The sequence below is a fragment of the Haemaphysalis longicornis genome, unplaced genomic scaffold (genome assembly GCF_048455015.1).
Source record: "Haemaphysalis longicornis isolate Haplotype H1 unplaced genomic scaffold, Haemaphysalis longicornis Haplotype H1 scaffold_3, whole genome shotgun sequence".
Classification (NCBI taxonomy): Eukaryota; Metazoa; Arthropoda; class Arachnida; order Ixodida; family Ixodidae; genus Haemaphysalis; species Haemaphysalis longicornis.
In genome coordinates this window covers 15,245,053-15,370,804 of record NW_027526335.1, presented here as the reverse complement: position 1 = coordinate 15,370,804, position 125,752 = coordinate 15,245,053, and the positions used below count along the sequence as shown (strand labels likewise).

General features: G+C 47.3%; 4 protein-coding genes across 5 annotated transcripts; 3 read left to right on the top strand and 1 right to left on the bottom strand.

Annotated features, from left to right (window-relative positions):
• The first annotated feature begins 24,617 nt into the window (after positions 1-24,617).
• On the top strand, positions 24,618-60,822 carry LOC144174002 (uncharacterized). The gene is made up of 12 exons (XM_077702403.1): positions 24,618-25,132; positions 25,218-27,954; positions 28,745-28,770; positions 36,122-36,292; positions 38,269-38,453; positions 39,513-39,703; positions 47,433-47,455; positions 50,874-51,134; positions 52,802-52,979; positions 55,366-55,562; positions 56,193-56,473; positions 59,667-60,822. The coding sequence occupies exons 1-12, from the start codon at positions 24,980-24,982 to the stop codon at positions 59,977-59,979; spliced, it is 4,716 nt and encodes a 1,571-aa protein (XP_077558529.1). The 5' UTR covers positions 24,618-24,979; the 3' UTR covers positions 59,980-60,822.
• Positions 60,823-64,032: 3,210 nt separating this feature from the next.
• On the bottom strand, positions 64,033-65,114 carry LOC144174004 (casein kinase II subunit beta-like). Its single transcript, XM_077702404.1, has one exon. The coding sequence runs from the start codon at positions 64,916-64,918 to the stop codon at positions 64,253-64,255; it is 666 nt and encodes a 221-aa protein (XP_077558530.1). The 5' UTR covers positions 64,919-65,114; the 3' UTR covers positions 64,033-64,252.
• Positions 65,115-65,503: 389 nt separating this feature from the next.
• Positions 65,504-90,023, top strand: LOC144174000 (uncharacterized). The gene is made up of 15 exons (XM_077702400.1): positions 65,504-65,819; positions 65,956-68,596; positions 71,344-71,372; positions 71,477-71,653; positions 72,960-73,135; positions 74,240-74,430; positions 77,590-77,612; positions 78,183-78,443; positions 79,717-79,891; positions 81,037-81,248; positions 84,680-84,960; positions 85,970-86,029; positions 86,835-86,909; positions 87,421-87,486; positions 88,384-90,023. Exons 1-15 carry the CDS (start codon positions 65,667-65,669, stop codon positions 88,820-88,822), a joined length of 4,959 nt encoding a protein of 1,652 aa, XP_077558526.1. The 5' UTR covers positions 65,504-65,666; the 3' UTR covers positions 88,823-90,023.
• Positions 90,024-93,854: 3,831 nt separating this feature from the next.
• Positions 93,855-124,625, top strand: LOC144174001 (uncharacterized). 2 transcript variants are annotated; one of them, XM_077702402.1, is made up of 15 exons: positions 93,855-94,653; positions 94,814-97,466; positions 100,204-100,232; positions 100,652-100,825; positions 103,286-103,461; positions 104,824-105,014; positions 105,739-105,761; positions 107,005-107,265; positions 108,113-108,287; positions 109,012-109,208; positions 109,928-110,205; positions 115,546-115,605; positions 118,582-118,659; positions 119,800-119,868; positions 121,160-124,625. In XM_077702402.1, exons 1-15 carry the CDS (start codon positions 94,465-94,467, stop codon positions 121,554-121,556), a joined length of 4,950 nt encoding a protein of 1,649 aa, XP_077558528.1. In that variant the 5' UTR covers positions 93,855-94,464; the 3' UTR covers positions 121,557-124,625. The 2 variants fall into 2 exon arrangements, with proteins under 2 accessions (XP_077558528.1, XP_077558527.1); XM_077702401.1 differs by having other exon boundaries at positions 93,858-94,653; positions 100,649-100,825.
• Positions 124,626-125,752: the final 1,127 nt, after the last annotated feature.

Sequence of the window (125,752 nt, the reverse complement as noted above, 5' to 3'; positions counted from 1 at the left end):
GCTGTGTGTCTGGCTTGGTCTAGTTGTTTGGTCCATCTTTCGTGGGGTTGGGTGCTGGCTGCGGATGACTGCCCACTGGCTGCCGGGATCTGCTTCTCCACAACCGGAGGCTCGTTTTCAAGCTGTTATAGCTTGCTTTCTTCCCAGGAGCAGTGATTGGCTGGATTTGTCGTACTCTTTGGAAGTGTTTTCTTTGCCCAGTCTGCATGGATGTCCAAGGCAAGCTGGATGACATCTTCCAGGGTGTGTGGTTCCAAAATGCAGTCAGCTGGCTGGTGGGCCGGTTGGCTAGCGGGTGGGGGCATGTTAGGGGGCTGCCAGGATGGCAGGCAGGCAAGTTGGTTGGTTGTCTGGCTGCCTTGCCAAGAGGGTCTCAATCCAGCTGGCTGCTTTCTTCTCGAAACGTCGTTTCCAGCTTGCAGCTGCAGGAAGCAGGGCCAGTTATGAGCAAACACAGTCATCTGATATGTAAAAAGGATGCAGTTGTAGAACACTTTAGCTGCACCTTGGAGCGTTGAACTAAGAATATGACAGACTTGCTATTGCATGCGCAATAAGCATGTAATAGCAAGTCAAAGGGGATGCTTAGATTCGCATGCAAACTTTTTTTTTCCAATTTCTTCCCAGAAAGTAAGGAGGGTGATTACAATCAGGGGGGGGGGGGTGCTTACGGTCGCAAAAATACGATAGTTTGGACCCCTGGACACGAGTCCCTCAATGGAAATGAGGGGGCACACGCACTGCTGCCTGGGTACATACCCTTATGGGCCAAGGCCATTTCCGAAGAGAGACAAAACCCAGAGAACACCCTCGACACCCTCCATAGCTACGCGGTCGTCCTCTCCCCCAACAGACACAAGCGTCTCCAGTTCCCACCACCCCACCCTCACCTTTCCCGAGCCGAGGCAACCACACTCCGCCGAACACAAACCAACTGCTACCCCCCTTTACTCCGCGCAGTACTACAGCACCTGCAACCTGTGCCCGCAGCCCGGCATCCTGTATGACCTGGGAATGCCATGCAACGCCATCCCTCAGGTCAAATCCGCGACCCACATACGAGCAGTGGGTGGACCGACTCAGGAGGTCAGACCTCTCCGCCCAGCGCGTGCTGATAGAGAGCAGTCAGCAAATAACAGGGCATCCCGGGATAGAGGACGCCCCCCGCAGAACCGGTGCTCTCACCATATCCTGCACCGATGAGCTCGCGAGTAAATATGTTTATTCTCTCCCTCCTAATGGGATTTCCAAAATTAAACAGTCCATGCTTAAACTATCTCCCTCTTGAACGAGCACTGACAGCATGCGTACGCGCACGCAAGCATGCATGCACGCACAAATGGGCATAAACGTGGGTGGGCGCGCACACCCACACATATATGCCTATTAAGACAAGTTGGCGTGACCGAAGGACTGAGTGACCGACCTCGGGCTGGCGGGCACGTCGTCGCAGCAGAACGAGACAGCGCAGCAACAGCAGCGGCAGCAGCTCCAGCCGGAGGTGATGGGGCGACTCCGGATCCTCCCGCTGCCCCGCAACGTCCACCCCGACCGCAACCGCGGTCGCAGAGAGGCGAGGGCCCGCGCTCTCGCCGCAACGCACGCCAACGACACGGGCGCCCTGTACGTGGACGCCGCCCGGTACACCGACCGACCCGACGCCTACGTAGCGGTGGCGGTCCGCGCCACCACGGGAGAAATATACAGCGCCTGCAGCGTCCGCGTGCCGTGCGCCAGCCAGGCGGAGGAGACGGCGATCGCGCTGGCGCTGACGGATCCGCAGTGCACCACAGTGCTCAGTGACTCGCGCACGGCCATCGCGAACTACGCCAAGAACAACGTATGTGAAAGTGCAGTGCGCGCGGTGAAGTGCAGTGCGGTGATCAGTGCAGCGGTGCCGGCCACCCACCTTCGGTGGTTCCCGGCGCACACCAACATCAGAGGCAACGTGGGCGACGGTCTCCCCAACCGCAACGAGACGGCGGACGCAGCCGCGCGAGGACTGACCAACCGCGCGGCGGCGGTCTCTTCCCCCCTGCCGAGCTCCGCGACAGAGGGAGGCCATCGCGAAGACAACGATGACGAAGACGACAACGACGACGTGGAGTGGGACCCGGAGCCCCTCCTCACGTACGGGGAGGTGCTGGAGTGGTACCGGCTCGGCCGGCGCACTGCTCCGGCGCCCCACCCGGAACTAACACGACAGCAGGCAGTGCTACTACGCCAACTACAAACACAGTCAGTTATCACGCCGGCGCTCGCGCGTCACGTGTGCCCGGACGTGTACGCCAGTGACGTGTGTAGTGTGTGCGGGCAACATCGCGCAACTCTGGCCCACATCCTGTGGGACTGTGCAGTGCACCCCGTGGAAGCTGCCGACCTCTACGGCCGGCTGCCGGACTCCATAACGAGTGCCGTCTATTCGACGGACCTGAACGCACAAACTCTAGCCGTCCAGCAGCTCGAGGCTGCTCTCGCCAGGCAGAAGCGGAGCGAGTCGCAGACGGGGGGGAAAGGGACGAACTCCCGAGTACCTTTCGCGCACCGCTCACGCCGACACCGGCGGGGCCTAGTCCCGAGGACGTCGTGAACGTGGGTGGGATGTGGAGGCTCTGCGCATCCCGACCTCCCACTCCCTGCTGGCCTCAAATAAAGTCTTTCTCTCTCTCTCTCTGACCGACCTAACGACTTAACTCGATGAAACGATGAGGCAAGGAAATTTGGGGAGAAAGAATGGATTCTGATCGGGCGAAATAGAAGCGGTTCGACGCGAGGCCTTCATGCTGCAGTGGACATAAATAAGCCAGAAAATTGCTGATCACAGTCCATCAATTATTAAAGACGATAGTCTTTCTTGGGCTACTTGAACCCAGAAATTTTGGTCTGTCTGTATGTCGGTCTGTCTGAGACTCGATTCAGCCACCCGGTCAAAGCAAAAGAATGCCTGCGCAATAGTCTTATATAGTCACAGCTAAATCTACCCGTCTTGGTCCGGTGTAATGTTCATACTTGTGAACATTGTTGAAGAAGAACAAGACATTACGCAAATACGAGACAACAAATTAATACAGAAGTGATATTTGCAGTGTTCCTTTATAAAAATTCAAACGTGCTTGACTTTTGCGAAATTAAATACTTCATCAACTGCAGAAAAATAATTCACTCCGCCGTCGCCTGCTGTCGCCCGCGCCACTATAGCTTCTGGCGCCATTTTAAGAAATCAACCGGCAACAGTTACGAAAGGTTCCACTAGATAGTTTCCACGTTCTGCTTGCAACGCATGTGGAGTAGGGTAACGCGGTTCTATAAACGTTGAAGTAGGGTGCCTCGATTAACGCGCGTCTTCGCCGTACGGCAGCGTTCGCATCGAGACACCCGGTTTGGAGCAGTGGAACGCGCAAAATTTAAAATGATTTAAGCAAACATTTGGCGTCTTTACCTTGGAGGAGCGCGACGCAAGAGGAACAACATGAGAGCTGAGCGGTAAAGCGAAGGGAGGCATTTACTTCGCAAAAGCCGATAAAGACTATCGTCTTTTGACGTCATTTGCAACGAAAGGAGCAGATACGCGGCCAATTTTTTATTAGTGTGCCCCAAAACAGCCTGAACGCCCCTGTAATGTGCATGGAGAACGAAAATTCTATTCTAAATAAATAACGCATAACTGAAAAATGATGCACATGAACAACGATGCAACGATGAATCTGCAACGATGAACCTACCGCAGCGCCCAATATACTTCCGGCGCGGTACATCGAGGGGGGGAGGAGAAGGGGGAATTTTTGAGGATTCTCGAACGGTGAAGTCTCCCGGGACGGATCAACCGCGAGTATTCGATAACAAACTGGCTTCCAATGTCGAATGAAATACCGAATATTTACCGCTGTGAAAATGTATGTTTCAAAGCACTACTTGCTTTGAAAATCTTATGCGTATTCGAGTATCCGATCCGTATCCGAAAATTCGAACATTCGCACACCAGTACCAAATTTCTTTACACGAACATCCTTTTGAATATAAAATAATATGACGAAAAAGCTCACTGCTGGCTGACACATAACCCAAGGTAAACAAGCCAGAAGACATGAAAAGGCCAAGTACGAAAACGCAAAAAAGCAGGTTACCAACCTCCGTTATCCACGAGCCCAAACAGAACTTTCGCAAACAACTCAATTCGATGAACTACAGGCTAGCATCACCAAGACCACTTTCAAAAGCTACATGATGTAACTAACGTCCGCTAAAAAAATGCGCCAAATTGGCTATTTGGTACGAGGCTGGTGGGAAAAGTACGGCCACAGAATACCATTACGAAGGCCACATGACGCCACTAACGTCCACTAAGAAACGTGCCAAATTGGCTATTACGGAAGCTAGCACTATGAAGTTACTTTTATCAGACATCCCTGTATACTTTTCCCGCCAAAACGAAAAAGGCGCGAACCACGGTCGGTCTGGGCGCGCGACCGAGAGCGCTTCCAGACCAGCCGTGGCCAAACATAATAAACGCCAACCTTAACAAACGTAATAATATGACGTAATTAATAAACGTATTCTTTTGGCGTCACTGCAGAATGGCGCGAAAAGTGCGATAGGCTGTTCCCGCCTAAGGCGGGTCGATGACCCGCCCAACGGAAAAGGCGGGAAGGTGACGGTAGAGCTAGGCAATGAGTGAGTGAGCGGAATTTTGCTTCCCAGAGAGCGCCGAGCGAAGCTTAGCTCAATTAGTTTTTTTTTATCTTTTTCTAGAACTTAATATCAGCAACTGTGGTGATATTCGTTTAATTACACAGCTCTCGTCAGAGTATCGGCAACACACCTTCGCTTTAACAGTAAGAGAACAGAATACAGAACTCGAAGTGAAATCAAAGTATTAGTAGGGACCAGTGGCGCATTTCGCACGCAAGCAATGGAAGAAAACTCACTTGCGTTTGACGCCTCGTACACGGCAGGCTGACATGCGTAGCGTCACAGCGGTACGGGCGAAACCGAAGCGGGAAACAAGCCCGTCCGGCTGTGCGTGTCCAAGGCACCCCGAGCTCAATAACGTAGTCCAGCGCGCACAGTTCGAGGTACGGTGCAGGAGAGGCAGCCAGTGCAGCAGCAGTCCACAGCAGTCCACACAGCACACACAAAAATAATGGAAACAGTTCCGGTCAAGTTTTCGCGCGCCTACATCGGCCCGCTGGCGTTCCCTGTAACCGCGCAAACGTTAGACAACTACCGGTTTATCAAACCTCAAATTCACGCCGTTTGCTGCTCAGCGCGAAACACTTATAAAGGTTTAGTGCCATTGCAACTGCTCAAAAACCACGAAATAAGAAATGAAATATATTCAAATAAAATGGATTCGGGACAGCCTCACCCGCACGCCCGCCCACTTCGACGCTCAGAGTCCAACTGACGGAAAGTTCCTAGGTAGTCTTCCCGCCAAAAAAATTTCTCTTTGATTTCCCTAGCTATACTACACTGGGAACGTCCGATTACCAGTCCCGGACTCGCCTTGGACTCCGGCCGGAGCAATCCGGCACTTGTTTTTCGCATTCATTTTTATGGCGTGGGGAATCTTCGGAATACCCGTTAGAGATTCTGGGGACAAAATGTCTAAGTATGGGGAATGTTTTGGTTTGTTTTTTCAGTGTTTCGTTGCGAAGTCTGTTACCATTTTTAAATTTGAAAACGAGTTTGTTGATGTTCTTTTGACACAACTAAAGGACAGATATAGTTTAAAATGAGCTTACACTACTTTTAAGAATCTTTTTATGTCTGCGGTTGGCGAAATTCCCGCATTTGAACGACATTGACGCCAACGAAGTAAATATAGGCGCGCTGGGTTACCCGCATTTCTTGAGTGGCCATATAGATTGAATTCACGCGTTCAGAAACCATAAAGCACGCAGACTTGTAGTTTTAATTGGCGCGTTCAGCAATTAATAGCAGGCAGCACGGTCGCTGGTTCAATCCCGGCCGCACGGAGGCCGTTTTACTGATGAAGACGAGATTCACGAGGAACGAAATCGACCCCACCTCCTCGCGTTTCTTCGCGAAAGGGGTTTTATGCCATCGGGTGCACTATCGCCATAAAAAAAGAAGAAAATAATAAGGAATCGCCCGTGTGTTGAGATTTTGGGCGCAAGCTAACGATAACCAGGAGGTCTAAATTAATCCGCAGCCCTTCACTACGGCCACTACGGCGCGTGTCATATCCCAGACGGTGCATAAAAACCGCCAACTTTCAAAATTTTCAGGCAGTGCGGGACAGGACATAGCTCGAAGCACGACTTTACCCAGTGAATTCGCAAGTTTGAAGTTCTAATAACCCTTTAAAGCGCTGGCAGAAGCGAATGACGATGTATTCGCGACTAACAGCGCACCTCGGGCAGGTACAGCTGTTCATGTGACACAGATTACTACGAGCTACCAATAACTTTATGGATTTATGGAGAAGAGGGAGTGCGGGCTGTGCTCTGGGCACATTTCCTTGAGCCGTCCGAATTGTGTGCGCTGCTCGGCGCTGGGTTAGTCAGGATCGTCATTATTGAGCTTTAAAAAGGGCCGCCGAAATGGCAGCCATTTTGATGCACGATTGTACCGTGTTCACGCATTTTCTAGGTGAACTCGTATATCCTGCTTTGATAAAACGGGTGATCTTATGAGGCCTCGCGGCCTTTTGTCTCGGCTTTTTTTCTCGCTTCAAAAAGAAAAAAATAAACTTCAAGCTTCAAACTTTTTCTTCACCTAGCAGGAACCAGAATATGAGCAAACGAAATATGCGGGGTTTGTGCGGTTGGGCTCCAGTGCCCGAATTAAATTTGAACTTCGTCGGCGCTGTAGCGCTGCGCAGGGCACGGATTAATATTCCGTCCTCACCAACGTGTACGACCTCATCACGTACGTGTAAGATGCGATGACAGTCTAGGGAATCACCTCTGCGTGAAATCGTAGCGAGATTTTGATGGCATGAGAACTGTCTTTCTGTGGTCCGTGTGCGCACACACACACACGCACACGCAGGAGACGGCTTATTTCCAGAGGTTCAGTCCAAGCTTTAATGAGGGAAAGGAAAAAAGGGGGAGGCTTCTTTAGTGGAGTAAAACAGGGCTGTACATGGAATAAGCCGTACATTGTTAATATCTTACTAAAGAAAAATTTAGAGAGGGGCTGCTAATTTCAGGGTCAGCCGGAGCTATTACGGGGTGATGATATTATTGCTTGATTAAAACTGTTTGATTTTATATATTCAATAAACTTTGTTCTACACACTACCCCAGAACACCACTGGGGCATTCATTGGAGAAGATGAAGCACGAGCAGGGATCCACATTGTGCTTTTGGATTAATTAAGAGTGTAAATATGCAGCATCATTAAGAACATTCATGCTAAGCTGATGAGTCTGACATATGAGCTGGGGAATCGTCACTGTACACCTTCACCATGCGTTTATTTCCTCTATGATCAAAATTGTGACATAGCGTTTTTATTATGCTCAGTGAAATCGCCTAGTGTGGGAGGCAGTGTATGGCCACTTTGTGATGGTCGGGATTCTCAACGTGACGCTGGGTCCACACTGGCCATGAGGAGATGGAGGCACAGACGCATGGAAGTTTTTACATGGAAGTTAATAGGATCAATTGGCTCGATCTTACTTACAGCTGAGCGTCGCTGGGCTGCTTCAGCGTGATACGGCACGGGCTTGTAGAAAAGGCCTGACGTTCGCCGCGGTGGCTTACGACGAGGTGGCGTACGCAGTGATGAGGCTTCTCCGGCTCGGGCTCGAACGAAGGGCCCGCCGCGATGAGGCGGTTGGTCAGACATCGCACTCGAGCGATGGCTAGACTCCGGAGTCCTAAGCTCCCCTGCCTTCTGCCTACCGCTTCTTGCGTCCCGTCAGACGTCGCACCCGAGTGATGGCTAGACTCCGGAGCCCGAAGACCCCCTGACTTCGGTTTAACGCATCTCGCGACTCATCTAGTCCGCTCCTCTGATCGCTGTCTTTCGATCTCTCTATGGATCGCTGTCCCTTGATCTGACTGATCTCGCCCTCCGGTCGGCCTCCTATTTTAATACCTTTCGTCGTTCTTCCACTCCTCCTCCTACGTCGTCAATGACCGCTGTCCCCTCGTGTCCGGCGGAGGCATAATGAGCCACTTAGGTTGTCACAAAAGGAGTTCTCCTTATTGGGGGGGAGGGGGGGGGGGGAGGGGGTTCGAGCGGCGTCTCCAACACGGTACCAAGGTGCCCTTTGCACTGTGAGTTGGCACTGGCCCAGTGACGCCGTCTCCGTGTGGCGCGCTCGACCGTTTCTCGGAAGGGTCCCGTCGCCGATCCTTAGAAGTTCGATGCAGTCGCTTTTAGCGCCGGCTCCCGGGATTGGTGGTGCTGCCAGATGGCACCGTACCAGTATGGCACCATGTACAGTTTCTTGGGGCCAACCAACCGCCGAAGTCTTTTCGGCGAACACGAGCCGTTACAACTTCAACGCTGGCCACAGCACGCAAAAAACTAGTGTGTAGAAAGAATCGTTGTCATGTGTGTGACAGTTCTTTAACCTCTAATGTTATATCCATTTACTATACCAATCTTGATGTTTTTTGGATAAAAATTTGAGCAACCTAGACTAAATTGCATTTTATTCTTCGCCTAAGCACACCCACAGTTTAATTCTGTCAATACTGCACATGGGGTAAAAGTGTCTCTCAAAATATTTGACACGCTACTTTTTCTCCTAGCAGCGATGATTTTCAATTGTGCATGCAACGGAAGTTGGGTAAAATTTCTAAATATGGCTACACTGAGCAGCCTTAAGAGAAACTCGTAGAACATTTGTACTTTGACCGATTGAATAAACTTTATTTGCAGAGCATTAGGTGCTGATGGTAGGGGCACCCACTCTGAGTGTCACCCTTAGCCCGTGAAGCCCAGGTCATTGCTGGCTGTGCAGTTTTGAAGCAATGGTCATAGTATGTATACACAACACTTTACGTAAAAAAAATTAGCTGCACATGTTTGTTATGGTACTTGACTTTGAATGTAGAAATGCTGAATGGCTTGAGCAATGCGGTCATTCTCCAAGTGATACATGCATTCGCTGCTGATCAACCCCACAGGCTCCAAGGAGGCCAGCTGCAGCAGTGGTAATCTAAATGTACAGATATTCTCAATTCGGCGGAGTGGCATGCCGAAATAATATGACACGGGCAGTAGAAGAGGCATTGTGCTCAACCATAGCCGAATGGGGTGACGCATGCATTGTGTGGGAGGGGTGTACATTTAAACTAGCGGGTTCAACGCTTGCAGGGTGCTCTCTTAATGCTGGACTCAGGAGCACAGGTATTGCTCGTTGCAACACAGCAGTATAGTATTTGTGCTTATTCCCTTGTTCTTGCATTTGGGCCTATCTCTTGCTACATTGTCTCACGATAAGACTTTTAACATTAGTTACATACACTCTGCATTGACCCGATTTTGACATTATTTTCGTCCGGCATTTTTTGTTACTTTTTTATGTGAAAATTTGTGAAGAGATAGTATTTACGTTGGGAAGCAAACAGCGCAAAGTGCTTAAACTGTCACAAAGAGAGTCAGGCTAATTACGGTGTAAGCTTGTTAAAATGCACGACAGATGCACGATGATGTTTATATTTGTTCTTCGTATCTAAGCTTTTCTCTGTGTCGACGTGGAAGTCGACTCCAGTCAACTCCACTTGAGCCATTCATCGCGATACATTTTAAAAAGAAACAGTCACGATTTTGTTTGGCACGACTTTATTTGGCGTTGTGCATGTGTACTCTCAGAATTGTCTTCAACACTATCCAGTAACACGCAATTCCTGTTTGTAATCTTGGAATAGGGGGAACCAACGTCTTTAGACAGCTGTTCAAAATGTTCAAAGAATACAATGGGGGCCCGGGGTCTGGCCTTCTACAACCTTGACCAACTTTGGCAAAAGTAATTTTTTTTCTGCGTTTGGTCATCAGTAAGTGGCACACACACAGCACTCATCAGCTGATACATGCTAGCTGGCTGCTCAGGTAGCGATATCACTGGAAGAATTCTAGAATACCGATTGGAGCATCTATTTTCCAGTGATAAATTCGAATCACATTAACCTGTTTTCGTGTATTAATCTTCACATTATGCTGGTATTCCTGTCTTCTGCGCACCATCTGACATTTATAAATTCAAGTAAACCAGCTGCATGAAATTGATTAGCTTGCCTATTGTATAGGAGGATTTATTTAACAAAGTGGCGCCTTATCGTGAAGCGCGTGCGCGTCTTATGGTGAGTAAGGGCGGCCAGCGCTGTTGCGTATGTTGACCAGCGCTACTGCGCACAGTCACGGAAAGGGTTTTGCTGCTTTGGTGGGGCTGGGAATTTGAAGGCCCGGGCGAAGTCCTCGTTCGTGGACGTCCCCCTGTTGACCCAATCACCACGGCCAGGGCGCGCCATCCCATCGACCTACTGAAGGAAAAAGGGAGGAGGAGGAGGAATGCCTTTAATGAAGGAAGAGAAGTCAGCCTGGCAGCGAGCTTGGCTTGCTACTCGAACAAGTACACAATGCATTCATTTCAATCGATGCCATTTACGCCTTGCGCTCTAGAGATCAGTGTCAGTTCAGTTTGGTTAACAAATAATTTTACTCTAACAGGAGGTGCCCCTAGTCCCTTGGTAACCCATTTTGTGACCTTGTCCAGTCACTTGGAAACGGAATGCGTCAGATGAGAACTGCAGTCCGCACGCCTGTCTGCACTCATAAGGTTAATGTCTGGTTCTGTAGCATAAGCGAAAGTGTAGCACGGCTACAAGTAAAGTGAAGAGCTGTTACGAACAGGCAGTGGCTTCAAAGGTAACAGCTGCAAGTTTCCTTCTTTTGGGTAGCTCAAATAGGGCCCTTCGCTCTCACATGCTCATTTTTACACCTCTTTTGTCGGCATTCTTCAGAATGTATCACAAGCTATGCTTCAAATTGAGATTTTCCTGATGCTGGTGTGCTCTGGAGTCGATTTGCCAGTTTTCTGACTGCACCAGGTCATGGACGTTCGCAGGATTTTGTCTTGCGAGGCAAACCCTTTCCACCTCCGTAGTTAGTGCGTGTGTGGGGGGGGGGGGAGGGGGGGGGCATAAAATATTATAAGCAAAATTCCACAGCATCCACCATGGGCGTCAGCAAGATTTTGTCTTGAGAGGGAAGAGAGAGAGGGCGAGGCGATTGTGCTGGGGAGGCTTTGGAGGGAAGGGGGGGCACGTGCCCTTTTTGCCCCCCCCCCCCCCCCCTCCCTGCCGACGCCCACGCACCAGCCCCTCTCGGGAGTCTCTCGCTTGTCCGCATATCTATGGGATACAACAGGGGCTTACAAAAGGACCCTGAAAATGCTCTGGCGACTTATGGCATTCCGAAACAAAGCCGATGAAGGGTGAATTCTGAATAGGAAAGACATCGCCGCCAGGTTTTCATCTACAGCCATACTCACTCCAATCTCTATTCCGTGGCACTTTATTCTTCAGATTGAGGTTATCCGTGACGTAAGAGCTTTAAGTGTTGCGGTTTTTCCCTAATCATATTTATATTCTAGATTATCATTGCCGTGTCTTTGTATTCTTTTCATCTAGTCTTCGCCTTCTGTTGCGCTGCAGTCACCATGGGCGTAGGTCCGCTACATGCGTCACTCTATTTTTCATACGGAGCCCGAAACTAGCACAAGAGTCGACGGAAGCGATTGCATTTGCTGCAGTACCTAATATTTCTCAGGTGTGTTCACGGAATCCCTGGGGGCTCAGGAAGGGTTAGAAGCATGCATGACCTCACATGTGCTGTTCCCTAACTCATTCTCTGCGACACCGTCCTGTCAAAAACAACCGCAATGGCGACCAACGGCTTGAGGTACAACGACTCACAATTGAAGCTGCGATAGAACTACTATGAGACCTGTTAATTTCGCAGCCCGAATTTTTCGCGGATCGGGCTACGGAGCCTATTTGCGGCCGCTTACCTTCGCGAGTGAGACCGAAGGATGAAACCGCAGCAACGAGAGTAGCCGTTTCGCTACCGCCTCTGGAACCATTATTTAGCGCATTGTTGAAACAGCGAGGTCACGTTCAAAGAGAGCCCGGCGGCGCCAGACGCAGTGTTCGTTCTAATTGTGAAAACGGCTGGGTTATCCCCGAACGTCATGTATTGAAGGTGGTCGGCATGTACCCGGCCTGGCTGACTCGTGAAAAAAGAAAAAGAAAAGCTGTAGTGAAATGCTTTTAAATACTTCGGGCCGAGTCCTCCCACTTCCCCTTAATTGGGGGGGGGGGGGGGGGGGGTGCGCAAAGCAAGGCATATGGTCATTAAAATAAATAAGCCTTGAGAACTTATCTTCTTAATTTCAAACAGCCACAAATAAAATGACTGGCCTTAACACAAATATTCTCCCTTGTTGCTTTCCCTGCGTGCGTCTCGCGATTCACTTCGAGTGTGCGGGCGATCAAATAAAAAAAAATCCCTGTGCAATGAAGAATGCAAGCGCAGTTACTGTTTCGCGCACCCATCAAGTTAGCGAATTTTCTAAACCGCGGAATTCACAAAAATTACAGGCACACAAAATAGAAGTTAGTACCACAGTTTCTGCCTGTTGATTGAAAGTGCCAAAAACATCGTATGCGTGCGTACACTCGTATTATTTTTATTCGGCATTTGCATTTAACAGATATTCACAACTGAGGAGGCAGCGTTCGACGTGCGATTGGGGCCTTATTAATGAACGATGCGAATTGGTCAGATTTTTTTTTTTGCGATAGATTGCCCGTTGGCATAAAAATAACTTATTTACAAATATACATGGGCCCCCGTCTCTCGAAGGAAGTCAAGAAGGGCGCGGTGGTGGGGTCCCCAGAGCCACCACTGAAGGTCGGGGGGTCTTCCAGGATGGAGGCCTGTGCCTCTCAGGTGTCGCTTTCTGGCTGAGGCCAGTGAAGGACACGTCCATATGAGATGGTCCGCGTCAGCTTGTGCGGCCGGAGCTGTGCAGAAGGGGCAGGTGTGGTCGAACGGGGCATGGTAGCGTGGTGGCCACGCCCGGGTCACAGCAGGTGAAAGCGCCACTCCAACGCGAAGTCTGCGCAGCAAAACCTCTTCCCAGCGAGCAAGTCTACTGGGGAGGTCCGTTCCACACGGGGGGATGAGGGCACGTGTGGCGCGACGCAGATCGTCCTTCCGTTGGAGAAAGTTTTCTATCGGACCGGTTGCTAACATTGGCAGCGGCCGAGGAATATACGTCGGGTGACAAGCCATATCCACTGCAATGTGAGCGGGGAGCGTATTCCGCCTAACCCACACCAGCCTGAGAGGGCAGGGGTACGTGTCTAGTAGTGTGTGGATGTCCCTTGAAATGGTACAATTGTTCGATACTTGGCGTAAATCCCGTATCGCCGCGGTGGAGTCCGTATAAAGATGTAGGATGGAACCCACGGGGACGCGCTGTATAGGGCCGGCGTTAGTGCCTGTAGGCCATCCCGGATGGCTGTGAGCTCCGCCAGTTATAGAGAGGGCAGGGTGCGGGTGGTTTGGTAGAGGCAAGTTTGAGAGGCGTCAGGAAAACGGGACACTGTATCGCCGTAGATAAAACGCCATCCTGGGCACCAGCGTCCACGAAGGCCTCTATCGCCTCGTACTGGGTCGCAGCCGTCAGTAGTGGTCCTCTCGCACATGCTTTTCCAGTAGTTCGAGTGTGCAGTCTAGTCAGTGGTCGGTTGTCGGTCACCTGGTGATACCGCCACGGCGGCCTGGTTACAGGGCGATCTGGTGAAGCTGGTAGGGAACAACCCATATAGCTAGCCAAAGCCGCTGCTTCCGCAACAAAAGTACGTTTGTGTATGCGGGCTGAGCGACGTTGTTCGACGAGTTCGTCAAGCGTGTTAAGCTGAGCCTCAGCTTGGAGCGATGGTATCGGGGTCATTGCAGGAAGGCAGGTGATGGTGCGCATAGCGGCTCTGTTGATAGCCTCAAGTCGGGCCCACTCCGTCTGAGTCATGTACTGGAATTGGGCCTGATAAACCAGTCGAGGCTGCAGTACTAACCTCACCAGGAGGCGAGCCATCTTAGAGCAGGAACCACCAGACTTCTGTGAGATGCGTCGAATCAGGTGAAGCATCTGATACCGTTCAAGCTCAAAGCATATATTTTACTCCCAAGCAAAGAGTAGTCAGGATGGTTCCGAAGCGCCACAAAAAAAAATTATCAAGCGCCAACACACCACACAAATATTTTCACGCGCTTATATATTGTGAGAATCAATCTGTCCGATGCGCTAGTGCCCACTTCAAGGAGACATGGATAAGGGCCCTTGTACTGTCGAGGCCAATTCATCGTATACTTCGTCTGCTTCCCAGGACAATTATCATCATCATGCCGTACCTCATCTATTCTTCATACCCATCCTCATCAGGGGCTGGAGTTCTGGGTTGCCGCTCAGAATAAACGCGCTGTTTCCACTGCCTCTGCGACGTGTCTTCTGGGTGACGGCTGCCCTTGACGTCTCCCTCAATATCCACGAGGTCGCGGGTTCGATTCCCGGCCGCGGTGGCCGCTTTTCTGATGGAGGCGAAAACCAAAAACGTCCGTGTGTACGAGATTTCGGCGCCTATTAAAGGTCCCCATATGGTCAAAATTAATCCGGAGCCCTCCACTACGGCGCGCCTCATCGCCTGCGTTGCGTCAGCGCGTTAAACCCTACATTCAATCAATCATATATCCACGGTCGTACGGCGGGGTATACACAAAAACGCTCCTTTCTTAAGTAACGTAGTCGAAATTCCGCGTGAGTGGACCGTATTAGTTTTGTGCATTTTCTGGTTGTGTGCGTTGTTTGTACCGCCTTTATAGTTGCCTGGTCACGCCTTGTGTTTTTTCTACTTTTCTTTCTCTCATTTTCTCCTTTAATATGTACCGCTGTCCTTTCCTTCCCTTTCATTTCCCGTATCCCCTTCCCCCCTGAGTAGGGTAGCCAACCGGACAGTATTCTGGTTAACCTTCCTTCCTTTCCTGTACTATCCATTCCTTCCTTCCTTGTGCCCCAGCTAGCAAAAGATGCCGTGCCGACAGTGTTTCCGATGCCCCCGAGAATGTGTCGAAACCTTTTTTCTGGAAGAGGATATAGAGGATGGAGCGCAGCGACACGACTCCATGGTTTGGCTCGATCGTTCTTAATTCGCGAAAACGTACTGGCATCAATTCATGCTTCGGTAACAAACTCTTCGTATTCGTAGGAACCAATTTATTTGGCTAATCTGTTTTGTAGACAGAAACAAAGAGAGGAAGAAAATGTGCAGTTAAAATTGGCTGACAGCGCCCATATCTACGAATTCAGCACAGCGAAGCGCTGTCCGCTGCACTAGAATATACTACCAGGACACTGGCCGGCCGCGCTCCGACTGCGTGCAGCGCCGCCGCTGCCGCTGATGATGATGATGATTAAAGGCCTCCCCTTTGAATCGGGGTGACGGCATGCGCCATCTAGCCTATCTTAGTCATTTAAATTTAAATTTAGTTAACCCTAAACTTGGATTTCTTTTTAATTATGCCCTGCCGCTACTCCTGGCTGGGATAACACTTTATCAACTTCCCTGCTTTTTTGCCACCAATACTCTAGTCGCTGCTTAGTAATACCTACTGCTGACCAGTTAATGCTTCCATCAATTGCGAAGCTCAGTGCCTCAGGAAGTAGGACTTTCCCCCCAATTCTATCCGGCTGAATCTTTTGGCATTCTATTATTATCCCTGCCACATCCCACACATGTCTCATCCTGTGACGAATATTTACTCATGTAAGTTCGCGTTCTCAAGCAGCCAGCCCGCGCCTCAAAGAGCAACGCACTTATTGTCATAAAAGTTCTCTTTCCGGACCTCTTGTTTGCTTGCTTTATATATTCCCAGTGATCCCTTCTTTTCCATCCTCTCTGTCCACATGAGCGTCTCTGTTTCCTTCACTTGCTTTTTAACTGCCCCCCACCTTGTTTATTCGCCGTGGTCAAGTTGTATTCAGTCGCCAGCTTTCGCGTCCTCTTCCGCCATTGGGTGTTCACACTTTCAAGGTACAGGTACCTGTGCACTCTGGCTGCCCAGTTCTTCTCATCTAAATGTCTAAGCCGCTCCTCAAAACGTATTTTACTTTGCGCTTCCCTCGCCTCAAATGAAGCCCAACCCATATCACCTTGTACCACCTCATTTGTAGTCTCATTACTGTGAGCTCCCAGTGCTAATCTGCCGACTGCCTTTTGGTTAACCTCCAGTCCCGACAGGATATCTTACTTTAAGCATAATACGTACGGCATTAGAGAACGTGAGCGCCGGCACCATTACCCCTTTCCAGATGCCTCGCACTACCTCGTACTTATTGTATCCCCAAAGTGCTCTATGTTTCATTGCTGCTGCGTTTCGTCTCCCTTTCAATTTGAGGTGTTCTTCATGGGCATTCAGGTAGCCTTTTCCTTCATTAAGCCAGATCCCCAAGTATTTGTACTTATTTACTAATGGTATGGCTTCCTGTTGAATCCTTAGTAGTGCTGTATGAGCTTCCTCGTTAAACACCATGACTCCAGATTTCTGTGGGGGGTTAAAATGTAGGCCTAGGTACGTTGCCTCATCACTACAAATGTCGGCCAGTTTTTGAAGGTCTTCCGCATTATCTGCCAGCAACACCATATCGTCCGCGTACATCAATCCCGGAATCCGTTGCTCCACCAACTCTCCATTGCTTGGATACGACAAGTCAAAGCCTAATCCACTCTCCTCAAATCGTCTTTCCATTCCTCTAATGTAAAGTGTAAACAGCAATGGCGAAAGAGGGCACCCCTGTTTTAAACCTCTTCGAATGTACACGGGCTCTGTGCCTGTACGCCCTTCCCATGTAATATGCGCCTTGTTATCCTCATATATTGCCCTTAGCAGCCCTACAAATTCTGACCCAATCCCCTCTTCTTCCAGTATATGCCACAACAAACCCCTGTCTATGTTGTCATAGTCTTCCTTTATGTCCAGAAACAGTAGCCATGTTGGTCTGCCCTGTGCTGCCGAAATTTCGATGGTCTGGGTTAATACGAAAATATTGTCTTCTAAGCGCCGACCCGGCCGAAATCCATTTTGCAGTTCCCCTAAAATACCGTTACTTTCCACCCACTTCAACAACTCGGATTTGACGGTTTGTATAGCTAATATATAGAGCACTGACTGTAATCGGCCCGTATGACCTCGCCTTGTCCTTCTCTCCCTTGCCTTTATAGATCAAACTCATTCTGCTTTCGCGCCATTGCGTGGGAATACTCTCAGATTTTATAGCGCGCTCGATGGCTGTATACAAGTGCGCCTTTCCCGCTTCTCCCAAATGGTTGATAATCTCTATTGGGGTTCCATCCGGTCCTGTTGCCGTATTTTTGGGAACATTATGTTCTGTCCTTTTCCAGTCCAAAAACTCGATATGAAATTTTTCATCTGTCGCGCTTCTATTGGCCACCTGTGTCCGGTTAGCCGATATCTCGCGTGTTTGGCCGAAAGTATTTGCTATGACTCCATGTAGGTATTTTAATGCGCTGTCCCCCAAGAGAACGTTACCGTCCCCGTCCTGTATCCGAGTCATGCACCTCTTTAGTCGTCTAAACGCAGTCGTTCCCACTGCGTTTAAATGATTCCAGAATTTTTTGGGGGCGCTCTTATCCTTCTTACGTATACCTGATACCCATTTGTCACTCGCACTTTTAATCTTTGCTTGTACTAGTTTTTGCACCTCAAATTTCTTTTATCGGTACCGGCTCCACCGTAACTGCACCTCTTCATCCTGATATCCCAGTTGTTTTGCCTTTCTATGCAATCTGGAAGCCCGTTGTCGCTCTTCAATAGCCAATTTAATTTCCTTGTCCCACCAGCTTCGTGGTTTCCTTTTACCCCTCCAGCGGTTTTTTTCCTTACTTTGTTTATTTCCTTTTGTATACAACTCACAACCTCGTCATATTCCCACACCTTCGTGGGCTGTGCCTCTAATTCCCTTTCGATGCTATTGACGATGCCGGCAATCTATTTTTCGCTTAATTTCGGGACCCCAACCTCCGGTGTTTCCTGCCTAGCCCCTCCACTGTCAAATTTCAGGATTATACGCCTGTGGTCGCTGCCCAGGCTGTTTTCTCCTTCATCTATCGTCATTTGGTTCAACCGCTCGTACGTGTGCTCTGAGATCACGGAGGAGCCCCCTTCGCGGCCGGCGGACGGCAGACTAGCAAATCTTTCTAGGGACCATAGTTGCTCCGTGCTGCTGGAATGTCATTTCACAAGGCAACTATTGCAAGTCGTTTATATATACCACTCAGTGTTTAAACCCTTCAGATGCCTTTCTTGTGTCTTATGCATAATTTCTTGCTCTGTGGTGGAAAGTGGGTGCTCAGTGCGGAAACGGTCGAAAGGCTTCTCCTGGGGTGGCGGGAAAAGGGCAACGTTTGCTGCACTATTTTGCGTCGCTCAACTTGTTTTGTACCTCTAGCTGGTACAAAACAACTAACTAAACATTTTAGCGTAGCATAAGTTCTAGGCCTCAATTACCAGTCCCGCGCTACCCGGAACGAAATCACTGACTTCTCGTATGTATTTAGATGAAACCCCGTCTCAAGTATTGTCAGACGTGCGACAGTCCAGTTACAGTCCTCGGTACTGCCTGTGTTTTTTTTTTCAGAAATGGCAGAGCGGTATAGCGCACGCATTATGCGTTATAATTCGTTATAATTTACGCGTTTAACATTTTTCACTGATCATGAGTAGTATGTCAGTGTGTGATGTGCTAAATTTTCTCATCTCGCGTGATCACCTGCCCTTGTTTGTGCTAATGACTGTGCTGCAGTTTAAGGCTTGCTGCTGCAACTGGCTGTTTGCGGGTGGGCATGTTGGCTACTATACAACCTCCACAGCAAAGAGAATTCCGGCGAGCTATGCAACAAAATGGCAACGCGATCTGGGCCGGTTTGAATAGTCTGCTTTCTGCACTCGTTTCCCCTCAAATATTTGACGACCGTTTCAAAGAATTGGTCACGGGGGGGGGGGGGGGAGGGAGGGGGGTAGTTGTGCATCATGGTTAAAGGGCTGCGAAGACTGTCTTCCCAGTGCAGTTACTCTTAAAGAGCCCTATCTGTCATGAGCAATGAAAACAACCTTTCACTTAATTTGTTTGTAATCTTTCTCAAATTGCTCGATATGCTGTGAATATAGGTATTGCAGTCAGTCTTTACCTGCCAAGCAGCTATTTTTTGCCAGTTTCCTGTAGTCTCTTGTCGGCAAGCAGAGACTCAGAGATGCAGTTAGCAGTTTTTAGAGGCAGCTTTATACCTGGTGGGAATGACCAACAAACTGCGACTCCCGTGTCCAGTGTCACCCTTGTTATTGTTACTCTGTTATATTTTATTGTGCTTTGCACCATTGCATCCCAGGGAAGACTAATGTAATGGCGCATTTGACAAACTTTTAATGGTAAATGGCTGCAGTAGCTTGCGTGTATGTGCTGTGTAGTGCCAACAAGCGTGATTGTTTGTAAGAGCAAGTTGAAATTCTAAAACTTGCATTTTATTGACTGAAAATTATTGAGTAAAACGGTTTTATTTCTATCTGAAGCAGGTGAAATGTTTGAGCAATCACGGAATGTAAAGGCCATGTCCATGAAACAGAATTAAAGTGATCATTCGCAAATCCAAATAGCAAAATTTATATCACACATCAAATTTATGCGTTAAAAGAACCCTCAAGCTCCTCAAGGTTTCGCGTGGCAGCAGGCTGCCGGAGTGTTGTGAGAGTTCTGGCCTCAAGTTTTATTTTTACTGTAGCGCAATCACGACAGCGTGTATCAGGACGGGTATTGTGAAAGATCAGCGAAGCTCAGCACGTATAAAACTAACATGTACACATGCCATTTTACCCATGGTGTGAAATCACTGCATTAACATTGTGTTTGTTGTTGCTGTGCCTGCTACATATCCTTAGCATTATGAAGTAAAGCCTTGCTAAGCGTGCCTTGTTTATCTGCACACTTTGGTAATGCTTGAGTTGTGTTTCCTTACTGACAGTGTTCAAGCTAGCACTGTACTTTGAATTCACTACAAATTGTTTTCTAAATTTTGTGCAGGCAGCTTCAGGACCATACGCATGGAACTTCAAAAGGATGAGAAGACAGCAACACGGTTCTGGCGTGCTGCGGAAAGAGCTGCGGCACACTAGAAAACCTTTGGAGTTGCAATGCAGTTACTGCCGAGGAATGATATGAAAGTAGTTTAACCTCATTTTCTTGATTCGTGTATATTTTCCCGACGCTGACATAAACCATGTTTATTTTTGTGTGGTAAGCTACTACGTAGTAAAAAAAAAAACTACGGAATTCTGCGCATCATCCCAGGTTAAGGTGCATGGTGCCAGTACTCCCTCAGGGTGCGCTTGTCCGTTATGGACGTTTCTATGGTCACTGCTGTGCATCAACTAGCACCACATACATAGCTAATGTACCATTACAAAGTGCAGCCTGTCTAGTTTTGAGTGATATCGAAAGACAAATCCAAATTTCAAACTCCAGAGATCTTATTTTGCTTCCCTTGCCTCTGTATTTTCGAAGAGTTAGAGAAAACAATTCAACAGAAATTGGAGAGTTTGCTGTGGTTTCATAAGACATACCAATTGGTGGCTGCATGACGGAATTAAATTGGTTTCAAAATTTATTCATCTTTCTGCTAAAAAAGTCTAAAAATGGAAATTCACTACCTGATATTTACATGACTCAGTGAAGAGCAGTGATAGTTTTTGTACACGTTGGCTGTAGACTGATTTTTTTTGCCCGATACCCAGCTTTCTCGCTCAAAATTTCAACCTCTCAGGAACCTAGCAAAATCACTTTAGGAAAGTGATATTTGACAAAAATCCAAAAGTCAACGTGAAGATGAAAACACTAAAAGAACTTTCCAGGTTTCTCAATATTTTTTGTGTAATTCGCTGTCAAATCTTACTCCCCATGCATTTCTATGGGATAGTTTCCATGGCTCAGGAACCTAGTCGCGGAACGTGCGCGACTTGAAACTGTGCGCAAAGCAAGTATTCACCCCAAATATTAGCTGTGCCAAAGAAGGTTTCATTTCGCTAAAAAATTGCAGAGTAATCACTGTTGAAAGGACTGCCATGAGCGGGAAAGCTGCACATGGTCAAAATTTGGCTGCATTTATTCGGAATTTTTTTAATTGCCAAGGTTAAAATATCGCAGTATACATCCATACACGGTTCCATATTTTCAACGCTGACTCAAAAGTACGCATGCACATATATTTCCACATTTAGACCTCAAAACGTAAAATCGTATTGAGGTCGAGACCCCCCCCCCCCCCCGCGGTCTCCGCCTGCGGTTTCTCACACCATGTTGTTTTGTGATGCGTAGATAGACGCAGTGTTCTTCTGGGAGATTCTGCAACGGACACTGAAGAAGGACGTAGACATCACCCCGTATATGTTATCCGATTTCTTCAGTTCAGTTTGTTGAAGTGCCGCGTGATCGATCGTCATGCGGACCCTCCTCGTTCAACCAAATCGCTCTTTCGGGAACATATATGTGAGTGCGTACGAATACTCTATGCTGCTCGAAGTGAGCATAATGGCTCTACCTTCTTGAGGCGTGTGTGCGTGCTTTCCGGACCTGACTTGTCCTTCTTAAATTGTGAATATTTTAGAGGGATTATATAATGCGCATTTGAAGAGCATTAAGTTTGTGTGATTACCACGTAATAAAGAAAAAAAAGGAGCCGCTCAAACCTATTCTGGAGCCTGGAAAAGGGTGGCTTGGGTCTCGTCCATAGGCGTGCGCACAGGGGGGGTGGCCGCCCCCCCTAATCATCTGAAGGGGGGTGCCAAATTGGCCCACATTTTGCCAATGTAGCACAGTAAACATTTCTGCTCAGAAATTATTTGTATGTGTTGCAATTCCATCGCAATGAAATAAAAATTTCATAACCGTTCATCTTTTCACTGCGTTCGGACCGCTAGGCCTTCAGTGGGAAGAGGTCGGGAGTTGCTGTAAGGGGAAGGGGGGGGGGGGGGGGGGGGCAGCGGTAAAACTTTGCCCCCCCTAATCGAGAACTCTGCGCACTCCTATGGTCTCGTCAATGTGGACCTCAAATTGACAGTTCAGCGGTTCCTGTACTTCATCGACCTGATCCGTTTCTAGTGGCAACCACGCAGTGCTTGGGTGCCAGACATTTGTCCTCATGGCTCGCCACGACAGCACCTCTCTGCTTTGAGACGCGAGCAGCGAAGTTTTACAGAAGTCGCTCTACCTCTAACCCAGCTGCTTGAGCAGCATTTTTCTTGGGAGTATTTACTCAAAACAAAGCCCAGGAAACTGTACTGGGACCTCGTGGAGAAGGTCTTGCCACCCCCTCTTTACCGACAACCCTCAACATTTGACGACGGCTTTAAGAGAATACGAAAACTCCCTGTGCCCACTGCTACAAAGGACTTATTCTTCCGCCTTCACAAGGGAGTGCTTCCCGTGAAGGCACGCGATAAGGAATTCTTCCTCCACGACGGCGCGGGGTGCCTGATTTGCGGGAAGCGAGAAACGGCGGAATACGTCCTCATTGAGTGCAACACCTCAGCAGTCTTCTGGGACGAGCTGCAGACTGCGTTCGCTAATTGCAATGGGATGTACCTGTCGTGGTCAGACTTCAGGCGCCTGAGCACACCCACCGGAAACAAGGCACTTCGAGACTGCGTCAACTGCGTGCTCGTGATTGGGCTCCGGCCACTAGTTAGAGTGGACGCGGTGCGAGGAGTGCGCTAGGAACCCGAAACCTGCCTGGTGGCACTTTATGGTAAAGGTTGAATGGACCGTGAGTGCGCTGGGGGATCCAGACGCCGACTCTGACCCAAGCAACCACGGGCGTCCGTGGGACGTCCGAAATACAGCCGGACATCCAAGGCCCAGTTTGGACGGCCACTGTACGTCCATGTTTGGACGTACATTTTCGGACGTACACTGGACATCCAGAAACGGACGTACAAGTCCGAATGACATCCGCCAACGGACGTAAAACGTTACTATGAAGCATCAAATAATGGCGTAAATTGGATATAAAAGCAATGACGAAAAAGCTAGTGTGGTTTTAAATGAAAAAGATTTTGTACATCAACATCCTGGCTTCTACGTTGCAAGTTTCATCTGCATATTTCTAATATGAAGCCTAATTTTTTAATTTTTTTTGAAGCACTTCACCAACTCCAACGATTATCTCTTTGTGGAAGGATATATAAGAATTGAGAGCTGCTAACGAAACATGTGAAGCAAGTTCACTGTGTTCATGTATTCCGTCTGCCCAGTAGTGCGTTAGCCTTTCGCGGTGTACTGTACTCTTCGTTGCAAGAACATTAGCTTGTCGTTATGTGATTCTGGAAATTTTTACTGAACATCCAAAATACACCCGACTTCGGGTGTCCGACTGGACGTACGGAAGTGTTAAAACCGGACGTCCAGCGGACGTACATGGTACGTCCATCGGCTCTGAAACGGACGTCATACGGATGTCCGCTAGAGCCGGAATGGACGTACGGCGGACGGCTGACGGACGTCCGGTGGTTGCTTCGCGACTCACTGCAAAGGGGGTGCCAAGCCCTGCAGAACTTCAAAGAAAAAGAAATGCATCGCTGGCAACGGCTGTGACTCGCGGGTAGTCCTACCACTGCGTTTTCACAATGCCATTCTTCACTGATCATGCGTCCTTTACATCAACCATGTTAACACAGTACTCTCCCAACATTTTCTGTTGAGCACTTTTGATTTTACAGTGTTTTGCTGCGCTGTCATAGTTTCTTGTTAGCGCCTTTCGTTGTACCTGCAGTCTTATGCGCTGTGTATTTTGTGACTAAGCGAATACTTGCTGGAGTCGTGACTGAACGTTTCGTCGCGACAGTATTTAAGTCTGTCGTCGTCAACGCCTCGTGCTTGTCAGTGAATTATGTATATATGTACATCTGTGTAAATAAACGTTGTGTTACAAAAAAAAAAAAGCTGCTGTGACGCAGGGGATGCGTGCTCGTCTGCATTCCAGAGGCCCTGGGTCCGATTCCCATCCAGGCCCAAATTATACCTTTTTTTTTAACTCAATTACTTCACTTTCACTTTCTTTGCGTAGTCGTTCATTTCGTCTGCCGTATTTTGGTTACGTTGTATTTTAGACCTGTTGAGGCAGGTAATGCACTACAAGCACGTTTTCGGAAATACCGCCAAGACCGCTCAACAGCACGTCCTTTGTCGAGCCACAGCCGGGCTAGAGCGGCGGCGCGCGCTGTGTTGATCGTGCGCCCGCCGCTGCTCTAGCCCAGCCGTGGTCGAGCTCATGTCAAAACGTTGGCTCAAGTTGCCTGTCGGCGACGCCGTAACATGAACTTTAGCCCGACAGCGACAATGAAAACTTGCTTTTGCGCAGAACCAGCCGCGTAGCTTTCGCGTTGGCTTTACGAACGTGCTTTCAGACTCGTCGGGTCGTAGGACTCGTAGCCATTGCGAAAAAATGAGAACATGTTCGCACGGGACGTGCGAATAGAAACAGAAGCGCCACGTTGCGGCTGCTCTTGGCATCGTACCGAGCTCATTCATGGGAGCATCGCAGACGCAGACGTTCTGTAATCGTCTGCCGTTTCTTGTTGTGAAACAGGACTACGCCGGCTACGCTGTAGCCACTGGAAGCGTCACAGTTGTAGTGACATGCTAGGGCCCGGCTGTTGGCCTCAGAGTAGCTTCCGTATGCGTACGCACTCCATGCGTACGCACGTGCTGTTGCATTTGACGCACGCAATTTGACGCGCGCGATTTGACAGCCGGCCTTCTTGTCGGCCCCGTCTTCGCTTTTCTATGGTCGAGCGGCTTTGTTGCCTTGGCGAGAGTTCCATGCTATAATGCATTAGTCGCCGAAGTGAAGTCACGGCAGCAGCTACAGCATGCCGTGCAAGTGCTGTGTTCCGGGGTGTCGGGGAAACTACATGGCTGACACAAAAGTGCAGGTGTTTGGGTTTCCCAAAAATGAGGAGCTACGCAAGGCTTGGATCCGCGCTATTGCTCGCCAGAACTTCGTTCCTTCGAAGTATTCCAGAGTAAGTGATTCCCCTTTGCTCTTGAAGTAGATAAGGTGCATTCCACATGAACGTAGTTGTGAGACTGGCTGTGATTTGTCTTCAGGTATGTGCTCTTCATTTCAAGTACGACGACATCCTCCGGGAGTCCAGTTATGTTGACACTGCTACCGGGCGCACTGTGAGCGCTCCGTTGACGCATCACCGTCTTCATCCTCACGCAGTTCCTTCGAGGTTTCCGGATCGGCCCCCTTCCCCGCCGCGTAAAACCGGTAAAACAACCGCAAAGAAGCCTCCAAGCTCAAGACGAACGAAGTACAATTCCGCATCCACACTAGTCGCCCTGGCCGAGTCCGCTGACGAAGACACCGACAAGATATCCAGCTTGAAAGATCTAGTTGAGGTCGTCAGAAGTCTACAGTCTGCCTTCTGGCATGTCATTGAAAACAGTGAACGCCTCATCTTGGTGCACATTGTTGAAAGTGAGGCACCCTGGATCAAGTGCTCAGTTGTGGTGAAAGCTGACTTGGCACTCAGCCTCTACTTTGTGAAGACACCTGTCACAAAGTTTGGATCCAATATGCGCGTACCAGCATTTGCAGAAAGCAAGAGGTCAGTCATGGAGCTCCTTGAAAGCATCGAAAAATTGGCTGGGGGCTCCATTTCAAGTCCTGAAGGTCAAAATGACCTTAGCTCAAGTTCTTTACAAAGTCGAGATGATGATACATGTGAGACTATACAGATGCTTCTGGGCAGGCTGTCTGTTGCAAAAATGGAGGACAGAGCCCGTGCCATTCACTTTCTTTCAGAGCAGTTGAAGCTGCTATCAATGAGTACAAGGCAGAGGAGTTACTCGGCTGAATTTATTGCATTTTGTAGCATTCTCTTTGTAATATCACCTCATGCATACAAGTACCTCTGCAGCTGCGGAAGCATAATCCTGCCGCATCCGATGACCATGCGGTCAGTCATCTTGTCTCGTGGAATGAAGCCCCCAGGGCCAAACCAAGGGGAAACATTCCTGTGCAGCATGGTGGCTCACATCTCTGGTCTTGACTACCAGGAGCGCTTTGTAGCCGTCATTGTAGAGAGGATTCATGTCAAGCCCTACTTGGAGTACAAAGGGGGCAGCACAACTGGCATAGAACACGGGGCTGCTGAAGCAGTGGACAGTGCACTTGTCTTTACGGTGCAAAGCCTCGCGTGCCAATTCAAGCAGGTTGCTCAGGTTGTCCCTGTATGTGGTTGGGACGAACACTTTCTTCACCGTTTGTTCAAGGATGTGATTTGCAGCCTTGAGAAGATAGGTTACAGAGTTGCATGTGTTGTGACTGACAGCAGCCCAGTGAGCAAGAGGGCGATGTCTTACTTTGCATCGCCTCCCAGCAGTGCAATTGTGTACCCTCATCCTGCTGACTCTGCAAGGCCACTGTTTTCTGTGGTTGATTCATTGCACTTACTTAAGTGCATATGCGGCGATTGGCTTGGCCAGAAAGATGAAAAGCTTTGCTTTAATTTTCCTGAGTTTGAAGCCAAGGCAACGGAGGAGAGGCCCATGCTGTCTGCATCTTTTACTGCTGTCAAGGACACATGCGAGTATGTCTCCAAATACATCGACACATTGACAAAAAATGCCCTGTGCTCTTCTTATGCCCAACAGCAAAGCGTGCAGCTTGCCTTGCAAGTCTTCCACCAATCGCTTGTGTGCGCCTTGCAAGCCTCACCAGCTGCAAGCCATGGCTTGCAGTTCCGCGTTGAAACTGCGGGTTTCATCAAGATAATTGTGAAGTGGTGGAAAATTGTCAGTGTAAAGTCACCGTACAGTGGGAACGGACCCAGGGATCAGTTCCAGGAGGCCCTGTTTCCTTCAGCTGAAGATCCCAAGGTAGACTTCTTGTACAACTTCTTGGATTGGCTGGATGCATGGAAAGCCAAGAACCTAGAAAGCGGCACGCTTAGCGAGAATACCATTGCTGCTCTCCAGCAAACGACTCATGCATTTCTGGAGATCAGTAGATACTGTTTCTCAGAAGTCAAACTGCCCTGTGTCCTTCTTGGAAAAATCCAAACTGACAACTTTGAAGAGCGCTTTGGAATGCTTGGACAGCCAGCTGGCTCCAGTTACCATGCTTCCATATGGCACCTTTATGAATCCCAAGACGAGTTGCTGTCTTGGGACACATTGCCGACAGTTGCTCAAGACTGGGGGACCGACAGTAATAGAGATGAGAAGTGGGAAGGCTTGGAGGCTCCAGAAGACATTCCACGTCCCAGCTCCAACTTTGTTGTCACTGAAGAGGCTCTGCTGAAAATTGAAGACATGACTGCGGTCATGGTATATGTAACAGCATGTGCGGTCAATGCTACCTTAAAGAGGCTGGACTGTGCAAAATGCCAGCCTGCACTGACGACCCAGAAGGCTGTCAAGCTTTCGATCGCACCAGAGCACCATGGGCTTGTGAAGGAGCCTGGCCAAAGTGGGCTTCTTTTCCCCACAGTGTTTGCTTTGAATGCAGTGGCACACGGCTACATTGTTGCTGAGCAGCTGTCAAGGAAGCCAGGTTTCTTAGAGTTGCTAAGCCTGCAGCATCTTGTGACAGCTCTCACCGTGGAACTTCTGATCAACGAGGAGTTCCAGGGCTTTGATACCTGTGAGGATGGCCACACGAGTGAGCACGTCTTAAGGCATGTGCTGTGGTGCAGCACAAGTGTTTGGCTGGAAGACTTCCGCCGCAGTGCAAGCAAGGAGCGCGCTGGTGCTGACAAAGCAGGAGATGGAGAGAAGCAGGAAGGGCAAGCTGGAATCGATGACTCCTTGGAAGGCCATCCCGGGGATTCCTCAAGTAAGTGAATGCTCAATTTTGCATAAGCGTAGGAGCCTAGGGCATGTGTGACTGCCAACAAGCAAAAAGGTTACAGCTTGTGTGGAAGTGTCAGAGTTCTAGGTTCAATGTGCTTTAGGCTCCGGGGCCTCTCTTCTTCTGAGTAATGCAACTTTTTCTGCATGTCAGGGAGATTTTGTAAATTACTTGTGATAGTACAAAGGAAAGTTTGACATCCACCTGAATGCAGCTGTACGGCTACAAAGGAAAGCTATACAGCTTCCTCAGAAACTTCCAAGTTGAAGAAAAATTCGTCCTGGTCCAGGATTCGAACCCGGGACCACCGCTTAACCAGAGCAGTTGCTCTACCAACTGAGCTAACCAGGAGGCTAGTCGTTTGTAGCGCAAGAGCGAATTGATCAACACCTCGAAGTCAAGGACAGGTCGAATTTTTCTTCGTATAGCTTTCCTTTGTAGCCGTACGGCTGCATTCAGGTGGATGTCAAACTTTCCTTTGCAGAAACTTACTCCACCTCAGGGATTTCCCTTAAATCTGGTCGATTAATACTTGTGATATTGAGAAGACAAATACATGAGAATTCCTATTCATTCTGAATGCGCCATAGTCCAATGTTGTTCTGTCCCTCCCTTTCGTGACACTTATGCTGTGTTTAATTGGATTGTTTCTAAGGTTTGCCTGTATACACACTACCATCTGGAACATTGCATTGTGGTATTTAAATACTGGCATCATTTAAAAATGTTTTGCAAATTTGGCTAATGACAATGGTTTATTGTTTCTTTTTTTCAGGAAAAAAGGCGAATCCGGTCATCAAGGTATTGCTTTCTTACCTTGGGCTTGTGTGTGTGTGTATCTGTGCTCGTGTGCATGTGTGAGTGATCGCATTGCATGTTGAATTGTACAAACCTGCTGTAAATGATTTTTCACTCAAGAAAAAGCATGAAAGTGAAACTCCCTTCACCCTTCTGCTCTGCGCAAAAGTTCTTGATTACGTAATGAAGTGAAATTGCTAACAATTACATATTGTTTAGTTCTATGTTAATAACCATTTTAAGTGACTCCATCAAGTCTCCCCGCACGGGGCACCTTGAGTAATCTTGGTGACGGTGAGTGGTGACACCGCGTACCCCAAGCCCCCCATACTTAAGCTGTTACCTACCGTGGTGAGAAGTTGAAAGGTGAAAGGTTAGAAGCTGTGAACAGCGGCCGTCGGAGCCCTGTTCAAGCTCCGGCCGATCGGCTCCCTGTCTGTTTATCAGGCTGGGAGCTCCGGGACCTTCTTGACCATCAGGGTAACGTCAAAGAAGAAAGTACCCCAGTACCCTGCCTTATACTATGTCGCATGGCATTGTCAAACTCCTCTCTTCCAGGCCCGCACCGATGTAATATTCAAACCTCTGCCCAACATGAAGTTTAACACCCCGGACAACTTTCCTTGCTTCTTGGTGATACAATCCAAGATCAAGGAATCTCCTGTTACCTGCAAGTCGGTCTTCTTAATTGCCAAGTTCATTGAGAGTGTAGTTGGTGCGAACTACAAGGCAAAGAAGCTGACATCAGGAAACGTGTTTGTTGAACTGTCTACTAAAAAACAATCTGACAGTCTTTTGAACCAGACCGACTTACTTAGCCTTGAAATAACTGTGACGCCACATCGGAGCCTTAACAGCTCGCAGGGCGTGATTTCTGAGATGGACCTGCTCAATGAAAGTGAGTCTGACCTCCTCGAGGGCATGCGTCCCCAGGGCATTACTGCGTTCAGAAGAATAATGATCAGGCGCGATGTCAAAGAAGTAAAAACAAAACATGTGATCCTAACTTTTGACCGAAGTGTCCTACCGGAGTTTGTCACTGCAGGCTTCCTTCATTGCATCGTCCGACCCTACATACCAAACCCACGCCGCTGCTTCAAGTGCCAGCGGTATGGGCACAGTACTACCACTTGCCGCGGAAAACTGACATGCGCAGGTGTTGTGCCGCCTGCGAACGTCAGGAGTGACGGCTCTGCCGTTGGTCCTCTTCCGGCTGCTGGACTTCAGGCGGCCATGGACGTAGATCTGGCGTGTCTCACGACTACTTCTGCGTCCGACAAACAACAGTCGATGACGGCAGGGACTCCTACCTCCACCTCAAACATATCCCGAGGTGGAGCCCGCAAGGACTCCACCTCGTCACTGTTACAGCACTCAGACGATGACATGGAGGTAACACCGTCTCGGCCAGTGCCAGTGCCAAAGGCGGCCAGAGAACAGCGCACCATGGCAGGGCGGGGCAAAAAGCCACCAGCCGCCCGTGTCACAGGCCCAAGTCCGAACTGAGTGTGGTAGTTGATTCATCCAGCCCTAGTCCTGATCTACACCAGCTAAAATCTTCTTTTTGAACATTAATGGCAGCTCAGATAATTACACAGTGGAACTGCAGGGGTCTAATTAAAAACCTAGATGATATATATGAAATCCTACACAAAACGCAATCATCCATCCTGTGTTTACAAGAGACACACTTGAACTCCAGACACGCCAACTTCCTGAACCAGTACACAGTATTTAGGAGAGATAGAGGCAGCTGCACGCACTCCTCTTGTGGCGTAGCTATAGTTATTCGAAAATCTGTCCCTTGCCAATCTCTTCGGTTGTGCACCGCTCTAGAAGCAGTTGCTGTATGGGCAATAATTATCAACAGGATCACAACCATTTGCTCACTATACATTCCTTCTGAATATCGATTGTCCAGCTCTGAATTTGAATCCCTTATAGATGAGCTGCCAGAACCATTTTTACTTGTAGGTGACCTGAATGCGTGCAGCCCACTATGGGATCTGAACGCACAGATTCCCGGGGTCGCTTGATAGAAAAATTTCTCTTCTCGTCTGGAGCTTGCCTCTTTAACGAAGAAGAGCCGACATACTACAACACTCCACACAACACATACTCACACATAGACCTGGAAATCAGCTCTTCTGTCCTCTTTCCGTCTGTTGAATGGGGAGTGGTTGACAACCCTTATGGGAGTGACCACTTCCCAATCATCTTGAAAGGCATTGACAAAGGCCCTAGCAATTCCATCTGTCATAAAAAGTTTAAGGAATCTGGTGAAGATTGTTTAAAATTTACACAGTTATCACAACTACCGTACATATCTGCCATTTGGGAATTGACGAAGCCTGTGAACTGGTGACGGCCCACATTCTTCATGCTGCTGAGTGCTCGATTCCACAAACATCCGGCGCCACACCTAAAACTAGGAGGCCGTGGTGGAATGAAGAGTGTAGGCATGCACGGCAGGCTCAAAATAAGGCGTGGGGTTTCCTTCGCAGGTACCCCACGACGCAAAACTTGATTTCTTTCAAACGTGCAAAAGCACCAGGAAGACGCATTCGCCAGCAAGCGAAAAGGGAGAGCTGGCGCTCTTTCGTAACCTCTATTAATTCATACACAGATACAGGCAAAGTATGCAACAGAATTAAAAAGCTTAATGGACGGAAAACACACAACCTACCCTTGGTCAGCAGTACAGGCGACACCCTGGAGGACCAGACAAACGCACTGGCAAAACACTTCTCTTATATATCAAGTTCTGCTCACTACACGAATACTTTCTTGCAACATAAAACATCTATGGAGAAAAAACCGATTCGCGATAACAAAAAGTCTGACGAACCATACAACTCCGAATTTCGCGTAGCAGAGCTTTTGGTGGCCCTGAGAACATGTAAAGCTTCAGCGCCAGGGCCAGATACGTAGCATATCATACGCAATGATTCAACATCTGCACACAGAAACTCTCCTAACACTCTTGCACTTATTTAATAAAATATGGGTGGCAGGATACTTTCCGAGGGCCTGGAGAGAAGCAGTATTAGTTGCTGTGTTAAAAGATGGGAAAGATGCTTCATTACCTGCCAGTTACCGACCAATAGCTCTGACAAGTTGCCTGGGAAAGATTTTTGAAAAAAATGGTGAATAAAAGGCTAATGCATTTTTTTTAATATAACGGCATTCAGGACAGGTGTCAGGCAGGTTTTCGATCAGGCCGAAGCACGACTGACCAACTTGTTGCCTTTGAGTCGTATGTCAAAGATGCTTTTATCCACAAACAGCGCTGTCTCTCTGTTTTATTTGTCTTAGAAAAAGCATACGACACAACTTGGCGCCATGGCATACTGCTTGATCTCAAGGCATTCGGTGTGTCTGGGCACATGTTAAACACTATTGAAAGTTATTTGTCACAGCGAACATTTAGAGTAAGAGTAGGGACAGCGGTATCTAGAATGTACACACAAGAAAATGGTGTTCCTCAAGGTGGAGTGTTAAGCTGTACTCTGTTTGTAGTTAAAATGAATTCGCTCGGAAAATCGTTGCCACCCACAATCTCCTACTCAATGTATGTTGACGACGTCCCTATTAGCTTTAGATCATGCAACCTGTCCATATGTGAAAGGCAAATACAGTTAGGCGTTAACAGGCTTGCGAAATGGACTGAAGAAAATGGTTTTAAACTGAATCCTCAAAAGAGTACGTGTGTTCTATTCACACGACAGCGTGGAATTCATCAAGAACCCAACATCACACTGAACAAAGAACGAATTCCTGTCAAGGAAGAACATAAGTTTTTAGGTGTTATACTTGATGAAAAGCTAACATTCATACCGCACATAAAGACACTCAAACAAAAATGCTTAAACACCATGAACATTTTAAAAGTGTTGTCGCATCAGTCTTACGGTGCTGATAAAGACTGCCTTCTACGCCTTTTTGTCAGTTTAGTTAGGTCACGTATAGACTACGAAAGCGTAATGTATGGGTCCGTGTGTAAAACTGCCCTAAAAATGTTAGACCCAGTGCTACATTTGGGCCTTCGCCTTGCTTCGGGAGCCTTCAGGACAAGACCAACTCAAAGTCTCTATGTAGAATGGGACCACTGGTGCCTAGAGCACCAGCGCGCTTATACAGCACTGCTCTATGCTATTTGGACATTGTCTATGAGGACTCATCCGTGCAGCTCTATTCTGAATGATACGTCATCTGCCCCTTTGTATTCAGCACACCCCTCGATCCCTCCCCCTTTATCCTTGCGTGTCAAAGGCCTTGCAGAAGAAGTAGGGTTGTCTTTAGATGAGGGCATGAAAACCTCCATCGCCGATGTAGTCCCGCCTTGGGAAATGTCAAAGATTTGTTGCGACACATCCTTTAAACTCATTGATAAGCGTCGTGCACCTCGTGAATTGATCATGCAGCATTTCTTACATTTACAATACACATATCCATATATACCTCATTTTACACAGATGCCTCCAAGTCTGCTTCTGCTGTGCTGTGTGGTGCACATGGCCCGGATTTTTCCAGCACAAGGATTTTGAACAAAAATAGTAGTATCTTTATGGCCGAAGTTTATGGTATTTTAATTGCAGTGGAGCACATTACACAGAACAAAATACAAGAATCGATTATCTACACAGACTCCTTAAGTGTGGTTACAGCACTAGATTACTTTAAACCTACCAAAAATGTTGTCCTTAGTCACCTTTTTAAAGCTCTTTTGACTGCTTCTAAGTTAAAACTAAAAATACTTGTTTGCTGGATCCCTGGACCCAGTGGCATTCTGGGCAATGAAATTGCCGACCGGAATGCCACTTTGGCGGCCCTCCATAGGGGTGTTGACATACAGCATACCCAATATACCCTTACCTCGATTTGAAGCCAGTGATCCGAAGGGGAATCTGTAAATGCTGGCAACACACGTGGGACACACACACAGACAACAAGCTCCACTTAACAAAAACACACCTGGGAAGATACACAACAGAAAAACAAAACAGATTCACTGAAGTATCGATTTGCAGACTGCGCATAGGTCACACTTACACTACACATGCATAGAGCCCCTAGCTTTCCGCGATTCCGCAATTCCACAAAAAATCGCGGAATTGAAGTTTTTCCGCGGAATTCCAAAAAAAACGTTAAAAGTGTGGCGCTACGTCCCCAAAACGATATATTCGGTGAAATGTGGCGGAAAAGTGGTGTTTTCTGTTAGCAATAGCAAAATAGTTTCTATTAATTGTCTGCAACGTTTTTACTGTTGAAATTTTAAATTCGCATCTGTGTATTCCTACCTTATCAAATAATAAAAGTGGCTAGGTGGTGCAGCCTCCACCTGAATCAAGGGGCGTAGCCAAGACCTCAAGTCTAGTGACTAGTGGCAAAATTTCTAGTGGCACAATTTCTTTCTAAACAAGAAAAGTCAAGTGAAGATTTTTATGTCCTGGCTTTCTGGGCTGGGATGGAACACCTGACTCCAACACTTTCTTCCATTGCCCTTAAATACCTGTCGGTGCCAATCAACTCTGTTGACACAGAAAAATTGTTCAGTTGCTATGGTGACATCGTGCCTCACAAGTACCGTTCTCTTGGTGAAGAAAGCACAAAGCATCACCAAATGCTCAGCCACAACAGCTTCCTTCAGTTGTAAATAAAATCTAGCATGTTAGGAGTCTGAAGTGTCTAATAAATGAACTGTTACATGTACCTTATGCCGTTTCAATGTTGTCGCGGAATTCTGCAGATTCCCCTATCTAGAATCGCAGAATTTGAAATGTTTCACCGCAAAAAGTGAGGGGCCCTACACATGCATACCTTTTGAATGGTACACTCCCACCAGTTTGCGACAAGTGGGGGGACTGGCTCTCACTCCTCCATGTGCTAATTGAGTGCGCATCCTACAATGAGGCTAGACGACGACGCTTTCCTAAAATCTATAACTGTAACATTCCGCCACACGCTTCACTGTTTTTAGGAGATGAACCTATGTTCACAAACAAATGTCTTTTAAGCTATCTTGCAGACATCAAGTTTTTAAAGCTCATTTTGTACAGTGCATGACCTCGGAGCCTACGAGCATCGAGCAAGGCCCTGATGTTTCCTTTGTTAACATGGGGGGGCCCGCTCACATGGCATGCTCTTCGGCTTGAGCTGCAGCCACGTTGCATCCATACTTCCCTTCATCTGCCATTATATCCTCATGTTTTAGTCTACGGGCCCTCTACACCCATATATAGAGTATTTTAGAATATATCATACTCGTGTCAGATATTATATGATCAAACATGACTATTGAAGGTCCACGTAACGTAGTTCTGGCGCTCTTTGGTCTTAGTTACCCTTGTTCCAATAAGCACAAACACAATACAATACTCCATCAAGTCTGCCAATGACTTGTTTTTACACTGATTTGAGTGCCTCTTCATCTGTTTTTTTGCTTGGTGTGAACTGGAGCACAGTAGTTATAGCAAAGTAAGACGAGATACTTTGTATATCTTGTTTCTACTTAAAGGGAGGGCGAGGGGCAAAAATACACCAGTGCTAAGTTTTTCACTTGATTGATTGATTGATTGATTGATTGAAGCTTGATTCATTTTTTTCAGAACAACATACTCAGAAACAGTGTTGGACCCAATAGCCAAAGGCTAGTTTTTGGGTCCACAAACAAAATACAACGGCACTTCGGTCGTAGTAAATTGTAGCTTCCTAATTAAAATGTTCAAGAAACATCAAATATATATACATACAGGCGAGGAAGGCTTATACACTGACTGCACAAGAAGAACATGGGCACTTAAAGAATATACATTGACACATATACAAAACAAAAGATGTGGCTACTTGGTTATGTAGCCACTGAAAAAAAATTTAAAATATTCCTCAGAGGTGTCTGGAAGGCTTTGGGGTCATAGAGCTAATACATGCCGTTCATGGAGCATGTACTAGCTTTGGGTATTAGGTGTATTGTCTCTGTAGTATGAAGCGTGCACTCATTAGAGTGTTTCACAGGCACCTAATCAGGCTTCTAGCATTAAGAGGTTCAGTCAGATATTGCTGAAGCTGGCTCATGTAGCATTGTAATGTGATTTTGTAAGGAATGGTGTGAGGCACACTTCAAATGACAATAATAAGTATTGGGGGTTTATTTTTCTAATGAACGCCCTTTTGTCACACTTGAAATTCACACTGACATTTTTGTGGTTGTGAAAGAGCGTTTCTTGTTTTGTTCTGCTTGCTTGGAACACAGATGCAGCTGGAACACCCTTTGCACACGAATTTGGTTGGCGCGTGAGCTCGAGGTGCCTTTTCTGTGAAGATGCATGGGGGAATATTTGTTGATCCTCTGCAGTTGAAGAAGCGGTACCGGATGAGCTGTGAGCACTGCGAGTTCTTCAGCCTCCGTCACGAGCTGCTGACCAGCCATTACTTGACAAGCCACCCGGAGCACCCCCTGGTCAGCTGTGACACGTGCCCCGACCGCTTTGCCCATCAAGCGTTCGTGCTTGTGCACAAAGCTCAGGTAAGCCGGGCTGCGCTGAGTTGCTCATCAGTGCCACTCCAATGGCTCTAGTGGTCCTACAGCAACCCTTCAGATTTGACAATGCTGCTTGTGGGATATTAGAACCATTTGGAAAGCGCAGCTCCTGTTCATTTGGGGAATGCAAAGCTTGTCTCGACATGGGTTTAGTTCCTGGTCATGGCAGCTATGTTTCTGATGGAGAGAAAAAACAAAAAGCTCTGCACGCATGAATAGTGAATTTTTTATTTGAAGCAAATGGGAAAGCAAGTAGTGATCATTTGCCTTAAATAATTTTGAAGCGAATAATTCAAATAATTGCCTGAGAAAAGTAACCAGATGCAGCTATGAACATTACAGTGAGAACTCAATGACCACTTACTTTTATTGCAGCACTCAGCAGTTCCCAGGACCCCAACTTAGGTTTTCAAGCGAATGCAACCGGACAAATTTGGTGGAAGTGTGTTAGTTAGGGTATGCCCCCTGTGCAGACTGCGTGCGGTTAGCTATAGGGTTGTAAAAAGCACGCCCACGGCTGCCAAGCGGCACTACTGGACTTGTTATCGCCCTCTAGGTTCTCTTTGAGCCAATGCAGCCTGACCTTCGAACCGCGATAGTGAACTGGCTACCGAAATAAGATAGTGCCAGGTAAAAAAAAAGATCAAAGGCAGTGCCTCAAACAGGAGGTTTCTGTTTCTGACGTGGTGGCTTAATGGGACTTTCAATGGTGCTCAGGGTATGTGTGCTTGGCCTCACTTAGTTCATGTTTGGCCATCAAGCCCTAGTTTGTGAAACAGACGGAAGGCATTTTCGAGTAGAAGTGAAACCCTGATCGAAGACAATATCAAACAGGGTACTGTTTGAATGTCTGAAAAAAAATGAATATTTGCACGTGCCTACAAAAAATATTAGTGTGCACGAGGTTTATTTACATTGGGCAAACCGGCTGTTCACTGGCAGCAACCTCACAATTCGTTTCTAGGCATGTTGGTGTTCAGCTCCTCTGAGCGTGTGTTCTGTCCTAAGGTTATATAGAGATACGGGAACAAATTTTTGAAGTGTCTGCCATCTGCCAAAAAGATGCACTGATGATTACTACACTCCCTGACGCGAAATTTGTGCGCAGCACGAACTGCAGTCTTTTCAGTCACGGTGCATATCTGCTATGTCTTAATTAAGAAGGGATCGCATGATCAGCAAACGCACGGCGGCACGTGCTGCTGTGCTGTTATCTCGGAGCGCAACTCACCTGCCGGCGACCGTGCTATTGCAAATCGTGTTGGAACCTCCCATGCAAATGTCACATGTTTCGGATGAGTTGCATACAAAGCAGCATCTGGGGAAAGTGCTGGGGGAGTACGCTCCTTGTCCATGGCGTTGCTCCTTGGTGGCGGTGCATGGCGAAACTGTGAGGGGGAGGCAGTGAGGGAGATGACGCCATCGCCGCGTGCGCCACCCTTCCCTTCGCACTTTCCCCGGGCGCTCTTTTCTGTTTTCTTTCTGCCTCCGCTTCTTCGTTTGCTCAATCGGTTACGCGGACGCCAATGCATGCCTACGCCGCTGCGAATCCCAGGTACCGGGTGCCAAAGAGTTGCGCCTTAGAAGGTGCAGCTCACGTCAGCAACCTATCTATAGCCTTTTTTGGTGCTGAAGTATGGTACTTAAATGGCTAAACCTGTGCTTTTGTCTTTACAGGGCGTTTTTTTTTGTTGATTGAATTGGTTGATTGAAATTGATTGACTGAGATTATTTGATCGTCCATTTACCACCTGTTTGTCCATCCCCTGCTGTGGATGCGTGCTGCTGCATGGGCATGTTTTTACCTCGAATGTCAACTGCGCCATTCATCAACTGTGAACGCCACATAGCGAATGCAACCGTCCCAGCACGGACAGCTGACACTGTGAAACGCGTAAAATCCCTCCACACTGCTCTTGTCCCCGTAAAGGGGCTTCAGCCAAGTGTGTGCTCTCTGCCAGGTCCACTGCAAGTTGGAGAAGGGGGAGGAAGGCACGTCGCTGGCGTGTGGCCTGTGCGACGCATCCCTGGAGGGCAGAGGTGCCCTGGTGGAGCATCTGCTGCAGACACACGCGCCTGCCGCCACCTACGGCTGCCCCGAGTGCTCCGAGAACTTTGCCAGTGCGGCCGACCTGCGGAGCCACAGGTGAGTGAGGGGTGCATGCACACCTGGCTGGTCACTGTTTTGCGAGCTGGTTTCTAGGACATCTGTATGCTTGCCGCTGTGCTGCTGCCATCACATGCAGGTGCAGAGCACTGTCGCCTCCCTCTCTGTGTCCCTCACTGAATCAGGTAGTCCCAGAAGGTAGGCACAGTAGTGCTACATTTTCTCAAAAGTAACAGAGTTCAATAAATGCACACCATGCTGGGATGCTATTTTAGGTTTAATTTTAAAGTGCAAGCCTATGTTTGCGCTTAACTGAACGCAGCATTCGTTTCGCGAGTGGCATGCAGCTGTGACAATTTGCGGTGGAGACTGCGTTCTTAACTTCTAGCCAGGGTGGGTTCAGAGTTCAGGTGTGTCTTTTTACTTAGCTTTGCGTTGTGATGCTCTGCAAATAGTTGTTCTCTGATCGGCACATCCTGTAGCTTTCGTACAAGCACATCTTGGTTTGGCTACGTAGATCAGGGTATACTTATAACTTTACTATTTCATAAAATACATGCATTTGTGGCCCAAAATCTTAGGGAACACCGAAGGTCACAGGATTGAAGTTTTGCTTCTCAGTGTCAGCTCGGGTGAGGCCTCTCCTTTTGTGGGCCCTTGGCATAAGCAAGCCATTTACTTGTGTCTTGGAGTCTTGTTATCCTATGGCAGAGGTGCCTCCATCTTCCAGAACCTTCTAAACTAATGTTTCAAAGTGTTTCTCAACATGGAATGGAAAAGTTATTTTTTATTACAATGTTGCAACCATTGACTAAATTTAGAAAAAAATTTGATGGGTCAGACCCACTATGGGATCCCCGTTAACAGTAAGGCTGGGAAGACGTCTTGGAATTAGCTGGCCCAGGCCTGGGGCGTCTCTTGTGTATTTTCTGAGCGTTGTTTAATTAAGTGGCATAAACTCTACGCTTACGGTGAAGCCAGGGGCCCAGACCGTGCCTTATTTGTTATTTTAGACAACCTTGCCTTTGCCTTTTCTGGCACTCTAGCCTGAACGAAACCCATTCTGCCGTCGTTCTGTGTGCCTTTCCTTCTTTCCAGGAGTGCAGCGCACAATCCCCAGTCACGGCAGTGCCCGCACTGCCCCAAGGAGTTCCGCACCCCCTGGTACTGCCGCCAGCACATAATGCGCAGCCACCGCAACAGTCGCCTGCTCAACGCCTGCAAGCACTGCTCCCGGCGCTACATCAACCTGCTCACACTTCACTACCACATGGCTCTCTCACACATGCGTGAGTCAACTGGCGCCCTCTTTGGTTGTCCACAAATGCTGCAGTGCTTTGCATCTTGTGAAGGTACCAGTGGTTCTTTACTGCGAACATTGCTGGTTCTAAGCGAACAGAAGCAAAGAATTCGCCTCGCCATATCGGGTGCAATTCTTTGTCTGTGTTTTGCCTGTGCCAGCAGTGTTCGCAGCTGGGAAGGTAATGCTTAATTAAGTCAAGAAGCAATTTTGCCTCTAGAGGTGGAATAGCTTGTCTAGTTCATGCACACACCACCCTTCATGGCAACAGCTCTTCTAAGGACAGGTATTGCCACCTGGACTGTTTGTAAGCTATTTGGGATGAGACCGAAAAAAAAGTTGGCCTACAATTGTGATTCTCTGTAATGCGAATTTTGAGTGCAGCTGCTGTTACCATTATCCCGCCATTTTCTTTTTCTCTGCTTCTCTCTTCACGGTACCTCTTTGTTTTTCTTGTTGCATTTCTTTGTTGTTGCTGCAGTTTCACCTCCCGCTGTGCTCTTCGTTCATTTGTGCCAGTTGGTCGTGTTAATGTCATCTCATGAGCCAAGATTAAGCACCAAAGGCTGCACTTTAGGACAGAAGATTGGTGCAGCTTGTCGAAAGGCCTATGATAAGTGATGTCATTGTTCAGGGGGCACATGGGTCTTTGCGATAAAAAAAATTGCCAAAAAAAAGAATTTTTTTAGGTATCACTTTTTCCTTATAAAAGCCATACAGGACCAGTTTCGGTGAAAAAAATAACGATTTCTCTATAATTTTTTTCTTTTTCGCCATTAGTGGTGTTGCAGTGATAGGAAATTCTTGAGAGGTACATGTGGAGCAGCTGTGGAGCAGCTGTGGAGCAGCTAGAAAGATAATTTTTTTGCAGCATAAAGCTGAATGTTTAAACCATACAATAAGGGAATAAGATTCTGAATTTTGTGTTTTAATAGTTGTTTAGTTAGCGTTATTTTTAATTGATTAGCGGAAGTACGTCTAACCTAGAAGATAGAATTGATGTACCGTATTTTCCGGTCTATAAGTCGCACCACCCTCAAAACGGCAGCTTTTCCGAAAGCAAAATGTATATAAGTCGCACCGGTGTATAAGTGTGTACAAAACGCACTTGTTAATCAGGTAAACCCGTAAAGGATCAGTTCATTAAAAAGTTCAGTGAAAGTACATGATTGCGGCGGCTGCCGCCTCTGAATGAATCCCCCGGTGTATTCCCCCCGTATCCCCCGACAGTGCATATACCATCAAAAGTCTAGACATAACTTCTCAAAAATGGTCTATTGATACACACAGATGGCATGTACTTACTGACGGCATTTAGGCAAAACCATTGAAGCCTCTTTCCTCCGATTTGCTAACAGATAATTCATTCATTTAGATTATATAGCCGTGTCTCTTAACGTGCACTGACATCACGCAGCGCACAGACACCTTTTCGAGAGCAGACCATGTGCAGCCGTCACGTACCAAATTAATTCCATACATAAGTCGCACCGGTAGGTAAGACGCACCAACAAAATTTCAGAAAAAAACTGCGACTTATACACCAGAAAATACGGTAAACTTGTGTGTAATTGCAAAACAAAAATAACTGCTTTCCACATTTCAGTCTCCACAACTTATGGTACCTATTCATGCCTTGCTGGTAATTTTTTGTTGATTAGTTTTTTTTTGTACTGTTCTCAAGAACAATCAAGAAGTATTTTTTAATGCTCTCGGGAACTAAATGCCTTACATCAAAACTAATTGGCTATTTGAAATCAGCTAACAAAAATAAACACGCCCATTTAGTTTCATTAAGATTAATTGGGAAGCAAAAATAAAAGGTTCTAAGGCCAGTGTGCCCCCTTAACACTCAGGAGCATGCAAACATTGCACATGAAAACTGCTGGCACTTACAGTTAGTGCTGGAAGGCACCACTGCCCTAGTAAACTTAGTAAAAAGTAGGTGAAAAATTAACATGTTTTGCGCCATGGAGAAATGTACAGGGTGGTGCAACGATAATTGGAACACTAAAAAATTTTCCTGAGTAAGCCGCCGCTCTGTTTGTGCTCAAACTTCACACAAAGATTGCATTTTGTGGTCAATTTTGTTTGAAACCGGAAACAACGACGGTACTTACCTGTTTATATTGAAAATAAATAAAAACGATTTCGGCCTATGGGAAAATGGCGGCCGATTTGGACGTGCGAGCCAGTGCAAGTTGATCTTGGAACGACAGTGCCACCTGGGGTATGCAGAATGAAACGGATGTTGAGTATTCACTCTCCTTCCACAATAAAAAGAAGCCGACTAGGGTAGCAGACGATCAGAAAACGTGAAAGCGGGTTTTCTGGTTGTCGGCTACCTCATTTGGCTCCTTCCACGGTAGGAAGGAGCCAAATAAGGTAGCAGACGATCAGAAAATGTGAAAGCAGGTGGAGAAACAAATCCAGATGTTTATTGGCAACGATGAACCATGGGAATAGTATATTATGATTTGTATCAGCTGTTATACAAGTATTTGTGATCATCGTAAACTAGGGACGAAAGAGATTTTCTGATCGTCTGTGACACCATTTATCTCCTCCCTACCGTGAAACCCAAACGTCCGTTTCGTTCTGCATACCCCAGGTGGCGCCGTCGTTCCAAGATCAACTTGCGCTGGCCCGCATGTCCAAGTAGGCCGCCATTTTCCCATAGGCGAAAATCATTTTTATTCATTTTCAGAATAAACAGGTAAGTACTGTCGTTGTTCCCGGTGTCAAACAAAATAGACCACAAAATGTGATCTTCGTGTGAAGTTTGAGCGCAAACAGAGCGGCGGTTCGCTCAGGAAAATTTTTTAAAGTGTTCCAATTATCGTCGCACCACCCTGTAAGGTTTTACATATGGGAAGGTTTTACATATCTATGTGCGCTGCCCATTTCAAAGCAAAAGCAGGGGTGCACCATCACCCTGCTCAATCAGTGGCACAGTTGTATTGTTTTATTTTTCTGTCCTGAACAGTCCTGCAAAGTTCCTAGGCAGTCTGAAACTGCATTCGCAGTAGAAATTCTCTGTGCAAATAAAATTCACAGTCCAGAATGGCAAATAAATGAGACCTAATGTTGGCGGTCCACTTCTCTGGAAATTCATTTCTTAATTAAATACTACGTTAAAAAAGACGTATGTTTTATGCCAACATCAAACCGGTCCGTGTGACAAAGTAACACACGTTATATTTCAAGTTCATAAAAGTGCAGTAATGAAAATGTTGTGCTAAGGCAAACACTTAGTTTGTTGATTGATTGATTGTGGGGTTTAACGCGCCGACGCAACGCAGGCGATGAGGCGCGCCGTAGTGGAGGGCTCCGGATTAATTTTGACCACCTGGGGATCTTTAACATGCGCCGAAATCTCGAACACACGGGCGTTTTTGCTTTTCGCCTCCATCAGAAAAGCGGCCGCCGCGGCCGGGAATCGAACCCGCGACCTCGTGCTCAGCAGCGCAACGCCTTAGCCACTGAGCCACCGCGGCGGGTAAACACTTAGTTTGTACTGCTACATGTTGGGCCTTGTGGTTCTTTTAGATGCGACGCTCAGAGCATCTCTTGTCAGCGGCCCTGTCCTTCCTGCGTGCGTATGTTGTTGTCCGCGTGCGTCCGTTGTTGTTGTCCGCAGCCACTCTCCCCCTCTCCTCTCCGATAGCGAACTCTCTCTCGCGAGGGGCATTGGATTGGATTGAATTGGATTTGGATTGGATTAAAGTGGATTGTGTTAGATTGTGTTGCGTCATAGCCGCGGCACTCTCTCTCTCCGCGGTCTCCTCTCCTTCGGGCGCGCTGCACATATAACCGCTTGAACCCCCCTCAGCGCGTGGCCTCCGCGATCGGTTACCGGCGGCGCGCCGTTGCTCCGGCCGTTCCAATCGCCCGGAGAGAGCGTAAGTTGAAAAGGGGGCGTGGTCGCGTTTTTCGCCGCACCGCGGCGCGCGTAGCCTGAGGTCGTTTTTCCTGGCGCGGGCGGGTGCAGAGGACGAAAACTGGGCCTTCACAGCCTGTGTGCGACGTTTAATAAAAAAAGTTACCGCACACCAATGCAGGTGAAAGGTAGAAGTAGTGGTGCCATTAGGGTAGTTACTGGTGCTTTGAATTTTAGACGTGGAATATGCCCAGGGTGATGCATAAGTGAATTCATTGCACAGCAGTATTCTTTTTTGTAGTCCCGCATGGTTCCAAAACACAACACGTTTTCCGGTTTTATTTCTGAAAATCTCGTGCATGTTGTTTGGAATGCACGGAACGCATCTTCCGTGCGTTCCGAGCAAGAACAAAATTATGGGAATTCAACCGACCGAAATCCAACCATTAGTAAACACGACAATACCCCCTATATCGTTTCCTTTTTTCTCCTTTAAACGTGCGGACTTTGGCCGATAAAGTAGATCACATGGCAACACTACTTGAAACGTTTGGCGTAACTTTTACCGCGATACTCTTAACAGACACATCGTATACTTCAGCATCTGAAGTGTATACTGTCCAAATGGCTATCGGTATTTCTTCCGCAATAGGCATGGTAAACGTGCTGGTGCCGTTTATTGGCATGCATGCTTGCATATACAAACGTACAGAGAGACTTCCAGTTTACCATAAATGGACGTGGCCCAAGTAATGTCATAAAAATCTTTACCCGAGTTACGATTGGTATAGTTCTCCACTTGATGTGTTTATTCACTAATATCCCGAACAACTTACTTACAGCCGATGTTGTGCATACAGATATTAGTGATCAGCTTAACTGCTCACCGAAAAAAATAATGCCCTTAATATGTCATGACAACAAATTATGTGCAGAATATATTACCCCAGCAAATCTAGAAATTCAGAATCAGTCTTTTGAAAAAATACATATGTAGAGTCGATAGCGATATGAAAGGCATCGCGGAATACCATGACTTTTTCACTCACGGCAAATAATTTGGTAGTGTGATTGCAGTAGGTACTTGAAGCCCCTAAGCATATTAAATAAAACGCAAAAATATGTTTGATTCGTACCTGTGGAAGCCTAACAGATTATTTAACTATCGTAGTCGCCTGCATATAAACAATACACGAGAGCTTATCGGTATTACGCTGTTTTAGCGCACGTGCACACACACACGCACGCACGCACGCACGCGCACACGCACACGCACACACACACACACACACACACACACACACACACACACACACACACACACACACACACACACCGGATACCCAGAGCGTTCGAAACAACTTAAAAGGCAAAAAAAGCATATTTTTGCGCAGCGGAAGAATTCAGCACGCTGGTATTCACTATGCCCGAGATGACAGATCCCTGGGCTATGGCATTCGCCTTTCAAGCAAACGACCACTAAAGCTGCGTGCAAAGGCAATCGTGGTTGTTAAACAACGTACGTTAAACAACTTTGTACTTGTAGGATCGAGTCAAACTACACAGACCACATATCGAGAGTTTTCTATCCCGAAGATGCGACAACGAAGGCTGATTTACAACTCAAAGCGCAGGCAGCGTCGGCCAGACAAGCCTCGCTTCAACCTTAGGCTAACGGCGCCGCCTCGCGGCGTGTGTCGGAGTTAGCAAAATTACACCGCTCCCCTTGCTTCCGCGCTGAATGGGACGGCCGGAGCAACGGCGCGCCGCCGGCAGCAAATCGCGGAGGCCACGCTCAGCGTCGCATCACACCAGGGTTCCCGCGAGGGGAGGTGGGCGTAATTTTTTGAAAATAATGGTGCCACAGTTGTGCCAAAATTGGGCTTGGGCAAGCCAAAAGAAGACAAGATAGATTATAATAGTAATAAAAATGTAATTGTTGGATGGAATAGTATTTCTATTAAGAATAGTGATTTTGTACCAAACTTTCATTAGTCCAGTTTTTTTTTCGTGGAAGTTTGGTATTCAGCATAAGGGAAAATTAAATGTACAGATACCCTCCGGATTCCCAAAGGAATCGGAGCAGGGGGCCATGATGTGGACCTTGTATCCACACCATGAGACCTGGAGTTGAACTTCGTTATAAGAGACATGGATGTAAGAGACAATCGGGTATAGGAAACACTATTCACCCACATGGCTTGCAGCCCTATCTTTCCCATCAAATTGACCTCTTTTATAACAGACATCGGATGTAGAATGTAGTTGGCTATAAAGGACAAGTTACCCTTACCTGACGCGGTGGCTCAGTGGCTATGGCGTTGTGCTGCTGAGCACGAGTTCGCGGGTTCGATTCCCGGCCGCGGCGGCTGCTTTTCTGATGGAGGTGAAAAGCAAAAACGCCCATGTGTATGAGATATTGGCGCACGATATAGAACCCCAGGTGGTCAAAATTAATCCGGAGCCCTCCACTGCGGCGCGCCTCATCGCCTGCGTTGCGTCGGCGTGTGTAACCCCACAATCAATCAATCAATCAATCAATCAATCAATCAACAAGTTATCCTTGAATTTTGGTCAACAATCTCGCTTGTACCAGGCATTTTAACTTTCGATGTGGTTCCACCTGTCACTATTTGAAGTTGCGTTCATTGTGAAATCAAAGGGGACGACAATTGCTATTTATTAGAATTTCAGCAAACACACAGTGGTTCAGTCAGCTATGAAATGATGACAAGAAACGCTGCCAATGGGTATGCAATGCACAAAAGTGGTGAAAGCTTACTTCCATGCATACGAGCGTGACCGCGCGGTGGGCTCTCCAAATCTCGTAGCTCCCAATAAAGAACACCCGCCGCGGTGGCTCAGTGGCTAAGGCGTTGCGCTGCTGAGCACGAGGTCGCGGGTTCGATTCCCGGCCGCGGCGGCCGCTTTTCTGATGGAGGCGAAAAGCAAAAACGCCCGTGTGTACGAGATTTCGGCGCACGTTAAAGATCCCCAGGTGGTCAAAATTAATCCGGAGCCCTCCACTACGGCGCGCCTCATCGCCTGCGTTGCGTCGGCGCGTTAAACCCTACAATCAATCAATCAATCAATCAATCCCAATAAAGAAGCATCGCACATGTTGAGTCCTGCAAGCGTGATGAGTTGCCAGAGCACATACCGGAAGAAGCTGTGCGCTCTCCCTATTCATCAGGCTTGTCAACTTTACATCTACAATTTATGTTTCGCAAACAGAGAAAGAAGAGAAAGCTTGTAGACAATGTTGTAAAGTACGGTGTAAATGCACTCGTGAAGCAAGCAAAAATTCAGAACTATTTCATAAATTCTGGGGGCCAAACATAAATTAGAATAAACCTTTTGCAACAGGCTGTAGCGTTCTTTCGAGCTTATTTTAATCGTACGGTGCCCACATTGAACTAGGGGTTGATCAGTTAGTAAAAACATGGTTTCCTGCTTATAAGAGACATCTTGTATAAGAGACAGAAACTGCTCCCCTGTATGTGTCTCTTATAAGGAGGCTCAACTGTACTCAATATCTGTAGTTACGAGATAGAAATCATTCCAACCATCAGCTAAGCTAAAGATCTACATTATCTTTATAGCTGTGTTTGTTCATGCCATAGAAGAATCTTTAGGAAGACCCTAGCTCAGTCCAATTTTTTTTTTTGTAGCTGTGCAAAAGGCCGAATGTTTTGCACTGAGACAGAAGAAAGACCTAAGCAAGAAAAGAAGAAGTCCTGGTATATAACAACATTCTGTGCTAATAATTTGCTCTTCTTAAATAATTGTTCAGTGCTTACTGTGATGTAATATTATCATTTATTGTCTTCCTTTTCAGATGAACTCACCGACAAAGAAAAGGTAAGAGCTCATTCGAATTTCCATTATCTGTGGCCGGGTGCAAACTTGTACACATGCCATTTCCTATCCGCAGCAGATGGAAAAACACGGGAGTTGTGGCACAGAGATCGTGGGCGTGGGGAGGCGAGGATGTTCCTCAGCGGCACACCTCCCATTTTGGTCTCATGGCTTAAAGCGCTATAGTAGTTGAACTGGCTATGCAGACAAAACACAACTTTGGTTCATTCGATAGATTGCCTCGTTTGAATCATGCATGAAGTTGAAAACGGAACACCGTGGCTGATGCTTGTTGTCGTTCATGGTCAGTTATCTCTCAAAACATAAAGCTGAGCTTTATTATCATCTTCTTACTCGCAATTGTAGCCTTGCTCGCAAAAATGAGGTATGATGCGCTAGAATCGTGCCCTGCGATCTTTGGCCGAGTAGCAGTTGCGCGATGAAAAAGATCAGCACAACGAGCCTCCTCTATTGCAGCGCCACCTAACATTTTTCAAATGAAACAGTATAAAAACTTATCGGAGACTCCGTCCGAATAGACAGTTCAACTAAGCAGCAACACTAGACACCCGGATATACCCTCACATGGAAACGAAACTGAAAGGCGAACAGCTGGCAGTGTAAGGCCGGTTTGAAGCGCTGTCCTCGGCGTAACAGATATCTGCCGTCTGGGTGTGATCTTTTGACTTGCATCTGAAGTTCTTATCGCAGAAATCGGGTTAGGGTGGGGGGAAATCAGGAGCGGCGTGCTTTGTTTGAGGATCAGTCGTGGACGCTCCAGGCACCATGGCAGGTAGCCTTGAAGTTGGGTAACTGCGTAGTAGCGCAAAATATGAATTTCGCGATGCAGAAACGAAACCGAAACTGTTGTAAACTGTTTGTGAATGGTCCTGGGGTAGTAGAACTACCACGGAACTTAGAACAACGTGCGCAAAGGCAATAAAACTGCCTAAAGTCATACAGTAGCTTTGCAACCAGGCACTGCTTGACATTTTCAGCCGATTTCTGGGATTATTACTGTCAGAGCGCGAACCTGACGATTGAAAATCGTTTGCTAGTTCACCATTCACGCCCTGATAGCAAAAAACAAACGCTGGTGCAGAGTAATTACAAGTTGCACGCATTCTTCGTTGGTAGCAGTGACGCGCGATGACCATGCCCCTTTTCCACACCCAGGTGATTCAAAAGCGTGTCAAAAATCATGTTTTCGTTGAAAAAATGAAAACAAAACTTATTTTGAAAGGCCATTTTCTGATCTAACTCCGAACAGCTTTACTTGTTCGAGAAACGCCTGGAACGCTGTGAAAAGGCCCTCCCAAAGTATCGATCAAATTGATCGATTTTGATAGGCGCAGTTGCAAAAGAGTTAACGTAAGCTTGGCTCAAATAAGCTATGTAATTGAAAAAAAATGGAATGGCCTGGCGACCCACTAGTTCATTTCCTGCAACAGAGCCTGTGATGCCATACCAGCCAGCTGCGTGATTTGTTGAGGCCGGCAAAAACAAACGCAAATTAGGCAGGGCTTATCAGTCAGCTTTCTGAACCAGCTATTGGCGCTTAAATTTAGGGGCATTCTTCTTATAGCAGTAAGAATGTTGGGGTAAACAATCGAAGTTATGAACAAACGCGTAAATCCCGAAGCAATTATTTCGGCACATTGCCGGCTTACGCTGTCCAACACAGCCGTTGGACGCATTGCACTTGTCTGACGCAACACTGACCAACTGAAATAAGCGGCACAGTCACTTACATGACCATAATTGTCGAATCATGGCTAAAGCCCATTCTACATGGAGCGAATTTCGCCTGCGAATCCGCTGGAACGAACATTCGCACTTGCGAAGTTCGCAATGCCTGGAATTGTCGTCTACATGGGGCCTGCAAAAGCCGCGAATTTCGCATTTCAGATGCGCCTTGTTTGCAGACTGAATTAAGTTTGCCACCAGCAAAGGTTGTTGGGATTCTAACAAGGGTGGTTTTATTTTACTTTCTTGGCAAGTTGTTTGTGCCTGGTTTGTGGTAAATATAAGTTTATTTGCGGTTTTATGTAAGAATCGCCAATTCTTTATCAATATACGCACACACAGCAGAAAAGACAAACGTTTTGGTGTGCCCGCGCTTTTGTCGCGCTCATACAAGCAACGCCATCTGGTTTCCAAGCGTGCAAGTGGTGCCGAGCTGTGCTCCTATTGGCCGCAGGTCCGGCCCCTCTACGCCGCACATGCCGCATGAGCGGCGTTCGCTCGACCGCTTCAAATGTTTGGCACTTTGCCGCAGCAATGAAAAAAGGTGGTTTTGCCACACGAGCGGCGCCGCATCAGCGAATTCGCAGGCGAAATCGCTCCATGTAGTACGGGCTTAATTCTTCTAGGAAACGATTAGTATGAACCCTAACAAAAATACAGCAGGTATAGAAGTCCAGCCAGGAGCAAAGTGCAAATGCTGGCACTTCAGCGGTGTTGCAGCACCATCTATGAAAGTGAGTGATAAAAAAAGATACCCAAAATACCCAAATGGCTGTCTGTGAGTAGCAGCCCTGGTCAGCAGGCTAGTTTTAAGGCCCTGCTCTGGATACGTCATTGTCAATGCCACGAAAACGCACGATTTGGTGGGAGAATCAAAATTTTGGCATAAAACGTTTAATTTCTTAGTGAATAATGCATCGTTTGCTGCCGGACAAGCGCTGAGGGAACTATAAAAGACTAAATCTTTCGAATAAAACAAACTTGTATTTTGTCTGCATGGCCCCTTTAAGGTTGACGTGGAGGCTAAGGGCATGTTTGTTTCGCTTAGAAATGCCGTGAAGTTGTATAGAGATTCCTTGTTTCTTCTTTGTCTAATTTGTGCTGCTGGAACTGGCATGGTGTGACAACTTAATACCTGACGCTTGCTCTTGTGTGGTGTGGTTTAATTATTTTGTTGCTTCTCACAAATGGATATTTCTGGACAGCAATCAGTACAGTAACAACTGGCTTGTACTTCACTTGTTTTAATTTATAACGTCTCACGCCTACCTGTGCATGAAGTCAGCTGCAGTTCTGGCCTAGTCCCTAACAGAAAGTGCACTTGCATCTTAGCGTAGCAAGGCTGTTCATGGGGAGCTTATCACCACACTTTTCTATGTTGCCTGAATAAAAAATGATCCAGTGGCACAGCGAATCACAAGCAGCTGCAGCTCTTGTTGCAATGCTAAAAAGAGATCATAGCATGCTTCAAATATCCAGCCATGATTTAGAATTTTACAAATGAAAATACTGAATACCTTCATTCTCAAAATGGCTGTGAATGAAGCAACGCACCTTACATTCCAACTCATGAATCCCCTGTGCATCCCCCAACGTCACGTCGTTGCCACCGCATTCAGTTGTGTGTGTAGTACATGAAGATGAATGGCTGTTCGTGTTGTGCACGAACTCTCAGGCGATGCTGGAGCCACTGCGGAAGCGCTGCACCCAGTGCGACTACACCACTTTCAACCGGCGCAGCCTGGTGCGGCACGTGCGCCTGGACCACGGCAGCCGGCTCCAGTGCAGCCAGTGCTCGAGCCAGTTCTTCCACGGGTGGGAGCTCAGGCGCCACCAGAGGATGAAGCACAGCTCGGTGGGCGAGCAGCAGTGCCCGCACTGCCCCCGCGTCCTCGTCTGCCCCAGGATGTACGCGGAACACGTCGGCATGCACCGGGTCAGTGGGGACTGCTTTTTAACCACAGCAAATGGGGTGATTGAATGCATGGCAATTGCAGAACAAAAACAAAGGCGGGACTACAGAAGAAATGCAAGGACACGAACTCTCAACTAGGAATTAAAAGGCCTAAGCAAGGAGCCACATTGTACAAGGAGCCAAGTGAACTTGGGGAGTTAATACATGCTCAAGCAGGAGGGCAGAGTATTGCCACAAATTCGGTTGGTATCTTTAATGAAGTTTACAGGTAGCCCCGAGTCCTACATTGAAAAATGGCTTTTGCGATCAGCATGCACAACTTCACTGCAGTGGTGTAGGATGAGATGGGGGGGGGGTGTTGCAACACAATTTTACACCCCTCCTCTCCTTCACTGTCCTTCTTCCAAAGTCTGTTCCTGTCAGACTCATAATAAATGTTCATAATTTTAAATTAGCTTATTACCCTTTGCAGCACAAAAGCACAGAAAAAACTGGGAGTTTTTTCTTTTTCTTGTTGGATTGTACCTAAAAATACACGGACATTGCTGTCGCTGCCGCTGCCACCAAACCACTGTACCGGATGCCAAGGTGCTGCCCACTAAAATTGTTGCAGCACGTCTTACGTGCTTTGAAGGTGAAAACCGGTGTACTGTTGCGACGAGTACCGTTTATACAAATGTCCACACGTTGACATAGCAGCCACACTATTTTACCGTCCCTGATCCACACTGATCAATCATAATCCATCTTAATGTTACTGTAGTCTACCTTAGTCTGCCTTAATCCATCTTAATTAGTCTTAATACAGCCTAATATTTTCTTTAACCCACCTTGATTCATCTTAATAACCCTTATAATCTACCTGAATCCCACCTTGCTAATAATTACTATCAATTGCTAATCAGTTATTATTCTAGCCTAATTAATTTTCATCCAACCCAATTCATCTTAATTCCACCTTACTAATCATTACTATGAGTCAGAAGTCAATCATCAATTGACTATGTTAATGATTATTCATCTCTTTTATACAGCTAGCTCACTTCTGGCCTTCCTCAAAGGCCAACTGCACTCAAATTTTCCTTTCCCCAAATCTGATCTGCACGGCCCAGTCGCCACTTGCCGGTCTGTGCATGTGAAGTGACACCGTGAGTTTCTGACGAGTGCTGGAAGCGCACAGCTGGGTCACTTCTTCTCACTATCTCAAGGTGACGTCACGCCAATGTCCATTTGCTGCGCACCGCTCTGCGTGCTGCTCCGCTGGCACAATAAACGAGGTCAAACTGAAGTATGTTCCATGCATTGCAGGCCGCTCCATACTTCAGCCAGGGTATTCTGTCGAGTAGAGGAAGTGAAATGTGTAATAACATTAACGCCGAAAATTGTTGCCTGTGCCCCTTTAGCTCCCTCGCATCATCCGCGTCTGCGCCGGGGTCATTTGAGGTCAGCCTTCCAATGGGACATGTTAGGCTTTTGCCCTAATAAGGCTCTTGGGGATGCTGACTTGTGGGGCCTGTTGGGTATTGGGACATTGCAGAAACTACTTGCACAGTGGCTGCTGTTCTGGGAAGAGCTGGCAGACAGGTGGACTGTCTGATGAGTGTGTGGCCGCTGCCGTTGCCTTAGTGCTTGGTGTCGTCTTTTTGGCTTCGCGGCAAGTGATCTCTGCGTTGCCTCTTTGCTTGCAGGACGGCCAAGGTCACGTGTGCGCCACGTGCAAGCGCTTGTTTGGCAGCGAGGCCGTGCTCGAACACCACATCAAGTCTCACACCAACGGCTCCTCCGAAGTGCGCTGCCAAGTGTGCTTGCACACCTTTAGCACCCGGCAACAGCTGGCCAAGCACAAGAGGAAATACACAGAGACACGTGAGTGGGCTGCCCAGATTGCGTCTTTTCAAGCGACATGTCCAGACGGGAGGTCACTCCAGGATTTCGGTCTGCAGTTCGTGAAATCATGGTTGTGAGAGCAACAAGGTTCCTACAGCGACGGAGGTGCTTCCTGTAGTGAGAGACAGGGCTGCTGTGGCAACAATCTGTACAGATGAGTGGTGAGATACGACCTTATGCAGATGCAGTGGTGGCAATAACAGTGGTATGGTATGGGCAAGAGAAAGAGTGTTTGCAATATGGGAGGAGGTTTATTTGCAATGGTCTGAAATGTTTGGCATGGTTTAGAGTTCTGGCCGGGAGTGTGTGGAGCCCACGCGTGCGCAGATGAGTTGTCATATTTGTTTCACAGCTGAAGGTGCTGAAAGCTGGAAAAGAAATTGTGTGCTGTTGCCATGCAGAACACATCAGCAAGGATGGCCAGGGTATAGGCAAAAAAAAAAGAAGTAAAAACAGAGCAATTGCAAATGTGCTGAATATGACATTGCGCAGGTGCGCTGGTCATGACATGACCACCTGTGGCCGGCTCAGTGAAGTGGCATGGAGCCGATCTCAGAGGATGCCCGAGTATTGTTATACGCTGCTTGCGTTTGGTAAAAACAATCAAAAGTTGCTAATACAACTGTTCCAAGTTCTGGCACAAAACAAATATCTTCTCAAGCACTCATGTGAGAACATATTTTCAATGCCAGCATGCCTTGATGCCTGCAGCTTTTTCCAGTATCCGCCTCTTTTGTTTACAAACACACCATTTGTCTGTAGCAGTGGACGAGGCAAACAATTTGAAGTGGCCGGGAAGGGATAATCGTTCTAAAGTAGATATCCCACTTGCTAACCGGTTTGCTACAAGGGCTGCTATAGCAACCGTCTGCGCAGTGATGGGCAGGATGCACAATTTAAAATTGTTGCGGGCAGATGAATGTATCTAAGCTTGTTCTGCAGTGTGCTTGCACTAGCACTGAACTACAGAAAGACAAATTTTTGGATGTGCAGCAGCAGGAGACGAAGACACCGAAAAGAAACGAATACGACAGAAACGGTCACGCATTCTTGTCGTGTTCCTTTTTTCCCATCGTGCTTGTCTCCCGCATATCTAGAACATTGTTGTGGACCAACTTACTGCTGGGCTACCTGAGTAGCCCAGCATTTCACTGCATTTTGCAAGACATGTTGTCTGGATTTAGAAAAATTGTTGTCATTTGTAGCGTGTACACTACTGTGTGTTTTGGTGTTCAGTTTTTCAAACCACAGAAATCCCACACTCAATTGCCTACATTCAAGAACCTCATTTTACTAAAACAGCTGCTTTTTATTTTCATTAAGGTACCACTCCTTCAATATTCCACACCCAATTGTCTACGTTCATGAACGTAATCTTGCTAAAATGGCACCTAATTTTTTTTTTTAAATTACAATACGATTCCTGAAAAATTTAACACCAAATTGTCTACATTCGCGAACCTAATTTCACTAAATAGGCACATTTTTTTTAATTACGATACCATTCTTATGTCCACCCAACCTCAGAAACTGTCTGCATCCCGTTTTTTACAGATGCTGGTAGTTGCATTAGGGTGGGAAGTGTCTCTTTTCACTGTGTCGTAGATGTACAAAGCAGAGAGGGGTTAGAGGGAGACAAAAAGTCCTTCTCTCTCATAGCATCTCCTTCCTTTCTGCAATAGCAGCCAGCAGACCGTCGTGCTATTTGAATGCTCAGGGCCACAGAGTTGTGCCTAGTTATTTTTTTGTTGGAGGCAGGTGTAGTGGTGGCTGACGTTGCCTCTGCTTTTTTTTTAAGTGCAGAGCACTTTAGGGGCTCGCCTTGTCGTTGTAGCTTGCTCGCTGGACCCAAGTAGAGCCACATGGCGTTTTGTCGTAGCGGCTGTCGTCAAGGCGTAACCCAGAGGCTTCGAAAGCCAAGTGGTTTATATAGTCATAAGCGTTCGAAACTCGCGAAATGCTGGCGCTTGTCATACGTCTCCCTGTTGTTTAGTGCAAAGAAAACTGCAGGTAAATTTGAGGCAAAATATGCATAATTAACCGGCAGAACCCGCGTTCGTTTAGTTAGGAACGCTCGTTGGGTTGGTTTTTACTTTAGTAAGGAAAAAAAAAAAAGTGGCAGTACAACGCCCGCACTAGCGGGAGGAAAAACAAGCACAAAAAGAACAGAACTCCCGCTGGCGCAGTTTCAGGCAGGTGTCGCGCGAGCTCTGCGATGGTGGGAAATTTGAATTGCGTTGGGTGGTAGCAGTGAGCGGATAACGGCGCTACAGCCCATTATGGCAAATCATTGCTCTGCACTTCCGACAGCTTTCACGTTGAGTGGAATGGCTTTAATTTTTTCTTTCCTTCTTTCCCCTTGCAGTGCCTGACGGCACAACGGTGCTCAAGTGTGCCTCTGAGGAAAGCAGGGCGAAAGTGCGGAAAAGGCGGGATAGTGGGGAGTGGAAGTTCAGCTGTGATAAGTGCTTCTTCCGTTTCAAGTTTGAGAGCAGCCTGTCTGCACACAAGATGTCGGCACATCAAGACAGACCCAAACATGGAAAGCTGTTCACCTGCCAGGTACCCCCATCAATTGGTTTGGTTTACACTGACTATATTGTTGCGATTTGTCGCCAAGTTTTGGGCCTTTCTTTTTGTCGGTTGCTCAGAAACAACTAAATTCTCTCAGCTTGTTTTTAAGATGCAGTCAGTGATACTTAGAACACCAGAGACATACCCAACTTTGATGTAGGCTGTGAAGTTGGCATCAGTGCCAAATAACCCATGTAATTTATTCAATCATCAAAGACTCATTGGTCATAAATAGGCATTTGCATTGTATAAAAGAAATGTGGGATAAATGTGCCCTTCAATGTGCTTTGTACACGTTACAAAGGGAGTGTGCGAGGGAAATGTGAGCTGTTTTTGTCTTTGAGTGTAAGGCATGGATGCATGTGCATGGGGGCGTTTGTCCTTGAAAGCACATGCGTGCCTTGATGATGGGTGCATTGAGATTCCCTTTACTCTGCATTTCTACAGCCATTAAAGCTACGTCTAATATTTTTGGATGAAGGCGCAGAAGTTCTGAATGAGCACCCCAGCAATTCTTTCTCCTCACTTGGTCGCTTGCATGTGGGCAAAAAATTTATCCGAACTTTTGGCTGGTAGGCGAGTGACCCCGTTCCCACCGCCTGCTTCTGCTTCCCGCAGATCTGCAGCAAGGGCTTTCGCATCAGATTCGAGTTGTCCGCGCACATCCGCACGCACACGGGGGAGCGTCCGTTCCAGTGCGACGCGTGTGGGGCCTCGTTCACCCAAAAGGCCACACTGCGGGACCACCGGGTGGCCAAGCACAGCCGCGCCTTCCCCCACCACTGCCCCCTGTGCGCCAAGGGCTTCACCTCCAAGTACCGGCTCGGAAAGCATCTGCAGGTCGTTCACCCTGAACAGCCGTCCGACGCAAAGCCTGCAGCTTCCAGGAGACAGCCCGCGTGAGTGTGCCCATCTGGGATGCGGGGTTGCATGAGAGCGACCGTCTTGGCGGGGCAGCCAGCTTTCGGCAGCCGTGCGTGTTGGAGTTGGTGCAGAGGCCAAGCCAAACAGGGACGACTCGAATTAGGCACATTTGTAGTGAGGACCGGGTGGTCTGTGCATGGCGTTTTCATTGCTGGGCTACATTTGTTTCAGGTAGGGAACACTCTTGTAGCAGACCAGGGGCAGACTCCCGTTGCTGATCATTACCGGGCATGGTATCAGCAAAGATCAAGCTTGATCAAACAAACACAATGACATTCCTGAAGTACGTAGGAGACAAAGAAGTTGAAGCACTGTTTTTTGGGAAGGCCCTTCATTTATTTGATTGATTGATTTATCCATTTTGTTTTAATTATTTTTTTGAGAGGCTGCAAATGCTTGAGATGAAAGGGTAATTTTAGAGACAGGTGCATATCACTCTGCTCAGCTCTGATTGTGCTTGTGAAGGAACGGGCCTTTAGACAGCTGCTGCATCAAGCTAGTATGGGGGGTAGTTTGGTGCATGGTGACAAAAAAGCTGCAAGCGAACTGCTTAATGATGATTTGATGATCCCATTTCACAGCCGGAATGGGAAGCTTGGGGGCACCTTTCTGTAACATTAACCAATGGCTCGAGGTCTTCTCTAGGACTGGGAAGCTGTCTGCATGTAATGCGGACAGAAAGCATAGCTTGCATGGGTTTCCTCTGCAAACGCAGAACCCCCCACAAAGCAGGTGGCCACTCGGTGTTATGTGCCCTCCAGTGCCGGGCACAGTGGTTCACTCCGGAGAATAAACAGGGTAGGGCATGCGCACAGCCTGAGTGGTGAAAGTTAGCCTTGTTGTTACAGGGCTAACTTTAAATTGGTTTCAATATTTTTACGATAGGGGTGACAGTTCTTCAGGCTCTTCGACTGCAGTCTCTGGCTCGGGAAAAATGAATACCGTGTTGCGTCTTGGACAATTCACGGGGAGTGTGGGATGGACAATTGAAGAGCCCTGTGGTGTATACTTCAGCATGTTGCCAAGAGCATCCCTATTTCGGTTTGCAGTGCACTCCATGCTAGTGCGCCTATGCTTTTGTTTTGCTCTCACTCGGGTAGCAGGGCAGCTAGACCGACAGTTTTGGTTAAAGCAGGCATGCCCGTGTTAAAAAAAGGCGTGGCTGCAAATACGGTGCAGTTAATTAAAAATGTGCAAAAATGTTAAGAAGAGGAGTGGGCTGCTGTTACAAGGCCAATGCTGCTGTGATTTTTTTCACTTGAAGCCAGACAGCCCAGCACCCCAAAAAACACGTGAGGAAATTAAAACAAGCATGTTAAACTGCCATTGATTCAGTTCTGTCAGGGGCACAAAAAAAAAAAAAAAAAAAGCTCAATTTTGTCCTTGTTCGAAGTCCAAAAACATACAGCCTAGGTGAGACCCAAACCCACGACCGAAGCAAGTGTAGGAAAAAATCACATTCATGTAAGAATAGATACTTCAGAAAATGGAGGGTAGCTCAGCCACCATACCCATAGCCTGGTTGGTGTGGCAGCAGACCGGTATTGCAAAGGTCGTGGGTTCGGGTTCCACTCGGGAAGCATGTTTTTCTCCACTTTCTTTCTTTTATTTCCAAAAAATAAATTTTATTTCAGCATGAAAATGGATGAATTCCTCCCTTTCTGCCTTCCTCGGTGGTCTTGACTGCTGGCCTTTGTTTATTCATTCAACGAGCCCCTTATTTCCAATTCTAATTCGCTACTCACCTTGTACCTGGACATTCTGGGAACTTGTCATTTTCTGTGAATTACATTAAGGGGGAGCAAATGCCTGCCAAAAAGATCTAAATTGCGGTCGGTTACATCTGCAAGGGTTAGTTCCTTGAGCACTCAAAAGGCAGCAACGGTAGATGCGTGTTTTTTCATATTTTTAAGGTTGAATATGGCCTTGTGCTGAACAAGAAAGGATGGGGAAAAAAATCAACCGCTCTCCTTTTTATTTCCCTCCCTCCACTTGCAAGCTTACGATATCCATAGGTACAGCCACGAGCAAAAGTTTACGGACCACAAAAATGGCAATTTTAGGTTATTTCTCTTGAGGTCGCAGCCCGCAAACTGTCGTATGCCTGTGAGATGTTGTATATAGTCTATAGTATTGAGAAATACCGCACTTAATGCTGCGGGCTGCCGTGCGGCAGAGAAATAACCGAAAATGGCTGCTTTCGTGGTTCGTAAACTCTTGCTTTTGGGGTATATTTCTTGAGTGGGCTGCAAGCACCTGTTCAGGTGGGGTTATTGAAATCAGAAATTATGCTCAAAGCAGCTCACGCAAAATTTTAATATGCCACTCTTGGCCGATTTGACTTAGATGACTTCAACCAGTTAACTGCTTAACTAAATTAATCATGGTAAAGCATTGACTGATTAGTTGGAAAGTTGATCAACCAGTTGCCCTGCTGTACTCTATACAAGCATTATGGTTGCTGCTATTTGTAAAATGTTGGTATATTTGTTTGTGTAGCAGCTGGTAGGTACCCAAAATTCAAAAACCAAAATTGTGGTTTGTTGGGCTGGTTGGTTCTGTCTTGACAAAGGGTGAACAGTCCACAAAGATGAGACAAAATGAGAAGCACATGCGTACAGAACAACCACTTTTCCTGTCCATACGTGTTCCTCCTTTTGTCTTGTTTCTATGTGCTTATATTCTGTTGACAATAACAAAGACAACTTGAATTAAATTAGTGAATGTAGGGCTTGTTTTGTTCGCACAAATTTTTTTGTGAGTAGTATTGAGTGAATCAACAGAATTTTAATTTCTTCTCTCTCGCACTGTTTCCTTCTTTTCCAAAAATGGGTTTCTGACATCCCCACTGCAACATTGTTGCGAGTAAAAGAGTAAAAAGCATATAAAATCGTTAACACTGGGACAATTTTGAGATGAGCTTGCAAGTTAATGTTGCTCAGAAATGTAGTTTATTTCCCTGCTCTACATTATTATTTTTTTTTTATGTCTTGATACTGGCACCAAATAAAGTGGCCTTTTTGCCTTGTAGCAGGAAGCTACGGGGCTTTCCTTAAACTGCCATCCACAAATTCTGTTTCGACACTTTCCATTTTTGTTGAATTGAAACAGAAGGGACACAGTTAAATGCAGTGAAAGACTGAGCATGCAATGTTACGGCTGTTTCAGGTCCACCAAGACGGCGTCATCCTTGTCTGCCATGGCTTCGGAGTCCTCGGCCCTCCCAAGCATCGTGTCTGTTTATTCAATACCCAAGTCTGAATATTCAGCTCAGGCTTGCTCCGAAGACCTTGAGCAAGTGTCTACTCTACTACAGCCCATGGTGTTGGAGCAAGTTATGCAGGAAGAATGGCTACCAGAGACTACGGAGGTCTCTGTTAAGGTGGAACAGACAGCAGACTTTGCGGTGGCAGAGAACTGCGCTGTTGGGGCCGAATGGACTGTGTTACCATCAGCAATGCCAGGATGTGGGCCAATTTAGCCTCGTCAAGCTGTTCAGTGGTAGCAGAGGAGTGACATCTGCGCACAACATGACTAGGCCACAGCAGCCAGTCTAGAGCTCCCCTTGTAGCCGTGGCTGCATCCAGGCAGTTTACGTGGCAGACTTCATGTGTTCAGTGCACATGTGCCAAAGGGGAGACAACAGGGGAGACAACAGCAAAGAAAATCAAAGCCTCTTCTGAAGGAGAGCTCGAGCTTAAACAACTGGCTGTGTGTTCTTGTAGCTAACAGGTGAAGGCAGCCATGCAAACTCTTCTGTGGCCTCTGCTCTTGAAGTTGTAAATCTCCTGTTCTGCAAACGACTGTTTAGTTGAGAAGGTATTGCCTTAGTTATTGAAAACAAGCAGGCTCATCGGGGGGTCCCAGTATGTTACTTTTATGTGCTTTTATGACTATACCTCACTTTGCAGTGCTTGTAGTGCCTTGCTAGCAGTGACGCCTTCTTGCACAGCCTGCCAGTGGCTACTGGGTGAAGAAATAAGTGGTGGCCAGTCTTCGTTGTTGTGGTTGTGTGGCAGCAGGACTTTTTCTTGCCTGGTGCAAGTAGCGCAGATTTTGTGCTGCATGAGCACGACTTCATGTGCAGGGAATATTGAGGAGTGAACAGATAGTGCTCTTCGTGTTGTCAAATGAACTGTTTATTGTGTGTTGCTCACTTACTACTTACAATGCATGAAGTGTTGGCGACTTGTGACTGGAGTCCAGTTTCTTGATGCTGTTCAGAAATTTATGCCACCAAAATTGATCATCTCATCTCTGCAGGCCTGCATTTGGGAGCTTGTAATCTTGTAAATAAACCATCATCATGCACTTTTTAAAAGCACCCTTTTGTGAGCTGTGAGTCAATCGATGCTAAAGATTTACGCTGCAGAAACTAGACCGATCCCGGCCAACTTTCACGATGTCATGTTCGTGACATCCAGCCTAGCTATCTTAAAAAGGGAAGTCGTGGTTCATGTTGCGATTGCCTGCAATTCATCATTCACATTTCTTTCCAAGAATTAGCACCAGTCTTTAATAGCTGACTTGTGGTCTTTACCCTGCTAAAAAATGTATTCTCCTTAACTGGCACGTATTGGCAGGCTTCAGTGAAAAGCACCTTTATGCGATGGCTTGCAAACCTCACTGATGGTGAGGGGGTTCTGTGGAATGTAGCTGCTGGAGATCTTATAATCAGCAGTTACAAAGTGAATAAATAATCTTCATGCTTTTTGGGCTCCAGCGTACCCATCTTGCACAATGCACTTTTGTCACAAGGGGCCAGTAAAAGCAGACGAACCATTTGAGAAGCCAAGCAGATCAAGGTCAGTGCTAAAAAAAAAAAATGCTATTCAGCAGATGCCAAGTGCTTTGCGTAATTAATGCCGTACTCCAAAGTGAAAATTGACCTCCACGTAATATGCAGCCACACGCTTGCATTTCAGATGGAGGTCGACTTTCCTTTATAAAAACTTACTTCACCAGGGGGCTTTCACTAAATTGTCAACCAAGGGTGGCATACTCCAGCTGTAGTAGGATATTATTGCACTGGGATGTACTGCTTCTCTCCTCACCAGTATTTTGGAAATAGGAGTCGTGCAAAGACAATTCAGGAGGTTAAGGAAGCATGGCAGCCACAGCAGCTGCTTTTTTTTCATGGAAGGCAAAAACGAGAACACTCGCATGTCGAGATTTCGGCGCACAGTAAGAATTCCCAGGTGGTCCAAATGAATTTGTCGTCCTTCATTATGGTGCACTTCATAACTGAGGTGCAGCTTGGTTGTGTAAAATTCCCCTTCCTCCTCTGTGCTGCCTTCTTCTGCTAAACACTGGTGCACCAAAGAGCTGGCTTTTCCGCACCTTCTGCCTTCTTCATTGACACCACCTTAATTCACACCTGGCACACTCGTCCAGACCTCATCCTTGACCTGCATCCTTGTAAGACCTTTGTGCTATCCTTGAAAAATAGCAGAGGCCTTCTCTCAACTTTGACACAGCTGTATACTACAAAGCTCAATTCTTGGCCCTACGCTCTTCAACCTTGCGATGACGCGAACCGCTACAAACCTCAAACAGGGCATAAGCGCCAGAGTTACGTGTTGCGTGCGGATATCATAGTAAACTACGAACTGAATGAAAAGGTTACCCGAGTCAAGAAGCCATGGTCGGTAAACTTCACAACTCTGTGAACTGTTTAGAAATGCCACTGCCGGCATTAGGCCTCTCTCTAGCTCCAATTTCCTGCCCGTGTTTGGCTGTGAACCCTCACATAATTATCAACAACCATTGGTCACTATTGGTAGCACTACAATTACGGCCAAACTGGGCACAACGTGCATGTTGAGCATTCCCATTGGGTGCAGAAGAAGCCCTAAAATTGGCTTACCCAACTCAAGCAAAAATGCAAGGTAATGCCACATGCAAGTATAATAAGTACGAAGTAGCCAACCAGAAAGCTGTTCCAACAGTTACAAGGGCCATAGCTGTCAGTGCTGGTGTGTATGGGGCACAGTCCTACACCCTTAATTGCACCCATCAACGTGCCCGGCACTTCATAACAGAACTCTGTGCACGATCTCTGGTTCGAACTTTCGACGGTGGCAGTGGTGTCTCGTTCGATTAATAATGCCCTTTAAGGACAGTAATAGTAAGTAAATTTCCTCTTATATGTATTTCTCTCATGTTTCTTTGTGGTGAAATAACCAGGCTAAATAACTGTGCTGTCATTCAGAATACCAGTGCATGCAACTGACCATCATGTTCAAGTCTACTTAACTATTGTTTAAGGGAGCCAACCACCACATGATTTTTCTCAAGCATACATTCACTAGTGTACACGAAAGCTGGCATTTTATAAAGTCTAGAACAAAAAATCGTGCACCCCTCCGTCTAATGATAACGATAGTTGAACACGACGCTTTCTCGTTATGGATTGTTTAGTTCGCCGATCCCACACTGAATAGGTGCTACTCTGGAGGTACGCACAACTTTTCTAAAACAGCCACAGCAACTTTCGGGTGTGCACTCAGTAGGCCTAACGTTTGGGTTTGGGGTGTACGGCGCGAATCGGTACCTCTGCTTGGTGTTCACTTTGACCATGTTGAAATGGAGCAATCGGATGACACTGGCTTCATAATGCGAGAGACCCAGGTTCGGTTCACCTCACCCACGATCATTCATCATCATTGTAAGAGAAAGTTGGCTTTCCTGCAGGGTGTATTGCCGTACAGCGGCATCAGCGAGGACACTAAAGCTTCGCTTTAAAAAAGAATTTTCAATGAAGCTACTTCAATCCGAGTCAAAAATTACTGCGAATTGAAAGGTGCTGACGATTAGTGCCTTTATTACAGCTTATAGGTGCACCACGTGGCCTAAAAACATTTTTGCCAGCTCAAATCCTAGTAAAGCGCACAAAAACATAACTTCACTTAAAGCATTTGCAGCAGAGCTTCATTGCTAAACTAGCTGCATTTTTTGTGCACTAGTGGCCAAGATCACATGCCCACAACGTTGTTTAGTACAAAACTTATTTCCGTTAGGTGATCGCTAGGGTTACTCCACAATAGGTGTACGCTGCTTCCAATTAACTTCCACATCTTTTCCCAACATGCCTAACTTTTACATGCTCTACTCAATGGTGTGCGTTGACTGTTTGGTCTATATTCAGCCAGGAGCTATATTTTTACAGATTCCTCTCAGCATGATGAAAAATCCAGAATTAGTATATTTCCCTTCCCTTAACTAGACCGTTCTGGTTTGTCTGGGTGATTCTAGCCCAGTTATTGGTCATTTCCTTGGCCCTACAAAATTAGCACAGTTCGATTGTGTCTCCAGTGATAATTTCAGATTTGTTTTCTGCCTGCACAGCCCTCACAGTACCGAAAGCTAGCCGTCGCCAACGGATGGTTATATCACTCCTTCCACCAGCTCATTTGACTGAAATTCATCTCTTCGGTTTCTAACGCATGCGAAGATATCACTAAATGAAACTGCTGACTCAATGGCAAAAACAGCGCTATCTGCGCCCGTTGTAGCGGTAAGTGAGATCAACATCTTATTAAGATTTTTTTGTTCTTTTAATTTTTACATTTAGATTATGGTTCACAATCCTTTCCAAGCGCCTTGATTAGCAAAGTTATTAGACATTTCTTTCTGTCCCTTTTTTTCAAACACTGCTGTTTGGCCGATCACTTGACTTAGTGCGCCACTCCTTGAGGAACAACAACACGAGAACAGGCAGCAGGGCGGCGGCGGCGGCGCAGTGGCCGCGTGCTTCAGCGCTTGCCGTTGCCGTAGTTGATGCCGCGGATGGGGGCCTTGAAGTTGGCGGCCGCCTGCTGCTGCAGCTGGTAGGCCAGCGGGTGGATCTTGAAGCCGTACAGCCGGGGGACGAACTGGCTGGTGGGCCTCTTGGGCCGGTACTCGGGGTGCACCATGAACAGCATGTGCGGGAAGCCCGTGCCGAAGTAGGCGCCGTCCGTGTGGTGGTGGCGCGAGGACTTGGGCCCGTACACGTCCATGCACTTGGGGCAGTAAGACTTCACCATGGCCTCCCCGGGCACGTCCGACAGCCCGATGGGGAGCATCTGCTGGCTCTCGCAGTACACCCGGGGGCAGCAGCCGAAGTCGCCGTTCTGGTACTTCTCGATCATGAGGGCGATACCCCGGTTGGTCAGGATGTAGCGCGCGTGGATGAGGCCGTACAGCATCTCTGCCGCCTGCTCAATCAGGTCACTCTGGTTTGGGTTGTCGTCGAGCTCGTCGTCTGGCTCCAGGTCAAGGATCATGTCCAGGGCTTGGCGGTAGTGCGGCACCTGCTCGCTCAGTCCGGTCAAATTGAACTTGTCCTGTATGTAGTCTTCGTCCACCTCGCAGAAGAACTCGTTCCCGCGTAGTCCGCAAAACCAAGAAATCCACGACACCTCCTCCGAAGAACTCATTGTCTCTGACAGTTTACCGACCTCTACAAAAGACTAAAAAGACCGCGGATTGCGAGAACGACAACAACTTTCAGCGTTCCAATGGCCCACCTAATATGCGTGACCTGACCACTGGCCCGCACCACAGAACGAAAAAGGTTTGCGGTACAGTGTACTGCTGATGATGATGGCTAAACAGCTTGTGAGCGTTGTGAGTGTTGTGTGTCAACTTGCGAGAGCGCAAGCCGCCAAGCCAAGTGTAAAATCACAACGCGCAAAAAAGACGCAAAAAAGAGAGCAAAATAGCGTGCAACAAAAAAAGTACCAAACGTCACATAAGATGTAGCCTTAGTGGTCACTTGATTTTGTTTTTTTCTCGCCTTCCTGACTTAATAGTTGTGTAATTCAGAGAGAAAAACCGAAAAAATAGCTTTGGTGAAATAAATTTGGCATTATTAGTAAAATTTTGCCTGAAGTTTGTTAACGTTAAAGTAGTGTGACTGCTACCTACCACCGCCTCCTGAAACTGACAAAGCAGCCACCAAAGTACGTGCGCAACTGGCGGAGACGTGGTGAACAAGGAAATTGTTTTCAGTCAATTTTTTTGTGTGTCAATGATTTCAGGGACGACCAGAAAGCCAACATGGCGCGCCCAGATAAATGCGATAAATACTGAGCGTCTTTGTCGCGAGCATTACTCGATCCTTTCGGTTGTAGTGGCAGTGCTTATTGTAAAAAAGTATCACGATGCTGCGCCGTTAACACCAGCATGCCGGACAAGTGCTGCGTGCCACAGTGTCGCGGCAACTACACATCTGACACCAAAGTGCATGTTTTTAGGTTTCCCAGGGATGACGAATTGCGAAAGGCGTGGATACAGGCTATTCCCCGGGAGAACTTGGTTATTACGCAACACACCAGAGTGAGTGATTCTCTGTTGTTGCGCGCTGTTGTTTACAGAATACGCATGCGTGCGGCGAAGCTTTTCTTTCGCCAAACATCACAGCTGCAGGCACGTAACCGTAACCTAATCAAGCAAACAAAACTTTTCTCCTTAGGTATGCGAACTTCATTTCAAATACGACGACATCATTCGAGAGGACTCTTACGTTGACAATGCTACTGGCCGCACAGTTTCTGCCCCGATGTTACGTCTGCGTCTTCGACGAGACGCGGTGCCATCGAAGTTCCCGGGCATGTCAGCTCAGCATACCATTGGAGAGGATCCGGAGACAACGCGAGAGCGCCTACATGCCGCAGCAACTTTGACGGCGCTTGCGGAATCCGTTGAAGAGGAAAGAGACAGGATTGTCAGTCTTAGAGATCTCGCCGATCACATCAGGGGCAGGCTGTCACCGTTCTGGCATGCCATTGAAGATAATGAACGCCTTATTTTCGTTCACATAGTTGAAGATGAGGCGCCCTGGATAAAGTATTCCCTTGTTGTAAAGGCTGACCTCACAATGTGCTTCCATTATGTGAAGACACCAGTAAAGAAACTGGGATCCAATGTGTTCATACCAACTGTCGCAACGAACAAGAGGAAAGTAGTGGAGGTACTCGAAGCCATCGAAAATTGGGACTGCAGCCAAAGTTCAACTAGTGGAAACTCGATTGAGTGTATCAGTGAGGCCATTTACTGGCTTCTCGGCAAGTTGTCTGTGACAATAGCCCGGGACAAGGACCATGCTGTCCAGTTCCTCGGAGAGCAGTTGGAGTTGCTGTTGAAGAAGAAGCAGCAGATGCATTACTCGGCGGACCTCATGGTTTTCAGCTGCATACTTTTCATGATATCGCCTCGGGCATACAAGTTCATCCGTAACTACGGAACCATTGCTCTCCCACACCCGACCACTGTGCGGTCGATGTGTTCATCACTTGGAACAAATCCTCAGCCAGCGCGGGAAACTGCTACCTTCCTAAGCTACATGGCAAAGCGGATCTTTGCCCTGGACTATCATGAGCGCTTTGTGGCGGTGATGGTGAATGAGGTTGACATTGAGGATTACTTCGAGTCCAAAGGAAGCAACAGTGCTAGCATGGCACTCGGTTCCACAGACACACCAAACAGTGCATTTGTTTTTGTGGTGCAGAGCCTCGTGTGCCAGTTCAAGGAAGCTGCCCACATTGCTCCCGTACCCAGAGCTGATGCGAAGTTTGTGCACAAACTGCTGAGAGACATTATCTGTGGCCTGGAGAAGATTGGGTACAAGGTAATAAGCGTAGCAAGTGATAACAACTCGGTGAGCAGAAAGGCCATGTCTTACTTCTCGTCTCCCCCGGTGGATCAGATTGTCTACCCTCACCCTTCCGAATCCTCGAGGCCCCTTTTCTTTGTCACAGACCCAGCACATATACTCAAGTGCATACGCAATGATTGGCTTGACCAGAAGAACGAGAGGCTGTGCTTCTACTTTCCCGAGTTCCAAGCAGAGGCAGCGGCCGCCGAGCAGCGAATGTTGACGGCATCCTTTGCCAGTCTGAGGGATGCCTACAGGTTAGTGCGGGACCAGGCATCCTTGTACGGCTGCACCCTGTCAAGTCAGGCCCTGTGCCCATTGGACATTGACAGAGCGAACACAAGCCTTGCGTTGGAGATCTTCAGCAACTCCATACCTCAGTTTCTTCGTGCTGTTGGCACAACGAACGAAGACCGGCAACTTCTTGATGAAACGGCAACTTTTATCGAGATCATTGTCAGATGGTGGAAGGTTGTGAACGTCAAATCCCCGCCCAGGGAAGAGCTACCGAGGGACCAGTTCCAAGAGCCGGTGTTTTCAATCACGGATGACCCCAAGGTGAATTTCCTGTACAAGCTCTTAGATTGGCTGGATGCGTGGAAGGGCAAGAATCTCGACAGTGGCATGCTGACCAAGGAGACCCACTCTTTTATGCAAAAAACCACTCATGCCCTACTGGAAGTTACCAGGTACTGCTTCAACGAACTCAAGCTGCCTTATGTTCTCCTGGGAAAGATCCAAACTGACAGCCTAGAAGAGCGCTTTGCCAAGTACAAGCAGCTGGTTGGGTCAGGCTATCACTCATCCATTAGGCAAGTTTTTGAAGGGGACAATGAACAGTGGTCTCGGACCAGCCTCCCAATGGTTGCCGCAGATCGCAGTGCCACAAATGAGCATTGCGACGACTTTGACAGACAGGCTGGTGTATCTCACACTAGCTGCGCTGTTGCTGTCACTGGCGGGTCGCTGTGGAAAATAAAGGACATGATCCCAGTGCTGGTCTACGTAGCAGGGCATGCCGTCTATGCTGCCTTGAAGAAGATGAGGTGCTCCAAGTGCCGGCCAGCCCTGACCATTGACAAGCCGATCACCCTTTCAGTCGCGCAGCAGCACCACGACCTTGTAAAGGAACTGGATCGGGAGGGCCTTGTCTTCCCCACCATGTTTGCCGTGAACGCCGTTGCGCACAGCTATGTGGTTGTGGAGCAACTGCTGAAGCAAGCACAGTTCCTCAAAGCGCCCAACCAGCGACAAGTGGTGGTGGACGTTACGGTGGGACTGCTGGTCAACGACGAGTCTTCGGATTTCGATGCCTGTGACGATGGGCACACAAGTGAGGTTGTGCTCAAGCATGTGCTGGGAAGTAGCACGGACATTTTACTGAAGAACTTCTTCTGTGTGGTGAAGGGCAAAAGTTCTGATGACGATGAAGAGAAAGAGAAGGCACAAGTTGTCCCAAGTAAGTGAGCTGCCTTGTGCTAAGTCTTGCACGTTTTTGTTCAAAAAAAGAAAACTGGTGTTCTAATAATAGGAACATTTTTGGGAATTAATCGTCACATTTCTGCAAATGTAATTTGTGCTTCATAATAAGCTGCGAAGAAAGGGCTCTTACTAAGCTCTGAAGTAGCTTATTGTGCACCGTGACCTTTTAAAACTGGTAGCGCTTGACAGAAGGAAGCATGGCTCGGCAATTGGCATAAATATTTGGCAGCTCAAATGTTACAAGTCATTTGTAAAAGCTGCTCAATTGGTACCTTTTGAAGCCAATGTTCACAAATACCTCAGAGGACCATGAAAGCAGCATACAACTTCTTTAGAAGAACTAGACATTTTATACTTCTCATTACGTTTGTGTTTGATGGGAAATAATGGGTGGGTTTCAGATTACCCACTTTCATTGCCTTGACTGAAGGTGTGTTTGAGCACCAGAAATCTGAGTACTGTGAGTTTTGTTCGTGCATAGGATGGGTGCAACTTGCCAACTGGAGCCAAAGCAAATGCTTGATGCTTCTGAGAGGCTAGGGAGCTGGAATTGGTGGTCTTGGGGGTGGCCTTGGCGATGATGACATGACAAGCAGGGCTGTCACACTTATAAAATTAATGGTGTCACTAGCCTTGAAGAGCTTTGGTGTCACATAACCCAGTTTATCAGGGCAGACAGTGCTTGTTTCCCACAGCGCTTTTTGTATTGTGACTATCTTTTATGTCTTATTACTAGTCTGCACACATTGTCGCAGAAACACCATAAAAGCCAGGGTGGAAATTTTTCTTGGGTGTACTGGGCTATCCTTGTGTTTTTCCTTGCCATCTTGCTGAATTAAATAAAGGCAGTGCGTGTTGAAATCGGCATGTTTGTTGTTCTTGCATAGCAGTCCGTTGATTTGCTGAAGGTTAAAAAAAAAAAACGTTAGAAACAGCATGAATTAATAGGACGCAGGGTAGAAGACACGCACACGACGCTGACTAAAAACCAAGTTTTAAAGGAGCACTGACACCAATTTTCGGCGTTAATATTATTGCACAGTTCGCTTCCTTCACTAAACAGAATACCCTGGCTGAAATATGAGCGGCCTGCGACGCGAAGAACATGGTTAAATCGGATCTCATTTATCGCGCCGACGGAGCAGCGCGCGGAGCGCCACTCAGCAAATGGACATCAGCGTGACATCACTCCAGGAGATGAAAAAGAAGTGACGCGACAGCGCTCGTCAAAAACTCGTGACGTACACTTCACGCGCGCGGCCCCACGAGCGACGAGCGGGCGCAACACCCTCTCAAGCGGGCGCCGGTGACGTCCGCACAAAGCGGTGAGGTCAAACCAAGACTCTGTCATATACGCCGTTCGGGATGAAAGCGCGGGAATTTGAAACAAACGATTTTCAGGCCATTCAATGTAATTAACTATCGCGCGCTGAAGTATTTGAAGTGCTGTTTCAGGTTCGCCAGACCATCAAGCATCGATAAAAGCAATAAAAGTGTAACATGAAATTTTCGTGTCAGTGCTCCTTTAATGCTTGCAGGTGGCCTAAATGCACATCTACAAAGCAAAGGAAAGAGAAAAGGAGAAGAGGCAAATAACCCAAAAATGAACAAAAGTTCTTGTCAAATAAAGCATTTACATTGTCGTCGATAAGTAATGCCCAGTTATTCCTTTGAAAGATACATGATTTCTTTTTCATACGGTAACACAGACAGTTTGCTTACACATTTGTCGCCCGTCTGACGGATGCAAAAATATTCATGGATTTGACGTGTGTGTGTTTGTCGGCATACCTTCGAATGATACAACACCGGTCAAATTCCAGTTTGCACTTACAGTGGTGACAGTGCGCAGCTAAGTGGATGCCGACATTTGCTTTGAGTGAATTTGCATGCTCTTGGAGCCGTAGAGTAATGCATCTTCCTGTCTGACCAACATAGCTTCATTTCCATGTTAGGGGGATGGCGTAAATTACACGCTGACAACAACCAGTGTAATTCGTTTTGTGTTTTGTTTTACATGAGTTGCCCCTTCTACCTTAATTATGTACCATCGCACAGAGATTGCTCAGTTTATTGGGCGTGGACGTGAGAACTTTTGCGCCCCCTCTTCCAGCATTCTTCTTGACTGCGGCACCTGGTGCACGTACGGAATAACGGTTGTGCAGCGTTTTACGTTCTTGGTTTCTCCTTTAAGTATTGGCAGAGTCCTTGTATCGGTTTGTTCCATTTTTGTTTCCGGAGACCCCGTTACAGGGATTCAGCGATGCTTGATAAAAATGGAGGCTGATAACCAGTGGCTTCTATTCTGCCTATTTGTGCATCAAAACTATGGTAGGCTGAGCGCTCGCACGGCCTAGTTAATGCAGGCTTCAAACATGGTATGGCCACCCCTTGGCCACCAAAAAGATGTGGCCACCCCTCGTTAGCTTGTGCTGTTTCTCACATTTTTAACAAGCACCAACCACACTACTTGCTGCCTATCCGAAGTCTTGTTTTTATCTGCATGGTCTTTTTCAATGTTTAGGAATTTCTCCTCTTGAAAGTTGTGAAAATTGGGTCTCTTGAAGAAGAAATTCTTTGTGGCAGGTTCGTAACATTGGTGAATGCTTTCTTTTGGTGTAATCTTTCTGCTGTTAACGCTTGGACCATGCAGGCTTGAAGTGCCTTGGGGAGTGTAGCAGGGCTTTCGGAGGTGCTCTATTCTCGTTCTTTAACCTCTTTCAGAAAAAAAGAAGCGGAAAATAGCTGCCAAGGTATGCCTTCCCCGTTATTATCGCTGCCATTTGTTTTTCCCTCCTGGTCACCGGCTTGGTCCACCAAGTGCCCTGACAGCAGTGTGGTGGTCCCTCGGTTCCAGCAACTGAAGAAGAGGCCACCCAGACTCAACTGCGAGCACTGCGAGTTCTTTGCCGACACCAACGAGCCCCTCTTGGACCACTACGCTGCCGACCATCCGGACAAGGCCCTGAGCACCTGTGACTCGTGCCAGGCTCGCTTCACCCACTGCGCATACATGCTGATGCACCAGGCTCAGGTGAGCGGGCTCCTCTCACCCGACCACGAGTGTGCTACTGTGCTTGGTGTGTTGGTGAACGGCTGATAAAGCTGTTAAGTGCATGGGACCATGCTGAGGAGTTCTTGTGCACAGAAAACTGCCAGGTTCAGCCAAAGCTAACGCAGAGCGCTTTGCAAGCAGCGAGGTTGCGCAGAACGGAGCGAAATTTGATATCCATGTAAAAGACTCATATATGCCATCATTTTCTGTGCGGATGTTCCTGTCAGTGCTTGCAATAGGGGTTGAAAGTACACGAATAATTTAGTATCTGTCCTTTTGAATAATGCAAAATACTTTTCGATGGAAGCGTCATTTCACGCCAAACGAAATGGTGGTGAGGTATGAACTGCCCAACCTTGCAAATGGAGCACAGTGGCATGTTGTCTTCATGGCTCCCCAAAGTTGTACTTTTGTTGTCTGTGTATTTCTTTTGCCCAGTTGTCTGAGCACGAGGTCGCGGGTTCGATTCCCGGCCGCGGCGGCCGCTTTTCTGATGGAGGCGAAAAGCAAAAACGCCCGTCTGTACGAGATTTCGGCGCACGTTAAAGATCCCCAGGTGGTCGAAATTAATCCGGAGCCCTCCACTACGGCGCGCCTCATCGCCTTCGTTGCGTCGGCGCGTTAAACCGTACAATCAATCAATCAATCAATCTTTTGCCCAGTTGTAAGCTGCTGTTTGCCTGCTCTGTGAGGTCTTTCCCGACCTTATGAGAGCGACGCAGTCAGCGTGGTTCATCGGAATGCACGCAAATCTGATAAGACATGCAATAATGTACAATGCAGTCTAAAACAAGCATTCCGGGGAACTGTGAGAGTTCTGACAATACTGGAGGTGACACAAAATATTGATTAAAGCTGCAGAGTGATCGTGGGACAGGAGGGCTTGAATGTTTGTTTTAGCACATTTGAGCAGGCTGGCAGTACAGATGACCCCCTGCCCCAACTTTTTCTTGACAGCTGCAAATACCTTCGCAAAAGTGATGTTTGCAGTACTTTGGTTTTCTCTTTCTTTTTTTTTTTTTTTCTTTTTACTGGTAGCATCTCTGGGGTATTAATTTCAATGCCTTACAGCTCAGTTTTGCTCAGCTCCAGCTGGTATGAGTGCTATGATATACTGTCTGGGTATTTACAGTTAGGTGTCTGCAAATGGAACCCATGAATGGCAATATTTTGCTATGGGGTAGTACCTGCTTTGGTTTGAATTGACTATCCAATTTCTGTGTCCAGATAGCCAACTCGGCAGGCGCTTGGCAGCTCCTGATATTAACCTCTGCACGCCTGACAGGTGCACTCCTCGTTGGAGAAGGACTGCCCGCAGGCGTGCAACCTGTGTGACCAGACCCCGGTGGGCACCAGCGCTCTGGTGGACCACCTGCGCAAAGTGCACGCCCCCGGTCCCACGTACCGGTGTGTGGAGTGCCTGGAGCGCTTCTCCACCATGGCGTCCCTCTTGCAGCACAGGTGAGGCCGGAGGGGGTGGGTTGGCACACCAGGGGTTTTTCGAATCCACAAAAGTAGGGCACTACGCTCTGTTTTGCTAATTTCATGCAACTCTGGGGAAGCTACGAGTAGGGAGAGCAGATACGGTGTCGTGAGCCAGTGAGGGCACCAGTTGTGCTGGTGACAAAGTTCTCACTACACGGTAGCCACTAGCCTTACAACTGTACGTGTTGTTGCCGGGCTTTTCCACATGTGCAGCTACTGCAGTGTGGCGCAGAGTTACTGAAACAGAGTATAGGTGCTTGGCTCTTTTTTTGCCGCCTTGGGTCTTGGTGCTTGAGGTTTGTACAGAGAAAACTTCGGGCTCAGGGCTGTGTTGACGGTAACACGCGCTTTTATTGAGAAGTTTCTGAAATAATATACGTAGGTGGAGCTACTTGCTGTGAGCTTCGGCCGTTCAGACTGCCCAAAAAGGTTGTGCGGACATGCTGTTTATCACATTAAAGCAACCTTAAAAAGTGCAATATTCTTATCCGTCATTCCAATCAACGAATGTGTACATTTAAACACATCTTTGCTTCATTTTACTTTGAAAAGACTTTTATGTTCCGTGGTTGCAGTAGGCAATGTGCTCAGCTGTGGACAGGATTTTGGTGGCTGGCTTCCCATCTGTATATCCCACTTACTTTGCACATTTGAGAGGGGCAAAGAAGAACTTCGGTGAGCCTTGCTACAAGCAGGTTTCACAAGTCTCAAATTGTCGCTGTCTTTGATCATAACTGCCACGCTAATTCTCAGTAAGTAATAGGGACACAGCAAGGCGCACTTGTATGCTGTTGCTGGTCGTAAGCCGTTGGCGGGCATAAGCTGTGGCTGCCTTTCATGATACTGGTGAACGGTTGTTGTTGAATTTGGCTGACATTTTTAATCAAGGAAAACAAAACAAGAAAAGGCTAATAAATGCCCGTCGACTTTTCTCAAAAGTATGTATTCGCCATTTGTGGCTGCACAAGTCATTGCGCATTAATTTCCCCCCCCTCCCGAATGAGGGTTCTTGCGAGCAGTTTTTCATTGGCCTTCCCCCCCCCCCCCCCCCCCCCCCCCCCCCCCCCCCGCTCCCCCAAGGAACGAGACGCACAACCCGAAGCTGCGCAAGTGCCCGCACTGCCCCAAGAAGTTCAAGAACGCCTGGTTCTGCCGCCAGCACATCCTGTGCAGCCACCGCAGCTCTCGGCTGCCCAACTCGTGCAAGCACTGCTTCCGCCGCTACAAGGACCCCATCACCCTCCGCTACCACATGGCCCTCTCGCACATGCGTGAGTCCAGCCAACCAACCCGCAGAGGGGATAACTGCCAGTGATACCTTCCTTGCTTTGAAATAAGTAGCTAGCGCTGGCATTTCTCTATCCCATTGCCTTTCCAATCTTTTGGGACATTGAAAAGTTGTCAGTGTGTTATTTAAGGCTGCATTGTGCAGTTTAATCCCTGATCTGTTATTTGACTAGCTGAAGTCTAGACCCTTTATTTGCAAAGTGTGGCTGAACGGAAACCACCATGTGTTGTTCACAGCCGCCTCGTCAACTACCGTAATGGTGTCGTAGTGGTTTTTGACGAGTTTTCATGCTATTTCAACCTCATAAATTTAGATTTTCACTTGTTGTTTATGAACTGGTCGTGCAGGTTAAACATGGTGGAAATCTATTAAATTCAGCCCTGCAGACTTCCTGTATATTGTTATAGCCAACAGCAGCAAGTCAGCAGGATGGATGATGCAAGTAAAACAGCACTTTTGACCGCGCTTTTCCGGTTGTGATTAAACGCTTAAAAATGCACTTAAATTGGCTGGAAACACTCGGAAAGTGATGCACGTACTCTCAACTTGATTGCGGTTAGGTAACAAGACAACATTTAATTCACTTCAGTGTTCCTTTGAAGGACACGTCGCAAAATTCCCAAAGTGAGCTGCAGTGGTCGTCATCCAGCTCCACCCCTAGCTAGGCATTCCTGGACTGTGCTGCCACCTGGGGAAAGGTATAGGAAATACCTTTGTGGTTGGCCACCTGTGAAGTGGGTGAGCTTTTGGCGCTGGCTGTTGATGTATGTGCACTTGTAAGTAAGTAGGTGCGGTTGCTCTTGCGGTCACCTGCATACACCTTTTTACTGTGCTTGTACGTTGAATTGAAACATTTGAAAAATTGAAAAGCAAAAACGCCCGTGTGTACGAGATTTCGGCGCACATTAAAGATCCCCAGGTGGTCGAAATTAATCCGGAGCCCTCCACTACGGCGCGCCTCATCGCCTGTGTTGCGTCAGCACGTTAAACCCTACAATCAATCAATAAATCAACAAATTGAAATGTTTCACCAAAGTCACGACTACAACAAGGCCTGCTGACTGGGCTACTGAGGTGGCCTGTTTTGTCATGCTTACTGGCAGAAGTTTCTGTCTTTATTTGACTCTTAGATACCTTACTGTTTGAATCATTTTTTTTTTTTTTAATTTATTACAGAGAAACACTTGGGCTAACCGTGCTTATTCAGTTCCACCATTCATGATTTGTGACGTCCCTACTTGTAGCACAGGAAAGTGTATGGGGAAGTGACACCTGTTCTCACTCCTGCATTTTCGGCTCTAATGAACAACTGGTGCTGCTGTGAGTAGTACATCTGTATTCATGGCACTGTAATTAACTCATGTAGGCCGACTGCAGTGTCCCCTCTTTGAAATTCCAAGCGTATAAGAATTTACGGCAGTGATATTTTTTTGCTGTGCACCTGTTGTCATTGCATATGTTAAGGTCCCTGTGCAGTTGCTTTACCCTGTGGAAGCAAAGTTTTATGAAAGTGGAAATGCTTGCCACATGATCTTATTGTTTGCGTATAAAAAATTGTTCTTGAGTGGTTTTTGTGTTAACAGGGGTGAGACAGCTACGCATATTGCGCAGTTTTGATACAAATTTGTTTTCCTGCGCCAGGCTGCTCCAAAAGCTTCAAAATTCCAGAAATTGCGCCAAACTGCTCCTAAACAGTCTAAGAGCCAAGGATTTTAACGCTTCCGTCAGTTTCAGTGGGGAAAAATGCTTACTGACGGCATAATTTTTCAGCACCTCCAAGGTGATGCTGTTTGTAACGGTTTAATTGAATGATCATTCAATAAAAAAACCCGCATAACATTGTCCCCGAGATAGTTTTTTCCAAAGTCACAATGTCGGTTTGCACATGTTTTATTCTGCGGGTTTTTAAAGTTTTGACATTAAAAACCATTGCAAAGTCCTGCAGAAAAAATACTTATGTGTAGTGAGGCGACAAACTACTTGTGCAAGTTGATGAAAAAACGGCAATTTTCGGAGCACCGTATCTCCGGAACGACATTACTGGGCGCCGCCATCTTGATGGGAGGAAGATTGGAAAACATGGCCGCCGGGTGAAGCAATTGCCCGTGGCTCAGGCCATAGCCTCCTTTAAAGGGGGTTATGCTCAGGCAGAGTGCTCTTCGCCGATTTCTAGCGTGCTTTTGGTTATTGGGATGGCTGGGTTTACATGTAGTTTGATCCGTTGCGGGAAGTTGCGCCGCTGGGAGTTCATCAAAAACAACGAGGTGACCGCGAATTCACCGTGTTTCGTCCTTGAGTGTGAGGCGCAGTGCGTGCTTGAATGAAATTTCGGACTCATTGCGGTGTTATAAAATGCTGAGTTATTGCTGCCTTTGACAGTGAGCTTGCTAGCGGCGGGAATGGGACGATCGACACTGCAGAAGTGGCGGCGCAGGCTACATCGCCGCAAAATGTTCAAACAGTGTCCGATAGCGGGACGGGCTATTATTGCACGCTAGTAGGTAATAAAGGTTCACTAATCTGAAGTGAAATTTACTGCCATAAGGGACGTGGCTAAATATACAAACATTACTGAAATTACGATCCTAGCGAACGTGCACCTTGGGGATTGAAATGGGAGGGCTGACGGGCTGTCACCTCGCTTTGCGCAACTTTTGCCGTGGGTCTACTGCATAAAAGCTGAGTCTGGAATAACAAAAATAATTTCGGCATTGACATGATAATAAAAGTGCCTTATGATTGCTTAGTTTTTCAATTCGATGTTTTCAACGGCACTCCACACTGTCTATGCATAGAGCTTAAGAATTAAAAATGGTTGTAAAAAAGTAGCGGAGTTCGTACCTTGTGATACTCTGGTCGAAAAAACTATTGAAAGGCTGTTTCTGTGTTATCTATGTTCAAAGCCAATTAAAAAGTGCACTTTTCCCCCCAGTTGCCAAAAATTTGATTTCTAGGCTTCTAAGGTGACATAATGTCGTTCTTCTGCTCCAAATCGAGGTTCTTCTGCTCCAAAATTATTTCGCTGCTCCAAAAACTGCTCCCAAACCTGGTTCAGCTGTCTCACCCCTGTGTTAAGAACAAGTTTGCTTTGTGGGAATTGATTGCAAAATGTCATTTCCTTCTTTTTCTTTTTTGTTTCCAGGTGTGCTGTCTGATGAAGAGAAGGTGAGGAGCCGTTGCTCTTGCAGGGATATTACTAGTTACACGTGGCTTGGGTGGGCTTTTGAGCTGGCTTTGAAACCTAAGGAATGTAAGGAAGCTATTTCTTGTTGAACCACTTGGTGGTCGCATCAATGAAAGGATAATTGTGACAGAATGAAACGAGGAAATGTTGAAGGGTGCATTCAGTCTGCTCAGTCTGTTCACTGTCCTTGTCCTAACAGTGCCAAGCTTTGTTTTTCACAATCTTGATTACTGGTCAATGTCAGCAAAGGCTGAGCCACGAGCCAAGCGCACAGTTATGGGGCTTGTCCTCTTGCTTTGTCTGGCAACCGGCAAAAATTTTGCCTCTGTGTGCACGATGTACATTTTTATAGAGCAGCTAAGCAGCACTAGCTGCTCTGAAGGCCAAAAAGAGGATGTCCAAACATGCACCCTTTTCTCCCTCCCGAAATAAGTGACTGGTGAAGCTCACTCACGGAATCAACATTTAAGGGGAAAAAAAAAAGGAATTCGTTCCTTGGCTGTATGGTTCGACCTTCTCCTCCTCCTCCCCTGCCCCGCGGTGGTGCGCAGGCGTCGCTGGAGCCCCTGAAGAAGTACTGCACGGAGTGCGACTACGTGACGTTCAACCGGCGCAGCATGGAGGGCCACATGCGGCGCAAGCACGGCGACATGCTCCAGTGCCCCCACTGCCCGAGCCAGTTTGCCCTGCCCTGGGAGCTGACGCGCCACAAGCGGCTCAAGCACAGCTCGGCGGGCCGCCGGGGGTGCCCGCACTGCCTGCGCGTGTTCGCCTGCCCCAAGACGTACGCCGTGCACCTCACCATGCACGAGGTCGGTAATGGCTGCTGCCGCTGCCCGCTCCCCCTCCCCGCTTCCCACCTGGTCCTACTGTCTCGAAAGAGGCTCACCACCGGCTCTTGAACATCAGTTGCCGCCACCTTCGTATAGAAAAACTGGGGACTGACATAGCTGTGTTCCAGTAAGGCCAGAATAGGTGCTGCAGAGGGATGAATGTCCGTGTGGCTTTCTAGCTGGTGGCTGAAATAGTGGCGCCCCAGAAATGCCAAGAATTGTGTGCAAGCTTTCCTCACCAGGGGAGGATCTGGCAGCCCCATCCTGGTAGTCTGCCGTAACAGCAACACTTATTACTTGTCTTTGACATTTGTTTCAGGGTTTTTAAGAGAGTGGTGCGAGTCTTTTGATAAGTTTGGTTTTTTAAAAGGCTGTTTGTGCTCTGTGCCAAAACATGTGCACTTTCCCCCAGACGTGATGGGGGGGCTAACCATTCAGCATGACACCCTGTTGCATTCTGAAGCAATCACACATGCTGTTGCATTTTATGTCCCCCAGGTTTGGATTGCTATCTGGTGTGGTAGAAATAATATCTGTTACTATTAGTGAAGCTAAACTAGGTAAATTCAAGCACTCTGTAAGCACTGTGAGACAAAAGTTGCACACTCCACCTGTTGAGTGTTTTGAGTGATTTGGCCATTTTGGTTGAGCATTTGGCTGAAACCTCCCATATTGGGAGAGGCCTTCATGCCGCAGTGTAGGTAAATAGGCTGATGAATGAATGAATGAATGATTGAATGCCTTTGTAGAGAAAAACAAGCATCTGCATCTGTCTCGACAGCTCAGCCAATGAGTCTCTGCACTTTGTCACATGCCTTCTTTTCACCCGGAAGAACACACCGGGCTTGCAATGGGGCACATGAAAGTGATGTGCGAGGCAGGCTAAGTCGAGCAACTAAACATTTTAGGGATGTTGCTGCAGTAGCAAAAAATATAACACTGGAAAACCTTTTCATTGTCAGCTGTTGGTGAACCCGTTGTAACCGTGTGAACATGTGCCGAAAGGTTTGTTGTTAAAGGGACAATGAAGTGTAAAAGCAAGTTGGCTTGTAATGGTAGTTTAGAATGTCATGAACAGAAACATACCACTCGCTTCAGCAGCAGTTGCTTATCGACACAAAAAACGTGCCGAAAGCGTGAAAAACGGGTGTCACCAGTAAACCAGAAAGCCCCCATGGATGGGGCCACTTGTTTTGTTTTTTTTTACCCTCCGGGTGCTGTCAGTGGGTTTACCTCTGCGGCATGTGTGCAGGAGGGCCAGGGCCACGAGTGCAGCATCTGCAAGCGGCTGTTTGAGAGCGAGGCCATGCTCAACTACCACAGCAAGTCGCACACGGACACAGGCAGCCGCCGGTGCAGGGGCTGCCTGCGCTTCTTTGCCACCCAGGACCGCCTGGTCAAGCACCAAGAGACCTACAGCAAGGAGTGTGCGTGCTGCCAGGGCTGGCTGTGGCTGGCTGGCTGTTTTATGTCCCGGGTGTTTCTCGGTTCTCGCTGGATGAGGCAAGAAGGGCGAGCGTGATAGAGGAGAGGCTGCAAGGGGCTTTGTGATAATTGAAAAGCATGAGTGTTTAAATGCTCAACTAACGAGCCTAGGTCGAAGCATCAGGTTGAGGGTGTAGGTGCAGTGATACAGGGCAAAATGGGACGTTACCACACAGCGATTTTAGAAAATGTTTGGCAGAGGGTGTATGCATTAGGCTTGTAGCAGCACCAAAAGAATGCCAATAGAATACAGAATGGTTACAACAAAGACATTTTATTTTCTTCGTAAAATTGCTGTTCACGATCCAGTTTTGCATCGTAAAATCTTGCGTTTCATCTTGCTGCTGCCTCATGTTTGAAAAGCCATTTTTGTGTGTCGCATATTTCTGTACCACTATTATGCTTTTAGGGTTGCGTTGCTGTACTACTCTCTTGTGATTCGTGAAGTATTGCTGTGCAGGTGATCTATGCTTGGAAATTATTGTTCCATGTTTTGGGTCGCAGCTCCCCACAACGCCATGATTTTTCTCAGCCCTGCACCATCTAAGTGTTGTTGCCTGTTCTTTTCGTTGTGCAATCCTCCAGTATCCTTAATTTAATTAAAGCCAGGCCCCATCCCTTGGATAAACATCCACTCATTCACATTTATTCAATTCGATTTTATTTTACCGGTATTTTTGGCAGTGCACCAGAGGCATTGTGCCATTTGCGGTGAAATAAATAAGCATGGAGGAGGAAATTTTTATGGGCAAACTGTAAAATAGCTGCCTTGAGGTTTTGCTTTACTTGAAAATATGGCCTTCAGCTGGTGGAAATTTCACCTGACGATACTCCTGCGGCAAAAGGGATCTTATCGCAGATTGGACGAGGCTCTTCTCTGTTTAATGGTTTTCTCCAAAGATGGTTTGACTTGGTGGGACGTGGCGGAATTATTCACCGCCTAAACTGTCCACTGGGTGTCTGCTGGGGAACTGCACTTGAATAAAGGGGGGAAAAGAAGCGTCTTATGCCCGTGGTTGTCCTGACGACATTGTAGCTTTGAGTGAAGCAGGCGCTCGTGGCAATGCTTGTGTGCTCTGCACTGCAGGTCCGGATGGCACGGTCGAACTGACATGCACCAGCGGCAAGAACAGGGGACCCGCCACGGAAGGCCAGATCAACATGGGCAAGAACAGCCAGAACTGGCCCCATGGCTGCGACCAGTGCCACCTGCGCTTCAAGTACGAGAGCAGCCTGTCCGCACACAAGATGTCTGCTCACGAGAAGGGCTCCAAGGGGGTCAAGTCGTTCACCTGCGAGGTACGCTGTGCCTTGGTGCATTACTATCGGCTCAGTGCATGACTGCAAGTATTGCGAGAATTCTTCACCAAATGTGCACATGTGTGTTGCATATTTTTAGTCAGTGTCGGTTTGCAGTAATACTCCGTTAGCGAAATTATCTTTTTGCTCGGGTGTTCCCCTTTCGATCTCAACAAAGGATGGGCTCAAGATCATCTCATGCGATGAGTTGCAATACGCTTTTTTTAAATTATTATTACAGAATAAGAAATTGTCTTTTAAGCAAAAGGCTAGCACCTAGGGTCTAGCAGTACAGTGGCATCCCAATGGTAGACATCTCTCAGTGTAGCGAAAAATATTTGTATAGTAATTCGAAACCTGTGAACTGTAAAAAACGAACCAAACAAGCAAAACTATGCTGAGAAAAATTTATACAAGTTTTATAGAGGGCATTATACAAGTCACTTGTATTTTGTAGGACATAGAGAAAGTGGTTGTTCTAATACGTGAACAGCAGCTTGAAGTGGATGACCAGTGGGGTGAGATGCGGGCTGCTGGAGTAATGCAGAGATGACCGAGTGAGTTGTGAAAAAATTTGTGAAATAGACAAAGGCTGCAGATTCAGCGGCAGACGTCAAGGTTTTAAAGAGCCAATTCTTTTTTGAGGGACAATAAACTGGTATTGTACAAGGGTTGAATGAACCTAATACAGTCAAACTCCGCTACAACGAAATTCCCGCTTCAACGAAAGTTTTTCGATTCCCCGCCCGCATCCCATAGGCCCCAATGTATTAAAACTCCCTCCACAACGAACCACTTTTTTTATTGTTCTCCCGGTTCAACGAAATTTTCCCGGGCCACAAGTCACTCGATCTGCAACGGACTGAACCACTCTAACTAATTTTGATAAGTTCTAACAATGTAAATTATATAGTAGCAACATTTTCTCCGAACATCCGGACCCCGGATTACCGGCGCCGACGGCGCTCAAAAGCGGTGGCGGCGGCGGAGAAGGAGGAAACCGCTTCTCGCCCTTTCTCGCGCTCGCCCGGCACCCGCCGGCGGGGCCCGCCGGCGAAAGCACTGACCTTGCTGCTCACGTGACCGGGGCCCCCTGAATGGATAGCCGTTTGCGCAAAGCGGCGCCTTAGAGTTAGCTCGGTACTCCTGCACACTTCGCTTCGTCAGCTACGACCTGTGCTTTTTTTTTTCTCGGTCTCGTCTGCGGTTGCCAGGGCCTATGGCGGCGCCACACAGCAAGAAACGGAAGTTTCTTTCGCTCGAGGTAAAGGCGGAAATCATCGCCGCGGCAGCACCGGAAGAAAAAAGGGACTCATCGCGGAAGAGTACGGTATCTCGCCAAGCTCGCTGTTGACAATACTGAAGTCCAAAGCGAGTATTTCAAAGGCGCTAGCGTCGGGCACATCTGCTCAACGCAAGAAGACGACCCAGCCAGCCCACAAAGAGCTTGACAAGGCAGTGTATGCCTGGTTTTGTGAAACGAGGGCTAAGAACATACCAATCAGCGGCAGTTTGATTCAGCAGAAGGCACTGAACTACGCCTGCATTTTAGGCATCAGCGAGAACTTCAAGGCAAGTGCCGGGTGGCTAAACCGATTCAAAGAGCGCCGCGAAATCGTCGGAAAAGTGCTGTGCGGGGAGTCAGCTTCTGCAGACTCTGACGGTGCCTCATCGTGGATCGCGGCGAGCGCTGCGAGCATCGTAGAAAAGTACTCTGCCTCCGACATTTACAATGCGGACGAAACCGGGCTTTTTTATGAAATGCTGCCAGCAAAGACGCTCGACTTAAAAGGAAAACATTGCCACGGAGGTAAGCAGAGCAAAAAGCGAGTCACCGTGTTACTGTGTGCAAATATGGACGGGTCCGACAAGCGACCCCTTCTCGTCGTCGGCAAGAGCGCCAAGCCGCGGTGCTTCAAGGGCACGAAAAACCTGCCAGTGAAATACGTCGCGAACAGCCGTTCGTGGATGACGCGGGTCATTTTCACTGACTGGCTTGTCTCTTTTGACAATTTGACAATGAGATGAAAAGGCAAGATCGCAGTGTTTGCTTGCTGCTGGACAATTGTTCAGCGCATCGCCTGGACGGCAGCGTCAAGCTGACGAACGTTGAGCTGAAGTTTTTCCCGCCCAACTGCACTTCGCTGATCCAGCCTTTAGATCAAGGCGTGATCAACAGCGTGAAGTACGCATACCGGTCAAGGCTCCTTCAGCGAATCCTCCTGAACACCGAGCATGGCCGCGACACCAAAGTTGATTTGTACATGGCTGTACAAATGTTGGCCGCCGCATGGATGTCGACGCGGGGTTAAGTTGTGAAGAACTGTTTCGCGCACGCGGGGTTTCAACCCGAAGAGATGTGCAGTTCAAGTGACGATGCACAAGCTGCCGACGACGTTGGACCGGGGCAAGACACGACAACGGCCGAAGCATGGGCAGCTCTCGAGGAAGCCGGCATTGTTCCTGAGAACGTAGCATTGAGCGACTACATAAATGCCGACGCGGACGTGATCGTCTACGAGGAGCTGAGTGATGCCGAGATCCTCAAGAGTGCTCGCGCCGCCTCCGCCGCCGCCGCCGATTCATCCGACGACGAAGAAGTCGGGCATGGTGTTCCGACGGTCCCGACGTCAGTGACCGCGTCGCAGGTCATGGACTCCTTCGACGTTTTACGTAGTTTCCTTGGCGCCCATGACGATGATGTCGCCATGCAGCTCCTCGCAGACTGTGAGCAGCGCATTCTCCCGTTGCTTGTGCGAAAGTGCAAACAGTAAAAAATCAGCGATTTTTTCAAGTTTTGGAAATAAAATGCTCCCAGAGTGTCGTGCATATCCTGTGCATATCCGTGACCGCAAATTAAAATATAAACTCCGCGCTGTGATTTCACGACGCCTGCTTTTGCGCGGATCTCCACGAGTACGACGCGCATATTACAACGCTGGTCTAAGCGCCGCGAGACGCGTTGTGACCGCAAATTACGATATAAACTCCGTGCTATAAAAAGGGTGCTATTTTTGGTGGAGCGAGCTCCAAGCAAGTTGGCAACATTGGGGCGAAAAGGTAGGTGGGAGATTTCACGACGCCAGTTAGACGCCTGCCCTGTTTTCTTTATTTACTTATTTTTCCGCGACAACGAAATTCTCGCTACAACGAAATTTTTCGCGATCCCCGTGAATTTCGTTGTAGCGGAGTTTGACTGTAGCACTATTTTGACAGGTCTCAAGTGAGTTGATTGAATATGCTTGATGTGGGCGCAAGCTGCTGATGCATATTCTGATTTAGGGTGGATAAGGAACTTATAAGCCTGCAGCTGCAAATCTTGTGGGGTGCAACGAAGATGATGTCTCAGAAAACCTAGAGGTTCAGTTGCAGATGATATAATTTTGCGTCGGTTAAGACTGGCTCACCGACTGCTTGTTGTTTGCCCCCAGATCTGCCAGAAGAGCTTTGCTTCCGTTCTGGGCCTCTCCGCTCACATCCGCACCCACACTGGCGAGCGTCCCTTTGAGTGCCCCGAGTGCGGGGCCACTTTCGGGCAGAAGAGCTCGCTGCGGGACCACAAGGTGCTCAAGCACAGCCGCACCTTCCGCCACCACTGTCCCCTGTGCGCCAAGGGCTGCATCTCCAACTACACGCTGCGCAAGCACCTGCAGGCCGCCCACAAGGCCGTGCCGCCGGGGGCCACCCCCATCCCGCCCAGGCGCCGCAGGACGTGAGTCAATTTGACCACGAACTGAGGCTGGGCTCGGTGCACAAGTGGTGCACTTTGATGCAAAGCTTTCGCATAGTGAACTCACCCGCCACAGTATTCAGTGTTCTCAACAGTTCCCTTGAACGAGGAATTGACCCTGACTTTTCTGTGAACTGGAGCTGTATCGAAATTGGTTTGCTTGACATGCGAGTTTGTAGAACATGGCTTTTGTAATGCCCTCTGGGAGCCAGCAGCCATAGTATCCCAATTGAGGCGTATTCTATGTTTACTCTCAAGAAGAGCGCACTGCTGGCATTCATTGTCAAAATTTTAGTCTATCCCTAGGCAGTGAGCACCCATTGTTTTTTACATTTGGTGACAAAGTGCAGCCACAAAGCCATTTGTTGTTCAGCGCCTAACACACGTGTGCATGATAATGGCCAGTAAGCTCCCTCTATCCCTGAAAAGAAAGGTGTACAACCAATGCGCACTGCCGGTGATGACTTGTAGTCAGAAACTGGGTGCCTTAGTAAGCGCCTTGAAGGAAAAATTGGGGAAGTCCTACGAGCAGGGGAGAGAAGCACGATAGAAGCATGCCACGTCAGCGAACGGACTGGGGTTGACAGCCTACAGCCCTAATTGAGAGGAACAAGTGCACTTGCGCTGCTGGGCATGTGATTGAGAGAACTGACTATATCCGGTGGACCACCAGGATAAGAGAGAGGCTACCGAGAGGGGACGGGAGTAGATGTGGAGAGAGGCTCACAACTCAGTGGAGGGATGAGGAACAGGAATTTGGTGGCAAAAAAATGGACCATTAACTTCGTGGAGGGATGAAATCACAAAATTCATCCTGTGCATTGTTCTTTCACCTGTGCCGATCGTACATCATGTTTGGGGACAGTAAGGAATGCCAAGAGTGTCTGAATATACGTTGGCTCATGTTCGGCTGGTCAGTGACCAAAATGTGGTCACTTGCGAGCAGAGCACAGGACCGTGTTGAATTGTGCTTTGTTGCTGTCTTCTTCAGGTCGGCTGCTGCTTCAACTTCATCGGGCGCAGGAACACAGCCTGCACCTAGGAAAAGCAGGTACTGATAAAATAATGGGTGCCATTTATTATTCTTTACTGTGAGCTCACTGCTTGGGCAATGTTGTGAAGGGGTAACCCCCATGCAATAACGACGTTTCATAACCATGGGCAGGTTTTTTAAGATTCAGCACAATATCAAATCTGAAACGGGGACTTGCAACGGGATATACAAGCATCAGGAATAAATTGTAGCCCCCTTTGTTGTTCTTGCCGTTGTATTGATTCTGAAAGCATTGTAGCGAATTATGATGGCACAGCCTATGTTATAGCTACTGAGAAAGACCTGTAGCAGGTTATTAGAACCTTCGTATTTGCGTCTCTCTTGTTGAGAAAAAGAAGTGGGTGACAGGTGTGTATATTTGAGTGTAAGCTGGGTGATGCAGAAATGGAGCTAGGCTAAGTTTACCTCCCTCCCCCCAAAAAAGGCACGTATGCTCACCACCCTATATAGATGCTGAATAAGGAGCAGCCAGTAAGAAAAAAATCTAAATTGAATGTCCTCCTTGTTGGACTCTATGGAACCCTTTGCCTGAACCCTTGTAATTACCGCTAATACGCCATGCAAATTTGCGTTGTTTGGAAGTTGAGGCAGTTCGTACTTCATTGTATCTTGGTCAGTGGGAACTGGCGTCGCCATCGTTAAGCAGTTTACCATTAAGACTTCCAGGGCTGCCTTTGCCAAAACGTGACGTATTGAGAGAGTAGAGTCAGGACACATAGTGACCCCAAAAGCGGAACGAGAGAGTGCTGGGTGGCATTGCTGCTAAGTGACTCCCTTTCCCCTCGCCTCTCCCTCTGTGTAGATCTGCTGGCAAAACCACCGTGCCACCGCGACCCCCGCTTCCCACAGATGGGAGCTCTGGGTTGGCCCACCCAGGGTGAGCCACTTTCCTACTTGTCTTGCCTAAAGAAAACACATTGTGTCCACCGCACATATTTGCGGAAGGTGATTTTATGCAATTTAAATGCATGTCTAGGGGTCCTTTTTTTGTGGTCTCAGCACTGTACACCGGAATGTCAAAATGCTTGCCAAGAGTAAACTGCGTTTTTCATTACCATATAAGTCAGAATATAGGTCAAGATTTTTCACTAAAAAGTTTGCCGAAAAGTCACCCTTCGACCTATATACCATCCATTGGCTTAATTCCCCATTTTTCGGCTACAAGGTAAGGGGGTCGACCTATGTTCCGACTTATATGGTAAGTACAAAGGATAGCTTGAACCTCGAACGATTTTGTAATCTTTTCTTCGTGGTCAAGTATAACATGGGGCACTTTGTAAAGAGCTGGCGATAAATTATGGCTTGTGCTTGTTCGGTGTCAGTCACTGAACCGAAGAGACAGCTGTGTATCTAATCTGGACTCGCTGCTGCTGCTGCTGTCCTTCCAGGCCTCCGGCCATGCCACTCACCCCTCCTGCCAGAGCTGCTCCCCAGGCCGCTCCCAGAATGTGCAGGTACTACTGCGGGGTTTTTAGGTGTTGCTCATATGACATACTGGACACAGTGTCACTTGTGCACTTTGACTAACTGTGGCATTCAAACTTTTTCTGTCGGCTGTGCCCTGTCTTTTTTCCTTGTTTCTGCGTAGTCCACTATATGCATACTACAGGTGTAGTACTAACTTCAGTGTTACCCATTATGGTGTTTGCACACGTGTGAGCACATTCAGACATGTTAACGTAATAGTGCACCTTATATGGTTATCAGACCTCCAGATTTCTCACCATTCTGCGTAACAAAAGCCTCTTCAATAAGGAAAGTGTGACTGAAATGGGGCATACGTGGTACGCCAAGCAAATTGCCTGCAGGTAGCTATTGCGTTGCAGAGAGCTCTCTTGCATGTATAGGCACTGTGCCTGCCACATCTGTTCTTGCTCTTCTGCTCCTTCGCTGCCTTGCTGCCAGGTCTCCCAAATTCAAGGCACACAGTTTGGAGACATGAGCCTTCATTGAAGCATGAGCATTCATTGTGGGCCAGAAAAAGTGCCTTAATGGACACTTGGGGGAGGATTTTTGCTGCATTAGTTGATGTGAGACTGTTTCAGGTACAATCCGGAACAGCTGAAGAGTTTTTAAACGATGTACAGTGCTCGTAGAAAATCTAAAAACCAATTTTATTTTGGACTCGCATGAAAGCGTTTAGAGTAGCCAAAATAGGCGACTGAAGTGCACTAAGCTGGCAGCAAGAACTCGCCATGCCTCATCCCTGAAGTGCATTGTAATTCTTATCACCTCAGATGAGAACCAAAAACTGCAGTAACATCATGCCTGCAGTGCGCTTACCCTTCACTGAGTAATGGTACTTTGTCCGAAGGAAAAACACAACGTCCCTGCCGCCGCAACCATTGCAGGCCCCCCGGTCCGCCGGGTCCGGCTGTGGGCCCAGTGCAGGCTCCCCTGCCGCCCCCCACCACCAGCAGCACCAATGTGGCTGCTGCCAACAACCCGTCGGCCTACCTGCTGCCCTACCTGGAGAGCCAGCAGCAGCAGCAGCAGCAGGCGTACGAGGCCCGCGTGCGTCAGGTCGGGGGGGTGCCCGAGGGGGCCTTCCAGGGGGGCATGCCCCCGCCCCAGGCGCTGGCAGTGCCCCCACCGACGCACGGGGCCCCAGCGGCGGGGGCAGCACGGTTCGGCATGGACACCAGCGTCGGCTCTGGCTGGAGGCTGCCCAGCTCCACCGTGTCGGGCTTCGAGCTCATCTACTCCCCGCAGCCGGCGCACCACGAGCAGGCCATGAACGCCACCCTGCCCCCGACGCACGGCCTCAACTGGCCGCACAGTTCGCAGTAGGGAATAATGGGCGGGGGCTGAGTTGGGCGCGTGTCGTGTGCTGGTTTGCGCTCGCCCCTTTGGTGGACCATGTGCAGCCAGTGGTACCATGGGGGGAGTGTTTTTGGGCCAACTCCAAATGCTTGGGCGAGAGCAAGCACACGTTAAGGATCTGAAGATTCCTGGGGAGGTGCGAATTAATTCGTAGCCCTCCACAATGGTGCACGTCAAAGCCCAGCTGTAGCTTCAGGGTGTAAAACACCCGTTTCAAAACATTCTCCTTTTTTTGGTTCGAAGCTGAAGGACCGACTGTCGTTCAAAAGATTTATGACGAGAAGTTGAATAGCCCGGAAACGTAATTGTAAGCCAGCTTGAAGGCTGGCGATTGTGTTGCAAAAAAACGTGCCTCTCCTACCCCACCTGTATTTTCATCTCGAGCCCAGACCAGCTTGCCATTACTCAGTGCACCATAACTATACATGTCCTGGCTGACGAATATTTGCCTCAGTTAGGGACATGCGGCTGGTGGTGGTTAGAGGTTGACCAACAGGTTGTACCTATGGCGTGAGACCCCTACGACATCAGCAGGGAGCATTGCATGCGAAGGGGAAGTGATACAGCGTTGCAGGCCACCTTGGCCTTAGTATGACAAGTGTTGGTCTAAAGCCCATGTGCAATGAAAGCCACAGTATTACTGGCTGGGGTTCACAGGGCAAGCATGCCCAATGATCAAAGTTTAGATGCAAATGGGAGAAAAGTGCGCTTGCTTAAATGCAGCACAGCCCTAACGAGCAGGTGGCAATCAAGTCCCAGCCATTGCCCAGACAGAGGATGCACTAAACATCCTTTGTTGGGAAGAACAAACCAAAAAGCGGCTGACTTGGATTAGGAGGCTGAACAATTGCGTGTACTTTCATGCTCGAAAAGTGTGCTTGATGCCGCTTCCTTGGTCTGCTGTGGATGTGCTTGTGTTTCATACATGGTGAGTAGATCAGTGAATGGCATGAACGGTAGCGTGCACGTTTCGGTGAGAGATGGCGATAAAAATGAGCAGGCTGACGGGGATGCACACAAGAGTCTGGCACGACATTGTGACTGTGCCACCTGAGAAGTGGCTTTTTATGCATGATACCATTTTCAAAGCTATGCCAACAAAGTGTCTCCTCCGCACAGTGCAGTTTTCACCCATTTTTGTATGTAAAATAAACCATTCCTTACTTCATCCTTGTCCTGAGTGTCTTTATAGTATACAACCATTGACACAACTTATATGATACTAATTTTCCTGCATGCAAGCAAGTCGGCTCTGTTTAGAGCAAACACTTCAATACATGTGTTTCTAAAATGCAACCTTGAAGGTAATCTTAAGTTCAGAAAGCAAAAAAATAGCCAAGAATAAATCGGGTGTTTTCATGTGTTGCGTTAATTGCAAAGAGCCACACACTTTTTGAAGCAGGTATAACTTATTTGGACGATCACCAAAAATTTCACTTGTAGATACACTTTGTGTTGCACAATTAAGCTGAGTGGCATGGTTTTGCAGCAGATAATTGTTGCCACAAATGTTTGGTGCTGACTATTTTGCTGCAAGCCGTCAAAGGTTGCGTCAATGGTTAACCAGTTTTTTTCGTCGTTCAGTTGCATGGCTCGTGCTTGTAGGTTCAAGAACTGAATAGCTGTTGACGTTCTCTTACTTTTCCCTCTTTATAAAAAAAAATGCTTAAAAGGGCCATGCAAACAAAATAACAGTTTGTTTTAGTCGAAAGATTTAGTGTTTTATAGTGCCCCCAGCGCTTTTCCAGAATCAAATGCTTTTTTCATGGAGAAATTAATCAATTTAGGTTGAAATATTGATTCTCCCGCCAAATGGTATGTTCGCGTGATGTCTGCCATGAAGTCACAAGGGTAGGTATTCAAACGAACTTCCAGTGCGCCATCAGGCTCTGTGGTCTTGCTTACCGCTGTCCACCGTTGCTTTGTTTTTGACCGTATTTGCAGCTGGTTTGTTTTATGGTAAAAAGTAATCGTTTCGTGAAACATGGGGCATGCTCGACAAACAAGGTCACGTAAGACAGCGTCGCTTACGCCAATCTGCCAGTGTCGCGTAAGACAACTCGAAAGCGGCGGACTGCTGTGCCACTAGAACAAGCATTGTGCGCCCAGTGCCAACGGCAGTGCGCATCGGTACTTCTATGTTTACGTTTATTTTCATAACTTGCGATGTTTAGCCCACCATTCTTACTGCTGTAAAATGAATATGCATTACATTTCAGTGCAATTAGCTCGTACGGCAAGCTTATAAGCCCTGCCTAATTTGAGTTTGCTTTTGACGGCCTCAGCCAATCACGTAGCTGGGCATATGACATCATAGGTTCCGTTGCAGGAAATGAGCTAGTGGGTCGCATGGCCATTCCCTTTTTTTCCTAATTATATAGCTTATTGGAATGAAGTGTGTGTCAAAAGTGTGTCATGCAGACAAACTTGTGTTTTGTCTGCATGGCCCCTTTGGAGAAAGAGAGAAAAGAAGAGAAACCCTGCGCATCGCTCCTGGAAAGAGCCCAACTGCTGAAAGGAGGACAGAAACTTTCACATAAGCAGAGTGGCCTGCTTTCCTTGCATTTTTATTATGCGAGGTTTGTAAACACTTGGAGCATTGCAATTGTGCAAATTAAAAAAAGAGTGGTTGACAGCACGTGTTTGCTACATAAACATTTGGCTTCCACCCGGCAGCTTTATTCACAGCACGATGGAAACGGGGAGGGCAGAATTTGTGTAATCTCGAGGAGGGCGCGCAGGCAGTGTGCATACATGCAAAATTGAACACACAGTCTGCTTGTGCTGACCCAACATGTTCAGTGCGAACATGTGAGGTAACCGTTATTGGCGTTGAAATATTTGTTTCAATTTTACTTGTCAAAGTTTTCATTGTGTTATAGACACAGTTGCAGTCATCGTAAAGGATTTCACTGGCGACACCTGGGAGTCGTTTTTTTGGGCACATTGTTTTTGACATTCACAAATTATCTCTGTTTTCTTGCTGGTACGTATGCCACTTGTGTGCTGTAGCCGTGTAGCATTCTCACCAACAATATGCTTATCCCAAAGAAGTACAGAATAGAGGTTTTGCTTTGGTGAGCAGCAACTATGGGGGTCATCTGCCGAGTGATGCAGACGTGTGAAGGTGTTTATGCATTCAGCGGTCAAGATTGAGGCACATTATCTTGACATTAGCCACCTGATATTTAATTTGTGAGTATCTATTCTGTGTCCATGGGAGTAACATGGAGGACTTCTGATATTTTGTGGGAGTCGGAATGGAGCAAAATGAAGTGGAGGTGGTCGCTTGTATGTGTGCTTTTTGTGAGTTTAAAAAGTTTCATAAAACTTGAGCTTCGAGGCTGTTGTCCTTTTAAAGCAACAGAACTTGTAAAGCAATAGAACTTGTTTGATGCATAATCTGTTGTTCACTGTCTTGGTAGGTCACATTTTTAAGACTTCTATGTTTAGTGTCTGCATTCCAAACCTGCAATATTTTATAATCCTGGCTGCTATGTTTCTTCTCTTGTTTTTTGAAGGCCATAGCAACAGATTCTCTGCTGTCATGGGACAGCAGGTAATGGGAACATGCTGGTGGCAGCGATTGCAGCAGCGGAGGCAGTAAAAAAAAATATTTATGGACTGTGACAGTATTGCAAAAACGAGCCAGAGTGCAGATTAGGGAAAAGTTGGGAATATTTTTTAGTGAGCAGACGAAAACGTAAGAGCATACATGTGAGTGCTCGGCACAGTAAACTGCATGAATTTTGGAAAGAGACTGGGACAGAATAAGTTGCATTCCTAAAATACAAGATCTTGCAAATGCGGAAGTTGTGACACCACGACAGACTACACAAGTATGGCCTTTCGCCGAGGTAGCACCAGCACTGTGAAATATGGCAGAATAATTGTGTCAAGAAGACAATGGTTTTGTTCCACATAGTAAGTAGAGAATCTTCATTCTGTCAGGTACTTTATGTATGTTTTCCTGGGCACTAGGTTTCTCCTGTATTGCATGTGAGCTGCGTAGCTAAATATCTTCTGTTAAGGAAAATAGGAACTGTTTGCTTGATAATTCTGCTTCAGTGCATTGTACGTACGATGCTGTAAATTTACAAAATATGATGGCTGATGGGAAAATGGAACAGCAAAAACTGTGTGAAGCAGCTGAAGAACAGAGGGTACATTGACAAAGTTGAATCTGTTTCCTTTTTACTGCTGTTAAGGCCGTACATAAGAAGCGCCGCGGCCTGCTTGTGGGACGGTGTTTTGTCCCGCTTTCGGCAGGAAATCTGGAAAACGGGTATCAAGCCCAGTGCCACTAATGGAAAGCTGGAGGAATGAAGGGGTCGAAAGAAACCGTTTGAGGAACTTCAACAAAGGAGCGCACATGACGGGACTAAGCAAGAAACTGTTGCGTGTTTCTTGCTTAGTCCCGATGTCGGAGCTGTTTTCTTCAAGTTACAGTGTACCAACAAACCGTTCAGTACACCCTTCTGTATTTGACGAACAGTGCGTGGATGTGCTTCAGTACTTTTTACTTATTCAGCAAATAATGCAGCATTGCTCATCGAATAAAGGCTGAAAGAACTAGGACACGAATGATCTTTCAGTTAAAACAAAATTGCCTTAAGCCTTAATGTCCCTTCAAGCTAGGTGCAACGTTCTTCCTTCAGCCTCCCCCCCGTCCCACTTAGGGGTCCGAGGAATATGGTCCCTTTATCCAAACATGCTTATCAATGTCTGACTTTTGTATCGACTTTTATGCTGATGCGTGTAATTTTGTCAAGCAATTTGCTCTTGTCAGCCAAACACATATACGAGCTGCCTTTTGTGTGTAACTAGAACTGGCGTGTCATGCAAAACGTCAACGTTAAACCATGCATGGGGGACGCTACACTGGCTACGCCAAAAATTAAACGCCATGTAGCGATCGCCACCTTTTTGCGTTTCCAGCAAGGTTTAGCGAAAAGGGGTAAAAAATGGATTAGCGAAAAGGGGTAAAGAATGGATTGGGGGGGTGAAAAGTTTCAGGGATGGTTTCGCGGACCCCTGAAATGCCCTCGCGGAACCCCATTTGAGAACCACTGGATTAGACGATTAGCTATTTCTGAGCCAGTAAGCAGTTGACGTACTCATGGCGTCCTTTTAAGGCAAAAGGAAAAATGTTTGCTGCTGGCCTGCTTAGCATGATCCTGATATTTGACAGCTACGTCCGTAGTGTATAACATACGACGGCCGGCCAGAATGCTTTGCGTGCATTCTGGACTTCGCGGCTCTTAGCACGAGCAGTAGCGTTTCCGTTGGGCTCGGCCGCCACGCAGTGAAGACAACGCAGAGCGCCAAGAACATTGTAACGTCGTGAAAGCAGTTACGATTGAGATACGTAAGGAAGTAGGTGTAGTGGAGCGCGCAAAACAAACGCGCAATTTATTTCCCGCCAGTATTCGAAAAACGTGACAAGTTTCGAGCTAATCAGGAGAAGCGACATGGCGGGCCCTGCCGGTTGATGCGGGTGACGCTTCCCAACGCTATCTCGATCGTCCTGTCGTGTTGCGCCCTGTTTGTGTTGTGTGGTGGTATTGTGGTGTGTGGTATTCATCAAGCGGGCGCACAGGAATGGGCTCATGATGTTATCCCATGGATACGGCGTCGACGCCGACATGCCGGACAAGTGCTGTGTGCCCAAATGTCGCGGAAATTATGCATCTGAAAACAAAGTGCACATTTTTAAGTTTCCCAAAGAAGAAGACCTGCGGCAGGCATGGTTACGCGCGATTCCAAGGGAAAACTTGGTCGTTACCGAGTATACAAGGGTAAGTGACGCACATTTGCGAATCACGGTTCAGCTTGCTTAACGAAAAACAAATAATCGCGGGATGAAGTTTGCGAATAACTTTAGCTAGACGCTCCCCTCAGCATTTTACTGTGCATGCTTGCAAACGCTGCTTGCTCAAAGATACCATTCCCTTCTAGGTGTGCGAACTTCACTTCAAGTATGACGACGTCCTGCGCGAAGATTCGTATGTTGACAGTGCGACTGGGCGGACCGTGACAGCACCGTTGTTTCGTCCCCGGCTTCGACCAGGCGCGGTTCCGTCAAAGTTTCCCGACATGCCGATGGAACTGGCCGTAAGAGAGGACCCAAACATGCACTGCGAGCTGCGAAGCCGCTTGGATACCCTCGCTACGGCGGCGTTTGTAAGCTCCATGGAGGAGACTGACAGGGTACTCCATCTCAGGGACCTGGCGGATTACGTAAGGCTCAACCTGTCTGCATTCTGGCACGCAATCGAAGACGGCGAACGCCTTATTTTGATTCACATAGTTGAAAAAGACGTGCCATGGATCAAATATTCCGTAGTTGTGAAGTCGGACCTGACACTGAGCTGTCATTTTGTAAAAACGCCAATAAAGAAATTGGGATCAAATGTGTGCATACCAACTGTTGCGAAGAGCAAGAGAAGAGTAATGGAGCTCCTTGAAAACATCGAAAGATGGGACTGCTGCCCGCGCCCGTCAAGTGAAAATGCAGATGAAGGCGTCTGTGAGGCCATTCATTGGCTTCTTGGCAAGCTGTCGGGGACACAAACGGAGGACAAGGCGCATGCAATCCAGTTTCTCAGAGAGCAGTTGGAGCTGCTGTCAAGGAAGAAGGAGCGTATGCATTACTCAGCTGAGCTGATGGTGTTTAGCTGCATTCTCTTCATGATATCACCGCGCGCATATAAGTACATACGGAACTATGGAGCTATTTCTCTTCCACACCCCACGACTGTCCGGTCAATGTGTGTGCCAGTTGGAGCAAACCCCCAGTCAGCACGTGATACCGCCACATTCCTCAGCAATATGGCCAAGAGGATCTTCGACTTGGACCAGCAGGAACGTTTCGTGACCGTGATGGTAGATGAGCTGGACATTGAGGACTACTTTGAGTCCAAAGTGAACAACAATGCTGGCAGCATGACTCCTCCAGAGATACCCAACAGTGCATTTGTTTTTACAGTGCAAAGTCTTACAGGCCAGTTCAAAGAAGTGGCTTACATTGTGCCTGCCTTCAGAGCCGACGCAAAGTTTGTGCACAAGCTGTTGAAAGATGTGATCTGTGGGCTGGAGAAAATAGGCTATAGTGTTTTGTGTGTTGTCACCGACAATGACCCCGTGCGGAGGAAAGCAATGTCTTACTTTTCGTCACCTCCCACCGATCATGTTGTCTATCCACACCCGTCTGATTCTGCAAGGTCACTGTTCTTTGTGATAAACCCAGCGTACATAATCAAAAGCATCCGGAATGATTGGCTTGACCAGAAAAATGAGAAGCTTTGTTTCTTCTTCCCCGAGTTCCAAATGGAGGCGGCAGCTGGGCAGCCAAGCATGCTGAGTGCATCTTTTACCATCATCAGAGAGGCCCTCAAGTTGGCCGATGAGGACGTGTTGTTACAGAACCTGAGGCCTCCGAAGAAGGCCCTGTGCCCATCTGAGGTTGAGCGAGAAAACACCAGGCTGGCCTTGGGGGTGTTCAGCAGCTCCCTGTCCCAGATGCTTTACGCTCTCGCAAGAAAGCACGAACAGCAGTACTTTGGTGAAGCTGCCAGCTTCATCGACATTATTGTGAAGTGGTGGAAGGTAGTGAGTGTGAAATCGCTGTGCCAAGAAGAGGGACAGAGGGACCCATTCCAGGAACCGGTGTTTCCTGTCGCAGACGACCCCAAGGTGGGTTTTCTTTACAAGATTCTTGAGTGGCTGGATGGTTGGAAGGCCAAGAACCTTGACAATGGCATGTTGAGTAAGGAGATGCACGCTGCTCTCCAGCACACCACTCGTGCCTACCTGGAGATCATCAGGTATGGCTTCAGCGAGCTCAACCTGCCGTACATACTCCTGGGCAGAGTTCAAACTGACAATTTGAGGGAGCGCTTCGGGAGGTACAAGCAGCTGATCGGCTCTCTCTATCACCTGTCTATAAGGCAGCTTTACGAGGGGGAAAATGAGCTGTGGTCTCAAAATACTCTGCCCATGGTCGCTGCCGACTGCAGTGCAGACGCCGTCGCGAACGAGGAGTGTGACGAATTTGGCAAGGAATCAGACACGTCCCGCCCCAGCTGTGCGGTGGCAGTCACGGCTGAGGCCCTCTCGAAAATAAAGGACATGATGCCAGTGCTGGTCTACGTGGCGGGACACGCTGTGTACACCACCCTGAAGAAGATGAGGTGCGCGAAATGCCGGCCTGCCCTGACCGTCGACAAGGCCATAACCATTTCGGTTGCACAGCAGCATCATGATCTCGTCAAGGAGCTGGATCGTGAGGGCCTCGTCTTCCCTACCATGTTTGCTGTGAATGCTGTTGCCTTCAGCTATGTGGTTGTGGAGCAACTGCTGAAGCAGGCAGAGTTCTTCAAGATGCCCAACAAGCGACAGGTCATAACGGACCTTACGGTTGGATTGCTTGTCAACGACGAATCTCCGGACTTTGACGCCTGCGAAGATGGCCACACGAGCGAGTTTGTGCTCAAGCTTGTCCTGTGGTCCAGCACGGACATTCTGCTGAAGAACTTCTTTTGTGTGATCAGCAGCAAGAGTTCCGATGATGGTGGCGAAGAGGACAAGGACAAGGAGGAAAATCTTCCGAGTAAGTTCTCTCCTCTTGTTTTACAAGTTCAAAAAACAAAAGCAATGAATAGGGCTGCGTTGTCTAGCTGGTACATTGTTAAATGCATAAAAACAGTTAACGGTGATGACACTTACTTGTAATGCAAAGTGTATGTCAGCGGAAATTACGCATGTAATTGCAACAGTCTACTGCCTTTTTTGAAGTGGGGGGCAGAACTGTGTGGTGTAAGGATTTCATGGGGCAAGCCTGTCTTCTGGTGATACTTACTTGTAATGCAAAGTGTATGTCAGCGGAAATTACGCATGTAATTGCAACAGTCTACTGCCTTTTTTGAAGTGGGGGGCAGAACTGTGGTGTGGTGTAAGGATTTCATGGGGCAAGCCTGTCTTCTGGTCATGGGATGAGAGCAGGATGACGTAAAGGGACTCGCTGGGCTGCTCCTTTCCTGATCACGGGATAAAAGGTTGAGAGCCGTCCAGTAGGGGTCGTCGAGATCTCCTGGGTCTCCGCAACTATGACTGGTGGTGTAACGCCAGTGGTGCAGATTTTGTTGGTGCTTGCATGGCACACACTGGAGTCCAGAATCAATCAAAATAAGTTACAGTTACCGTATTTACTCGCATAATGATCGCACTCCTGAAGTTCATCGTCAAAATATGACTTTTTTTATTTCCCGTGCAATGATCGCACCCTGAACTTGCCGCAGCCATATGCCGTTGTGTGCCAAGTCTAGACGACGATGGTCCTGCTTACATTAGTTTTCTCCTCTTTCAAAGCGGTCATATGGCTACGTTATTGCCGCGGACTTGATGATATTAGCGATATCGGCAAGCGTGCATGAGTTCATTATTGGTGCGAATGAAACTCTCACTAAATGCACCTAATATACTCACAAAACATTAAAAAACACGCTCGGCTTGCTGAGTCGGCAGCCGTGTCTTGATGTCCCACACTGTGACAGCAGCAGCCACTTATTGGTCGACCTGTTCCAACGCCATCTAGATTTGAGGAGCCTTTGCCTGTTCTCACCTCACAGCAAACTCGTTCTGGCGCGTTCCGTAATTCCGGCGCATTCCGTAATGAAAACACTGCATTTCGCATCACTCGGTGGTCATTCGGTGGTCAGTGGAGTTTTTATTATGTTTTTATTTGTTATGTTTCATGAGACATCGTAAACATGTTGACCTGCAACTTGCATTTTCTGCGCTGAAACTTTTTTCCTGAAAAATTTACCTCGCGTAATGATCGCACCCCTAACTTTGCATCATATTTTTGAAAAAAAAAGTGCGATCATTACGCGAGTAAATACGGTACTTGGTCTTGCATAGTCTGGTCACCTCTCGGATTTTTTTTCTTTCCTGTGCTTGATTTTATTGGTGTTAACGTCATGACCTGCACAGAGAATAGAGTGCTGGGGAGGGGAGCACTGGAAAACCACTTTTGTTTGTAGATTGTACTTCCTGTTTCACAAATGACATTCTTATTTGCATAATAGCTTTAGAGAAACTGCCAACCGATTTTCCTCAAGCATGTGTTCACTAGCCCATATGAATTCAGCGTTTTATGTAGTCCAAAATGTGTAAAAAATTTTCAATTAAGCTAAAAGAAAACCTTATTCTGATACCAAAAATTGGGAAAATTGGTAGGTGGTGACGATAAGTTCCCAAATTCATTGTTACAAAACGTAGGCACATAACGGGACTTAAAAATATTTTTTGCCAGCGCAAATTTGTGTCAAGTGTACAAAAAACATATAAACATGAATATTTATGCAGATTTTTGTAGGGGTTAACTTCTTCACTTCAAAAGTTTTCCAATCAAAAACTTTTAGTGCCGCTGTCTTGGCTTTAATTGACAGGCGTTAGTGTGTACCACCCTAAATGGGTTCCAATGGTTCACCAAACAGCATTTTTGTTTAAGCCCAAATTTTTCCACAAGATCAGATCTGTGGTATACTTATTTATTTATTTGAACATACTGCAGACCTTGGCACTCCATGCAGGAGTCATACAAGGAATACTCATATAGTACTCACAGTACATTCCAGGCAAAACTTTTAACGTTCCTAAACAGCTCTCTTCACCTGTTCATTTACCAATAAAATTAATGCTATCTTCCATCTCTGCTACTTACGCCTTGTTTTCTGCATGGACCGGTAGAGCCCTCTAGAGAAGTGAAACGAAAACACGTAATGCCGATGGGTTCTAGAGTGAAACTTTGTGTACAAAAAATGTCATAAGTTGTTCACTTGTCAACGTTTTAGTTAAATCACAATTTAAACACCACTTTTCTTGTGCACAAATAAAAGCAAAGTCGCATTGTGGTTTGATGTTATTGTTACCAGCATTCTTGTTCGAAGCTTACTTAATTTCAGCTAGTCTGGCAGATCTAAATATCTCGCTTTCAAATGTTTTACGGCATTATCAGCAAAGCCGTTTCAGTTCAAGGGGCTTTAAGTGATGCCCGTTCATTTGGGACAGAGAACATATACTTGAGAAAAAAATCAATTGGCATCATTAAAAAAAAAAAGCAAGCACAACTGAATGGCTAACTGTAGCAAAGGGGAGGAGTGTACAAGAGGTGCCGTGAAGTGGCAATGTTTACTGAATGTTGTGTGTGTCATCATGTGATTTAATAGTGGGCCCTAAATCAAAGATTTTTGTGGTGTCCATTGTATGTTCTGTCTGCTGACAGTACTTGCGGAAGCATGTGATGCTTTCAAGTTGCCAATTCATGCTTGTTTGTATTATTTCAGAGAAAAGGAGGCGTAAAGCACCCTACAAGGTATGTTTCTTTTATTCTTGCTTTTTTTTTTCAACAGCGATGCTCTAATTGTTGCCATAGGAAAATTTTTGCATAAGGGCACTAAAGTTGAGTAAAAAGTTTTAGCCACCATGTTGTTGAGCAGTAGTTTGCCTAAGTCATTCCAAGTTTGTTAGGGTGGTTTCAGCTGGAGAGAAAAAGAAAAATTGCCTTAACGTTTCTAACGTTGGCATGGGCACCCCCATATAGGTGTCCCCATATTGATGCACGTTTCCATCTTTCATTCGTAGCAGGGTGAGCTCTAAGCATGCGCCAAGCGTGCATATCATTTGTTGATTCAGAAAGAATTTGCGATACGGGTTGGCTCCACACTCCTGACCTCGCATAGAGGTCCCTAGTTTTTGGGCACGGGTTGACAGCGTGCACCTTTGTTTCAGAAGCTGAAGAAGAGGCTGCCTCGACTGAACTGCGAGCACTGTGAATTCTTCACCGACTGCAATGAGACCCTGATGGACCACTATGCTGGCGATCACAAAGAGCACGCGCTGAGCACCTGCGAGACGTGCCAGGCTCGCTTCACCCATCAGGCGTACCTGCTGATGCACAAAGCCCAGGTAGGCCAAGTTGGGCCCATGAAATCGCCAGCAGGGCTAATCGAGAAAGCCACAGGGTTTTTTTGGGGGGCCTCGTAGATTTGAGGATAGCGTGTGTCCCGCATGGCTTCTCTGTAGTGAGCTCACGGGCAGCCAAATGCAAATTTCTTCCTGATGTGTCAGGCGTTTGTGATGTTTGCAGCAGCTACTCCGAATTTTTTCTTGGTGCTGCTATGATTGCGTGTTTTCAGAATGGTGTTGCTGTGTCCAGTTAGCTCAGTGCGGCTGGGCAATCAGTTTCGCTAGTGGCTTTGTTTTGGCACGATGACACGGAGCAACTTATAGTAGCTTACAACGTTATACTTTCAAGGTATCTCACAGTTTTCTACATCCAACCATAAATTTGCTCAGGGTCTCTTATGTACTGCTGAAGTGACAGAGGACCCCAAAGGTCAAGTTTTTCTTTTGGTCCATAACATAGCTTCTTTCTTCAGCGGTTGACAAAAAATTTTTTGGCAAAATCAGCATGGGATTTGCTATGGCAGTTTACCATGGTAGTTGACCCTTCACGCTAGTTTTGTGCTTTGACAGCTGGGATAAATCATCATCGTCATCAACAACAGCCTATTCAGGTCCACTTCAGGACGAAGGCCTCTCCCATTGACCTCCACCCACTGCTGTCCTGCACTGCCAGATTCCATTCTTGGCCTCTGAATTTTCTTATTTCGTCTCTCCATCGAGTTAATGGCCCACCCCTTCTTCTGGTCCCGTCTCTCGGTATACATTCTGTTACCCTCGGGGTATGCCTGTTGTCAGTTCGTCTCACTACATGGCCAGCCCAAAGTCCACTTCTTCCTCTTCTTCGTAATTTTAACTATGATATCCTCTACTCGACTTTGCTCCCTGACTCGGAATGCTCGTTCCCTGTTCCTGAGTGTTACTCCTATCATTGTTCGCTCCATGGCTCGTTGTACCGACCTAAGTTTGCTTTCCAGTTGTTCAGTAAGGCGCCATGTTTCAGCTTCTTATGTCATGACCTGTAGAACGCATTGGTTAAATACTTTTCTTTTGAGGGACAGAGGTAGTAGCTTAATTTCTATTATTTGTGAGTGCTGGCGGAGTGAGTCCCAAGCCATACCTCTTCTGCACCGGATTTCTTTCTCGTGGTTGGTGTCGGCACCAACCATCTGTCCGAGATAGTTGTACCCTTTTACTTCTTCTAGCGTTTCCTTTCTTAAGGTGAACTGGACATTTTTAGCATGTTTATTCCTCATTACTTTAGATTTATTCATATTTATTTTTAACCCCGCTGCAGAGCTTTCTGGTTGTAGATCTTCAGTCATTTTTTGCGGTTCTTCTGCCGATTCACTGAGTAAGACTATGTCGTCTGGAGACCTCAAATGACTTAAGTATTCCCTGTTTATTCGCAAACCTGCGTTTTCCTAATCAAGCTTCCTGAATACCTCTCCAGACATGCTGTGAACAATTTTGGTGAGATGTCATCTCGCTGTCACACTCCCTTTTAGATTGGGAACTTTTCGCTTTGCTTGTGAAGGATTATTCTGCCCGTACATTCCTCATACATGTCATCTAGGAGTCTTAGATATGTCTCTTCTATTCCTTGGTTTTTAACGCTGCCAACACTGCTTCGGTGTCTATTGAATCAGAAGCTTCTGAATAGTGTGTAAATGTCATGTAAAGAGGTTTATTATACTCTGCAGATTTTTCTGTTACTTGATTGAGGACATGGATGTGGTCATCCAAATAAAAGTTATACTAAAAAGCAGTGGCATATGCAGGATTCTGCTTTAGGGGAAGTTGGGCCCACTTCTCGTCTTGAGGTTGATCCAGCCTGAAAAATCACCCCAATCCCAAAAATTTCAGGGGTGGTGGTGCCCCCTAGTGCCCCCCCTTCCCCCCCCCCCTCTCCGCATACGCCAGTGCTAAAAAGATGTGCAGTGGGTGTCTTACAGTTCCCTGAAACGAGTATTGCGTCTCAACGGAAATGAAATGTTTGCAGCCCCACTTGATACATTGGTGTAATTTGGGCTAGTTGGTTCACTTTGCGAGGATTCAAACCGGCGGGACACAAAGTAACAACACACGGAGTTTACTAGCAATTGAAGGTTTAGCTTTCAAGCTGCACAGTATACGAAGAGAAAGAAAGTATAAGAAGAAAGAAAAAAAAAATCTGTTTACGCACCTGCATGTTTTTTTTTTAGATTTGGTATTAAAAACGCAGATTCTGAATGTTGATGCTTGACAGCTTAGATGCGTGTGCGAGGGACTGGCTTTCGTACTCCCCCCATGTTCCTTGTCTTTCGTTGGGTTTTTTCTTTGTTTTTCTTGTACTGTTCTGAGAGAAGCTCTGCTCCAGTCACATTTTCAGTTTTAACTGCCTCAGTAGCAAAGTCTTTGGCAATCGACTGCTCGTCACTGGCACGTCTTTTTGATACGTGGTTGGCCCACCCCCACCCGTAGGTGCACAACCTGTCGGAGAAGGAGCGGCCACAGATGTGCAGTCTGTGCGACCTGACGCTGGACAACGCGGCGGTGCTGGTGGACCACCTGCGCAAGGTGCACGCCCCGGGCCCCACCTACAGCTGCATCGAGTGCCTCGAGCGCTTCGCCACCAAGGCCCTGCTGCTGCAGCACAGGCAGGTGTCTCACAGGGGCGGGACAGCTGCTGCCACCGGGTGGCAGTCACACCACTGCACTGCGCTGCACTGCACTGCACTGAGCCGGGTGTGAGCGACACGTGGTCGCACGTGTCAATCACAAGGCGGTCATATCTGTGCCAAAGTTGTCTTTTTTTTCTGGCCACAGAACATCTGGTTGCACGTCACCAATGGCCCCGTGCGCGCAAGTGAAGTGCTTTATTGAGCTCGCAATAGGGTTGCAGACTGTGATGCTGGTTTCAATTTAGTCTGTGAAACGAAGATACAAAGCAAAATGTGAGAGTGCTCAGTTGATTGAGTGCAGAACAGCATATAAAAGTGAAGCCCACCATTGTTTACAGGGGGAATGAGAGAAAAAGGCCAGCCCAAAAGCTTGAAGGTCCTTGCTGACGCGACGGAGGGGTAATGAATGATGGAATGGAGCAAGGGCGCAGCAGTGCAACCAAGATAACGCTGCCTTGAGGGTGCGAGGCTCACTAGCATTGTTTTGTTGGCGTCCGCTGCATGTTGTTGAACGGTCCACATCACTTGCAAGCCGTTTCAGAAGTGGAACGCTGGTTATGTGTCAATTAAGGCATTGCTTGGATAGAAGTTTCATAGAATTGCATAAATTACCATAAAGTTACGAAAGAACACCCACCCAAAGTAAAGAGAAATCAAGTGAAGAATTCGGGGTGGGCGATTTTTCTGGTCAGGTGCGAAAAACTGGACAAAAATGGCCGCACCGCCAACCAAAACTGCGGAGATATCAAGAAAAATACCAGATGGGTGAACTTTTCGGCTCAAGTGCGGAAAGGACAAATAAGTGACCGCATAAACACATGAATAGGTAATTTGCGTTTTTTTTTTTTTTGGTGCACTCGGCACTAAGGCATTTGATTTTAGGGGATGGGTGATCTTTGGGGCCTTTTACTAAATAATTGAATATTTCAGCCATAAAGGGGGGTGGACGTTCGCTGGGAACCGTATGGTAGCCATAAAATGCAAGTCTTCACATAGTGGCATTCTGCTCGAAGTTCCACACTAGTCACTCCCCCAGCAGCAAGTTTGTTGGGCAAGAGCGAAGAAAATTTTTGACCAGTAAGGAAGTTGGAACACAAGCACATAGTTCTGGTAGGGTATCCTGTGCAAGATTTCTCACAGGAGTCTGGCCACAACTGTGAGTACCTGTGGCAAGTACAAGTTTTGTACTTGAGCTTTTCGTGTGCGAGCCAACCACATTGCAGCTCAAGCGCTTGCTTCTCAGGAGTTTGTTTCTTGGATGCCCTATTGTGGGTGTTCCTAGTGCGGGGGCAGACAAGTTAAAAGTGCAATTACGTCGTGTTTTCTCCCTGCGAAAAGGAGCGAGGCGCACAACCCAAAGCTGCGCAAGTGCCCGCACTGCCCGAAGAAGTTCAAGAACTCGTGGCTCTGTCGTGAGCACATACTGCGCAGTCACCGCAGTTCCCGTCTGCCCAACTCGTGCAAGCGATGCTTCCGGCGCTACAAGGACATTGTCACCCTGCGCTACCACATGGCCATTGCACACATGCGTGAGTCGCTCCTCCACACCTTGCTGTGTGCTGCTGATGTGCCCCGCAAGGCTGAGGGGGTCCTTACAGTGGGTGTTTGCTTCCTATGATTTGTTATATTGATGCGGACATTGCACCTGATAATAAAGCACTGAACTGATGAAACTGGTCAGAGCCGCTGCTCAGGGCTGCTAGAAGCACATCTTGTGCCTGTTGTCTTTGTAACATGCGCAAGTTGTCATCAACTCACGTTGAACAGTATTTTCTTCGGCTGCTTCTCTTCTTTCTTTCTCTGTGGCGGAGGGGGGGGGGGGTGCATGGGGATGCCGGGGTGCTAGAAGTATGCGGTACTACGTGCAAACCCGCTCTCTTTGCTGCTCTCCTGCACTTCTCCACTCTGTAACCCTTGCAGACGTTTTGGTTTTAAGGGTCATACAAGTAACTCATAGGCTAAGTGTTATTCTTTGTAGACCCCACAGCTCTCTCATTACGGCAGTGGGAACGGGTCCACACTAATGGCCAGTACACACGATGAGGGTTGTCATTCTCCTAGTTTTCGAAAAACAGCATAAAGTGGGGAAGTTCACCCTATATCTGAAGTTGATTGACCTGATTATGTGAGAAATGAAATCTGTCATGTGTTGCAACAAGTGGGGATTTTAATTTGTAGACACTAAAGGTGCAATATTAATGAAGGGCGCCTTTGAGATGAGTTACTAATTGTTTCTTTCTATTTCTTTTTCAGATGAGCTAAGTGAAGAAGAGAAGGTAAGAGCTCCGCATTACGTTTGCAGCATTCTAATGCTTAAGGAACAGGGCGTGCTTGTGTTCTCACCGCTTATGTGGAAGCACCTGACTTGTGCCTGCTTTTTTTATTGTGAGAAATGTGGCAGGACCTAAAAGGAGGCTTTGCTGTATTACCAAACCTAAGGGCTGTCAGGGTTCCCTGACTTGTAAGCAAAGAAGAGGTCTCTTTAATACAGATAGGATTTGTTTGGCTCATAACCTGGTTAAAGTCACTTGTGGTTAAGAGCCTCTTTGTTAGACATAAGTTTTTAAAGAATGATTGTCCTGTGAACCACAACAGGACACGCTAGAGTGGCCGTCCGTGTTATTTACAATTGCCAAAAAGTTGCCCACTTTGTACGAGGATGATGAAAGTAAAAAAAAAAAACACATGCACCTGTCGTGAGGCCCACTGCAACAAGGTACTGGTAAAGGGAACTTCCTCACTGAAGCTGTAGAGTCACTGATCTGGGAAAATTCCGAGTACTTGCTTGATGGTGCCGTAGTGTGTGATATCCCCTAAAGATTTTTGTGCGAGTACAAAGTGCTTGGTGTTTCTATATGCATGGCATTGCATGCTTTTCTTTAGAAATATGCATCATACAGTCAACTTTCTTTGAGCAACTTGCTTGGTTTTAATGAGAACTGAGGTGATTGTGTCAATAAGAATTTATGTTTCAACATTTTGGCTTAATTTTTAGAGTTGTTTAGTCTTACAAGGGGCAAATGAGCATTGTTTTGGACAAACACTATCAAAGCAGAACTATAAATGGGCAATTTGGGACCCAATCTCTGCTGCAGGGGGGTTGTTTTCAAACATTGCAGTGCTTTTCATAGCACAAGTAATGCATAAATGACGCCGTTACGTTTGCTTTTCAGCCTTGCCCCCAAGTTATCGTATTTTCACTATGAAGGAAAGCAAAACAGAACTATCCAAGTTCAGAGATGCATTCTAAGTAAATTTGTCCCAAAAAATGATGCCGAGAGCCAAGAAAACAACATTCGCTGCTAGTGATACTGTAGGTTGAAAGCTTCCATTTGTAAGGCTTTCCTCATTGTGTATGAAAAGAAGAGAATATGTATTTTGCATTTCTTCTGATGGTCATGTGGCGTCTTCTATGCCAGTCATGCCGTAGTCAGGCTTTGCTCTGAAAACCGGGGGCATTGCAGAGAGTGGCTTCTGACCGCGTGTTTCTGTCCTCCCCTCGATGGTGTGCTTTGCCAGGCATCGCTGGAGCCCCTGAAGAAGCACTGCACGGAGTGCGACTATGCGACCTTTGACCGGCGCAGCATGGTGGGCCACATGCGTCGCAAGCACGGCGAGATGCTCGAGTGCCCCAGCTGCCCGCGCAAGTTTGCCCACCCCTGGGAGCTGACGCGCCACAAGCGGCTCAAGCACAGCTCGGCGGGCCACAAGGAGTGCCCGCACTGCCTGCGCGTGTTCGCCTGCCCCAAGACCTTCGCGGTGCACCTCACCATGCACGAGGTCGGTGGCTGCTCCTGCCAAGACCTTGACACTTGCTATGATGCTTGCGACAGCTCAAAGCAAGGTGCATCACAGCTTTGAAGGAAATTGTCACCTTGAAGCTGTGCATAGAGTGGAAAACTTGAGGAGCCTTAGATGGACCACAAAAACAACATATATCTTGTTTGATTTCAAACTTCTTGCCTTTGATAACTTGCTCAAATCCATTCTGGCCCTGAAGAACATTGCTTTTACCAAAGTAAGAAAGATCACTAATATTGACAAACTTCCAAAATTCATAGTACACAGTGTCAGCAGTGAAGTCATTGGGGAAACACTAAAGGGGGCTTTCACGAGAGATAAGACGGGTATGTCCAGTCGAAATCGTTAATTTTGATGCCGATTTTGTGTGTGTTTGTGCGTGTGTGCGCGTGTGCATGCATGCGTGCGTGTAAACATGTGCAGGATTAAGTCATTGGGAAGCTGGTTTAAAATCGTGCCTTCGGTCTTAATTAAGCAGCGAGAAGAGTAAAAGTACTAATGAACAAGCATGCACGTACATGTGAAGGAGCATTTCTGATCAGGGAAAGCAGTAATGATTGAAACAGGGCTACTGGAAAGGAAGGCCCTCAACCTTTGAAGTTAGGTGTATCGAAGTCTGTGAAGTTTAGACATTAAAGGCTATGTGACCTTGGTGCTTTTCCTCGCAGGGTAGGCAGCAAAGTAGTCTGCACTGAAGTAGACTTCCAGTGTTGTATTTCCTGTGGTTCTGCATTGTGGTAATTTTGACAAAGTTGAAACTTTCTCGAACCAGTTGGAACACACCCTTTTTTGTGTGTACCCCCCCCCCCCCGTGGGCATCGTGCAGGAGGGCCAGGGCTACGAGTGCCCCATCTGCAAGCGGATGTTTGAGAGCGACGCCATGCTCAGCCACCACAGCAAGTCCCACACGGGCACGGGCAGCCGCCGGTGCAAGGAGTGCCTGCGCTTCTTCCCCACCACCGACCGGCTGGCCAAGCACCAGGAGACGTACAGCATGAAGTGTGCGTGGCCCCCCCCTCCCCCCCCCCCCTTCCCCCCGGGCAACTTCTCTCAACTCTCAACTCTGTCACTTTGCGCCTGAATAAGGGGCACATGGGCGCAAAATGAGTGCATGTTTTAGCCGTGCTGAAGTGGCACACCTGTCAATTTCATTCTTCAGACAGACATGTCTCTTCTGAATGCTTTGACACAGTAATTAAAGTGTTTACATTTTTGAACTTTGTTGATGTGATGGGTGTAGGAAGTTGAACTGAAATGTCTAGTTTGGAGTGGAATTTAAAGTATGTGGTGAATGCTTCTTTATAAACAGAGGGGGATTTCTTTAAACATGAGTCCGTAGCTGACTCCTCTCTTTTTGTCTATTAAACCCCCCCAAAAATGCATGGATGCTGTTAGAGTTGAACACATAGATGGATAGGAAGGGGTCAGCCACACACGCATGCTTGAAGAATTTAGGTGGTTAAATAAGAAAACTTTCCTTCCCTACACTTGTGATAAATTTGTCAACAAATGTTCTATTGACTTTTATAGCAGCTGTATTTTCTCAATTTCTTGCTATGCATTTCTAATGTTCACTTGCGGAAGCGCAAAGAGAAACAAAAAGTTGTAATGCATTGCACTCCATGGGAAGTAAGGTCACTCCAGGCTGTGTCGCAGTGCATTTCATTCTTGCACTACAGTGCTGCGCTACTGTACTTTACAGCTCAGGTGTGTTTGGCATTGCAGCCCCTGACGGTACCGTAGTGCTGACGTGCAATGCTGGCAAGACGGACGGGCAGGAAGTCCACCAGAAGAAGATCGACGATTGGCCCTTTGCCTGCGACCAGTGCCACTTGCGCTTCAAGTACGAGAGCAGCCTGACGGCACACAAGATGTCTGCTCACGAAAAGAAGGCCAAAGGTGGAAAGCCGTTCACGTGTGAGGTACGTCATTGAGAACGTTGACCTAGCATTTAGAAATAGGCATTGATGTTTATCGGCTTTTTTTACCTAACTACGGCCTCTTGTAAATTTGTACTCACTTCAATTGTTTGGGAACTTTCTGTTGGGCTGGCTGGTTTGAAGACAAAATACAAGTTTGTTTTATAAAAACACTGCTTTGCCCCGATAACAGTGATACCAATTTTATCACAGACTTCAAACAAATAGTCCAGATAATAAAGAAAACAGATGCAGCAGTGGCGACTCCGCTGCCATTTTTCGGCAATTTCTTTACGACGTCACAGAATCTGTGTGATGGCCGGCCATTGACCTAAGCCACCGCCAAGAAAAGTGTCTGGGAGATTGTAGTAGGGCTCTTAGTTGCCTTTGATTGCATCACTACATTCAGTTAATGCAGTGATAACTATGTTCTTAGTGCTCCATCATATTATGCCACTCCTGCCCATATTGCCACTGGAGCGTGAAATTTGAAAGTTTTTCAATATTTCTTGCATTTCTTTTTTTTTTTTTTTTTTGTTGTTAAAAAGTGTCGTTGATGCTTGAATGGAGCTGAATGACTTGCCACAGGCTAGTTCTTTCAAATTCAACTAAGCTGTATTTTGTCTTCATGGCTGTTTTATGGACGCAAGATTAATAAAGGGGGTAAAGCTGTGTGCAGTATATTAGTGCAACCACCCGAGAGGCACGCTGCTTTCGTGCAGATCTGCCAGAAGAGCTTTGTGTCGGTGCTGGGCCTGTCCTCACACATCCGCACCCACACGGGCGAGCGTCCCTTCGAGTGCCCCGAGTGCGGGGCCACCTTCGGGCAGAAGAGCTCACTGCGAGACCACAAGCTGCTCAAGCACAGCCGGGCCTTCCGTTTCCACTGCCCCCTGTGCTCCAAGGGCTGCATCTCCAACTACACGCTGCGCAAGCACCTGCAGGCCGCCCACAAGGCCCTGCCGCCAGGTGCCACCCCCATCCCGCCCAGGCGCTCGGCGTGAGTTGCCTCATTGGCGTGTTTTGTGTTTTTGATGGAGGTCAGCTTTTTTTTTTATCTTTGTGTTTTTTGCCGCGCGGCATATGAGAGGAAGTTTAAAGATGGGAAGAAATCAAAAAGTACAAAGGCAAGAGAAAGAAAAGAAAGTACAAAGAGAGGGGCTGCCAAAAGCACAGATGGTCACAAAACCGATAGTTTTCAACATCATTTTATGTCACACATAGTCTTGCCTGGTCCTTGGCACCAGGCATCTCATTTGTCTTTTAAACAGCTTTACTCTACAACCTGGACCTGTACAGCACTAGCTTTATTTGTATTTTGAACACTATTTTATTTTAACCACCTGGTTTTACGTCCACTTTGCATCAGTTTATGAATAGTTTATTTTTTTTGGCACTTTTGCCCTTTAGGGCCCTCGCACCAGTAAAAACAATCAATCATCATCATCATCATTACGACTTGCCTCACTAGGCCACTGCTCGCGTGATGGGTGGTGGCATTGGTGTGCGCCAAAACTTCGCTTACCTTCTTTATACGGGAGAAAGGCATTACACGGGTACCTATGTCTAGTTAATCTTGTAGCAGCTGCTGCCTAAAACTTATGGCAGGAAAGGCATGACTTGCATGCATGAGCACCGCCTTACCGTGTACGTCTACAGTAGAGCAAGTGATTATCCATGTGGTATCACAAAAGTTTCCTTAAACTTTTATGCTGTATCACGCAAGTTCAACCCGCTGTGGTCGCTCAGTGGCTAAGGCGTTGTGCTGCCGAGCCCAAGGCTGGGAGTTTGATCCCAGCTGCAGTGGCTCCTTTCCCGATGAAGGCGAAACGCAAAACTGCCCATGTGTCGACATTTCAGCGCACGTTGAAGGGACAGGCAACTGATTTTTGTCGAGTGTATCTTGTTTATCCCAAATGAAAGAGCATCACTTATTAACCTGAAACAGTCTTGCTGATAGCACCCTAGAACTTTTGAATCGTAATTTTTAGATCTGCCAGTCGTACGTGTCCCGCCAAAGGAATGCTGGCAACCATGAGAGTTAGCTGTGTGGCAACATACTTTTAACTGCATGTGAGATTAAAAACGGTATTTAAAAACTTGCCCCTGGCTAAAACAACAATGCTGTTTTTGAATAACGCGTTGAAACTGACGGAGCTGTTTGGACACACAATGTAGTGTCATTTTTAGACACTACGTGGCGCCACCTTTCAGACTTCAGAAATTTCAGTGCAAAATTAAAATTATTTCTGCCTGTTTACTTAGGACTCCCTTGCGGTTATTCCAGTATATGAAGTGCTGGCTGTCATTTGAGCTAGAGGACACACACTCCACAAAAATCAGTTGTCGGTCCCTTTAAAGATTTCCAAGTAGTCAAAATCAATCTGGAGCCCTCCACTACTGCGTGCATCCTAGCCCAGTTGCAGCTTTCGTGCGTTAAACCCTCAAAATTTGAATTTTTTTTAAAAATGGAAGTTTAACTTCAGGGTTGAGATTTTTCCAAACTCGTCATTAAACTGACGCTTTAGCAGCGTTTTTTTTTTTGTTTAATGCTTTGGTTAGTTGCATTTTTTTAGCTTTGTATTGCATAAATTATTCATAATGACAATTGAGCAAGTTGACAAAAATTCGTTGTTATGTACTGTATGCAAACTCTTCATTTAAGTCTCGCTCTAGACAATGTGATAGAGGAGAAAAATCTGGTCATATTTCCAACCTCTTTGCAGCCCGCAAAGATTGGTGCAATTAGACTTGGCGGGGGAGGGGGGGCGAGGAGGGGAGAGAATCTGTGAAGAGGCTTCACAGAGTCCCACAGAGTCCCACAGAGGCTTTGAAAACCAAGCGGATTATATAGTCATAAGCGTCCTAAACTTGTGAACTGCTGGCACTTGTCATACATCTCCCCGTTGCTTAGCGCAAAGAAAACTTCAGGTACATTTGAGGCAAAATATACGTAAAAAACCAGCAGCGCCCGCGTCCATTTAGTTAGGAATGCTTGTTGGGTTGGTTGTTACGATACTAAGTGAAAAAAGTGGCAGTGCAACGCCGGCACGTGCGGGAGAAAAAGCAAGCACAAAAAAACTCCCACCTCCCCTCGCGGGAACCCCTGTGTAGATGCGACGCATAGGCGGAGCGGCGAAGGGACCGCGTTTTATAGCGCGCATAACGTTGAGGGGACTGCGTAAGCCGGTCCCAGTCGATGACGACGTTGGCGTACTTGTAAAGCGGCGTGGACTCTAGGTGTTTGAGCCGAGCGTGGATGTTGCTTCGCCGGAGAACGGCACACCGGTTATATGCGCAGCGCGCCCGAAGGAGAGGAAACCGCGGAAGAGAGAGTACTGCACATGCGCCGGCCCCAGCGCGTCTGCCGCGGCTATGACGCAACGTGCCGCGGCTATGACGCAACACAATCCAACACAATCCACTTTAATCCAAGCCAATCCAATCCAATGCCCCTCGCGAGAGAGTGTTCGTTATCGGAGAGGAGAATGGGGGAGGGGCGGACAACGCCGACGATGACGACGCCGGATGGACAAGGCGAGTGAATCAGATGCTCTGCATCTAAAAGAACGGAACTCCCGCTGGCGCTGTTTCAGGCAGGGGGCGCGTGAGCACTGTGGAAACGGACTACAGTCTAATCCCGCTACAACGAAGTCCGCTTCAACGAAATTTCCACTTCAACGAAATATTTCCAATTCCCCGTCAGCTACCCATAGAAGTCAATGCAACAAAGTCCTCGCCACAACGAACCATTTGTCTGGCTTGCTTTCGCTTCAACGAAATTTGCTATAATTTTCTCGGGGTTTGAACAATTATTTTACAATAAAATAAGCATAGCGCCAGCTATCCGTAACTTTTTATACATTCATGACGTTAGTTTCACCGAAAACATGCGCGGTGCGCCCACACTGCCACCCAAAACGAAAAAAGGGCCCTATTCTCGACTGCACAAATTGCCGGCATTTCGCCCATGTTTTTTTTGCGTAAGCGCGACATAAGCAATCAGTGACGTGCTGCACCTATAGCTATGACGACATGCAGTGTAATTTGACGAGTCACTCATAAAGATCGCTACCAAGGTATCAAATATTGTGCAAGAAAGATATAAAAACACTTGGCATGTACTACAAAAATTAAGACGGTAGCTGAGGCTGACAAGAAAAACACATTTCTGGACGTCAAATTTGGCGCCAACACCACAATGCGATCGAGTAACGTTGATCCAAAAGCGAGCGAAAGGCGGATGTCCAGCTAAAGAACATCACACAATTTTTTACCGTATCTATTTATTTCTTTCAATCGCTTTTAGTATCATAGCTGGGCTCTCTGCTTCAATGCAAGCTTTGTTGCGTTATCACCTTCCCTGCTGCCACCGCCGCCACGCCATCGTCTGCTGCTATATTACAAGTTTATGGCGTGATCACAGAAAAGGACGGCCGTGACCATCGCTTCTATGACACATAAGAGCAGCGAAGCGCTACGCCTGATAACCGCGGAGCGCACCGATGTCACCGATTCACTCATTCCTCAAGCACGACTGCAATCAGCGTTGTAATAAACTAAATATTCACTTTTCATTGTTATTTTTCTCTTGAGTTCGATCATGTGACCCAACAGCTTACTAGGACAAGTATGGACAAATGCCATGCATTGGGCTCTCTTTGTGATGGAGAGGCTTGTACTGTCGTCTTATGTTGCGGTTACGCCAAACAAATAATTTTTATTTCATTGCCAAACATAAAAGCAAAATACTGCATGTTATTTGTATGTTCCATTATCGCTGACTTGGAAGCAGTTGAAACTATAATTTGTTTCGGTAGGAAACATGCTTTAAACAGCGCGCATGCGAAACTGCGCCTGCTGCAAATTGCCGCACATTTCGCGGCGCCGTAAGCCGGGGCAATATTTTGCCCTATTTTGCTTGTATTTTGCGACAAAAACAGCCGCCATTTTCAAGCTGTTACGTAGCATTACGTCACTTTTACGCAGGCTGAAGTTGCCAATGCATGACGTAGTCGTTACCGCCAACTGTTTAAATTACGTCACGCCTTCTCAGCCAATCACAGAGGGGGTGTGTATTACAAGCAGTATTGTTGTTGAATAGCAAAGACAGGCTTACGTTGTCATGTCCGCTGCATTTAGTCTGGTTTTTCATTGCCGGTCAAGAATTATGCGTCTTTAGTAACGAGAAATAAGGCAAACTTTAGAACTGGTGTCCGTAAACGACATGAAACGTCAAAATGATGACAGCACACACAACTGCTTTGTCAACTGGAAGCACGTGACCAAAATTGAAAGCCAATCAGAAAAGACTTCCGGAAAATTGCCTGAATTGCCGGCAATTTGTGCAGTCGAGAATAGGGCCCCAAACTCATATGTGGACGCCATTGTTTGATGGTGATGACGATGCGGCGGGCCGTCTTTACATGAGGGGCAAGCTAGGTTCGCCAAGCCTGAGCTAAAGCCAATCCGTATCCAGCTGAAATCACGCGAATATGCTCTGCTGCAGGCGCAGCGCCGTCATGTATGTGTTGTGAACAGCTGTCCTTGCTGTTTTCCATCTACAATTCTTCAAAGTCAAAAGCAAAAATAATGTTTTCGTGTTTAGTCTTGAACCCGTGTCATCCTGCCTTAGTCGCGAGCGCGCGGTTGCGATAAATGCGAGCGCGCGACTTGCCTGCCAAGGTCAGTTGCTGCCGTGCCTAGTCAGAAGATAAGATAACGGCGCCGTTCCTGCCACAAGCGAGAGGGGGGCTTGCTTCCAACCTCTTAGCAACTATCTGCAAGTAATCAGCTCGGTGCAAACGCCTTGTTGTAAAGCAATACGCTTTGAAAGCCTGCATTTCTTCAGCTCTTCCCTCCTCCTCAGTATCGCGCTCTTAGCGTGCTGGCAAAAAAAGCAGATAACCATTGGTATGTTTGTTATCTGAATAAACACAACGTTACTGCGCGCCACTCCTTTTTGTAAACATTGTATTATGCTGCCAATGATGCGGAAACATACGGGGCTATTTTTCTTGCCCCTCCGTGGTGTGTTGGAGCAGATTTCGCCGCAACGAATTTTCGCTTCAACGAAATTTTTTGCACGCCCCGTCGATTTCGTTGTAGCGGGATTCGACTGTATACGAATCGCATTGGGTGGTAGCAGTGAGTGGATAACGGTGCTACAGCCCATTGTGGCGAATCACTGCGCTGCACTTCCGACAGCTTTCACGTTGAGTGGAACGGCTTTAATTTTTTTTTTTGTTGCAGTTTGAAGTGAGGATACAGATAAAGTTGTGTTCTTTCTTTTGTTAACAAAAAAAAAAAATTTCAGCCACGGACTGCTGTTTTCTTTCAGATCCAGCGCAGCTTCGGCCTCAGGAGGCGCAGGAGGACAGCCCACTGCTAAGAAGAGCAGGTAACAACAAGTTCCAGCTCCCGTCTTTTGCACGAAACAGGTCATTTCCTGGCTGAATACTCTGTGTGTGCCATGCAAGACATGACTGCACTTTTTCCTGTGTGGGTCTGCTTTTCCCTGTTGCAAGGCGTGTTTGACCCATAAAAATTAGTTGCTGGCGGTCGCAGTGGGTCATGTTTAGTCCCCTGAAAAATGGCTGGCTGTTTTTCACTGTGCCAGTGCCTTGCTTGTTAATTTGCCATGTGAGATTTACAATGTCAGAAATTCACTCCCAGGCCTTGTTTGTTTGTATGATATGTCTGCAAATGGTTTCGTTTGGTTGATTTAGTCACTAGTTGCCTGTGGGATCAGTGTTCCCCTGTGGTTAACCAAGAATGTAAACCCAGCAAAAATTAAATGAAAAACCAAATTATAATGAAACTTGTGTTATCAATGGCCTACGATCCTCTTGAGCATTTAACGGGGGACACTGGTCTTAAAACAACTTCTTTTAATTTTCAAGTAAACTTTGGGAAACTTGTCAGTCTTGCTGCTTCTTCCCTACTGATTTCAAATATGCCATTATTTTTTCAGTTGGTCAATTAGTTCACAAGATAATTAGAGGAAATTAACCATTTCCGGTCAAACAATAGACAAAACAGTGTTGGTCATAAAAGTGTAATCTTTATATTTTCTAATATACTATGAGCCCTGGTGAATGCAATAATCAAAGTAGTTTTTTTTTTTATGCATCGCTGGGAACTAATTTTACAGCTCATTAAACTTTGGTGGCACTAGTGGCAAGGAACCATTTTGAGTGCCCATTTCAAACACCCCCTTATGGAGCCATGAAGACAAAATACAAGTTTATGTTATTCGAAAGATTTCGTGTTTTATAGTGCCCCTAGCACTTGTCCAAATGCAAACGATGCTTTATTCACTGAGAAATGAATTAATTTAAGTTAAAATTTTGATTTTCCCACTAAATCGTGCGTTTTTGTGGTCTGCAATGACATCACAGGAGCCAACCTCTCTGCTGCCGATTGGAAAGCCTTGTTTATCGTTAGTGAACCTAGATGGCGCCACCATACCGTGGCAAGCCGTTTTCTGCCTTTGGTTTGTTTGTGACCGTATTTAAACCTGGCTTGTTTTTGTTCATGGAGCAAATCATCGTGAAACACGGTCCTCGCTCGACAAATATGGTCACGTAAGACACCGTTGCTTGTGTCAATCGGCCAGTGTCGTCTGAGACAACCCCAAAGCCCCGCAGTCCTGTGCAGCTAAAACAAGCATAGTGCGCGCAGTACCAGCAGCAGTAGACATCGGTACAGTCAAACCTCGATATATCGAACACGGGTATATCAAATTATTGCCTATATCGAACACTTTCTATATCACGCGAAAAATCACATGCATTTTTAATTTTTCATTTCGAACTGGGACGGACATGGAATGGGTATATCGAACTCCACCACCCCAGACTGCCAAGACCGCTCGCGCTCTGTTGACAGGCGGCAAGCTATCCCGCAGTACCCTCGAGGATAGTGGTGGCACGATGGCCGTTCCCGACTGCTGCGCATCGGTTGCACCAAAGCAGAATTGGACGGTGCAAAAGAAGAATGCGAGCTTGAAGAAACCTGGGGCCAGCTGGAGCGCTTTGTTGGTGCTGAGCCACGAAGCATGTGCATTGATGACTTTGTTGGCGGTGATGACAGCACCGGAACGACGGCGGAGTTGACGGATGTGGAGATGCTAGCAGAGGTTTCTTCTGAGCGCACAAACGAAGACGCTGCCGAGGTTGTACCCGCAAGCGCTGATAGTGCGCCACTCCCGACTTCGATCGAGGCTTCAGCGGTTTTGGCTCTACCGCACCGCTACTGCAGCGCTATAGAAGGCACCGGCCTGTCACTTGTGGAGCGTTTCGTCTACGTTGAGGAAGTCGTGTATAACACGCCAGGCTACCCTGCTGCAGTACTTTAAGCCAAAAGAATAAATACTTTGAAGCACCAAGTGAGCATTTACTGCACACTTCGTTAATTTATTGATTTGTACCAGTTTATGACGCGTTTTGTACGTGATTTTATATATCGAATTCTGGTTATATCGAACTATTTCGCGAGCACCGCGCTGTTCGATATATCGAGGTTTCACTGTACTTCTATGTTTACGTGTGCTTTCCTAACTTCCACTGTTTGTCCCACCATTCTTACGGCTTTACAAAGAATGTGCCCTAAATTTACGCGCATATACTAGCTCATTTGGCAAGCTTATAAGCTCTGCCTAATTTCCGTTTGCTTTTGCCGGCTTCCGCCAATCGCAAAGCTGGCTGGAATGACTTCATAGGTTCTGTTGTGGGAAATGAGCTAGTGGGTTGCATGGCCATTCCCTTTTTTCTTAACTATGTAGCTTATTTGAGCGAAGTTTACGTTAAAAGTGGTGTCAGTATGATTGTAACGTTGCAATCTTTTGAATGAACATAACTTGTGTTTTCTCTTCATGGCTCCTTTAAGCATGCACTTTGTTGATGAAGTAAGTTCAGTTGGTTTCAGCACACTTTGGTGCATTCTTTAGGTGTACGCGAAATTAATACTGAGCTGTTCATTGCAGGCTCTCTGGTGTCCTATGGGAGTGCTGTGGGCAAAATTTCACCCTTGCAATTTTAGTGAGGACTTGGTGAATTACGAAAATTGTAATTGTTGCTAGCAGGATTTCATGTGCCAGCTTCCTTCGGTAGCGGCAACGGGGCTACCCGCAACGCACCGGTTGCATGCATCTTGGGGACAAGAAAGAGGTGATAACCCTATTATAGTCTATTCACACCCAAATCGTGGAAGTTTGGCCCCATGGTGGTGGGGAAGTGGCAGGCAGCAGTAAAGGCTGTCCAACATCAGAAGGGCCTACAAATTTATTTCCTGCCACTAATGCTGCGGTGATGAGTGCACATTATTTGGTTGGGCAATGTCAACTCTGACTCTGCCCTTCCCTTTTGTTATTCAGAGCCGCAGCCAAAGGCAATGCACAACATCGGCCCCCACCACCTCCTGCTGACACTGGCGTTGGAATGAACCGCCCAGGGTAGGCCAGCCTGTGAACATCTCTCCCTCCTGCCTGGCACTGCTCTTGTTTCACTACTTCACTTTGTTTTGCTGCCCTTCTCCCCCTCTGTCTCCCTCCTCCCTCACCGCGCTTTGTTGGAAGCGTGGTGTAAGATCGTCGTGCAGCTGTAAGCGTTGTAAGTGCTGTAATCGTTGTAAGCGTTCTGTAGATGCTGTGAGCATGGTCTACTGCATCATCAGTATAGGTCTAATTTCTTCAAACCTTCATACACTGTAGTGTGTGGTTTTGTGGGGCTTCACCAGCATGACGGCTAGTGAGCAAACCTCCAAGCTAGAAATACCACCTATTCCTTCATTCCATTCAACCCTTGTTGGAATTAAACAAGTGTCCAACGAAGCGTTTACAGTCCTCAATTGACCAGATTTAGGGGAAATCCCCAAGCTGGAGCAAGTTTCGGTGAAGGAAAGTTTGACATCCACCTCAATGCAGCTGTACGGCTACAAAGAAAAGCTATACAGCTTTCTCAGAAACCTCGCAGATGGGGAAAAAAAAAAAACAAAAAAATCGTCCTGCTACAGGACGAATCCTGGACCAGGACAAATTTTTCTTCAACTGCTAGGTTTCTGAGAAAGCTATTAGCTCTCCTTTGTAGCCATACGGCTGCATTGAGGTGGATGTCAGACTTTCCTTCGCGTTTACAGTCCTTGCGAGCTGATGCTTGTCTTCAGTGTTGTGCTTGCACATACGGTGTTGCCGATTTGTGTTTGGTGCGAGGTTCGGTGGTCTTGTATCTGTGCGCGTTTTTGCTTTGCGCAGCCTGGAGGGTAGTCAACACCGTGCCTGTAGTTGTATGTCGTGCCTTGAGCAGCAACCCGGCACATCGCAAGCTCACCATCTGGCATCTTTTTTCTTGCTTGCTCTGTGATTCTGCTTAGCCTCATTTTATTATTTTTACACTGGAGAGAAAATGAATGTTGTGGATCATTTATACTGCACAATGTGGCAGAGAGCCCTTGTGAAAGGATGGGGAAATGTTGCCGTTAGTATGTGCACTTCACCCACCCATTTTTTTACAATGCTTACCTGAAAGTGCTTTGTGTTGCTGATGCAAACAGCAGAAGTGTTTGAGGTGTGAGTTGGCTGCTGTCGTTGTTGCAGGCCCAGTGCTCCTCCGACCACCTCTCCAGCCAGGGGGGTTCAGCAGGCTGCTCCGGCCAGAATGTGCAGGTAAGCGAGCGTGGCCGCTTGGATACCTCGGGTGGGCGGTAAGGGTCTGCCGGCAGCACGAACATGCTGCGGCATTTGCCAGTGCCTTGTGCAGTGGTGCAGATGACAACATGCAGCTGTACACTTGCAACTGTGCCACGTTTACACAGTTGAGGTAGAAAAAATGGTGGGATGGTTTTTCTTGGCATTACAGTAGAATCTCGATGATACGAACCTTGTGGGACCGTGAAAATATTTGTATCATCCGAAATTCGTATGAACCAACACAGACCAAAAAATTCTGTGCTAAAAAAAAAGTTTTCGTTTATTTCTTTTCTTACTTTTGCGTGACAAAATCCGTGATGTTTTTCTGCTTTTTTTAACCTCCATGTCACCAAGCAGTTCTTTTTGGAGCGTGTAAAACTTAGAACTTGTCTCTTCACTCGCGGTGCCCAAGCTCACTACATGCCGCAACAATCAAGGCGTGAACTGCATGGCATATTTTTGCTTGCGATTCATGTGCGTCACCGTTGTGCGTGCGATTTTTTCATGCCTGCTTTGACGATTTTGTGGCAGAAGCTGCTGCGGTCAGAAAATGACTGAGGCAGAAGGAGATATTTCATGGGCGCTCTCACTAGCAGAGCGGATGATGTATCAAGGTGCCGTTTTCGCCCACATTATTAGCTGCTTTAAAAGAGCGGTTAGAAGTGGTCGCTCGAGGACGCTGCACCGCTTCGCTGCTGAAGCCACCGCCATGTTGCTGCCGTTGGCGTCGCCACGCGCAGCGTGTGGGGGATTCTGCGGTGGCGTTAGCGCGCCTGTGGCGTGCAAGGTGCATTTTCGCGAGCAGAAAACAACAGCCTGGCCGTTCCTGGAGAAGGAGTGACAAAGAGGGGAGGAGAGCCCGTACGTTGCTGTCACTTGCTCGTTCGGCAGTTGGGTGCCTCGCCGGCTCGTTCGTATCATCCGCCGGGCTGCGCAGGTCCGTTCATAAGAGCTGAAATTTTGCCCATTGCAAGCAGTGCAATTTCAACAGGACTTCTCAGAAATTCATATCATCCTGAAATTCGCACCACCTGGAATTGGATCATCGAAATTCCACTGTATTCGCACAGGTAAATGTTTACACTAATAAGGTATACAATTTTAACTTCACTAAAGTAAAAATTACTAAACTACAATAAAATTTTAGCTTCACTTTAGTTGAAGAGAAGGGCGTATATTTGATAAGGCCACACTCAGTATTTATTTTTTACTACTGCTCCTGGTGGTGAAGGACAGTGCCAAACCGGTGGCTGGCCCATTGTTTCAGGCCCCCCGGTGTGCCAACCTCGTCAGCCGGACCGGTCCCCCCCGCTGCGGCTGCTGCCAGCAACCCGTCGGCCTACCTGCTGCCCTACCTGGAGAACCAGCAGCAGGCATACGAGGCACGCGTGCGCCAGGCCGTGGTGGGCGGGGGGCAGGACACAGGGTTCCAGGGGGCCATGCCCCCTCCGCCGCAGCTGACCGCGGCCCCGCCACACGGGGCGCCAGCAGCGGGAGGCCGGTTCGGCATGGACACCACCGTAGGCTCCGGCTGGAGGCTGCCCACCTCTACGGTGTCCGGTTTCGAGCTCATTTATTCACCGCAGCCCGCACACCATGAGCAGGCCATGGCTTCATCGTTACCGCCGACACACGGCTTGAACTGGCCGCACGGCTCCCAGTAGAGCACCGCTGGAAACATCCTCGGTCACTCCCTCGGCTAGGCTCATTCGCCGGAGCTTTCGGGGCATTGTGCAGTGATGGAATGAGGTGGCTCGGGCAGCTGCAAGTAAGGTCACGTACTCCTGCCTGATGTAATCTCGGATGCGGGTGTTGTCGTGCTTAGTGCGACTGACGAGCCGAATGAAGGTTTTGCCTTATAGGTTCGAGGACTTTGAGAAGCCTACCATCAGCTGGCATGAGGTGTGAGTGTCGCATTGAAAGAGAGTGCACATATGTTCTTACCATTCACCTTCACTGACCATATTGTTAGGTACAGGCAGCTGCATGTGGCAGAGAGAAAACTGTCTTGAAGGTCACCAACTCAGCTGCTCATGCCTGGCTTAACGAAACTTGGGCGACTTTAACGAGACCAACTCCCAGAGAAGGTGGACTAAGGTTCCATACAATACCGCAACAAGGGGTGTGTGGGCAGATTCAAGGCCTGGGTGTGATTATGAAACAAGCAGTCTTGAGGCCATGTGTGGACATCAGAAAGGGGTGACATGGCACAAATGTGATGGCACTGGTAACACCGGCAAAAGCTTGTGTGCAGGCAGAAGAGAGGAGCAGTTGATTTAGAAGTAATGCACGGCAAAATCTAAGAAAATAAAGGTAATGCTAAAACTTTTACCATTGACAACTGCAGACAGGAAGTAGAAGGCAATGTGCGTATCTCTCAGTGCTAGGCGGGTCCCGTGTAACCCGCAGAGACTGAAATATTGACTGGCACTGTGAATGGTGCATACATTGCAAGCGATCCATGCCCACTGCAGGTGATTGTACACCCTTGGTCACTGCTTAAAAGAAGCCATGCAGACAAAATACAAGTTTGTTTTATTTGAAAGATTTCGTGTTTTGTAATGCCCCCAGCACTTTTCCAGAAGACAACTATATGCTTTATTAACTGAGAAATTAATCAATATAAGTTGAAATTCTGATTCTCCTGCCAAATCGTGTGTTTTTTCTGACATCTACAATGACATTACAAGAGCAGGTCTTCAAGCTAAACCTATAAAAAAAGTGCGGCGGGGCCTTGTTTACCGTTAGTCAGCCTAGATGGCGCCACCAACGCAGCGGGCCATTTTCTGCCTTTGCTTTGTTTTTGACCCTATTTGTACCTGCCTTGTGTTTGTTAAGGCAGAAAATAATCGTTTTGTGAAACATAGTGTCTGCTCAACAAATATGGTCACGTAAGACATTGTCACTTGGAACACAGTCACGTAAAACGCCACCGCAGTGCTGTGAAGCTAAGACAAGCATAATGCACGCAGTACTGACAGCAGTACACATCGGCATAGCTGCCAGGTTTCCCGAATTATCCAGGAGATTCCCGAATTTTGATGGTTTTGTACGATTGTACGAGCAAAGCAAAAATCTTCCGAAAATCTAACCGCGTTTTGGTAAATCTTTCTCCAAGTATGGCCACATTGCGCCGCAGCTACCTGACAATGCAGTGCAATCCTGCACTACTTGACATCGTTTTCAGCAAAGAAATTAAAAAGCGTAGTCTGCCGTGCACAGCAGCTCTGGATGCGAAAGGCAGTTCAGCAGAACGGAAAAAATCGCACCCTGTTCCAACCAACCATGTCTGATAACCCTCGGTCACATTCTTTTTTCAAAGTGTCGCAGAGGCGAACATTGTTAGCCTCGACAGTAATTCAGAGGACTTCCTGAAAAAGGCGGTGTCAGCCATGTTGAAGGCTTAGCAAGTGACGAGTGGTGTATGTGGTTAGTAGTTGGGACGACACAGTTCGGTACCTGCTCTGTTGTAACTAAGTTAAAAATGCGTGGAAAATATTTCCCCCCCCCCCCATCCCTGTCAGATCTCCCTAACGCCATCTTGGCAAACCTGGCAGGTATGCATCGGTACTTTTATGTTTACGTGTACTTTTGTAACTTCCACTGTTTACCCCACCATTCTTGCTGCTACAAAAAGAATGTTCCCTAAATGTAAGTGCAAATAGCTCCTTCGGCAAGCTTATAAGCCCAGCTTAATTTGCGTTTGCGTTTGCCGGCCTCAGCCAATCGCAGAGCTGGCACATATGACATCATAGGTTCTGTTGCTGGAAATGAGCTAGTGGGTCACATGGCCATTCCCTTTTTTCCTAATTATGTAGCTTATTTGAGTGAAGTTTACGTTTAAAGTGGTGTCAGTATGATTCTAACGAGGCAATCTTTCGAATGAACCAAACTTGTGTTTTGTCTGCATGGCTTCTTAAAGGCTGTTAGGAATGAGAAATACACTCTTTTCAGAGTGCCAATCAATTATGTTTATACGTATTCTGAATATACTACGGCCTGAATACCTTCTAAAATGAGTAAGCTGAAACAAATTTTCAGCATGGGCATGGCTCAACAGCAACGTATTTTGTCGTTAATGTTGGAAGTGTGGTTTTCGTTTGCAGACAATACATTAGCCTTTAAAGGAAAAAGTAAGGAACAAACATGCTTGAAGACGAAATAGGTTTTGTGCAAGCTTTTGGAGCTTGAGCCTGCCTGCTGCCGAATGCCAATCCAGTAATGCAGTCCCACCTTTTCAAGATGTGACGAAGGTCTCTGATCAAAAGGCAGACTGACTTTTTCTCTGAAACTTTTTACCTACTTTCTCTCTGCCCTGTTTAACGCCTGCGAGCGGAAACCCAGATGTCCCGTTAGTGCCACTCAGCTGAAGGGATGCGGGCAGTCTCGCTGATGCGTTGCCAAGTGCGTGGAAGTGCCCGGGGTGAGATGAATGGTTGGCTTTCCTGGCCACTTCTTTCTTGTCTCCACCACGGATGCACGGTGGCTTGACTTGGTGTGCGGTTGAGTGGCTGCGCCCGTGGTTTAAACGTGTGCACATACTGGTAGAAGCCAGCTGTGCATATTCAGCGAGCTGAGTTAGAATGCACATTAGAGCATCTGTAACGTGTGATTGGGTGCACAAGGCGCGTATTTTATGCTTGATACCACACTCACTGCTGCAGCAGGAAAGTGTCTGTGCACACCACTTTTATCCAGCATTTTTTTAGCGAAATAAACCATCGTATCAACCACTGTGGTCTCTTGTGTGCATTTACGAAGTCGAGGTATACTTGAAAAGGCTGGTGTATGTGCCAAAGCTCTGCGTGTGAAAAAGAAAAGATACTCTCGCTGAACAACTCCGTAAAGACCTGCGACACTCTAGTGTGACAGGGGAGCTCATTGCGTGTGAGTTGCCTCCATTTGTTCGGCAATCAGCCACAGGCGAACTTAAAACTATTTCAAGGGCTCAGGGGTGTACCAAAACTACAGCAAAACAGGGTTGTGAGAAAGATTCCAACAGGGGTACTCCTTTTAACAGCATAACAGTTCTCAAGCACCACCCAGTACGCACTGACTCGATGCACTCATTTCCGTTGCACTCGTTTTTACATCGTTGTCCACTCGCTGCCCACAAGTGAGTAAAATGAAGATCAAGTAAAAAAATTCAAGCTGTTCCACTCAATGTGAAAGCTGTCGGAAGTGCAGAGCAGTGATTCGCCATAATGGGCTGTACCGCCATTATCCGCTCACTGCTACCACCCCATGCAATTCAAATTTTCCGCCTTTGCAGTGCTCGCGACCCCCGTGCCTGAAACTGCGCCAGCGGGAATTCTGTTCTTTTTGTACTTGCTTTAATTTCGTATGCTGGAGCTGTTTTGCGTCATTTTGAACGTGTAATTTCTTTCTTGCGCGGCTGGAGCCCTTCTACGGCATTTCGAACGCACCATTTTCTTCTTGCGTGTGAAGCCTTTCTGCGTCATTTCGAACGCACCATTTTTTTCTTACACGGCCGCTTTTTTCGCTTACTACCGTAAAAACCAACCCAAGGAGCATTCCTAACTAAATGTACCTAAAGTTTTCATTGCGCTAAACAACGGGAAGATGTAGGACAAGCGCCAGCGGTCCACGAGTTTCGAACGCTTATACTATATAAACCGCTTGGATTTCGAAACTTCTGGGGTACACCGGACGACAAAACGCCCTGTTGCTCTACTTAGGTCCAGCAAGCAAGCTACGACGACAAGGCGAGCGCCTAAAGTGCTCTGCACTTAAAAAGCGAATGACGAAAGAAAGCAAAGGAGGAGAGAGTCGCGAAATCGGGAGGGGAGGGTGGTTCGCCATGGCGGCGCAAGCCAGCACACTCCAAAAATGGGGGGGG

Excerpts from the sequence above, each read along its gene's own strand:
- LOC144174002 (XM_077702403.1), top strand. The coding sequence starts at position 24,980 with ATGCCGTGCAAGTGCTGTGTTCCGGGGTGTCGGGGAAACTACATGGCT. Across the intron at positions 39,704-47,432 it reads CATGGCTCTCTCACACATGC|ATGAACTCACCGACAAAGAA; the intron begins GTGAGTCAACTG and ends CTTCCTTTTCAG. Across the intron at positions 55,563-56,192 it reads GAAAGCTGTTCACCTGCCAG|ATCTGCAGCAAGGGCTTTCG; the intron begins GTACCCCCATCA and ends TGCTTCCCGCAG.
- LOC144174001 (XM_077702401.1), top strand. The coding sequence starts at position 94,465 with ATGATGTTATCCCATGGATACGGCGTCGACGCCGACATGCCGGACAAG. Across the intron at positions 108,288-109,011 it reads GGAGACGTACAGCATGAAGT|CCCCTGACGGTACCGTAGTG; the intron begins GTGCGTGGCCCC and ends TTGGCATTGCAG. Across the intron at positions 115,606-118,581 it reads CCCACTGCTAAGAAGAGCAG|AGCCGCAGCCAAAGGCAATG; the intron begins GTAACAACAAGT and ends TTTGTTATTCAG.
- LOC144174000 (XM_077702400.1), top strand. The coding sequence starts at position 65,667 with ATGCCGGACAAGTGCTGCGTGCCACAGTGTCGCGGCAACTACACATCT. Across the intron at positions 78,444-79,716 it reads TGCACCTCACCATGCACGAG|GAGGGCCAGGGCCACGAGTG; the intron begins GTCGGTAATGGC and ends GCATGTGTGCAG. Across the intron at positions 86,030-86,834 it reads CCTGCACCTAGGAAAAGCAG|ATCTGCTGGCAAAACCACCG; the intron begins GTACTGATAAAA and ends CCCTCTGTGTAG.
- LOC144174004 (XM_077702404.1), bottom strand. The coding sequence starts at position 64,918 with ATGAGTTCTTCGGAGGAGGTGTCGTGGATTTCTTGGTTTTGCGGACTA.